The sequence below is a fragment of the Schistocerca nitens genome, chromosome 6 (assembly GCF_023898315.1).
Source record: "Schistocerca nitens isolate TAMUIC-IGC-003100 chromosome 6, iqSchNite1.1, whole genome shotgun sequence".
Taxonomy (NCBI): Eukaryota; Metazoa; Arthropoda; class Insecta; order Orthoptera; family Acrididae; genus Schistocerca; species Schistocerca nitens.
This window is the reverse complement of record NC_064619.1, coordinates 611652955-611797133: the sequence shown is the minus strand read 5'-3', so window position 1 is coordinate 611797133 and position 144179 is coordinate 611652955. Positions and strand designations below refer to the sequence as shown.

At 43.8% G+C, this 144179-nt stretch overlaps 1 protein-coding gene and 1 pseudogene across 1 annotated transcript; one reads left to right on the top strand and one right to left on the bottom strand.

Annotated features, from left to right (window-relative positions):
* The first annotated feature begins 43075 nt into the window (after window positions 1-43075).
* LOC126263521 (neurotrimin-like) lies at window positions 43076-134734 on the top strand. The gene is made up of 7 exons (XM_049960614.1): window positions 43076-43124; window positions 73911-74074; window positions 92701-92862; window positions 102553-102687; window positions 112925-113135; window positions 115248-115256; window positions 134619-134734. The coding sequence occupies exons 1-7, from the start codon at window positions 43076-43078 to the stop codon at window positions 134732-134734; spliced, it is 846 nt and encodes a 281-aa protein (XP_049816571.1).
* Window positions 131951-132068, bottom strand: LOC126191796 (5S ribosomal RNA; annotated as a pseudogene).
* Window positions 134735-144179: the final 9445 nt, after the last annotated feature.

Genomic DNA, 144179 nt, shown 5'->3' with positions numbered 1-144179 from the left:
ATGAGGCAGCTGTACACCGCCTGTGAACTCACCAACTCCCTAAGGAGGCCAAAGGAAGATGGTGTCCATAGAGTATCGAAAGCACCAGTGGCATCGATCATCATCGGCGGAACACACGCAAAATCAGTATCTTTCGCTATGTAGATCGACTTTTAATTTATGTCTTCCGTTGCCTCTTCTGAACCAATGCTCGCGAGGACTTATCCCTTGTAGTAGTTTGTGAACTTAGTCTTCTGCACAATAATTTTTCAAATGTTTTACCAAGAACGTTCAGAAGACAGAGTCTGTAGGATTTTGGTATCATCGCTTCCTTGTCTTCTTCTTTACTGATAACAGCTTCCACAGTGCAGGGACCGTTCCTTGCAAATGACAATCGTTGTACATTTCACACAGGTAGATCCCTATTTGGTGACTTAAGATTTGCATTACTTCGGCAGGCTTCCCATCCAGTCCAGAAGATATGTTTCTTTTCCGGTCTCACAATTATTTACCTAAGTTTTCCTTTACGCTGGAGTAAACAGGCGTGCTGTTTCTATAGGTTTCCCAAAACATGCTTTATAATCTACGCTGATCTTCTCTATGGTTTTCTTCTTCGTTAGTGGTGTCGGGTGTTGGACTCTGGGGTCTTGAGCAAAGTCGACTACCTAAATCATCCAAAAGTTGTTCCGTTGTTTTCAGGTAGATACTCTGGGCAGACAAGTCCATTTCGAGAATGTTATCATCCAAAAATCACTGCCTCACAGATTCTGGGTTCGAACAGGATACAATAATAACGTCCGAACTATTGCTCTTCTGAAAGATCACAATGCTGTAACGTCTGTTCATATCCTTCCGCACATAGCATTTTCTGAGGCGCAATAAGGGGACCACAGCTAACCTTGAGAAAAGCCACCATACAACCCCAAAAACACAACCTCCTCCATACTTCACTGTTCACACTACATATGATGCCGGGTAAAGTTCACTGTTCAGGGTCGTTGCTGTTTACACCGGCTCAAGCGTTGTTTAGCAATGACTACTTAAATACATGACATATGAGGAGTTGCTCAGCTGTTGTAACTCTTCATTTCAACCCATTACTCACAGTCACTGTGCTCGCTCGACTTCTGGTAGCACCCTGGAACTCATGAGTGATTCCCTCTGCTGGTTTCGTGTTGTATTTACATCCACCCTCGACTATGCTCGACGGTTATTGTTGATGAGTACATGAAGACTGCCTGGTCTTGTACTTGCTTTGGTTGGTCCTTCGCGTTTCCACTTCACAATCACATCAGTAACAGTCGGCTTGGGCAACTTTCGAAGGTCGCTGACGGATTTGTTACTCAGGTGACATTCAGTCACCGCTCTACTATCGAAATCCCTGAACCAACTCTTCTGTTACTACTTCTCTGCTGGCAACAAAATAATCACCTCCTCCTTTCCTTTTGTACTGACGGGTCCACCTCTCATGGTATATAGTGGTCCATTCCTTACAACATCGGTGTATCCGAATACTTTTCATGAGACAGTCTATAGTACTGTTCAAAATTTATGATATTCCCCAAATTACAGACCCCCCCCCCCCCCAACCACACCCCGCTACCCCGCTAATTTCGCTCCATTCCATGTGAAAGAGAAAATTGTGGAAGATTACAGCTCAGTTGGGATATAGGGATGGGAAATTCAAAATGTGGAAGTCCACAAACAGACAGAACCATGAACTTTGCTAAATACCAGGTCTGCGTGACAGTTTGATTCATTATTTAATGCTAGCAGGTTGCTTACTACGGTCCTGAAGACTGAATGCCTTCTGCTGTAAGAGGCCACATTTGCTAGATGACATTAGGAGTCAGTGATTCCAAGCCTTGTAGAGAGACAGCAGAACGACCCGATCTGTCACGTTTAACGAAGCAACTCGCATCATCCTGATGGTCTTTCATTTCCAAGGGAAGGTACAGCTCGTAGCAAGTACAGTGAGTGTGTTTACGGTATGAAATTTTGACTTATTAGTCGCATGAAGGCCCATCTCGAAGGGGAAACTTGACAAGAAGTCCACAACAAAGAACAACTTGAATGATGGATGTAATATATTATTCACTGACATCTTCAGAAAGCTAACAGCAGCGGACACAAATACACTTCCCAAGTCCAACCACCTCCAAAATAAAAAAAAAAAAAAAAAATTAGCAGCCCTGTGACAGACGCTACACAGACTAAGTAACACCCTACCCAACACAGAAAACTAGCAAAATGAGTTACGAACAGTACAACTAGTAGACAAAATCAATGATTACACATCCCGTATAGTTCAAAGACTGAACCACAAAATCGAAACACAACTAGGGAAAAATGGAAACAAGCAGAGAACACAAACAACACAGAATGCAGACTCTACAGTATACACAGAAAACCAAAGCAGTAACACTTCTGACATGACTAACACAAAGGAATGGCACATTTCAACACACAATCACAAATCAACACATGCAGTAGCATATTGCTCACAGAACAAGAAACACATTCCAGCCACATCAACAGACAAACCCTATAAATATCAAGGAGCAGGAACATACCAGTTCGAGTGTCAAGAATGTGAATCAGTGTGTCTGAGAACAAAAGGCAGGAATTTAAAAACTAGGTTTAAAGAACATATAAGTAGCTGGAAGCATAAAAATACCTTTTGATACGCCCGCTGAATCAACCGCACGGTTAACAGGTAATTAGGGTTGAGGAAAGGGCCAAGGCAGCTGCGGTCGGATTCATTTCACAGTTTTAATTTATCATCATTTAGTTCACAAATACACTTTTGAAAGTATTTGCTTCGTGGCTGAAGGCCTCGAAAGAGATGCTTTAGAAGAAGTTCAATTTTGAAACGACATGAGGCATAGTTACATTTACGAATAAGATAAATCGTATACATATATGAGATCAGCATGCGTAGCGGCTGAAGGCCGTCCGATTAAATCATCAAAACTCCAAATATACCATGATGATTACTGAAGGCAGAAGGCCACAATGTTTTAAGATTCTAACAGGGGTGATTGCCCGCAAGGTGCACAGAAAGAGATAAACAAACGCAATAAGATGGCTGAAGGCCGCATAGTTAAATTCTGCAAATTAAGGAAATACATACTGTGGCAGTCGGTAAAACAATACATTAAGTTTAAAGATTTCCTTTTGGAAAAACCAACGGCAAAATGCCCACAATAACTTGTAAAATCTTTCAGAGGAAATTACAATAACCTTTCAAGAGCAGAAGGCGATAATGTTTGGAGTTGAAGGAAACTTTTAGAACGTGTTTCCTGGGCTGAAGGCCCACAACTAACCTTGCCAAATTAAAAGTATAAAATGCAGTTAAATTACAACAACATTAACACTGGCAAAAGGGCAATTAAGAAAACGGCACTCAGGAGCCTCCAGTGGATCGGTCTGCCCTCGTTCACTTAGTCGAGACTGGTGGTGAGTCAAACTACACTTAATTCGTGCGAACCCAACCAAGGGACAGTCACGGACCGACCGACCAACCGCTTGCTTGCCACGACGGAGTACACGAGAACTCAAACACAAAAGGTTACTAACGTGATAATCAACAATGATGAATGTATTAGCTGTCAAAATTAAACACCAAGCTGGACAGCGACAACAGGTGAGGAAAGGAAGATGCCTGAAATTACCTTAGTTGCCAGGGCAGGTAACCGGAACACTAACGGCCACAAGGCAGAAAATTCCGCTGGTGCACTCAAATTGTATTCAACCAATATAGTTAATTGCATGACATGGCGGCTAAATTTCATTAATAGAAACACTCGGTGTTGCTCACCGGAAAACCTCCCCAACAGCGAACCACGGAACGAACCACCACAACATGAATGGGTAGTTGAAACCACTACTCAACTTTAACGTCCTGGGTCGGTGAGCCACGAAGCTCGTAGCTATCGGACAACTCCACACACGCTCCGACACTGTGCAGAGACCGGCAACGGACCAAGCCGATTGCATCTCGAGGAGATAACTTCCCTGGTCCGCAGAAACCGACGGACCACCTCAGAATGCCGACAACATCTAAAAATAGTCGTCAGTGGACACAACGCCACCTACACACACGACCTGACAAACACTGCACGAAGACCTGAAAGATACTCAACAGTAACTAAGCACGCACGGAGACAAATCGGGAGTCGATGCGGGCACATACAACCGACGCATGAACGATCGGCGAGCCAAAACGCGTCGTCCGGTAGGACGACCGACGGACGATCCACCAAGACCGTGGCCCGGCTCAAGTGACGCGTGGCGGCAATGGTCGGGCGAGCTATGTCGACGCAGACCTCGCTGCTGCTCCAATCCAAATGCACTAGTGCCGCATTGCAACTCCCCGACTGGCAGGTCAGGATTACGCTCTAGACGCGTTCCAGCTGACTGGCGACCCGAACTCGCGACCCCGAACTGAACTACGACAGACAACTACCGGGAAGTAATAGCAGTCGAGCAAAGATACTACGAGATGAGATATATCGATACGCGCTGGTGACGCCGCTCAAGGTCAGGCAAAGCAGCAACTCAGTGACAGTAGTAATTTAAATTAACGTAGTGAGATGGAACTACGTTAAAAACAGGGTGTAAAATACATGATGGCGGGAACACGAACCACACACGGCTCACCTATGTGAAACACCTGAGAAGACATAGGCATGAACCATAGAACGAGGAACAGAACATGAGAATTATTAGGGTGACCAAGCTCTTCACACTACCGTAAAATTTCCATATACAAAGAGCCTTTGGAATGAAAACGAAGGTAACTAATGAATAAATCAATATAAGCAATAAGTCACTGATCATGTTAGCCACTGAAACAGTAACAAACAGAGATGTAAAGCATAACCACACTAAATAATAAATTGATCTCTCTCCGTCTGTCTGTCTGTCTCTCTCTCTCTCTCTCTCTCTCTCTCTCTCACACACACACACACACACACACACACACACACACACACAATAAATGAACAAATATAAAACGACGTATACACAGCACAACACAAACAAAAGTAGAAGCATATAGACACACGTCGACAGCTGGAAACACTACACACTGTAAATATGCCGTTCATGTGCTACTAAATTTGTTTCTAGCCTGAAAAACAAGAGATTACCAAGAGAACACGTAGTATACTAACACACTTGTAAATGCTATATAATTCATTTCTTAGCTACAGGGTGTTTCAAAAATGACCGGTATATTTGAAACGGCAATAAAAACGAAACGAGCAGCGATAGAAATACACCGTTTGTTGCAATATGCTTGGGACAACAGTACATTTTCAGGCGGACAAACTTTCGAAATTACAGTAGTTACAATTTTCAACAACAGATGGCGCTGCAAGTGATGTGAAAGATATAGAAGACAACGCAGTCTGTGGGTGGGCCATTCTGTACGTCGTCTTTCTGCTGTAAGCGTGTGCTGTTCACAACGTGCAAGTGTGCTGTAGACAACATGGTTTATTCCTTAGAACAGAGGATTTTTCTGGTGTTGGAATTCCACCGCCTAGAACACAGTGTTGTTGCAACAAGACGAAGTTTTGAACGGAGGTTTAATGTAACCAAAGGACCGAAAAGCGATACAATAAAGGATCTGTTTGAAAAATTTCAACGGATTGGGAACGTGACGGATGAACGTGCTGGAAAGGTAGGGCGACCGCGTACGGCATCCACAGAGGGCAACGCGCAGTTAGTGCAGCAGGTGATCCAACAGCGGCCTCGGGTTTCCGTTCGCCGTGTTGCAGCTGCTGTCCAAATGACGCCAACGTCCACGTATCGTCTCATGCGCCAGAGTTTACACCTCTATCCATACAAAATTCAAACGCGGCAACCCCTCAGCGCCGCTACCATTGCTGAACGAGAGGCATTCGCTAACGATATAGTGCACAGGATTGATGACGGCGATATGCATGTGGGCAGCATTTGGTTTACTGACGAAGCTTATTTTTACCTGGACGGCTTCGTCAATAGAGAGAACTGGCGCATATGGGGAACCGAAAAGCCCCATGTTGCAGTCCCATCGTCCCTGCATCCTCAAAAAGTACTGGTCTGGGCCGCCATTTCTTCCAAAGGAATCATTGGCCCATTTTTCAGATCCGAAACGATTACTGCATCACGCTATCTGGACATTCTTCGTGAATTTGTGGCGGTACAAACTGCCTTAGACGACACTGCGAACACCTCGTGGTTTATGCAAGATGGTGCCCGGCCACATCGCACGTCCGACGTCTTTAATTTCTTGAATGAATATTTCGATGATCGTGTGATTGCTTTGGGCTATCCGAAACATACAGGAGGCGGCGTGGATTGGCCTCCCTATTCGCCAGACATGAACCCCTGTGACTTCTTTCTGTGGGGACACTTGAAAGACCAGGTTTACCGCCAGAATCCAGAAACAATTGAACAGCTGAAACAGTACATCTCATCTGCATGTGAAGCCATTCCGCCAGACACGTTGTCAAAGGTTTCGGGTAATTTCATTCAGAGACTACGCCATATTATTGCTACGCATGGTGGATATGTGGAAAATATCGTACTATAGAGTTTCCCAGACCGCAGCGCCATCTGTTGTTGAAAATTGTAACTACTGTAATTTCGAAAGTTTGTCTTCCTGAAAATGTACTGTTGTCCCAAGCATATTGCAACAAACGGTGTATTTCTATCGCTGCTCGTTTAGTTTTTATTGCCGTTTCAAATATACCGGTCATTTTTGAAACACCCTGTATATACATAAAGCAAACAGGTATTACAGGTCACTGAATGTGGTTCAGAAATAGAAGAGGCGAAAGTCTTAGGGCAAAAGCAGACTGTCTTTCATTTAGTTGTAAAGACGGAATGCACCTTTATGAATTTTGAAGCAACGAAGAAACGACGAGAAACAAAAAAAATGTGACGGTAATACGTTACTTCATACGTTTATCACGTTCTTGGATAGCTCTTTTGCTTTACAAAAACTGCAATCAATGTGCAGTACTAATCGACAAATGTGGATAACAAATGGAATTAGAACACCACGCAGAAGAAAAGTGGAGCAGTATCATATTATGAAGTACAGCCATAGTCACACTGCAGAATATTCCGCAACGTGCTGAGGAATGTCATCGGAAAAGCTATCACAGTGCATTACATCAAGAAAATAAACGTCTGCAGAATAAAACACACATGACAGATTGTGAAAGAGGTATTAAGACTAAATGTGGGTGGTCACCTGCATGAAAATAAAACTGTTTGTGATGCACCAGAAATATTTGATAATCGTTTCTTGTCAGTAGTCGTCAATTCAAATAAAAATTATATTGGTCTAGGAAAATGTGCGGAACTCTTCAAAGCTGGTGTTTCATGACAGATATATCACATGAGCTTAAGGAAACAAGGAATCAAATATTACCTCACTACAAAATAAAGATTCCCGTAGGTGCTATGAAATTTCAGTTAAGATAATTAAGATCAGTGCACCATACATTAGTTCCGTACCAGTCGTCACTTGCGCAGTATGCCAGTTTCCCGACATACTGAAATACTCGTTAGTGAAGCCGCTTTGCAGAAAAGGTGAGAGAGAGAATTTAGAGAATTATCAGCCAATTTTCAGGCTACCAGTGCTTCCAAAGTTCTTGAAAAAGCAATGTGTAGGAGAGTAGTGGTTTATCTCATTCCATATCATTTACTGTCATACTCCTAGTTTTGATTCGGGAAGACAGCATCCAAAGAAATACAATTTATTCTTTAGTGTGTTGGACACTATCCGAGCAACACGATACCTTGAGGACATCACGTATTTTCTTTGATAATACTTCTGCATAAGACGGAAATTTATGCTATTAGGGAAAATACTGAAAAATGGTTCACATCTGGAAAGTTGGAAGCGAAGATACATCTCCAGTGTCAACATACGTGGATGAGGTTTGTACATGTCGAAGTTCACGTCAAGTAAAGAGTACCCCAGCGTTCTGTTCTGAATCCTTTTTCTTGTTGTGTATCAATGAATGCCACTAAACACAACATATGATTAAAAAAAAATCTTGAAAGTATCACACTCAGGACCTTTCGGAGAAACTGCATGCTGCCTTGGTTCAAATGGCTCTGAGCACTATGGGACTTAACATCTTAGGTCATCAGTCCCCTAGAACTTAGAACTACTTAAACCTAACTAACCTAAGGACATCACACACATCCATGCTCGAGGCAGGATTCGAACCTGAGACCGTAGCAGTGCCACGGTTCCGGAGTGCAGAGCCTAGAACCGCAAGACCACCGCGGCAGTGCATGCTGCCTTGTTCTCTACAAGAATGGTGTCCACTGCCTCTGACACTGAAACGTGAAGACTTGTTTACTTTACTTACCTCCACTCTGATGTGCCGTATCGTCATTTATTTTCGGAGAATTCTACGCGTTCATGAAAAATATTCTTAGCTCAGGAAACGACGGTCACAATGACGTGTGGCGGGCCGTTGTTCGTGTGTCTCCGTATTCTAAATCTAGCGTGTAGCAGGTATAACTGCAGATATCATTACAGATGGTATCTTAATATTTACACAGATTCTTGCGTCGGTTGTTTTCTACCTTTATCGAACAGCCTTCTGACATACGCGTCACAATCTTAAGGAGCCGATGTTTCCTGGGTGGTCGTCCTGCACTATAGCGTTGCCTACACCTTCCACTAGCCCTATGAGGCACCTTTGGCGTCCACGCGTCCACACATCAAATGGTTCAAATGGCTCCAAGCACTATGGGACTTAACAGCTGAGGTCATCAGTCCCCTAGGCTTAGAACTACTTAAACCTAACTAACCTAAGGGCTTCACACACATCCATGCCCGAGGCAGGATTCGAACCTGCGACCGTAGCAGCCGCGTGGCTCCGGACTGAAGCGCCTAGAACCGCTCGACCACAGCGGCCGGCCGTCCACACTTCAACACCTGACATGCTGCCCAGGGAAAAATAAACATTAATGGCTAGCTCTTGCCACGTGTATTTGGAGTTTCTAAGCAAACCAAAAAACATACGATTCGCAGTGTCTATAATTATTAGTCTGCAAGTGATGTAAATTCTAATGTAATGTTCTTCAGTTCACCGTCTTTACGCACGAGTACACATATCTGCACTTATACCAGTTACACCATGAATACTCCACCATGGGGTTTGTTATTGACAACACTGACTAATTCAGAAGGAACTGCTACATTAATTCAGTGAACACTGGACTGTAAAACGATAGGCACTCGGGTAATACTTTCTTAAGCGTTGCAGATATATGTTCATTATGTTTCACTCTGAACTGTCTTTCAGAAGAAGCAAGAAATTGACTGATAAATGCGCCAAATATTCAAATCCAGTTTCCGTACAGGAACTCCTTACTGTCGTCGAGAATCTGTCTTTGTTACGTGTTATTTATATGTATACTCTCTCAAAATTTTTAAATGTTTCATCAGTGTTTGTTTATAAATTTTCTAATCAGTGTTCCGTAAAATATGTTCCATGACCAAGCAGTTGTAGCTCGCATGGCCCCACAGAACATGATAGATAAATAAATAAATAAAACGACTGGAAACAAATTGCGGACTATCAAACAAACGTTAATAGTTATCTTTGGAAATATGCGGGTATTTTAATTGTCTGTGTGTCAGAGTGCCATATTTGTTGTGGTGGATTTATTGGAAAAAAGCAAAACCCTGAAACAATAATTGAGAATTTGTAATAGGGCAAGATCTGTGTCAACATTGGAGACAACTAAAAAAAAATGCGAAGATAGACGTTCATAAACGAAATGATAGAAAAGTTGAAGACATACTGCACCAGGTATTGCTTTAAATATCGTTGCGCTTGAGGAAAATTAGAAATATTTTGTAACAACTGAAAAATCGTTTAAGTTACGTGTCTCCTAAATCTGTCGCCTTGATACCGTGATTTGTACTCAAAAACGAAAAAAGGCAAATGCACCGAATGCTAAGGTAGAAGAGCAGGACGAAAATATGGGATACTTTAAGCAGGAATCTACCAAATATGATATTTATCAGTAATTTGTTATTTTTAATAAAAGCAATCTAGTTTAGCGTTTTTCTATTAAGTGGAGCTGTCTTTATGGCATTTCTTCATAGTGGCATGAAAAAGAAGGTTTTTCCAACGCTCTAGACCCACTTGGTAAACTGAATGACACAAGAAGACTCTGATGCGGCGGAGAGGTTCATAAAGCTCTTGGAGAACAACAATAACTTATTTACAAAAAATAATAACCTGTAATGGTATATGTTTCAGGTTGTATCTACGTTTCACATTAAGTTTCCAGGCTATGAAATGGAAACTGCTTGTAAAACCGAATATTCAAATCAAAAAGTGGTATTCTCATCATATTATCCTTCCAAGTTCTGTACATAGTAATATTGTAGATTCTGTTATTGTAGGTTATCCAGTAAGACTAATAATTAAGTTGAAAATAATAAAGATATCGGTTTGTCACCTACATCTGTAGAAAACGATTTGGCGATAAACGAAATAAACGAGATCATTTTGCAATTTTCACGTTATGGCCGAGGGGCACCCATTTCAGTTTTTCTGTTAAGCCAATATTACACTGGATTCATTTCTTCGTACATCATTTGGAATGTCCATCCCAGTGTTCAGAACTCTCACCTTCTAATTTCCAGCTTCTCTCACAACTTACTAAATTGTTATTTGCAGTTCCGAGTCCTAAGATGTGGCCACGGCAGTTATTGCTGGGCACTGTGTGGAATTTGCAGACAGCACTTCATCGATGAAATTTGCACGGAAAAGAATTTCCTCTTCGTCCTAGTAACGTCCGCAAGCAATCTATTTACTCATGAAGTTACAATCATTGATGACCAGGTATGCAGTTTGTGAGCCCTCTGCGATGGAGGAGCGGTGTTTTCCGTGTATTTTTCCCTCACCCATTCTCCGGAGGACCCTTCATTACTTACCTTATTAATTTTCAACATTCTTCTGTAGCACCACATCTCAAATGCTTCGCCTCTTTTCTGTTTCGGTTTTCCCACAGTCCCATGTCTCACTACCATTCAGTGCTGCGCTCCAGACGTACAGTCTCAGAAATTTGTTCCTCAAATTAAGGCTTATGTTTGATACTAGTCGACTCCTCTTGACCCAGAACGCCTTTCTTGCCAGTGCTGCTCTACTTTTTATGTCCTCCTTGCTCCGTCAATCATGGGTCATTTTGCTGCCTAGGTAGCAGAATTCCTTACCATCGTCTACTTCGCGAACCCCAATTCTGATGTTAAGTTTCTGCGGTTCTCACTTTTGCTACTTTTCATTAGTTTCGTCTTTCTCAGGTTTATTCTCAGTCCATATTCTGTACTTATTAGACTATTAATTCGAAAGATCCTGTAATTCTTCTTCACTTACACTCAGGATAGAAATGTCATCAGTGAATTTTAACATTTCTATACTTTCACCTTGAATATTAATTCCACTTTTGATGTTTTATTTCCGTCACGGCTTCTTCGATGTATAGATTGAACAGTAGAGGCGAAAGACTATACATCCATGCCTTACACCTTTCTTAATACGAGCACGTCTTTCTCTGTCTTCCAGTCATATTGTTCCCTCTTGGTTCTTGTACATATTATATACTGCCCGTCTTCCCGTATAGTTTAGCCCTGTTTTCCTCGGAATTTCTAACATCTTGCACCATTTAAATTGTCTAACGTTGTTTCCAGGTCAATAAATGATATGAATATGTCTTGATTTTTCTTCAGACTTGTTCCTTTGTTTACAAACATGTTTCTTAAATAGTATATGCTACAAAATTATTTCAGTTTTTAGTTTTGCATACATACGAATATATCAATCTGTTTTGCTCGAAAGAGGTCGTAATAGCAGCAGCATATTCAAAAAAGTGAGAAAATGTCAAATTTCACGGTTAAAGGGTACAGATGCTGCTCCTGAGTGTGAAGAACTGTATTTGACAAAGTCACTGAGTTCACCGGAGAAGAAAATTAGTGAAGGAAATGATAGTGCTGTGTACAGTGCCAAAGACAGGTTTTCCAGTGGGTTTAGGTACCTAGCGAATCCTGAACTGGTGAAAAAAATGTGTACATGGGACAAAATAGAATACGAATGAGAGCTAGTTTCACCTCATATAGATGTGTTGTTCAAAAACAGTATTTGTGTTCTCCACTGTTGTGAAGACAGCTGCATGTGATGCCTGTCTAGTGTGCAAAAGTGGAAATATGTGTAGGATAAAGAGCCTGCAGAGGGTAGGCTTCCATCCTGGTGTATTCAGACTGAAGATACTCAGAAGCATCGATGAAGCGCGACTGGACGAAGCTCAGGAAACAGAAAATGCAGAAGTCGGCTAGGTAAAGGAGGAAAGTGGAGGGATTACCCCAGGGAGACGAGGAAGAGAATAAAGATTACTCCTATGAATATTAGTCACTAGAAGTATTGCAGTATTGTCATAAACTGAAATAAAAACCTGAAATGCGAACTGCTGTTAACTGAATTTTTTGAGCTATAATGTACCTTTCCTCAGGAGCTATAAAAGCTAACGAAACTTCCTGGCAGGACCGAGACTCGAACTACAGACCTTTGCCTTTCGCGGGCAAGGTTTGCAGGAGAGCTTCTGTGAAGTTTGGAAAGTAGGAGACTAGGTACTGGCGGACGTAAGGCTGTGAGGACGGGGCCTGAGTCGTGCTTGGGTATCTGAGATGGTAGAGCCCTTGCCCGTGGAAGGCAAAGGTCCCGAGTTCGAGTCTCAGTCCGGCACACAGTTTTAATCTGCCAGGAAGTTTCATATCAGCGCACACTCCACTGCAGAAACACAATTAATAATGTAATTCAGGAACGTATATTTTATATTTCCATACGAAGTTAACAATTTCTTCTGCATGGAACAGCACAGACGACCTATTTTGGTCATGTAAGGATTTAACAGATTTCGCTGCTACTGCTGATCAACGGAAATTGCTGTAGTAGAAGATTCTAAGAAACAAGAATAAAAAGTTTGTCTCTGTAGAAGTGGGAGGCTGTAGCATTACACCGTAACCACTTCACAGGGCTGCAGATTTCTTCTGCAAGTAATGGATGGGTCGAAGTTGGAGCTTGCGAAATCTGGGTAATGGGATAGATTTTCCTGTAGTTCATATTACATACCGGTTGTTTTTATCGTTACCAGACTTCTTCGAGTATATTGTTTAACTGCAAATGATTTTATTTACCTCACAATCGAAGCTTCTTCTATTGCACATATTTCATCATATGAGTGTAAAATATATGCGAGGTGTACCTCTGACAATGTTTCGTCCTTCGAAAGGTAACCAACAAGAGATATTCCCTTTGGACCCCAGAACGCACTATCAGTAACGTTTTCAGAGTATAAAATTCTAAATAAGTTTACAGAATTACAATCTTCTACGTGCTGGATTTATTCCTGTTCCACACCTAGCGTTATGTAGCGGTAAGTTGTTAAGTTATGTGCATACACAGTAAAAAGAGGAAGAAAAAACATGGCCCCTGGAATTTCTAGTGGTTCAAATGGCTCTGAGCACTATGGCACTCAACATCTGTGGTCATAAGTCCCCTAGAACTTAGAACTACTTAAACCTAACTAACCTAAGGACATCACACACATCCATGCCCGAGGCAGGATTCGAACCTGCGACCGTAGCAGTCGCGCGGTTCCTGACTGAGCGCCTAGAACCGCTAGACCAGCGCGGCCGGCTAATTCCTAGTGGCCTTTTTAACTAGATGTCGAAGTAAAGAGATCTCCGGGTGGACCCATCTACATCTACATCTACATGACTACTCTGCAATTCGCATTTAAGTGCTTGGCAGAGGGTTCGTCGAACCACAATCATACTATCTCTCTACCATTCCACTCCCGAACAGCGCGCGGTAAAAACGAACACCTAAACCTTTCTGTTCGAGCTCTGATTTCTCTTATTTTATTTTGATGATCATTCCTACCTATGTAGGTTGGGCTCAACAAAATATTTTCGCATTCGGAAGAGAAAGTTGGTGACTGAAATTTCGTAAGTAGATCTCGCCGCAACGAAAAACGTCTTTGCTTTAATGACTTCCATCCCAATTCGCGTATCATATCTGCCACACTCTCTCCCCTACTACGTGATAATACAAAACGAGCTGCCCTTTTTTGCACCCTTTCGATGTCCTCCGTCAATCCCACCTGGTAATGATCCCACACCGCGCAGCAATATTCTAACAGAGGACGAACGAGTGTAGTGTAAGCTGTCTCTTTAGTGGACTTATTGCATCTTCTAAGTGTCCTGCCAATGAAACGCAACCTTTGGCTCGCCTTTCCCACAATATTATCTATGTGGTCTTTCCAACTGAAATTGTTCGTAATTTTAACACCCAGGTACTTAGATGAATTGACAGCCTTGAGAATTGTACTATTTATCGAGTAATCGAATTCCAACGGATTTCTTTTGGAACTCATGTGGATCACCTCACACTTTTCGTTATTTAGCGTCAACTGTCACCTTCCACACCATACAGCAATCTTTTCTAAATAGCTTTGCAACTGATATTGGTCTTCGGATGACCTTACTAGTCGGTAAATTACAGCATCATCTGCGCACAACCTAAGAGAACTGCTCAGATTGTCACCCAGGTCATTTATATAGATCAGGAACAGCAGAGGTCCCAGGACGCTTTCGTGGGGAACACCTGATATCACTTCAGTTTTACTCTTGCCGTCTATTACTACGAACTGCGACCTTCCTGACAGGAAATCACGAATCCAGTCGCACATCTGAGACGATACCCCCTAGGACCGCAGCTTGATTAGAAGTCGCTTGTGAGGAACGGTGTCAAAAGCTTTCCGGAAATCTAGAAATACGGAATCAACTAACGGCCATTACTTCGTGCGAATGAAGAGCTAGCTGCGTTGCATAAGAACGATGTTTTCTGAAACCATGCTGATTACGTATCAATAGATCGTTCCCTTCGAGGTGATTCATAATGTTTGAATACAGTATATGCTCCAAAACCTTGCTGCAAACCGACGTCTGTAGTTAGACGGATTACTCCTACTACCCTTCTTAAACACTGGTGCGACCTGCGCAATTTTCCAATCGGTAGGTACAGATCTATCGGTGAGCGAGCAGTTGTATATGAGTGCTAAGTAGGGAGCTATTGTATCAGCGTAATCTGAAAGGAACCTAATCGTTATACAATCAGGACCTGAAGACTTGCCCGTATCAAGCGATTTGAGTTGCTTCGCAACCCCTAAGATATCTACTTCTAAGAAACTCATGCTAGCAGCTGTTCGTGTTTCAAATTCTGGAATATTCCATTCATCTTCCCTGGTGAAGGAATTTCGGAAAACTGCGTTCAATAACTTCGCTTTAGCGGCACAGTCGTCGGTAACAGTATCATCGGCACTGCGCAGCGAAGGTATTGACTGCGTCTTGCCGCTTGTGTACTTTACATACGACCAGAATTTCTTCGGATTTTCTACCAAATTTCGGGACAATGTTTCGTTGTGGAACCTATTAAAGGCATCTCGCATTGAAGTCCGTGCCAAATTTCGCGCGTCTGTAAATTTTAGCCAATCTTCGGGATTTCGCGTTCTTCTGAACTTCGCATGCTTTTTCCGTTGCCTCTGCAACAGCGTTCGGACCTGTTTTGTGTACCATGGGGGATCAGTTCCATCTCTTACCAATTTGAGGTTTGAATCTCTCCATTGCTGTTGCTACTATATTTTTGAATTTGAGCCACATCTCGTCTACATTTGCATAGTCAGTTCGGAAGGAATGGAGATTGTCTCTTAGGAAGGCTAATAGTGACACTTTATCCGCTTTTTTAAATAAAATTATTTTGCGTTTGTTTCTGGTGGATTTGGGAGAAACGGTATTGAGCCCAGCTACAACGACCTTGTGATCACTAATCGCTGTATCAGTCATGATGCTCTCTATCAGCTCTGGATTGTTTGTGGCTAAGAGGTCAAGTGTGTTTTCGCAACCATTTACAATTCGCGTGGATTCGTGGACTAACTGCTCGAAATAATTTTCGGAGAAAGCATTTAGAACAATCTCGGAAGATGTTTTCTGCCTACCACCGGTTTTGAACCAGTATTTTTGCGAACATATCGAGGGAAGGTTGAAGTCCCCACCAACTATAACCGTATGAGTGGGGTATTTATTTGTTACGAGACTCAAATTTTCTCTGAACTGTTCCGCAACTATATCATCGGAGTCTGGGCGTCGGTAGAAGGAGCCAATTATTAACTTAGTTCGGCTGTTAAGTGTAACCTCCACCCATACCAATTCGCACGGAGTATCTACTTCGACTTCACTACAAGATAAACCACTACTGACAGACACAAACACTCCACCACCAATTCTGCCTAATCTATCTTTCCTGAACACCGTCTGAGACTTCGTAAAAATTTCTGCAGAACTTATTTCAGGCTTTAGCCAGCTTTCTGTACCTATAACGATTTCAGCTTCTGTGCTTTCTATTAGTGCTTGAAGCTCAGGGACTTTCCCAGCACAACTACAACAATTTACAACTACAATTCCGACTGTTCGTTGATTCAAGCACGTCCTGTATTTGCCATGCACCCTTTGAGATTGCAGCCCACCCCGTACTTTCCCGAGGCCTTCTAACCTAAAAAAACCGCCCAGTCCACGCCACTCAGCCTCCGCTACCCGTGTAGCCGCCAGCTGAGTGTAGTGAACTCCTGACCTATTCAGCGGAACCCGAAACCCCACCACCCTATGGCGCAAGTCAAGGAATCTGCAGCCAACACGGTCGCAAAATCGTCTGATTCAGTCCCTCCACCCGGCTCTGCACCAGAGGTCCGCAGTCGGTTCTGTCAACGATGCTGCAGATGGTGAGCTCTGCATTCATCTCGTAAGCAAGATCGGCAGCTTTCACCAAATCAGATAGCCGCTGGAATCCAGAGAGAATTTCCTCAGATCCAAAGCGACACACGTCATTAGTGCCGACATGTGCCACCACCTGCAGCTGGCTGCACCCTGTGCTCTTCATGGCATCCGGAAGGACCCTTTCCACATCAGGAATGACTCCACCCGGAATGCACACGGAGTGCACATTGGATTTCTTCCCCTCCTTAGCCGCCATATCCCTAAGGGGCCCCATTACGCGCCTAAAATTGGAGCTCCCAACTACCAATAAGCCCACCCTCTGTGATTGCCCGGACCTTGAAGACTGAGAATCATCCTCTGAAACAGGGCAGGCAGCTGCATCTGGCTCAGCCAGAGACAGTGCCTGAAACCTGTTTGTCAGACGCACAGGGGAGGCTTTCTGATCAGCCTCCGGGGACGTCTTTCGCTGCCTGCCACGCCTTGGAACGACCTCCCAATCAACCACAGGCGAGGGCTCAGCCACACTGCGGGCAGCAACCGGGGCAGCCACAGCGGCAGACCGATCTGGGGACAGACGGGACGAGGTTGACATCCCCGTGATACCCAAGTCCGGCTCCACACAGTGGTGCCCATTGGCAACAGCCTCAAGCTGCGCGACCGAAGTCAGCGCCGCTTGCAGCTGTGTGCGAAGGGATGCCAACTCAGCCCTCATCCGAACACAGCAATCACAGTCCCTGTCCATTCTAATCGATGTAGAACAACAGCTACTGAAACACGAGTCAGTGTCTAGATAACGCAAGGGAAACACCCAAAGAATGTATTAACCAACCTGTACAAATGCCTAACGACTGCGCTACAATCTGCCTGAATTTACGATCACAGTAACTAAAACTCGAAATTACACCTCCTATGCGAAACTCACACACGCAATTTAAGTAAGAATCTACGAAGTAAACACTAAAGCGCGATGCTACAACTCTCAAATACTATAATACGCCCGAAATTTATGAATTAAACAATGCAAGTACCCAAAAACACGCAAAGAAATTAAGAATTAAACTATGTAACTAATAAGTAAGCTAGGGGTATACGAGTTGCTGCTGTAGCCGCTTATCCAACGGCGGCAGGGAGCACACTGGCTGTGACCAACCGACACTGGCCGTTCCATGTATCCTTTTGATTCATATCTTGCCTAATTACAACATGCCGGATGCGAAGTCTCAGTAGAAGGAACAAGAAAATACTTCCCGGTTCGGAGTCCGTATGGAGCCTACTACATCGGACGTTTCAGATTTTGGTGAACTCTTGAACTCTTTCGAAATAAAAGCAAGGGCGATTGTTCTACTGAATTATTTCCAAAGTAAAATCATCCTGAGATGGCAGGCCGAACAAAAATAATTATTTTGCTTCTTACGTATATGCTATACTCATACATCTCTACTCATTCAATCTCTGATCGCCTGCGTTTTCTGTCTGTTCTGATCTGTAGCTGCAGTTTCGGAAAGTGCTCCACGTGAATCACTATCATGAAAAACGCTGCTACGATGGAATTCAACCACGCGTGTTGTAACTGTCGAAAATATAAACTGGACTCATATTTCTTAACCATATTTTTTTAACTTAAGGTGGCAGTAAGCACGTACAAACAACTGCTTTGAAAAGTGATATAAAACAAACAATTCCACAGATCAGCTAGAAATTTGAGTTGCGTTTAACTTAAAATTACAAAATTATTTTAATCAGTCTCACTTACTATTTTTCGCAATACACGTTTCAAAGACGGTAATTGCAATTAATATGGCATAGATATGTCATAGGCACTATGGCACTGTCCAACAACGGAAGACATAAAACCATTTTAGTACAAGGCGCATATTTATGTTGGTGTCTTGATTGCAAACAGAAATATAAATTTAAATACCTGTGACCACTGAACTTGCGTCTGACTAGATTTACGACGCTTGAGACAGCTGTACGTAACAGCATTGTGGGATGAAACTGCTACTGTATAAAATAACAGTTCAGCTGATGATTTAATGTTATTCAAAAAGAAACCGTTCTATATCTCAATTAAAATTAGTAACTGTTATAAATACCACGTAAATTACAGGCTTTTTATGGATTTTCTCGTAATTAAACTAAACAATACACACGCGAAACTTAGGGACATCGCTCGGGGAAGAAAAGGAAAAAAAATCTTGTTCCACATTATATCTATGAAAAATTAACCCAAAGTAACTCACGTACTGTAAACACAGCAGCTGTCAACATAAATAAAACGAATGAAAATGATATAAGCTCCTATGGCTTATGTCAGCGTTCGTCACATACGCATGTGGCATAGAGTCCCACAACCTTTTTATTCATATTATTTGTGTTGACAATTTCTGTGTTTTCAGCAAGTGAGTAATTTTTCGTAAATTATTAAGCCAGATTTTTCAAGGATGTACAGCTATGTCGAACGTATTTTTGTCGGTGGTATGTTTAACTTTGAAATGTATACTGAAGTCAACTTTAACCACTTGTACTAAATGATACAGTCGATGGAGAGTATTATGTTATGTAAAAATCTTCTATGAGACTGTGATCAAGCAACAAATAGAATTGTGGCAGATTCTGAGATATATTCTAAAGTGCATTGTGTGTGCCAAGAAAAGTGAAACGCAAACTTGTAAAAAGACGGAAAAACCCTCTTGAAGTGAATCGAGTAATGAACAGAGGCGAATGCATTGCTTGTCAACTTTTGTTTTGTTTCTCTCTGGTCCGTAAGATGAATGCTCCAGCGTACATCAGACATTTTACAAATACAGTCCGCTACGAATTGCAGTAAAAAAAGGAAAGAAAAAGGAAAAAAATGACATACCGCGAAGGAATTATGCGAATGGGATGGATATCGGTGGATGCAGGCAAACAAGTGACTGCAATTCCAGAAAAATTTGATGATTTATTCAAAATAGGGCGCATCACAAACTGAGCAAGTTAGTAACGCACTGGTCCAATTCTGGCCCTTATGGAAGCAGTTTTTCGTTTTGGCATTGATTGCTAGTGTTGTTTAATGTCCTCCTGTGGGACATCGTTCCAAATTATGTCCAGCTGGTGAATTAGATCGTCAAAAACCTGACCTGGTTGCAGGACTCTGCCCATAATGAGACAAATTTTCTGAGTTGGGGGGAGATCCAGCGATCTTGCTGGCCAGGGTAGGGTTTGGCAAGCGCGGAGACAAGCAGCAGAAACAGTCGTCGTGTGCGGGCGGGCGTTATCTTGCTGAAATGTAAGAGCACAATGGCTTGAGCCGAAGACCATCGCCGGCCGGGGTGGCCGAGCGGTTCTAGGCGCTACAGTCTGGAACCGCGCCACCGCTATGGTTCGCAGGTTCGAGTCCTGCCCCGGGCATGGATGTAGGTGATGTTCTTAGGTTTAAGTAGTTCTAAGTTCTAGGGGACTGATGACCTCAGCTGTTAAGTCCCATAGTGCTCAGAGCCATTTGAACCGAAGACAACCAGAACGCGCCTATAAATCGTTGACGTAACGCTCTCCTGCAAAGGTGCCGCAGATGACAACCAATAGGGTACTGCCACGAAAAGAAATGACAGCCCAGATCGTTACATGACTGTCAGGCCATATGGCGGACAACAGTCTGCGGTGCTGTTCCGGGATCAGTTTGAAGCGAGACTCATCACCGAAGACAGTTCTACTCTTGTCAGTGAGATTCCAAGCCGGAATACGTGTCTGGAGACTCCAGGGGCAGCGGTGAGATACAAGCCTGAAGCCGCCTGCCATATGGCGCGATATCCAGGACTGATGATCTGGGGTGCCATTTTTTTTCAGAGCCGGATTTCTTTGGTTGTCATACGTGGCACTCTTACATCACAGCGATACGTCGACGATATTCTACTCCCCGTTTAGTTACCCTCCGGGGCAGTCGCACTCGCATTATTCCTTCATGGTATGCTTTCTTTTTTTGAGCGTATATGACCATTATTACAGTTGACCAATGTCTGAGAAATAGTGTCCGCATTTGTTATTAACAATATCAAACAGTGTGGCTTTAAACTCGGTATCGCCCCACGTTCCTTAGTTGGAAGGAATCTGGAACAAAAGACGGCAGGCAACACAGTGAATGAGGCCTCCGCCTTCCCGCAGCGCCCCCCCTCCCACTAAATATTTTCCCCTACGCTTGAAATTAGCCAGTGCTCCGCAGGGAAGCAGACAACGGCGCAGCAATACAAAGGACCCGGAGAAGCAGAGGATGCAAACAGAAGGCCCTCGGCCCGATTGTAATCTGCCTCGCCCCGCCAGCGTCTGAGCTGCTATGGGCTCCACATCTCTGGCAGCAGAACGCATGTTTCGCTCCGCCAGCGTCTGAGCTGCTATGGGCTCCACATCTCTGGCAGCAGAACGCATGTTTCGCTCCGCCAGCGTCTGAGCTGCTATGGGCTCCACATCTCTGGCAGCAGAACGCATGTTTCGCTCCCGCAGTCTACCGTCACAAACAAAGCTACCAACATCGTAAATACTAGAGAGATTACCAAGCTGTACTCCTATTTACATTGTGTTTTATGGCCTTGAATCATCGCCATATCGAGTAAAATAGACGCCGTCAATTTTGCATTATTCCACTGTTAAGTGGGATGTATTGACAGGTTCACATGCTGTTGTAGCCACCCTCTCCCCCCTCTCTGTCTCTCTTCCGCCTCTGTCTCTGTCTCTGTCACCGTAGCTTTCTCTCTCTCTCTCTCTCTCTCTCTCTCTCTCTCTCTCCCTCTTCCTCTATTTATGTGTATGACGAGTGTGGGAGTCCGTTTAGTTTATATCTATGAGTGGAAGAATTCAGCATGCATGTTCCAGCTATTGACATGTAATATTTCATCGAATCAGAGCTGTGGTACACATTTGTCACCTACCCTTAAATCAAATTAACAATAACGCACTTATGTGCAGCAGATAACAGGCAGACCGTTACTAAAGAAATGCACTTAAATTTTATTTTTTCCCTGTGACAAGCTACAAGCTTTACAAAAATCACAATATCTTTACAGTTACCAAAACATCAGTCTCTAAACCGACAAATATTAACAATGAGTACTGCACCTGTGTAGCTGCCTTTTCCTCCGCTAGCGTGGAGCCGCCATATCGGATTTCGAGGGCCTTTTACAGTATGCGACACAGAATACTTCCCACTCTCTCGTACGGGGTCGGCAGCTTTTTGGACACGCCACTTTCCTGATTGCTTTTGGTTCTGTCCGCTCCCACACTCGATTATGTTAAGAGTTCTCCATACAGGGAAGCTGCATTGATGTACTGGAACAGACTATTCAGCGTGCTTTGTCTACTCGTTCATTTTTCTCAAAAATGCTTTCTGAAATTTACTGACGATTTGACTCTGCTGATAGTGTAATCTCTTGGCTTTATTGATAAAGCTCCTCCTTTATCAAAATCAATGGACTTGAGCGCGGCATTTACAGGTGACCCAAATCTAAGTATAATGTGCTCGGTCTATATGAAATAATTGAGGTAAATTTTTAACTGCTTTTATTTACGCAGGAATTATTTGACTTTTCTAAAGTCATTGTGTCGGTACGGAGATTCTTTCGCACCAGTTATCCAAAATGTTTGATTTACTTAACATACTTTTTTTCACGACGACACTATCCCATTATCGAGCTCTTACAATTAATATGTCCTTAACCATAATTAGAGAGAGTTATGCACCACCACTTAATTACCAAAATTATACCATAATTGTATAAGGGAGAGACTTACGTGTCTAACAATGATGGCTTGCTGCCTGGTTATTTATTCTAATGTTAGTAGTGGCGTCTTAATTTTAAGAACTTGGGATGAGGTCTGGAACTATGTTGAGATACGAGAATAAGTCACATTTCGACAATTACTGCCAAATATTGTAATGTAGACCACAGCTAAGACCGGTTTCACAACTTGACGACGCTAAATCTTTGTAGTCCCATCGATGACGTCTATACATGTATATTATCTTCACCAATGCGTTATTTCGGCTGAAACAATGAACAAATTTTCACACAACCAAGTACAGTCTCTCAATGTTTCCATGCTTGTTGCAATATTATGATTAGCTTCACAGCTCAAAACTGGAAGCTTTGTACGAACACGATATGGTTTCTCCAGCGATTGTCCAATGTGCTTCCCTCCAAACTCAACTTCAGCACAGCATCACCACAGAGTACTGTACGTTTGGGTGTAAGAGGCATTCATAAATTCTTCGCCCTTCTACAACATCGACGTCCTACTGTAGGGTGAACATAAATTAGGGCGAGGTGAGAATCATGACAGCGAACAGCAGAATCTGTCATTCGTGGATGACATATTTCTTCTAACTGTAGACATTAAATCGGACGAAAATTGGTGCTCAGAAAGTTCAAATGACAAGAGACGACTACTGAAAAGTGTGTGTGAATTCCTAGGGGACCAAACTGCTGAGGTCAACGGTCCCTAGACTTACACACTACTTACACTAATTTATGATAGGAACAACACACACATCAATGCCCGAGGGAAGACTCGAAACTCCAGCGGGTGGGGTCGCGCAATCCTTGACATGGCGCCTCAAACCGCTCGGATACAAAGCGCGGCCCGACTATTGAAACTAGGGTGTACACACAAGAACAAAGGTGTACACACACTGCTGACCTGCTGAAGCTTCCATCTTTTACACCACTGACGCATCTCTGTTTATCATTCAACTGAGCATCACTTCTGTCGCATCGACATGGCTGGCGGCCTGCGTCACTTCCAGGTCTCCGCTGTTGGAGGTCACTACGCGACACTTCTGTGATTCGATGATCGTGCAACCGCCCAACTGTCCCAGCACTTCTTTAACTCTCCTGAGTGGCCGGAAGACTGGTCTGATCGCTCGCGTGTTTAAGACTCTCCCTATCGTACCTGATGCACCGCATTATGGAAGTCGAACTCTGTGTTGGTCCTCCTCGCTCGAATGAACCAGCGTCGCAACTTGGTTTCCTCGACAAACTAACGGTCTGAATGTCTGTTCCTTCTGAACAAGTCCATCACATTATCAGTCTCCAGAATGGTCCTGGTTCTGTGTACTAGGGCGCTCCGCACATCTCCTTTCCGAGCTAGCTATCCACGCGGGTCACCTTTCAATACACAAGAATCAGAGTGATTCATCTGCTTCCCACTTAATCAGCACTTCTAAGAATGCAAACTTCCCGCCCTTTTCCATCTCCATGGTAAATTTTATGTTTTCATGTATACCGTTCCTATGGTCGAAGAATGGGTTCACCACGCTCTTTGAAGGTTTGCACAGAACTGTGTCCAGAGCTGTTCTCTGCAACTGCCTGACAACTAAACATCATACGTTAATATATTTTTGGTAGCATAATTGGTAAGGTCGTGTGCGAGTCACTGGTGGTACATGATGTCTGACAGGAGGATCTAGAAGAATCAGCGGTGGTGTGTGCCGCCCAAAGGGAGAATATAGCGCGAGTTACTTGCAGTACATGCTGTCTGATGGGAGGATCTAACATGAGCAATCGGTGGCACATCATTTCCGATGGGAGGATCTAGTGTGAACCACCAGTGGTGCACGCCATTTGATGGGAGGGTATAGCGTAAGCTTCCATGGTACATGCCGCACAATGGGAGGATCTATCATGAGGCACTGATGGCACACTGGTTGATTTAACATGAGCCAGCAATGGAACATACAATCCAATGGGACAATCTAGGTTAATCCACCATAGTATATCCCATCCCATGGAAGGATCTAGCACGGGGCCATGGTGGTACACACCACGCAGTGGCAGGATTTAGCATGAGCCAGTGCTGGTACACACAATCCAATGAGACGATCTAGCATAATTCACCGTGGTATATGCCACCGCATGTGAAGATCTAGCATGAGGCAGTGGTGGTACACACCACACTGTGGGAGGATCTAGCATGAGCCTCAGGTGGTACACACCATGTAATAGGAGGACCTAATGTAAGTCACCGCTGGTACACACTACAACTTGAGTCATCACTGGTACACAGCATCTGATAAGAGGATCTAGTGTGAGCCACCAGTGATACAAGCGACCCTACGGGATAATCTAGTGTGAGGCCATGGTGGTAAACACCACCCTGTGGAAGAATCTAGCTTGAGCCACCAGTGGTATTCATCATCTCATGGGAGGATCTAGTGTAAGCCACCAGTGGTACCTGCTGCACAATGGGCGCATCTAGCGTGAGCTACTGGTGGTAAACAAGGGACGAACGTCTTCATAGAGTGTTGGCCCATCTTTGAAATGAAACAAACTAGCTTTTCTGTGAGGCTGGGACTCGACAAGTCCTTGGGAAACTTTCGAATGGATGTGGCACCACGTGGCTTCTCTTAGCTCACGAAATTCAAATAAATTACGCGCTGTTGGCTTTTGGGTGCATAGCTGACTCCCGATAGTGCCCCAGACTCGTTCGATTGGTTTCATATGAGACGAATGGGATGGCCAAGACTTCAATTTGTGTTCCGTGTCATGCTCCTAAAACCACTGTGGTGTGTTTCTGCCCATGTGACACGGACAGTTATCCCGCTGGAAACGCTATCGTTATTGGAGAAGACGTCAGTAATTAGGGTTTGCAGTTGGTTTGCAACAGTGATCAAATAATGCACATCTGTCGGGTTGCCTTCGATTACCACTACGGGCCCCGTAGAAGACCAGGCGAATGTTGTTCGTGTCGGTTTGCTGTCGGTCCTAGTATGAATAATCCTGACACTGAACTCCTCACAGGCGACAACGAGGTGGATACAGAACTCAGATTGAAAGGGGATAAGGAATGGAATCGACTATGCTAAGGAATCACCCTAACATTCTTACCAGTCAAAATTAGCGATTTAACAAAATATGGATGGGTATACAGGCATTCCCTTGTTTAAACCTTACAGCTTTGATCATTGCACCACCTGGATAAATGCCAGTGGATGCACACGAATTATAGAATTACCATAATGAGATGTCCATAGGTCAAACACGTCAAATATTCGGTAGTTCGAATTCCATGCTTATAATCGTAAAAGGAACTGGATATGAAAAATATTTTTTATTCAATTGGGCCTGCAGCATACTATCCGTCACATAATGACATGTTATGAAGAATATCCATAATAGGTACAATGTAATTATCAGTTTTCGTTTCACCACAGATATTTTTTGGCTTTCATTGACATTTTGAATTAACTCGCGAAAACATTTATGTAGATAGTTCATTGATTACGTACTGGTACTCACGTCTAGGTGAACATGATGTCCGTATTACGTCATCAAACTGTCACGTAACTGTCCGTGCTCAGCTGTTGGTAAAATTAAGTAAATGTATTGTTTGTTATACGTTATATGTGTTTCGACAGTAATTTGACAACTGTGTTACTATGACGTTATATGTTTACCAAGTAAATGCAAATATAAAGCGATGATATTATTTCCCACTGGCTGGATTTCGACATGGGGTATCTTTGGTTGCTATGCATTTTTTTTAAATTTTATCCATTTTCGAGTTCTAGTATTTCAATAAAGATTTTTAGGTAGAATGTTCGTCTAATATTTCTGGTTTGTTGGTTCCCATGTGTATAGAAAATTTCTGATTCTGCAAGAATGTTAGTAGTGGGACCTTCGTGTATTCTGTGCAGTATTTGCTATGCATTTTGAATTTTATTGACTGTGTGGTGTTGGCTTTTCAGACGCAGAAAGAAGATCGATTGGTTATTGTCGCTATTTCAGATGGGGTCTTTGAATCTAACGTTAAAATTTCGTTCTCTCTGGACGACGTAGAAGTTGTTGCAGTTGTCATACGTCATTTTATGTATACTTAGGTTAGCTTATGCTGCGGATTTAATACTGTCCAAACATAATGTCAGTGTGAGGTTCTTATTAGTACGAAAGCCTAACTGTGTATTTGTGATCAAATATCCAACAACAGAAATACGTTGTTCAAAACCTGAGAGGAACGTAGCGTAGCAATTGATCGAATGTTCAGGCATTATTTGCTAGTGGTAACAGCCCATGCTTGTGATAAATTTCTCATATCGCTTCTGCACTGGACATTCAATTGAGTTTTATTTAGCGGAGCGTAATCTAAACGAAGTTCTTGATTGAAGAGAAAAATTAACAGTAAAGTGAACTTGAAAGCTTTAATGTCAGCCAGTGCCACGCGTGTCCCTTGCAATCTCGGTTTCCCTCGTTACTTATTCTTTGTTTTATTGCCTTCAGCGAATTCTTATGAGAGTAACTCTAGCATGGGTGGAAAGTTGCTTTTTTCAGTAACGTAAATTTTACTACGATCACGTCGCTCTTTTGGTACGCCGTTCGACCCCGCGTGGCGAACAAACTGTGCCAATTACTTTACGAACTGTTTGAGTAGAGAGAGGTCTATCATTCAAGTACTACAAATACCGTCGCTGTAGCCTCCGCATTTTATGATGAATTTACGTAAGCCTAACGTATTTCGACCGCGGAGATGGTCTCTTTTCTGTTAGTCCCTAGTACTCTGCAACTGAACTACGTGATCCTATCTACTGAGAACAGAACTTAAGTATTCCCGGTAGGCAGTTTCTTTCTTGGTATAACTAGTGACTAAACAACTAAATTTTAACGAACATGCTCGACTTGTACTGATCTTTCTACCGGCGTGACTGATTATTTTATTCCCTGTCCTTCAGGGAGGCAGTACCAATGGTTTGTCATTTGATTTTATTTCACTGTGATGTAATTTACAGTTGAATATTGTTTCTGATCTTGAGGCTATGTTTCTATACGCCAAGTGAAGCTATGTGTAACAATGAGTTAGCCAAAAGACAAACCACATGTTAGAATTATATTAGGAATAATGATCTGCAGACAGATAAGTTACACAGTGTCACTTGTATTGTTCGACCTTGCGTGGTCATGCCAGATCAATAGCGTTTCTGCTGCGTTTACCTATTCTTCGGTAAAGATTAAATTCTAGGCCTTAAACTTTCTCAGTAATGTAGCGTTCATGACGACCCTCGCATGTGTTGTGAGAGCTGCGCAATAGAGTGTGATTGAGCTGCTGCTACCGATGGGTTTTATGCAACCCACAGCATCTTCATATACCATTTACAAGAGTTTATTGCTCTGACGCTGACTATGCAGAAACTATTAGCCCTGCAAAAGAAATTAACAGGAATTTTTGTAGGAAATTAAGTGTAGTTTAATTTTGTACTGAGATACATTTCCACTAGAGGCCGTAGTTCTCGAGTTGCTCAAGATAAACGTAGAAAACTGATCTTCAAACGCGTATGTCTTAACCGTAACCTCCAGCGAAACTCAGTCCCAATACAAAATTCAAGTGCTTTAAATTTCCTACAAAAATGTACTCTTCATTTTCTCTGTAGCACTAAAAGACTGTGCATAGTGAGGGAGAGAATATGAAAATCTGGCCAGTGGTTTCTGAAAGTGTTGCGGGTTGCATACAATCCATCGATAAACGCAGCTGATTCACACTGTATAACCCGGCCGGGGTGGCCGAGCGCTTCTGGGCGCTACAGTATGCAACCGCGCTACCGCTACCTCGGGCATCGATGTGTGTGATGTCCTTAGGTTAGTTAGGTTTAAGTAGTTCTAAGTTCTACGGGACTGATGACAAGTTAAGTCCCACAGTACTCAGAGCCATTTGAACAATTTGAACCACACTGTACAAAGTAAGCACGATAATGAACAGATTTTCTCTTATCAAAATAAATAACTACGATTCTTTAACCAAAGTGGACGAAATTAAAATCCGCTCATTGTGATGGTAGAGGTGAGACTCCTACGAAAGGTGTAAGTCACACACTTTATCTGCATAAGCCTAACGTGAATATAATTCCCCAGACAGCGATTACGGAGGCCCAAGATAGAACTCAAGTCCTGTCGTGGCAGTTGAAGAAGGGTGAGTCTTACCAAATACTGAATGATTTAATAATCACTTTTCACAATAGGCAAGAAGCCTCTTTTGGTGCAAAGGACGGCGCTCTGGTGTACCTATGTACTGGTTCTGTTATTTGACTTTACGGCACGGTTGCACGTTTAACTGAGATGTTTCCCGCCGCGCACACAGGTGAGGGCGCCTTCATCAACCTGACGGCGCTGGGCCGGTCGGCGTCGCTGCCGCTCTCCCTGGACGACGACTCGCCCTACCTGAGGGACCTCTACTGGCCGCACAACGACTCCTGGCAGATCGCCGGCTTCGACGACGCCGAGGAGGGTCACCTGATCGGTAAGCGCACACCTCTCTGACCGCGCTCTCACAACACCTCTCCGTCATTCCAGAAGATGCCGATGACACCTGTCACGTCTGTCAAAACCTTGCCGACTTGCCGCTGTCTCCTACATCTCAAATCGTCCATTAGCTTCACTTTACTGGTCTGTTCCCTCATTCTTATTTAATTTTAAGTAATGCCACGTATTAAGGTAATTGTAATATTTCTTTCTTTCCTTCTTTCTTCCTTCTTCTTCTTCTTCTTCTTCTTCTTCTTCTTCTTTTTCCATGTGTCCTGCATTTGTCTCTTACGATGACATCATCAGTGTTTCAGTTTTCTGGAATTTATTTGATCTCTTCACCTCTTTGTCAAGCTACCTATTGATCTTATCCATATTGGACAAGAATTTATTGATGTTATGGGCATCATATTTCCTTTAATCCTTGTGACACATCTTGTCCATCAGTTTGTATACTCCTTAATTTGTTCATTTCTTCTTTTATATACAAGATTTTGTTTGATTATTGTATTCCTTATCATGTCACTTAATCTACAGCCATCTGCTCTTCTTGAGAACATCATTTCTGCAGCTAGTGTTCTTCGTTCATTTGCAGAAGCTGTTGTCCAATTCTAATTGACCGGAAAAGTGGTACTTACTTACTTTCTTTTTTACACCTTTATTATTGCTTTTTCTTCTCTAATTTATTGAGAGTTATTTATATTGTCCCATTAATGTAGTTCCATTTTTCAGTTGCTTTCGTATTTTTCATCTGTGAACGAAATAATATTTCCCAAGAAGCAGAATTCCTTCACTCACTTTGTTTTCTGGTCGTTTATTATAATTTTACGTCATACCTGATTTTGACCTTTAAAATGTCCTTTGTTGAGTCGAGACACATAACTTAAAAGTCTTGGAAATATTATTTAATTTATTAATGGAATTTTAAACCGCGTCCTCGCTGTCAGATATAATAAGCTGAATATTGTCATTAAACAATTTCGTTGGATTACGTTTTATGTGAGAACTCTTATCTGTTTAGGCTATTACCTCAAACTATCATCTGCATAAATGTTAAAAAGCGGCCAAAATATAGCTCAGTAGTAAGCCTATATTTGTTGTTATTTTAACATTATGTTTTCTAGCAATGCTAATTGTTGATTCTTGGTACGTTTGTTGCACATTTTCCGAAATGCATTATATGATTTTTTTTTCTTACTTTTAGTACTCTAATGCTGTGGCTAAAGATAAATGCCACGGTAATAACATCAACTCTTACAGTAACATACTTACATCTGTCATAAATTTAGAGACGTTGACGAAGGCGACGACGGTGATTCTTCAATTTCACTGATCCTCTATCGTATTATGAGACAACTGGGGCTAAATTCGTGATATACAACATCCTGATATCTTTCTTCGTGGTATTTCCATCCTAATTCAGTCACACATTGGCAAAATTCTAAACAATAGTAAGAGCCGTTTTTGTAAAAGCTTACTTACAATTCAGACACCGTGGCCAGACACCAGAGCAATTAGAAGCCAACATAAGTGAAAGTGTTCCATGTTCACTAGCATCAGCTTGTAATTTTATTTTTTTACTTTCCTTTATTCTAATTTCATTCCCCTCCCGCATATGAGGAGGGGGGGTGGGGCTGGCAGCTGCACAATCCACCGCTCTTCAGGCAAATGGCTTTTACAAAAATACAAGAGCCACTCTTACATAAAAAAATGGTTCAAATGGCTCTAAGCACTATGAGACTTAACATCTGAGGTCATCAGTCCCCTAAACATAGAACTACTTTAACCTAACTAAACTAAGGGCATCACACACATCCATGCCCGAGGCAGGATTCGAACCTGCAACAGTAGCACCAGCGCTGTTCCAGACTGAGGCGCCTAGATCTGCTCGGCCGCAGCAGCCGGCAACTCTTACATAAAAAATGGGGGTAAAAAGGGGGCATAAAAATACACAAAAAGGAGCGGCAACGGGTTGGAGGTGAGAGGAAAGGGCACACCAGGGGGCTGTGGCGATCGAGTCAGTGGGCAATCTACAGGGTGTGGATGTGGTCAAGGAAAAGGTGAAGGTGGGGGAAGGGGATGAGGTCATAGAGGAAGTGGGTGTGGGATGAAAGGTGGATATGGAAGGTGAGGTTGAGTTCATGGGGCTCTAGGATTTGGAGGGCTTTATATAACCTGAGAGGGGCAGAAATCCAACCAATGCTGGCATAAAAAAGGATGGGGTGGATCAAGGATTTGTAGGTGTGGAGGAAGGATGCAGTCCCCATGTCAAGCCAGACAGGAGTTTCAGGAGGCGGAGTCTGTTGTGGGCTTTGTGTTGGATGGTAAGGTGATGGGCAGTCCAGGTGAGGTGGCGCTCGAGGGTGAGGCCAAGGTATTTGAGGGTAGGAGTAAGGTGCATAGGGTGGCCATAAATGGTTAGATAGAAATCACGGAGACGAAAGGAGTGGGTGGTGCAGCCTATGATGATCGCCTGGGTCTTGGAGGGGTTGATGTGAAGGAACCACTGGTTGCACCAAGGGGTGAACTGGTCAAGGTGGGTTTGGAGGGTACTTTGCGACCGTTGAAGAGTAAGATAAAGGCCTAGGAAGGCGGTGTCATCAGAAAAATGGAGGAGATGAACAGGTGGAGGAGTTTTGGGCTCCACTTGTATCTGTGAACAAGATTTCATTCCAGAGATAATGTAGGAGAACACCAGATAGCAAACAAATCCTCTGAAGGCTGCATTACTAGTGTGGTGTCACCGCCAGACACCACACTTGCTAGGTGGTAGCCTTTAAATCGGCCGCGGTCCGTTAGTATACGTCGGACCCGCGTGTCGCCACTGTCAGTGATTGCAGACCGAGCGCCGCCACACGGCAGGTCTAGAGAGACGTCCTAGCACTCGCCCCAGTTGTACAGCAGACTTTGCCAGAGATGGATCACTGACAAATACGCTCTCATTTGCCGAGACGATAGTTAGCATAGCCTTCAGCTACGTCATTTGCTACGACCTAGCAAGGCGCCATTACCAGTTTATATTGAGATTGTAATTAATGTATCATCAAGAGCGATGTTCTCTAATTATGGATTAAAGTTAAGTATTCCAGAAGCTATGTACTATTTTTGGCTACTATAACTCCTTTAACTGTTCCAGACCTGACGCCAGCCCGCGTGAGCTTAAACGCGTGCATTTCGGCCTCCTCTAGCAACACGGTGTTGGCTCTTCTGCCAACACATCAACTAGTTTATGACACTAGTAACCAGCAAAACACTGACAACACTGAGAGAGGAAAACAAATTAATACCTCTTGAAAGAATACGTCGATTTTGATCCAATGACAGCATATGCCACGTTGGGAGTAGTAAATGTACTGATAATAGTTTCAACGTCGTCGGCCAGCAGAAAGCTCAGTGTGGTGCAAACGTGTGAAGCAAGAAGGCAACAATGGCACAGAGACGCACACGTGCTTCCTGCAGCAAAATAAGCGAGTCTGAAAAGCGTTAATTTGCGGCCTTCCTAGTGGCGCGATGGTACTTTCGGAGAATTTCCACAGGAATTGAAGGCGCTGGGTCAGTTGTGCAACGATGTTGGTATCAGTGGTCATGTGAACATTTTCATACCAGTAGATGAGTTTCTGGACTTCCAAGCAGCACAGACGCCTGCCACGATCGCCGTACTGTAAGGAGAGCAGCGGCCGATTGTACAGCTATCACAGCACAGATAAGAGGTGTTGTGAGACCAGGAACTGTTGTGAATCCGTTATTAGCAATGGGACTACGGGCACGCACGCCTGTAGTCCGTCTTCCACTCACGCCACACCATCGACGTGAACGACCTGACTGGTGCCATCAACGGATCACTTGGAATGTGGAATGGCATGCCGTGGTCTTCAGCGGTGAAAGCAGATTGTGCCTGCACACAAGTGATGGTCGCTTCCATCTACGTGGCGAGCACTGTCTCGTAGAGTGCACCCGTGCAAGACCCACTGGCTCCAGCCAGTCTGGGGTGAGGTAAGCTACAACACTCGCTCAGCTTTAATGCTTCAGGACAAGAAGCTGACCAGCGCTCGGTAACTGCAGATCGTTGTTACACCCGTTCTTTTGCCGTTCTTGCAAGAAGAAGGTGATGTGTTGTTCCAATAGCATAATGCTCTTCCAATCACTGCCCTTGGAATTCAACGTGCTCTACAAGACGTGCAGCAACTTCCCTGGCCAGCATGATCTGCTGGCTTGTCTGCAATCGAGCTCGTGTGGGATATAATAATGCTCTTCCAATCACTGCCCTTGGAATTCAACGTGCTCTACAATACGTGCAGCAACTTCCCTGGCCAGCATGATCTCCTGGCTTGTCTGCAATCGAGCTCGTGTGGGATATAATAATGCTCTTCCAATCACTGCCCTTGGAATTCAACGTGCTCTACAAGACGTGCAGCAACTTCCCTGGCCAGCATGATCTCCTGGCTTGTCTGCAATCGAGCTCGTGTGGGATATAATAATGCTCTTCCAATCACTGCCCTTGGAATTCAACGTGCTCTACAAGACGTGCAGCAACTTCCCTGGCCAGCATGATCTGCTGGCTTGTCTGGAATCGAGCTCTTGTGGGATATAATAATGCTCTTCCAATCACTGCCCTTGGAATTCAGCGTGCTCTACAAGACGTGCAGCAACTTCCCTGGCCAGTATGTTCTGCTGGCTTGTCTGCAATCGAGCTCGTGTCGGATATAATAATGCTCTTCCAATCACTGCCCTTGGAATTCAACGTGCTCTACAAGACGTGCAGCAACTTCCCTGGCCAGCATGATCTGCTGGTTTGTCTGCAATTGAGCTCGTGTGGGATATAATAATGCTCTTCCAATCACTGCCCTTGGAATTCAACGTGCTCTACAAGACGTGCAGCAACTTCCCTGGCCAGCATGATCTGCTGGCTTGTCTGCAATCGAGCTCGTATGGGGTATAATAATGCTCTTCCAATCACTGCCCTTGGAATTCAACGTGCTCTACAAGACGTGCAGAAACTTCCCTGGCCAGCATGATCTGTTGGCTTGTCTGCAATCGAGCACGTGTGGGGTATAGTAATGCTCTTCCAATCAGTGCCCTTGGAATTCAACGTGCTCTACAAGACGTGCAGCAACTTCCGTGGCCAGCATGATCTGCTAGCTTGTCTGCAATCGAGCTCGTGTGGGATATAATAATGCTCTTCCAATCAGTTCCCTTGGAATTCAACGTGCTCTACAAGACGTGCAGCAACTTCCCTGGCCAGCATGATCTGCTGGCTTGTCTGCAATCGAGCTCTTGTGGGATATAATAATGCTCTTCCAATCACTGCCCTTGGTATTCATCGTGCTCTACAAAACGTGCAGCAACTTCCCTGGCCAGCATGTTCTGCTGGCTTGTCTGCAATCGAGCTCGTGTGGGGTATAATAATGCTCTTCCAATCACTGCCCTTGGAATTCAACGTGCTCTACAAGACGTGCAGCAACTTCCCTGGCCAGCATGATCTGCTGGCTTGTCTGCAATCGATCTCGTGTGGGATATAATAATGCTCTTCCAATCACTGCCCTTGGAATTCAACGTGCTCTACAAGACGTGCAGCAACTTCCCTGGCCAGCATGATCTGCTGGCTTGTCTGCAATCGAGCTCGTGTGGGATATAATAATGCTCTTCCAACCACTGCCCTTGGAATTCAACGTGCTCTACAAAACGTGCAGCAACTTCCCTGGCCAGCATGATCTGCTGGCTTGTCTGCAATCGAGCTCGTGTGGGATGTAATAATGCTCTTCCAATAACTGCCCTTGAATTTCAACCTGCTCTACAAGACGTGCAGCAACTTCCCTGGCCAGCATGATCTGCTGGCTTGTCTGCAATCGAGCTCGTGTGGGGTATAATAATGCTCTTCCAATAACTGCCCTTGGATTTCAACCTGCTCTACAAGACGTGCAGCAACTTCCCTGGCCAGCATGATCTGCTGGCTTGTCTGCAATCGAGCTCTTGTGGGATATAATAATGCTCTTCCAATCACTGCCCTTGGAATTCAACGTGCTCTACAAGACGTGCAGCAACTTCCCTGGCCAGCATGATCTGCTGGCTTGTCTGCAATCGAGCTCTTGTGGGATATAATAATGCTCTTCCAATCACTGCCCTTGGTATTCATCGTGCTCTACAAAACGTGCAGCAACTTCCCTGGCCAGCATGATCTGCTGGTTTGTCTGCAATCGAGTTCGTGTGGGGTATAATAATGCTCTTCCAATCACTGCCCTTGGAATTCAACGTGCTCTACAAGACGTGCAGCAACTTCCCTGGCCAGCATGATCTGCTGGCTTGTCTGCAATCGAGCTCGTATGGGGTATAATAATGCTCTTCCAATCACTGCCCTTGGAATTCAACGTGCTCTACAAGACGTGCAGCAACTTCCCTGGCCAGCATGATCAGCTGGCTTGTCTGCAGTCGAGCTCGTGTGGGATATAATAATGCTCTTTCAACCACTGCCCTTGGAATTCAACGTGCTCTACAAGACGTGCAGCAACTTCCCTGGCCAGCATGATCTGCTGGCTTGTCTGCAATCGAGCTCGTGTGGGATGTAATAATGCTCTTCCAATCACTGCCCTTGGATTTCAACCTGCTCTACAAGACGTGCAGCAACTTCCCTGGCCAGCATGATCTGCTGGCTTGTCTGCAATCGAGCTCGTTTGGGGTATAATAATGCTCTTCCAATCACTGCCCTTGGATTTCAACCTGCTCTACAAGACGTGCAGCAACTTCCCTGGCCAGCATGATCTGCTGGCTTGTCTGCAATCGAGCTCTTGTGGGATATAATAATGCTCTTCCAATCACTGCCCTTGGAATTCAACGTGCTCTACAAGACGTGCAGCAACTTCCCTGGCCAGCATGATCTGCTGGCTTGTCTGCAATCGAGCTCGTGTGGGGTATAATAATGCTCTTCCAATCACTGCCCTTGGAATTCAACGTGCTCTACAAGACGTGCAGCAACTTCCCTGGCCAGCATGATCTGCTGGCTTGTCTGCAATCGAGCTCGTGTGGGGTATAATAATGCTCTTCCAATCACTGCCCTTGGAATTCAACGTGCTCTACAAGACGTGCAGCAACTTCCCTGGCCAGCATGATCTGCTGGCTTGTCTGCAATCGAGCTCGTGTGGGATGTAATGAGACGAGAAGTGGCCCGTGCGACTTGTCAACAAACAGCTCTTATAGAAATATGTGGTCAGGTCGAGCAGGCGTGGAATGACGTTTTCCAGGACAGTACTAACCATCCGTACGATCTAATGGACGTCACAGTCAATGTCTGCATTGTCACCTGTGGAGTCTACATGACGTACTAAGGTGGGTGTTTCAGCACAGGTTGATACATGGTGCATTAGAAACGCTTGTGCTAGTGATTTGTAAATGTAATCATTTCATATACACCACATGCAATTGCAGCAATAAATCTTGAATGAATTAGAAACCTCTAAAAGAACGTACTATTTTTTTCGGCAGTGCAGTTAGAGCTACGACGCAAAACTTCGTTGTTCGGAGAGGATTATTTTGCATGGCGAGCGCACTATTTTGGACAAAACAGGTGTTCCAGTTTGTAGGTAAACGTGAAATACGTGAACGTCGTCCACTTAATACTTAATTGTAACTCAATCTTACCTTAGAATGAACAAGAATTTGCACATATGTCGGTTGATATTTTTCGCTAGCTTCTTATTACAAATAAGGGGGAAATTTAATAGCCGAAGACAAACGTAACCAGAAAAAAGACTTTCATTTACATTCTAGTTATTAGCAACTGGAGTGATTTACCTTAGTGATAGTTTCGCATTCCGGTAGCTGCTGTATCTCAGAGACTTTTCGCTGTATGTACTGACATGTGAATCAGCACCGCTAATCCATGTTGTGCATGAGAAGGCACTGTTTTGCACGAATTAAGCAATATGCCATATGAAAGGAAGAATTCAGATGCCTCAATTTTTTCGTAAACGTATGATCCGTCTATGTAATACACTCGACACATATGCATCTCCAGGATTCCTTTGCATTCATCCTAAAGTTTGCACAAATGGGTGATGCTTTTAGCTGGCTTATTGTAACAATACAGGGGGAAACTTAAAATTAAGACACTAATTACAGATGGCCAACGTAACCTGAAGAAAGAATACCGTTTACTCTCTTTCTTTAGCAACTGGAGAAATTTACCTTCATGACTGTTTCGCTTTCTAGTATCTACTACGAGTATATCTCAGAGTGTTTCTGCTGCCTGCACTGGCAGATACAAGTACGTTTATTAAAGTACCTGTAAGGAAAATGTATCAATATAACACAAATAAATGAAATGTGAAATTAACATACACTGGATAATATCTGCTATATACAGGGTCAGTCAGTAACTATTGCCACCATGAATAACTCCGAAAGTATGATAGGACCTTGAAACTTTGTGGGAAAAATGGCACATTTTTAGCCGATGGCTAGAAATGAATTGCAGAGACAGTTCCCTAATAGTTGGATTGGACGCGGAGGAGAAGTGTCGTAGCCGGCTAGTTCATCAGACTTGACGCCATTGGATTTTTTTCTTATGGGGATTCGTAAGAGAGATTGTTTATAAAGATGTTCCAGCTGCACCCTAAGATATGCGAGAGAGAATTGTCAGAATATGTGCTTCCTTAATGCCGAAGTGATAAGGAATGCCACTCAATCCATGATAAGAAGATATCAGCACTGCATTGGTAACAATGGCCATCACTTCGAACACCATCTGTAAATGGACGTTCATGCCATCTTTTTTATCATCATTTACCTTCAAAGACCTTACTGTTACACGTCATAGGATTCGCCTCAATAGCCGCTATCAGATAATAATATAACATCCCATTAAAAAAAAAAAAAGACGCTTGACCTTCATATCTCTGACGCGACCTCACCTAACAACAAAAAGCCAACGTCGTTTTGTGGCCTGCGTTGTACCATGCAACATATGTCCCACAAACTTTTCAGCTACTGTCATACTTTCGGAGTTATTCTAGGTGGTAATATTTAGTGACTCACCCTGTAGTTTGTTAGATGGGAGACATTGTGATGTTCAGCAAACCGTTTATTGTATTTATCATCAAAAATCTCTAAAAAGTAATTTTGTATAGCATATTTTTGTTGTGTACATAGTTCCGCGTAGTCAGCGCGTACAAAACTTTCCCAATAGAGCACGCACCACTAAGCACAACAGCGCAGGCGCAGCGCTCATCCGTCTCCACACTACGAGATGGCGCTGCCATAGAGACGGACTAAATTCTGCTTCGCCAGATCTGCGTATTAATATGTAACGCAGCCAATGAGACTGCTGCTAATGTAGAACCTTTTCTCCTCGCCGATCACACTCGCACAGTGATACATGAACGCGCAAGGTATTATAACGATTGTACAGACCTCCAATTACTCAGTCTGCATTTGTTGCACTAGTCTGTACCAGTCTGCATTTGTCTGCAACAGTCTGTACGAGTTCTATATTTGTCTGTACCAGTGTAGAGTCAAGTTTCAGTCTGCGCCTAGTAAGATTACCATATTCCTGTACATAACCATGAAGATAAATGTATAGACACTTTTGTCAAGTATCAGAGATATATGTGAGAATAAGATTAACGTACAAATACCAAAGGAACTTCAGATCGTCAATTGTAAATAGCATCCAGAACCAAGTTAAGTAATTTTTATGCTTGTTATTATTTTAATAAATGTGTGTAAAAATTAATCAAGTTCTGTTTAAAGTTGGTCACCGACAATCTGCTACTCTAAGCATGCAAGTGACATTTCTACCGTCTGACCTAATGGCATAAGATAAACACGCCACGATAAGATCATGAGACATATTGCTGACACTCGCTTACTTCGTTAGAGCGACAAGTCAAATAATCTGATGGTGTGTGTACTGAAGGTCTTACAGTACGCACACCACAATTTTACTGGTAGACCCCGAAGGGTAGTTTCATCAGCCTAATAGCGAGGGTTTTCCACATTTATGCGTCCGCAGACACCTTTATTTGACGAAGTATGGGCGTTGTGTGGGTAAATGTATCTGTTAAGTATACTGTAAGTGACTGTAATTAGCTCACAAGCCTGTGTGTGTGTGTGTGTGTGTGTGTGTGTGTGTGTGTGTGTGTGTGTGGAGCGTAGTTCAAATGGTTCAAATGGCTCTGAGCGCTATGGATTTAACTTCTGAGGTCATCAGTCCACTTAAACCTAACTAACCTAAGGATACCACACACATCCATGCCCGAGGCAGGATTCCAGACTGTAGCGCCTAGAACCACTCGCGTTGATGTTGGAGATGAGAGATGGTACAGGGTGAAACCTGATGTCGGAAACACACCCCAGTTTGCTCGAAGTCAAGCTTAGCGTCTCCATCCGACGGACGGATCGCCGTGAACATTTCCACATGCCCTCACTCCATGAGACACTGATAAGAGGTTTGGGATTTCATCCAGTATACGCTAGCGATCAGGGACTTCACGCCACCACCCCTGCTGTCCACCTGCCGTAAAGATAAAGGGTAAATTATTGTCAACAGCATGCGGCTTACCCGGACGGTTACCCATCCGATTACTGGCCACTCTCAATGTAGCTTAAGTTCGCTGGTCTGACGGGACCCGGTGTATCCACCTCGGCACAGGAAAAATTTCTAACACATTTTCACAACTGTACTTAGAAAAACAGTCTAGATTGCACAAATCATATTTATTGATGACCAGTTTCAGTCCAAAGGCGGACCATCTTCAGGCCACTCTCCGAAGTTGATTTGCGGAGACGGATCCACAGAACAGAAACTGCAGCATCCGAAAACCTCTGCAGTTCCAGCTCTGTGGATCTGTCTCCGCACATCAACTTTGGGGTACGGTCTGAAGACGGTCCGTCTTTAGACTGAAACCTGTCATATACAAATATTATCTGAACCTCCTAGATGGTTTTCCGAAGCACATTAGAGTGATACATCAGTCACGTAATAACATCTAGTATGAACGTGAGCATCGAAAAGTATCAGCTATTTTGTTTATTTTGTTGTAATCAGCTTAATAGGTACATATTCACTACTGTTTACTTTCAAAGCAATTTATTGTGGTTTTGCTTTGTAACAGAAGGAATTAGAAAGCTAGTGCCGGTCATTCCGCTCCCGTCTGACGGAAGCATCTAATGACTTGATCGCGTGTCTCGTATGCTTCGTCGCTTTTCTACCAATTATATTTCTTTTCCTCCAATTGTGCTGAGGATGCCCTACATGCCAGGAGAGCGTATGATTTCTGTATTCTTGTATCGGCATGATTATATGCTCGTCGAACCATACCACAGCTTACATAATGCCTGACAACAACAAGAGAAGTAAAACAGTTAGCATACAAAGTTTTCTGTACTGCTAGCGTCGAAACTAAGGCGTTGCGGAGATACTTCAGTAGTTCGCTAAACGACAGTCAGCCAGCGGAACACGATCAAACACAACCATATGCCAGTCGAATAGGATCGAATACCGTTCGTGCGCGTGCCCCTAGCGTTTACAGCAGAGAGGATTCCTGTTCCCTGTTGCCCATTGTGTTCGCTTCAGTACTGATACGTCCTGCTAAACCCGCAGGACAGGACAGGTAATTGGAATTGTGGAAAGGGGCCAAAATGAGCGGCTGTCAGCTACACCCGAACACATATAACTTTATTTATTTGACCAAAGACTACAGTACAAATTCTAGAACTCAGTTATCGGCTGAATACGCCACACTACCTTATGCCTTAAGGGCACAGCCACTTTAATTTAAAAAAATAAAAGGCTAAAAGCCGTTAATCCGAATTTCAGACGCCAAAGAGAATATTTAGCAGGCAGACGGCCTCACGTTAAGTAAGATCTACAATTTGGATGAAGGCCCAAAAATCTAACACCTGAAAAGCAACAACCTTAATTTGAAGACGGCTGAAGGCTCATGATTTAAGACTCAAGGTAAAATTAAATAAAGAAACACAAGGCAGAAGGCCTTATCTTCAATTAGGCTGAATGCCGCAAACAGTCTGATGCTCGGAAGACAAAGATCCTTAATTTAGAAACGGCTAAATGCCCAATGACTTAAAACTCAAGGTAAAAGAAATTTAAACAACAAAGCCTCATCTTAAATTAGGCTGAAGGCCCGAACAATCTCACACTTGACAAGCAAGGAATTTTGATTTTAAAGCGACTGAAGGCCCATGACTTAAAACATCACTAAAAACAATTCAACTTTAATTCAAAACCATCGGCTATGAGCCATTCAAACACATACAACAGAAAGTAAGAAAAGGCAGTGCAGCTAACGGCGCTCAGAAGTTTCGGGGGTCGGCCACCACTTTAAATACTAACGATCACTTAGGTGAGACAGGCAGTCAGCCCAACTATTCTCGATCCGACGACAACCCAACCAACAGACAGTCAACGGACTCACCGACAAGGTGAGTTGCGCTCCACTCGACGAGCACACAACCGGGAGTTTAACGCAAAACGCAAAAAGGCATGGACGCCCACAACAAAGCATACAGTACGCTGTCAAACTACACACTGTGCTGGACAGTGACAACACGTTAGGAAATGACACCACGTCAATTTAGATCAACAGCCAGGGCAGGTAACCGGAACGTTAATGGCCACAAAGCAGAAAATTCCGCTGGTGCACTTCAATTGCAAAAACCGAAATACAGTTAGACTTCACCGCACGGTGACTAAACCTTCGTCAACTCGAACACACACGTTGTTGCTCGCAGGAATGTCCCAAAAATGGCTCTGAGCACTATGGGACTTAACATTTGAGGTCATCAGTCTCTTAGAACTTAGAACTACTTAAACCTAACTAACCTAAGGACATCACATACATCCATGCCCGAGGCAGGATTCGAGCCTGCGAACGTAGCAGTCGCGCGGTTCCAGACTGAAGCACCTAAAACCGCTCGGCCACCGCGGCCGGCCTGGTAATGTCCCAACAGCCAGCAACGAGAACCAAACGGCTCAATGTCAACAGTCTTGACTTGCTGGTAAATTAAATCCAAACTTAACTTTCGGCGAGCCATGGACCTCGAAGCAATGGGAGCAGTCCCACACACTCCGACACTGCATAGAGACCGCCAGTGGGCCCGGCCAAACTATGTACCGCGGAGATTTTCTCGCTGCTCCACGCCAACCGACTGACTGCTCGCACACAGCACAGCTGGAAACAATAAGCACCAGACCAAAGATAGTACAAGGTGCGAATATCGATACACACCGCTGCTGCCTCTCATGGAGAGAGAGAGAACAACAGCACAATTGCAATAACTGCGGGAAACCAAACATAGAATAGGATCCAAGGCTTAAACCAGCGCATAACATGAGCTCAACATGGCCCAGGTATAAAGGGGGCTGTATTAGTTTTCACTAGATTCAACCATCTACACACCTATAATCCTAGACGTAATGCGTTAGAATGAAAATCAATAAACAGTCTCTTGAGGAACAAATCGAGGATATGAACTCATATCCAGAAAAGTGGCAACATCTATACTGAGCGGTGGCCCTTATCTGGGGGCCAACGGAAGCCTCTGGGGTATCCGTCTGGTACTGAACTTCGCTTGATGCGCTGACGGCAACAGCCTTGCCGCAGTGGGTACACCGGTTCACGTCAGATCATCGAAGTGAAGCGTTGTCGAGAGTGGCCGGCACTTGGATGGGTGACCATCCGGCCACCATGCGCTGTTGCCATTTTTGGGGGGTGCACTCAGCCTCGTGATGCCAATTGAGGAGCTACTCGACCGAATAGTAGCGGCTCCGGTCAAAGAAAACCATCGTACCGACTGGGAGAGCGGTGTGCTGACCACACGCCCCTCCTATCCGCATCCTCATCTGAGGATGACACGGCGGTCGGATGTTTCCGATGGACCACTTGTGGCCTGAAGACGAGGTGCTTTTTTTAATGCGCTGACGGACGGGTAGGGGAATTTTCTTTATTGGGCCCAGCAGAATTCAGATCCTAATATGGCGTCGGGGGAGACGCGCACCTGTCACACCAGTGCAACAGAAACCTGTAACGGCAGAGCCGAGATACAAACATAGACGGTGGAACCACACAGCACAAATTATAGGCTGGTTTCTGCCATTGTGGCGTATCAAAAGGAGCATTCCATCAGCATACATCCGCGAGTGACCACACGATGATCTGGAGAGAACTGCATGCGGAGATAGTTATGTCGCTGCTGGGCTGTGATGGCCTGGGTGCTCCTTAACTCGTCTTCACACCTAAGTAAACAAAAGCGAATGTGCAACGGCGAAGTAGAATGGTCTATGGTGTAAAAGCTAGTTGCGCGTGAACAAACGGCTTACGCTTTGTTCAGCACGCCTTCGCTTGTGGTTGCTCCACAGTCGCTTTTGTTTACTCGTGTTCCGCTGCTTGTCGGTATTTTAGAGAACAAACAAATGAAGGTCGCGACCTCTACGCTTCGGAGCTAGCAGTATAGAGATCTTTCGTCTGCTTCTGTTGTTGACATGAGTTATGTGACCGATAGAGTGCTCTGAAGAGAACAGTACAAATATCACTCGTGTCTCTGGAGCCCTACAGAGCACAAATACCGAAGCAAAAGGAATATGACTGGTAGAACTCTGCCGAAGCACTCAGACTTCCTATTCTGCATGTACGAGGGGGAGCTGGAAAATAAGTTTCCCCTGTCGACTGTGGTCAGAGTTGTGTGTGAAAGGAAAAAAAAAGAGAATGAGACATTAAATATAAGACATATCTTTATTTTTCTTCATAATTTCAAAGGACATTGAGACATTTGTCTTACCGTTTTGTAAGCTTCAAAAAGCCTTCCAGGAAAAAATCGGGGCGTTGAATACGGAAGAAGCGTTGAACGGCATGTTTAACGTCAGCATTGCTGCCAAAGCGCCTTCCGCCGAGAGTCTTCTTCAAAGCAGGAAACAGATGTAAGTGACTTAGTGCGAGATCCAGACTGTAAGGCGGATGTTGTAGGCGCTCCCAACCAAGAGTTACAATATGGTCTTGCGTTGCTACACCGAGCGAGGTGGCGCAGTGGTTAGCACACAGGACTCGCATTCGGGAGGACGACGGTTCAATCCCGTCTCCGGCCATCCTGATTTAGGTTTTCCGTGATTTCCCTAAATCCTTTCAGGCAAATGCCGGGATGGTTCGTTTCAAAGGGCACGGCCGATTTCCTTCCCCATCCTTCTCTAACCCGAGCTTGCGCTCCGTCTCTAATGACCTCGTTATCGACGGGACGTTAAACACTAATCTCCTCCTCCTCTTGCGTTGCTGTCGCCGTGTGTGGTCTCGCATTGTCATCCAACAGTAGAAAGCCAGATCTGAGAAGGCCAGGCCGCTTTTTCCTAATCACCTCTTTAAATTTCAACAGAATGGCACAGTACCGAGCAGCATTGATGGTTGCAACCTCCAGAAATTCCAGCAGCAAAACTCATTTGGCGTCCCAGAAAACGGTGAGTACCACTTTACCTGCAGACGAAGTGCTTTTGAACTTCTTTCGGACAAGTGCTGACGGATGTTTCCTCTCCATGGATGCGGCCTTCGATTCGGGCGTGTAATGGTGGATCCACGTTTCATATCCCGTCACAATCCGAAACAGAAGGTCACTGCCAGATTCATGCTGACGCACGAGCTATTTCAGGCTGAACGCCATGGGTTGTTCCATGTGTGACATGGTCAGTTGGCGCGGCACCCATCGTGCTGACACCTTCCTGTATCGAAGAATATCGTGGATGATCTTGTCAGCTCGCTCATGTCCTATTCCAAGTTCTGCCCCTACTCCATTGATGGTGATATGCCGGTTCGCTTTAATCACGTCATCCACCTTGCTGACATTTGCATCTGTAGTGGCCGTGCGCGTCCGCCCAGGTCTCGGTATGTCCTGCACTTGCTGACGTCCATCACTGAATTGCTGGCACCATCTCCGCACCATTTGGCTCGACGTCACACCTGACCCATACACCTCAACAAGGCGGTTATGAATTTCTGTGCCTAATACTCCACGGGCCCATTCATAGCTGATAACAGCTCTCACTTCCGCCTGTCACCACGACTCCAAAACGCACCTTCTCTCCATAACTCCGGAAAAAGACTGAGCGGCTGGCGTCCGCTTTGCGCAGGCACTGCGACAACGCCATCTGCTTGACCGCGGTCGACCTCTGCCTAATGGTGTATCGGTGTCTTGCACGTGCGCGTTCACCTGCCGTGTCGTCGTTCGCCCATATCACACAACTCTGCCCACAGTCGACAGGGGAAAACTATTTTCCAACTCCCCCTCGTAAAATAGTAGATAAATTCACTGGAATCTTCCATCAGGCGAGAATGCAGTGAATACACACAACTGTATCATCCTTTTTATTAAAAAAGAAAAACCACAACAAATGTCCATAGATGTAAACGGGTGTGAATATACAAGGTGATTCAAAAAGAATACCACAACTTTAGGAATTTAAAACTCTGCAACGACAAAAGGCAGAGCTAAGCACTATCTGTCGGCGAATTAAGGGAGCTATAAAGTTTCATTTAGTTGTACATTTGTTCGCTTGAGGCGCTGTTGACTAGGCGTCAGCGTCAGTTGATGCTAAGATGGCGGCCGCTCAACAGAAAGCTTTTTGTGTTATTGAGTACGACAGAAGTGAATCGACGACAGTTGTTCAGCGTGCATTTCGAACGAAGTATGGTGTTAAACCTCTTGATAGGTGGTGTATTAAACGTTGGTATAAACAGTTTACAGAGAATGGGTGTTTGTGCAAAGGGAAAAGTTCTGGACGGCCGAGAACGAGTGATGAAAATGTAGCACGCATCCAGCAAGCATTTGTTCGCAGCCCAGGAAAATCGACTCGCAAGAGCTAGCAGAGAGCTGCAAATTCCACAATCAACTGTATGGAGAGTCCTACGAAAAATGTTAGTTATGAAACCAGCTATCCAAACTTTACGCCTGATATGCTACAGAGAGTGTGGAACGAGTTGGAGTATCGGGTTGATATTGCTCGAGTGTCTGGAGGGGGCCATATTGAACATCTCTGAACTTGTTTTTGAGTGAAAAAAAAACCTTTTTAAATACTCTTTGTAATGATGTATAACAGAAGGTTGTATTATGTTTCTTTCATTAAATACACATTTTTAAAGTTGTGGTATTCTTTTTGAATCACCCTGTATATATATTGAGTTGGTTCATAAGTTCGTGGCGTTTTCCCATAAGTTTAATAAATAATGCTCACGATACATCAAATGAATTCTCATTTGCGAATAAGGACAACCATCAGCCGTAGGATGGACTGACGAGAGTAAACATTTGTGCCGGACCGGTACTCGAACCCGGATTTGCCGCTTATCGCAAGCGGTCGCCTTATCATGTGGCTACCAGCTCATGACTCACGGCCACATCCAAACTTCCATATGTCGTCAACCATGCGTCTACGACCTGTACTCGTACATCTATTATGTATGTCCCCCTACAGGTCAGACGTTGTATTTAAAAGTCGCCTACCCGGTATCGGCATATGAATACGATATTGCACTGACTGTGTTATTCTGGTTACGATTCATAGTTCCTTTTGTTCAAAAAATTTGTGTGAAATCTTATGGGACTTAACTGCTAAGGTCATCAGTCCCCAAGCTTACACACTACTTAACCTAAATTATCCTAACACCTCCGCCGGGACTAGCCGCACAGTCCATGACTGCAGCGCTTAGACCGCTCGGCTAATGCCGCGGGGCATAGTTCCTTTTGGACATGCATGCGTGTTCAAAGGAATAGGCACTGCGGCGACTACAGCTGTTATGAAATACATTAAATGAATTCTCACAAATTTTCACTGTTGTCATTCCATTGTAAAGCTGATGGTTTTCCTTATTCGCAATTGCGATTTCATTTAATGTAGTTCATTACAGCTGTAGTCGCTGCAAAGCCTGTTCCTTTGGACATCCATGCATGTCCAAAGGAATTTTGTATTATAATCAGAATCACGTAGTGTGGTGACTTGGCAAGACAGCCAAGCCACTACGAGATGAAGCCGAAAGTCACGCGTTTAAGCTCACGCAGGCTGGCGTGAGGTCTGGAACAGGACACGGAATGAACTAGCAAAAACAGGACATAGCTGTGGAATACTTAACTTTAATCCATAATTGGTGAACATCGGTCTGACGGTACATGCATCACAAGATAAATAGCAATTGATAATGGCGCATTGCTAGGTCGTAGCAAATGACGTAGCTGAAGGCTATGCTAACTATCGTCTCGGCAAATGAGAGCGTAATTTGTCAGTGAACCATCGCTAGAAAAGTCGGCTGTACAACTGGGGCGAGTGCTAGGAAGTCTCTCTAGACCTGCCGTGTGGCGGCGCTCGGTCTGCAATCACTGACAGTGGCGACACGCGGGTCCGACGTATACTAACGGACCGCGGCCGATTTAAAGGCTACCACCTAGCAAGTGTGGTGTCTGGCGGCGACACGACACGTAAGCACTGCAATATCGTATGACTTTACTCATCAACAGTGTATTCTCATTCACTATTTACAACAGTCTACTAGCGCTGGGGTAACTTTTCGACTGTAGAAATTATGTAGTTTTGAGGCGAAGAACACGTCGAGTCATGTTTGGAGCGCATTTTCATCCGGAAGTTCCTTGAAGGTTGTTCGATAGAGAGCGGAAATGATGAAAACCAGAGGACGCAAGATCAGGTGAATGAGGCGGGTGCGGAATGTCGTCCCGACCAAACCTCTGTATACTGTTTCTGTCAGTCTGGAAGAATGCGGGTGGGCGTTATCGTGGAGTAACATTATTGAAAAAGGTAACTTTCTGAAATATCGTGCCTTTTGGACGACGCTACCCGGCTGAATACCCGAGAAATTTTCAAGAATTCTGTACGCCGGGAAAACCTCAAATCACACGTGGAGTAACATCACTTCACGCAGTCTTCCTACTCGTTATTCGTGGACTGCGCCTGCAAGATGTCACGGTCGTTGGCAATAAATGTCAGCTGTGAAGCTTATAGCTCACGGAAGCAATTCGTAGTTTACCACACCTTCGCTGTTCCACCAGATGCATAACCTCATCTCTGCATCTTTGCATCGAATTTGTTTGGGCTCATCGATTCATTTCTCCTCCATACTTTAAAGACACCATGTCTCGTTGCCAGTAACGATACAGGATAGGAAAGATCGCTGTTGTTCGCGAGGTAATTGATAACGGGCAAGCAGAGATGTGCATATGGCCACTCGCTGATTACTGCGGTTTTGGCTTAGAGCATGCGGTACCCACACACCCGAATTTTGAGCCTTCCCAATTGCATGCAGTTGTACGATTTCATCACATTTGCCAGTTCTAGAGTACACTGACATGGATCGTCGTGGGTTAATGCCTTCAGACGATGTTCATCAAACCCCAAATATCTTGCTGAACGTCGACAGTCGCTAATGTCAAAACAATGCTCCTTGAAGCGAGGTGCTCTATCTAGTGGCACTGTCCTCACGCACGGCGCAAATCATTTTGGCTGCTCCCGCTGCTGTCACCCCTCTATTTAGGTGAAACCGAAGATATGTTTCATTTTTCCACTTGGGTCTCCCTTTTACACTACTGGCCATTCAAATTGCTACACCACGAAGATGACGCGCTACAGACGCGAAATTTAACAGACAGGCAGAAGATGCTGTGATATGCAAATGATTAGCTTTTCACAGCATTCACACAAGGTTGGCGCCGGTGGCGACACCTACAATTTGCTGACAGGAGGAAAGTTTCCAACCGATTTCTCATACAAAAACAGCAGTTGATAGGCGTTGCCTGGTGAAACGTTGTTTTGATGCCTCGTGTAAGGAGGAGAAATGCGTACCGTCACGTTTCCGACTTTGATAAAGGTCGGATAGTAGCCTATCGCGATTGCGGTTTATCGTATCGCGACTCTGCAGCTCGCGTTGATCGATATCAAATGACTATCAGCAGAATATGGACTCGGTGGGTTCAGGATGGTAATACGGAACACCATGCTGCATTCCAACGGCCTCGTATCACTAACAGTCGAGATGACAGGCATCTCGTCCGCATGGCTGTAACGGATCGTGCAGCCACGTATCGATCCCTGAATCAACAGATGGGGACGTTCGCAAGACAACAACCATCTGCACGAACAGTTCGACGACGTTTGCAGCATGCACTATCAGCTCGGAGACCATGGCTGCGGTTACCCCTGAGGCTGCATCACAGACAGGAGAGCTCGCGGTGGTGTACTCAACGACGAACCTGGGTGCACGAATGGCAAAACGTCATTTTTTTCGTATGAATCCAGGTTCTGTTTACAGCATCATGATGGTCACATCGGTGTTTGGCGACGTCGCGGTGAACGTACATTGGAAGCGTGTATTCGTCATCGACATACTGGCGTATCACAAGGCGTAATGGTATGGGGTGCCATTGGTTACACGTCTCGGTCACCTCTTGTTCGCATTGACGGCACTTGGAACAGTGGACGTTACATTTCAGATGTGTTACGACCCGTGGCTCTACCCTTCATTCGATCACTGCGAAACTCTACATTTCAGCAGAATAATGCACGACCGCATGTTGCAGGTCCTGTACGGGCCTTTCTGGATACAGAAAATGTTCGACTGCTGCCCTGGCCAGCACATTCTCCAGATCTCTCACCAACTGAAAACGTCTTCTCAATGGTGGCCGAGCAACTGGCTCGTCGCAATAAGCCAGTAACTACTCTTGATTAACTGTGGTATCGTGTTGAAGCTGCATGGGCAGCTGTACCTGTACACGCCATCCAAGATCTGTTTGACTCAATGCCCAGACGTATCAAGGCCGTTATTACGGCCAGAGGTGGTTGTTCTGGGTACTGATTTCTCAGGATCTGTGCACCCAAATTGCGTGAAAATGTAATCACAAGTCAGTTCTAGTATAATATATGTGTCCATTGAATACTCGTTTATCATCTGCATTTCTTCTTGGTGTAGCAATTTTAATGGCCAGTGGTGTATTAGGTCCGCTGCTCCACTCACAGTCTCCAAATCACGGTATGTAAATTAAAATAGCAACACTGAACAAAAATAAAAAAGATAAACTATAAATATACTGGATTATCACTATTGAATACAAAAATGGTATGTATTAGGCTGATTACAATAAAAATATTCGAATGACTTCATCATCTCCGTTGCTAACGCTCATCATAACTGTAATTACATGATGTTGTCTCATTAGATTCGACATAAGCAGGTTCTATATTCACAACTAAAGGGAAATTCATATGTGTTACCTGCTTTGGGTGTTGAAATAATTCAACAGTTGCACTTGAAAATTTGTGACTGGACCGGAAACCAAGGCCGCATTGCCTGTTTCTCCTGCTTGATCGTCTCTGCCATCCGCACGTGCCTCCCATTTTATTCAAATTCCCAAATACTGCTTACCTCTAATGTTGTGACTCTGTTTATTTTCCCCTTCCCACGTAGCCCAACTGTTTAGCACATATTTCACCCTCGCAGTGAAATGTGAACTGCAGCAAAATTCTCATTTGGTAAAGCATGCTAAAGCAAATGATAAGGCAGGTAGCCGTGCAGGGATTTATTTCAGGTTCCTGCAGTTCAGCACCTCATACTGCAGAACAGAGATTAGGCATCAGTTGCAAGGTAAGAAATAAAATGTTGGGCCTAAACGTACTTTCCTAAATGGAATTAGGAGACGGTGTTCATTTTAAAGTTTTCACATTATTCAGTAGATGCATTTTCTAAGAGGGTACAGTTTCCGTACGCGAGAATTAATAAATTTGTTGTGATTGTTTTATGAGCTAGTCATTCTCTATAGCCGGCCGGGGTCGCCGAGCGGTTCCAGGTGCTACAGTCTGGAACCGCGCGACCGCTACGGTCGCAGGTTCGAATCCTGCCTCATGCATGGATGTGGGTGATGTCCTTAGGTTAGTTCTAGGGGACTGATGACCTCAGAACGTAAGTCCCAAAGTGCTCAGAGCCATTTGAACCATTCTCTATACTGTTGATTTATTTTGATTTACAGACAGTTAATTTGATTTAGTGTCATTAGCTTCATATACATTATAGGTAATTTACACAGTTACTGTTCCCGTTCAAAAGTAGGGTACCAAAGGCGATTCGAGGTCGGAATAAGTGGAAGACTCAGTAATCGGAATTTAAAAGTTTTGAACTGCAAGATTTTTGAATACCAGGTTTCAGGATATGATTTTGAATATCTACGAATTCTTGGTCTAATGGTAAGGAAAGCTGGAACTGCAGTTCAGTGTTAAATGCACTTCCTCCACACATTTCAAGCTTACGTACAACCTGACACTTGTAAAATTCTTCCTTCCCCACTCCAATTCGTCAGACATAGTGCGCTTGTAGTGGAAAATAATCCTCTCAGAATAACGAAGTTTCCAATCGTGTCTCTGACTACATAGTGTTGTATCCTGTTTTAGGTACCTTAGCCGCAAACAAGAACAACGCAGCGTTCATAGACAATGTGAGTGGTAGCGAACACTGGCGAACTGTGTGAGAATGCGCATTCGGTTGAAACAAGCACAACTCCACAGAGAAAAAGGGCCATCACTGGATGCAAATGAAAATGAATGGAATTTAATGGTACGCTTTTCTCAGGTCGTAATGTGCACGGTTGAAATACTTCATTCCTCTGAAAAAAAACTAGTTCTAGTCTCTAAAGCTGTCTTATTCACAAGGATGTGAACACGAATCTCTTGAATAAAGTGATCTGATCCTCAAAGTGATCCTCAAAGTGATCTAATCTAGTTAACACCGAAAGCGTCCAAGATGAGATGTTCAGAGTGTATCGTGATTCTGTCCATCGAGTACAGCAGCACTGCTCCTGCCCTGGCCCAGTTCATTAATATTACATGAATAGGTCACGTACTAACACGTGATTTATTGTAGTTTTTTTCTTCACTGTGAAGATTGCTTTGAGGCCACATCTCCCCTGTAATCTGCCCTGATCAACTCTCTGCATATCTGAACAACTACTGTAACCTACATTTATTGGACCTGCTTACTATAGTCATGGTTGTTCCGATACCTGAGTGGTCAGCGAGGCGGCCTGTCACGCCAAGGGGCCTGGGTTCGATTCCCGGCTGTGTCGGAGATTTTCTCCACTCAGGGACTGGATGTTGTGTTGTCCTCATTATCATTTCATTATCATCAGTGGAAGGCAACGGAAACCACCACTGGAATCACTTCCTTAGACGGTCATGCGGCGGACCTCTCTGACGAGGCTTCCCCCATGACAAGACCTGCTGTAAGGCAGAATACAAAGTAAGTAAGTTACTATAGTCATGCCATGGCCTGCCTCTACAATAAAAGTTAACCCTCGCGTTGCCTCCCGTTAGTAAATCGACGATTTATTGATGATTTCTCGGGATGTGTAGTATCAACCAGTCTATTCTTTTACGAAAATGTCGTATAATTTTCTTATTTCCTGATCTGATTCATTCCACTTCAGCACTTAATTGCCGTACTCGTCAAATCTTCCACATTATTGTGTATGTTTTCATTTCAAAAGATTTTATTCTTTTCATTTTTGGTTTGTTTATCGTACAAGTTTCACTTCGGCACAAGGAAATGCTCTAGAACAATACCTTCAGAATAGACATTAAAATACTCGAAATTCTTCTTCGTTTCCAATCTGCGGATTACCTGCAGCCCAATCTCAAATTACTGCTACATTACTTGTCCTTCGACTCTGCAGTTTGGCCTCTATACAACATAACCACTTCCAGACTTGCCACACTTCAACAAACCCAGTCACAGCTAGGACCTCGCCTGCCAGCAACCGCCTGCGACATCATAGCTCAGCTCACTGCCCAAAGTGCACATTGTACGACCATATAAATACTCCCAAACCGGTAACACAATCCACTCGTTGCAGTGGCAGAATACAGGAAGTGCTGCCTACTTGGAATGCTAAGTCGAACTAGTGCCACACTCGGCACTACTTTAAAAATTTGTGGAATTTATTGCACTGCCTGGACATTTTGTGCCATTCATGAGCAACGTATGCAGTATCCTTGCCGGTCCCTCACACCCTACTGTCGCTGTATATCTTCCAGTCCACTGGTCATTTTTGCAGTTTTTTTGAAAATAAGTTCAAAACATGACGAAAGGTCATTCTTGTTAGAGTGGATCGAATTGTATAGATCACTGCTAGCGTGGTAGTATATTGGGGTATATGGCTACAAAAACAGAAATTTGAATAAAAACAGAAATGCTAAGAATGCATCAAAACATCATCCAAAATTGTGCTAAATGCATTCTATGAAAATTATTTCGAGCAGTTAGTTCATATGCCATCGCGAATAGTAAACGGTCCTGAAAACACACTTAACCTCTTAGCAGCAAATAATCCTGAGCTGATGACAAACATCAGAACGGATACAGGGATTCAAAAAAATGGTTCAAATGGCTCTGAGCACTATGGGACTTAACTGTTGAGGTCATCAGTCCCCTAGAACTTAAAACTACTTAAACCTAACTAACCTAAGGACACCACACATATCCATGCCCGAGGCAGGATTCGAACCTGTGACCGTAGCGGTCGCGCGGTTCCAGACTGTAGCGCCTAGAACCGCTCGGCCACACCGGCTGGCGATACAGGGATTAGTGAACGCAGGACTGTCATAATGAGATTGTATATTGTAACCCCCAAATTCTCCAAAAATACACGAAAAATATACCTATTCAAAAAAACAGACAGAAGTTCATTTGATGTCTTCCTGAGAGACAGTCTACACTCCTTCCAAATTAACAATGTAAGTGTAGACTAGATGTGGCTTGAATTCAAAGAAATAGTATCGACAGCAGTTGAGACATTTATACCAAATAATTTAACAAACGACTTAGTTGATCGTCATTGTACACAAAATGGGTCAGAACACTGTTGCAGAAACAACGAAGAAATCATACTAAATTCAAACGAACGCAAAATCTCCAAAATTGGAGAACTTTTACAGAAGCTTCAAATTGTTGCGCGGACATCAATACGAGATGCTTATAATAGTTTCCACAACGAAATTTTATCTCGAAACCTGGCAGAACATCCAAAGAGATTCTGACATATGTAAAGTATGTTGGAAGCAAGACACAGTCAATGCCTTCTCTGCACGAAAGCAATGGAAATACTATAGATGACAGTGCTGCTATAGCAGAGTTACTAAACACAGCCTTTCGAAATTCCTTCACCAAAGAACACGAAGTATATATTTCAGAATTTGAACCAAGAACAGTGTCAACATGAGTAACGTAGAGGTAGATATCCTCGGAGAAGGGAAGCAAATTAAATCACTCAATAAAATCAAGTCCTCTGGTCCAATGTACAGCAATCAGGTTCCTTTCAGAGCATGCTGATGCAGTAGTTCCATACTTGGCAAACGTATACAACCGCTCGCACCACGAAAGATCCGCACCCAAAGACTGGAAAGTTGCACAGGTCACACCAATATTCAAGAAGGGTAGTAGGAGTAATCCACTAAATTGCACGCCCATATCATTAACGTCTGTATACAGTAGAGTTTTGGAGCGTATGTTGTGTTCGAACATCATGAATTTCCTCTAAGAGGTCTACTGACACAGAGTCTACGGGGATTTAGAAAACATCGTTCTTGTGAAACACAACTGTCTTTCTACACACATGAAGCATCGAGTGCTATTACAAGAGATTTCAAATTGACTCCGTATTTCTAGATTTCCAGTACCACACAAACCGCTTGTAGTAAAATTGCGTGCTTCTAAAATATATTTTCACTTACGCGACTGGATTCATCAGTCACTGTGAGAGAGGTCGCAGTGCGTAATAATTGACGGCAAATCAGCGAATAAAAGAGAAGTGATTTCCGGCGTTCCCCAAGGTTGTGCCGTACAAAGTGATTATATTGTTGCCAAGATAAGCCGATTGCACTTCTAGGTTTGTGCCAGCATCAGCGATTCTTCATTTACTAGACCCAAATTAACAGTATTTGCATTCGTGTCCGAGCTATGAGACATTATGTGTTGTTTACATAATAAAGTGATTGTACTATATCAATGCACAGATACATGTACAGCTGTCAAGCAGACCATAGGATAGTAAAAAGTTAGTACGTAGAGTGAATGTATTTTCGAAACAGAGCAAAGTGAGCGTAAAGCGGCAAAACGAAAACATCGGACGTTGTGAATCGACCAAAAACTGGATTTTTGAAGGAGACTGGAAAACAAGAGACCAAATCAATATTATAAGTGAACTTAATATCGCCTCTTCAGCTATGCACGATATTAAAAAACGAAGAAGAGCTAGAAAAATTGTTTCACAGTGTGGTTCAATTAAACGCCTAGACATTAGGCAAAATCTTAAAAAATCCTAAGTTAGAAACTGCAGATACAGTTATGTACCCCTGGTTCAATTCTGAGAGAGCGGATGGGGAAGCCAAAGACGTGGCATATATTAACAGAAAAGGCCAATTTTTTTTCGCAAGAAATTACATCTACCCACAGATGAAGTTCTGTAACTCTCTGCATTCAGTAATGAACTTCTCAACAAATGACGGTCAAGAATGATACTGACAGAAATTTAGCTACCGAAAAACAGCTGACTGACGATATGATACTAAATAATGTTTTCATCCAAAAGGAGGCACCAGAAACTGAGAGTCACGAAATAAAAACGTCTACAACTCACATCTCATAGGCTGAAGCCATGAAAACTTTTATGAAATTCTCTGAGAGTGGCCAACAATATAACACTTCAAATGTTATGAATCTGCACATCCCCACAAAATAATTTTGACCAGAAAATAGCTCAATCTAAAAAACAAGTTAGCGTTTCTGCAAAGTTCCTGAGGGCTCAGAAAAGGATTTTAGGAAAACCATCGATGACAGATACCAATCCGACTTATTCCACGCTGTCAACAATGTCAGATATCTGTGCTATTCCTGAAGACAGCGTTATCAATTAAACTGTACCACTTTTTATTAATTAGTTTCTTCATAATGCAACAGTTTTTCTTAAATAGCTTCTTGTAAAGACATTATGAATTAAGTCCAAAAAGCTTCTATTTTCAGATGTTTATTTAATAACGACAGGCCTTTTTCAGCACTATTGCTCTCAACAGGCGTTCTGAAAGTAATGGTTTTATTATATACTCTTTTCTAGGGCAGATGGTAGTCTACTTGTCATATATGAGATCGACAACCATACATTTACAGAATTATTAACTTACCTATACCAACGCTGATTAGTCACTCAAGCGTTTTTCTTACGTCTTTTAAAATTATTTTATGACGTAGCTTTCATAGGCTATATTTGTTGGAAGTTATAGCCTGAGTTTTATTTGTTGTGTGTGACAGATTTTTTGTTTTACTTTTAACCAACGATGTTATCAGTTTACATCCGAGAAGTTACTTATCGATTTCCTTTAGTTACCGTGTTGTTTATTTTTATCTATGAATGTGTTATTGATTTGGCTTAGCTTATGTATTTGGTTGTTTATCCATTTTCATGACAGATGACTTGAATAAAGTTTTCTGTATGGTGTTTATGTTTTAGATCTAATTGCTCGTTGAGTATTTGTTGTGGATATTTGTGTCCATGTGTGTAGATTGCAACCTCTTTCAGAATATTGAGTAAGCGACCTTTAGGTGTTATATGCAAAATTTGGATTGCTTTTTCTATCATGTCTGTGGTATGTTGTTCTATGTGTAGGTGTTGAAAGAAGGTTAACGGGTTGCGTTCAGTGTTTCCAGTGTGTTCTCTGTATCTGATATTAAAGTTCCTACCTGTCTGACCTACATAGAACTTACCACAATCTTTACAATGAATTTTGTATATACCTGGATTCGAGTATATTGGTAATTTAACTTTTCAAGATCTAATTTTTAATTTTTCTTTAGTACGGTATATGAGGCGTACGTCTGTTTTCTTTAACATTGTGTTTAGTGTGTTCGATATGTTACCTGTACATGTTGTCGGTATATATGTGAATTTCTGTTTGGTTTGTGTTTCTCGCTGAAGTGTTACTTCATTACGTATTTTTGATTTTTACGGTGTGGTATTTTTGTCATATATCTGTTGAACCAATTTTGGGTTATAACTGTTCTGTAGTGCCACATATTTTAAAATTTTTATTTCTTTATGTATTGCTTCTTGTTATAATGGAACAATGCACACAAATATCCACAACAAATATTCAACGAGCAATTAGATCTAAAATATAAACACTATATAGAAAACCTTATTCAAATCATCGATCATGAAAACGGATAAACAACCAAAGACATAAGCAAAACCAAACCAAAAACACTTTCACAAATAAAAATAAACAACACGGTAACTAAAGGAAATCGATAAGTAACTGCTCGGATGCAAACTGATAACATCGTTGGTTAAACGTAAAACAAAAAATCTGTCACACACAACAAATAAAATTCAGGCTATAACTTCCAACAAATATAGCCTATGAAAGCTACGTCATAAAATAATTTTAAAAGACGTAAGAAAAACGCTTGAGTGACTAATCAGCGTTGGTATAGGTAAGTTAATAATTCTGTAAATTTATGGTTGTCGATCTCATATATGACAAGTAGGCTACCATCTGCCCTAGAAAAGAGTATATAATAAAACCATCACTTTCAGAACGCCTGATGAAGGCAATAGTGTTGAAACAGGCCATCTCAAAATACAAGCAGCATTTTGGAGTTAATCCATACTGTCTTTACACGACTTATATCGTGCTGTGGGCCCATTGGAAACAAAATTAGCTTCTTCTTTATATTTTGAAGTGAAATGTCCCTTTTTCTTATGTGGCGTACAAAAGATTATTTACGTGTATTGAAATCTTCTAAAACTTTGAGATTTTAACTTAATAGTGCAGTAAATTATTCGACTGTTAATTCAATTTTGTTTTTACCAGAAAATAATACATACTTTTAATTATTTTATACTGTAATATCTCCTGTTGTGATTAGCAAATTATAGTTACCTTTTTTCTACATAAAAACTATAGCGTTTGCTTATATCCCTTTTTTCAAAACCAGGTTCTATGAACTGATCTTGATAATCCGGCATAATTGACAATCGGGCATCGACAGATCGCTCTAGGCGTAATGCGACGTTGTGCACTAGGTGATCTGTTTAATTCATGAGTCAAACGTAATTCATGTTGCATCCGTTCTTCGAGGTGTTAGTTTCATTTTTAATACTCTTTTGTATTTCGTCACAAAAAGCGTCATCTCGGAGAACACCAAGACCTTAAAAAAGATGTCCGTTTATTAAATGAAATCCATTGTTTCTAAGACTTTTGCCAACGTTCTTTGGCAAAATCGTTTTACTGTGGTATGTAGTTCTGCAGGGGTAGATGCATCATATTGGAGTGCACCCCTCCTGCAACTGGTGTTGACACAGGAATCTAACTTCATCTTCACTAATTTTGAATGGCGTCTTCTTCAGTATACGGTGAAGTTGAGCAGGGAGTCGTCATTGTAACTATGGGAAGAACAACAACGTACAGTGCACGTGGTGAATTCAGAAGAAATCTTAAATTTTAACAGTCGGTGGTCTCATTTGTACAAGATATTCGGGCTCTTTAAGAACAGAAGTGAAGCGTCAGTCGAAGGCAGCATTCAGTTCTAAAGATTTAGAATTATCATTCTGTATGTAATGACCACCTTTGGTTTTATTGGTGAACACACTGTCAACTTAATTTTGCCAATAACAGAACATGTCATTCTTCCTCGATGTCTAGTGCTCAACACAACTGCACCAAGTAAACGTACGAGAGTGGACGTCACTGTGGTTATGGAAAACAAGAGGGAGTTTCAGGCAAAGAATACCTCTTTGGAATGGTAGTGAATCACGGGCTGTGAGAAAATCGAGAAAGAAGAAAATGGAATTATTTGAAATGTGGTGGTACAGAAGAATGTTGAAAATCTGGTGGAATGATAACATAAGGAATTAGGAGGTTCTCCGCAGAATCGGGGAAAAACGGAACATATGGAAAACACTTAAAATAAAAGCGATAGAATTATAGGACAAATGTTAAGACACCAATTAATAACCTGCATCTGTAGAACGTAAAAACTGAAGACGAAGGCAAAGACTGGTATAAATCCAACATTTAATAAATCTTTTCTAATGCTATAATGTCTATATAGATTCTTATAAAAATAAGCATGTAAGCTCCGAGTAAAAGGAAGCAGATTTATGAAGTTTATTATTCAACAATAATTGAAAGCCTACAGCTTTCTCCTTACATAGCAAACCTTGTTGTACAATATATTCTGTTGTGTACACTACTAATCGAAAGAAAATATTTCTTTCGGGGACAAAAATTGATTTTACAAGACATTCTTGCGTTTTTCTCGGCAGTAGAATGTTATAAGATCGGTTTTTTTTAGAAATGACCGATCCAATTTAACTGGATAATAGCGAATGCAAAACGACGTCAGTCACACGCGGAAGCAACACGAACGAGACAATTTTTCTCACTCCTAAACAGCACTTGTTTGTGGACAGCCACGACAAACATTCTAATTGAAAAATTGTTTTACAAGTACAGAAAGCTTCCGATTATCCGATTTGCGGAATTTCCGCGCATAGATCGTTGATTTCCGAAAAAAAATAAAAACAAAGCTCAACGAATTGTTTGTTTTAGAGTACATATGTATACGTGTGACTCATGTGTTACCGTCCTCAGACATCCCTGAAATATTTTTCATTCCTTGCCATTTCATATCCACGTAAACGCCGTGACTCTACCCTCGCAATTTTTCCATAGCAAATTCGCGCGTATATATTTTCAATTAATTGTTTCAATTGTACCGAACCAAACAGTTTTCTCCCGGAACAAATGTGCAACGCAGATGAACATGGACTGCAGTGGAAAGGTGTGTCCTCAGGATATATACAATAGGAGCAAAACGTCGATGATTTCTTACATACATAAAAAAATAGGCTCGTTTTGAAAATAATGCATTTTCACCACAATCAAAGCCAATTTCAAGAAAAAACCACAATGTGGTTACCTCAGTGTGGTTGAAGTGAACTACAGAATTTGTATTATTATCTGAATCAATACCATTTGACGGACTAGGAGAATATGCACTCCAAAGCACATGCTCTTCTTACCAACTAAGTATTCTTTTTTTTTTTTTTACAATCGATTGTTGCATGTAAATTGGAGGTGGGAGGAGCACAAAGGAAACGAAAGAGAAGGAACTACTTAACAGTATCGGCTGCATACGAAATCTGCGGTGACGAGTCAAAATGCGTGCAGGACACGGTTTATCGCAAATGTGCCGACCATTTAGACACAGTCCCCGACAGACCGACACTCCTATCTAGAGTCACCCATCCGCAGCCCCATACACGTCCTCCATGCTAGCTCATTTTAGATTTCCGTTGGAGGTCGAACGTAAATGTGCATATTCAGTGAAAGTTGTGGAGTCACTACTCATCGAGACGAATCAATTATAGGAATGTACAGTGTCTGTTATTTCAGACGAGTCCGATCGAACAGACACCGTGCATTCACATGAAAGCTCTTTCATTGAATGTAAATTGTTTACACTAAGTAAAGTACGAAATATAAGTGGCAATTAATTGTATTTCTAGCAACAGGAATATTTTTAATGACACACATTCATTTACTAATATGTTCATTCACGGTAATGTTGTTCTACCAAGAAGCGATAATAGAATTTAACATATTCTCGGACAACAAATTCTCTGTGCTGTACTGAAGGGTTTTTGGAGATTGTTTTTGGAAGTGAATTACAAACAAAAAAACTGGAGAATTGCTGCAGATTAGCCAGGTATTCTCCACTTTAGAGTGAATGATTCCTTATGAAAACATCTCCCGAAGGAACGAACTGAGAGCCTACAATTACCGTGCCGCCGATAGTTCTCATATTTTTTGTTGCTGAAGCTGCAGACATAATCTATGTACCAGGAACCTGACAGATAAATGCTTGAGTGACGTTTTAGAGATCGCAACGAAATTAAAAGTTAGATAGAGAAGCGTGATGCGCAGCAAAACATTCTCAGGATTATAGTGTAGGCATATAAACAGTCTAAGAACTAAACAAAAATATATAATAGAGTTCCTTTTGCATACAAAATGGACAGTGTTGCTGGACCGTACAACGTAGGTACTGATCAACATCAAGTCACGTGAAAGTAGATGATGCACTGCACTTGTGGTTGTAATAGTAGAGCCCCGGATTTTGCGTGTCGGGTCCGAAGTCAACAGAGATAGCGAGAGGACTGAAGTAAAAACTTAACGCTTCAGCACGATGGCCGTCTCGACTTAAAAAACGCTACCCAATTCGAGAAACTTAGTTGTAGCAAAAATGCAGTTGCTGTTTTTCTTCCAATGAAATCTGCAGTTACGGCGAACACACCAATGTTGTCTCTGAACAAATTCACCGCCATGATGAACTGTACTGGAAGGGCATGCCCTTATAAGCCTTAGCCGCTCAGACTGAAGCGCATCCTGTCGGACGTAAGCCTAGTAAATACTGTCAACAATACATATTCGGAGGGGCAGATTTTCGTTCATTTAATGGAAAACGCACCTTGTCATCCCGTAGAAGACGCGTTTGCTTGGGATGGCAGGGTGATTATTGCAAGGTACTTGCTGCCTTGGGTTACGTCACATCCAGCCAATGGATCCAGGTGTGATCGTTGCTGTGAAAGAACAGTTTCGATTGAACCCCATGAAACAGTGCAACGCGGTTCAGGTATCATGGAAATCCGTGAAAGTGTTCCATAAAATCCAAGTAATTTTTAAGCTAGCGACAAACTGAAGTAACAACAATAGATGGCTTGTGGAAGACAACTGTTACAGCCTTGGCTGAAAGTGAAAACTGGAGATTATTGTAGTGAGGAATGCGCTGCCACTGCTCGTGTGACCGACCTTTTGCACCAATATCTAACTGTGAAGACGTAGGGTTTAAACAGTGATGCAGCCAAGTGACTTCTGTATAGTGAGCAAAGTAGGTTCAGTAGAGGGAGATACCGAGGACGAAACGGCAGAGGAACCCGTCAACATACACCTCAGACACTGAAATACTCCTATTTGTTGCTATAGAATGAATGTGAAGCGATGTTTTGATTTTCCGGGGAAATAAAAATCTTTCAAGAAAGAAAAGAAAAGAAACTGAATGAAAAACAGAAACAGAAATATTGTACGATTATTTCCCGAAAGTGATCTCTCGACAAAAGATACAAGTTGAATAGAGTTTTAAACGTAAATTTGTAAATAAGATGTCGGTATCCGGCGAGTAGTGCGTAAGTAATGCAGCGAACTTGCACATGTTACATATAGTATATTTTGCAAGTACAGCGAACAGAAGTTTCCGCTAAGAACAGGCGTATTTGGTATTACCATTATTTTTTTGGTTGCCCGTGCAGTATCGGGTCCGCGTTAACCCAGATAAGCGGGAGCTTGCTGTACTACTTGACATACACCGGCTGCTGCTATAGCGACACTGATGAGCCAAAACATTATGGCCATGTACTCACTAGCTTGCTTGTCAGCCCGTGGAACGAAATACATCACTGATATTACGTATCAGGGAACCGACAGGAGGTATGTGGCATGTGGTGTCACCGCCAGACACCACACTTGCTAGGTGGTAGCTTTAAATCGGCCGCGGTCCATTAGTACATGTCGGACCCGCGTGTCGCCACTGTCAGTGATCGCAGACCGAGCGCCACCACACGGCAGGTCTCGAGAGACTTACTAGCACTCGCCCCAGTTGTACGGACGACTTCGCTAGCGATGCACACTGACGAAGCCTCACTCATTTGCAGAGCAGATAGTTAGAATAGCCTTCAGCTAAGTCAATGGCTACGACCTAGCAAGGCGCCATTAGTAACATTGCATGTATCTACAGAGTCTCACTTGTATCGTCAAGAGCGATGTACAACAATGATGGATTAAAGTTAAGTATTCCAGCAGCTACGTACTTTTCTTTATAGCATCCATTACGTATCCTGTTTCAGACCTCACGCCCATCTGCGTGAGCTTAGCGCGTGCCTTTCGGCTACTTCCGAGTGGCGTGGCTGTCTTACTACGCCACAACATGGCACTAGATGTCTACGCACAGGTCCTGTAATTCGCATAAATATTGGCCCGCTGACTTGCGTAAGCGGTGATGGCGCCCGATAGCGACCGAGATGAATTCCACAGGATTTACGTCAGGCAAATTTCGTCGCCGAGACATCAACGTGAGTTCACTGCAAATCTCCTCAAACCATTGTAGCACGGTCCTGATTCCGAGACACGGAGAGCTGACATCGCCGTCGGGGAATACATCAAGCATGAGAGGGTGCGGGTGGATCATGGCTGTCAGCGTGTCTTCTATTACTACCACATTCAAGAGGAGGAGAATGTCTCCCATAGCATAATACTGCTCCCACCAGCCTGCGTAAGTGGCGCGCTGCACGTTTCGATCCACTGTTCACTTTGATGACGGCGTTTGTGGAGATGACCATCGACCCAGTATAGCAAAAATGTGATTCATACGAAGAGTCGACACGTTTCCATTGAATCACTGTCAAATCACGATTGTCCCGCGCCAACTGCTAGCGTAATTGACGATGTCGTTGGGTCAACATGTGAACACGTAGGGGTGGTCTTCTGCGGAGCTCCAACAATGTACGATGAACAGTGTGCTCCGAAACACTTATGCGTGCACCAGCACTGTGCTTTTTAGGTACAGATGCCACAGATCATCATCTACCCTACTTTACAGGGTAGAGAAACCTCCAAAACTCACGTTCTGTGAATAGCCGTAGACATCCAACCATTTAGCGCCTAGTTGTAGTTTTACTATCGTCATGCCTTTTTCCGTAGATGCTCACGACAGCAGCACGTGAACATTCGACTATCTTCACCATTTTCGACATACTCGTTCACAGACTCTGTGTGATAATAATCTCCCCTTTGTTAAAGTCGCTTATCTCAATGGATTTACCCATCTGCAGCCCATATCTTCGCTAGGGTGATCCCCTGTCCGTATCTGCTCCGTCTACATACCTATCGTAACAGCGTCACGTGCCCCCAACTCTTCCAGGCGGAGTCCAACGTCGCAATGGGCAGTGGTCATAATGTTTTGACTGATCAGTGTATATAGTGATAGGCAGTCACTTACTAGGAGCAACAGCGTTGGGAGGCCTCTGGAAACGCCATTGATCGACTGTACGGAGATCAGGACTGTTTATGGCCAAGTACAAGATCACTGGTCCCATCTCGGTACCGTACGTGATTACGTAAGTGAGTTGCTGTACTAGCCTCCTGCTGAAGCGCCTATGGTGATTAGTGGAAGTTCCTAGGACGTTACACCTCGGCTGAAATGTAACCACAAGGGCCTGTCCTGCTGAGCTTGATTAAACTGCCTGGTAAACAATAAGAACGTTAAAACGTCATGCCGGTAGCTAGGAGGACGTCCATGTACATTAAATTCCTCTGACAGTGAAAATGTGGAAAATATGAATAAGAAGCGAAGAAGAGCTATGTTGGAACCAATTTCAGAAGTTAGGTATTAAAATGTTGGCCAAATACGGAAATCTGTGGAGGCAATGAATGCGTCAAAAGACACATGGCCGCAATTCCGAGAAAAGAGACAAGTGAGTAAAATATGAAATGAATTTTAGTACTGTGGAAAATAAATATTCTGAAGCTCATCATAAAACGTACCTCATATACAGGGTGGTCCATTGAGAGTGACCGGGCAAGATATCTCACGAAATAAGCATCAAACGAAAAAACTACAAAGTACGAAACTTGTCTATCTTGAAGGGGGAAACCAGATGGCGCTATGGTTGGCCCCCTAGATGGCGCTGTCATAGGTGAAACGGATATCACAGGCGTTTTTTTAAAATAGGAACCCCCATTTTTATTACATATTCATGAAGTAAGTAACTAAATATGAATGTTTTAGCTGAAACACTTTTTCGCTTTGTGATAGATGGCGCTGTAATAGTCACAAACATATGACACACAATTTTAGACGAACAGTTGGTAACAGGTAGATTTTTTAAAATTAAAATACATAACGTAGGTGCGTTTGAACATTTTACTTCGGTTGTTCGAATGTGATACATATACATTTGTGAACTTATCATTTCTGAGAACGCATGCTGTTACAGCGTGATTACCTGTAAATACCACATTAATGCAATAAATGCTCAAAATGATATCCGTCAACCTCAGTGCATTTGGCAATACGTGTAACGACATTTCTCTCAACAGCGAGTAGTTCGCCTTCCGTAATGTTCGCAGTTTGACCTATGGCAGCGCCATCTAGCGGGCCAACCATAGCGCCATCTGGTTTCCCCCTTCAAGCTAGACAAGTTTCGTCTTTGTAGTTTTTTCCTTTGACGCTTATTTCGTATAAACTAGCGATGTAGAAGCCGTAGGATACTTTTTGCAGTGAAAGTTGTGTCGATAGTTCGAGCGGAGCGGTCAATTGCCCGACGAATTTGTAGCAGTTCTGAAGCGAATACTGTTACGTGTTTCCTTTAGTTTAGAAATCGAGCTGAAGTCACGAGGGCTTAATTCAGGGGAGTGCAGTAGGTGGTATAGTACTTAGCAGCCCCATCACTCAAACAAATCAGTAACAGCTTGCACATTACGTGCTTGAGTATTGTCCTGCAAAATTATGGTCAGGTCCTGCAGCAACTGTCATCACTTCTGTCTCTAACCTGGTCGTAGATTGTATTCCAAAAAAGAACAGCATAGAGATAGAAGTGATGACACTTTCTGCAGGAAATTTTACAGGACAATGTTCAAGCACATACAGTGGAAGCTATTACTGATTTTTTTGACTGACGGGTGTGCTAAGTGCTATACCACCTACTGCACTCCCCTGACTTAAGCCCTCGTAAGTTCAGCTTGATTTCTAAACTGAAGGAAACACTTCATGGCATTAGCTTGAGAACTGCTACAAATTCGTTGGGCAATATACCGCGCCGCTCGAACTGTCAACACAACTGGCACTGCTAAGAGCATCCTCGACTTCCACATCGCTGGCAACGGGCTATACACAATGCTGGTGACTACTTTGAAGGTCAGTAACACTTTGAAACACGTATCTATTTTGTACGAGCTGTAAATAAATACTTGCCACTATTTAAGTTTCAACCCTCGTATATACACGGCAATGTCCTGACTGAATGACTTATCATCGTCCAGCGCAGCCCAAACCGATAAGGATAAAATCTTGAGATTTGGAGGGGATGTTGATATTATAGTGTAGGCATCATTAAAGGAGAGATTATTCGAAATGCCATCCCAAAGCAGCTGAGACAGGGGATGCAATGTTTTTGCAAATATGACGCAAGTAAGGTAATTTTGAAGCTACTAAAATTGATATTTGGTTTCTCGATCAGAAACAAAGAAATGCGAGTTCCTCTATTTTTGGAAATTTAACCCGTATTAGGGTGAAATATTCGATAAGGATTTGTTTGAAAGTAAATCATCATTAAAGACTACAGCATTTTCAAGCTACGTCTATACAGATTGGTATTTCGCTTCTCGGTGTTGCATATCACCATAAGAATGCGAAAGCCATGATTAATAAAGACCTTGGACTCCAGCTACCAAAATCGCTTTTTGGTCAGAAGTAAAATTAGAAAAGGCCATGTTTCTGCGGCCTTAATTAGCGAGAAAAGATTAGGGTGTGTTGCAATGTGTGAACTACATATAAATTTTATTAAAGAAAAACAAAAAGAATTGTGTAGACAATACAATCTTTGCGAGGATGCAGCGGGTGCTACGCTAGTTAGGAAGGGTACGTTTGTGGTCCGAGGTGCAGCCCCACAGTGACTGTGCTGTTTCTCCAGGAAAAAGACTGTAATGGGCCGCGTGACCTACGGGACATTTTTGTTTTACATGGTCATCCTCGTCTCTGTTAATAAAAATGAACAGTATTTATAGCAAATAGAAAACTGTCAATGTTTAATTCGGGTTTTATTGTAAAATTGTTTATTTGTAATTTGAAACCCAGCGGTATTCTAGTAAAAATGAAAATGGATACAGATTTATAATAAAGTTCTAGAAAACGTAATTTCGAAAAAAAGATAAAATAAAAAAATTAAAAAAACATATCAAACATTGCTTCAGTACTTCTTCGAGCTTATATAAAACATGATTCTCATATTCATAAACAACTTTCGCACATAGCTACAATAGCAGAAATCTCTTGCCTTTCATCATGGTGGAGAACGTACAAAATAACAATAATTATATACATTTTCATGTTTGTGCATGTAAGCTGTACTTGCATCAAAACTGATTACTCTGGTTACATAAAAACGTAAAAGTTACACGGTCAGCAAATTTTTATTACTTATGAAACACAATTTATATTTCGTAAGGACATAAAGTACACGATGGACTAACACTAAACGAGGAGGGTTGCAATTAGCTGCAAAACAAACAAAAAACAAAGTGTCTCGTAGACTCTCAGTTTCTCTCTCGCATATTCATTAACGTGTCTTTCCTTACCAATGCCGCCAACAATTCTGCCATTTGCTACGCCATTTGCGTAGTGTACCAAATGTACCAAGCCGGTGTTTTGGGAAAGCACAACTCTGGTGGTCACTGAATGCATCTCTCTTCGACTTATCCTGTGAGGTAGAAATGATCAAAAGACATAGCTATGCTGCTAATAATGCAAGATACAAGAAGAGGAAAGTACTGTAAACAGAGTCCTATTCATAGAGCTGCCTGTTGTAGGCTTATGAAGGTCTGGGGTAGGTGATATGTGATGAACTTGGAGACGAATCTCGGGCAAAAGCACAGCTGGACGAAGCTCACCTGGACGAAGTCTGTTCCAACACCCGTGTATGTAGCTGATAGCTTATTACAAACGGAACTGAGATAGGTGGTGGACTCGCTAAGTAACAGTATAGTTAATACAACAAGAGAATGCAAAAGTCTACTAGCAATGGAGATATTTAGAGGTGGTAATATACGAAACCCATGAAACGTTAGTGCAACGGGGCCAAATAAATGTTCCTTTTCGTTTCGTTGAGATCTTTACAAGGAATTTTAATCACTAACTTATGTTTCCCAATGTGAAAATTTAATGTCACGAACGGTTCCGTTCAATAAACATCATCAGGTGACACTGCCAAAAGTCTTTATAACAATTACTCCCAAAATGATAACAACTTTATGGCTTTAATTATGACACAAATCCTCTGCCGACCACCTGGCAGATGCACAGCGAGCTGTGAGTCATGACGAGATCGGATGTTGTGTACACTAGACGAGTCCAGGGCTCGTAATTTTCCAGTTACGTGACGATTTGTTACCTAGATTATTGGCTGTGTTACCTGACAATATTCATTGTAAAGAACTGGTCGTGACACAATCCATGTACCTTAATAAACATGCGGTGGTCTTTTGTTAACATTAACAAGGAACAATCGTGGAACACAAGATTGCCAAAATTTATTGTCGTCTCTCACTTACATTGGGAGAAATTAGCATCGTCTATACACGTTAATAGTTCAAGTACGCCACCATGTTTTTCTATCTGTATGTGAATGCTAATGACAGAAAATAATTCAATGTTTTCAGTAATAGATGGATCGATTTACGATGGAGTCTTGTGTCTATCACTAGACAGCACAACGCCAGACAATCCGTTCGGAAGTAGATACAAGAGGCGTTCAGTAAGTAGTGCAACACATTAATTCTTTTATGATTTTATGCAGGATTGTAATACACCGTATTATTCCCCATTATTTTGCATACAAAGCACAATTTTTCAGCATGATCTCGGTCCAATGCGACTGCCTTACGTCGCGTTACAGAGGCCGAGCATGTCCGCATTATACCACTCTACTGGCCGAATCGGAGACAACGCCTTGCTGCATCAATAACCTCCACATCATCCACATACTGAGTTAGGTGTAGTGTATCCTTCATTGGGCCAGACAAGTGATCCTTGGCTGCCTTTCATGGTCTTCTCTTACGCGACGAGGAACTCAACGGCACATACCTTTGAGTACCCCAACTGGTGGACGAGTGTGTCAGCACGATCAATGCATCTGGTTCAGGTCGGCATACCGGGAAGGTCTTCCTTTACAGGAGTGTAGTTGTCCAATAATTGTCCAAAAAGCATTGCCCCACAAATGCCGTATTTTTATGTGGTGAATTGTCACCCCGGAAGAAACAGCCGTCCTGTCTGCAATACCGTGAACACGATAAATACCACCATTCCGCAACACCATACAGCACTTGATGGTAGGTAAATTGCTCCCGGAATTCGTCAAACACAAAACCATCCATCCACTTGCCAGAGGATATAGCGTGTAATCACCCCTAATTACACTACCTGAAATGTCACTTAGCGCCGACTACAGAAATGAATGGCCTACGAGGAGCTACCCGACCATTTTACCCTATTCTTCTTACCTCCCTACGTACCGTCATTGTGCTATAATAGACTGCTGGTAGCACTTTGCACCTGACGAGTGACTTCTTCCGCTGATTTCATGAGACTTTTTACAACCGCTCTCCGCTATGCTCCACGGCCCCTGTCCGATAGAACATGAGTTCCGGCTGGTCTTGTTTTAGCTGTGGTTGTTCCTTCGCGGTCTGCTTCACAGTGACGTCACCAACAGAGGCCTTGGGCAGCTGTAGAAGGGTTAAAATGTCCCCGATGGATTTTTTGGTCAGGTGACTTCCAATGGCTAGTCCATGTCATGTCGAAAGTCACTGAGGTCAGCTGGCTGACCCATTCTGCTGTTACTGCTCCTCTACTGACAACACAGTACTCCCTGCACCGAGCAGGGCGCCGCAGCGGTTAGCACACTGGACGACAGTTCAAATGTCCACAGCTCGTGGTCGAGTGGATAGCGTCGCTGCCCCTAGATCACGGGGTCCCGGGTTCAATTCCTGGCCGGGGTGGTGATTTTTACCTGCAGGGGACTGGGCTTTTGTGTTGTCCTCATCAATTCATGATCCTCCTCATCATTCCTGACAGTGGCTAGATTGCATTGTGCAAAGATTGCACTGTGTAAAAATTGAGATTTTGTGCTGGCACTGATGACCACAGTTGAGCGCCCCGCAAACCAATCGTCATCATCATGACGGTTCTATCCCGCGTCCAGCCATCCTGATTTACGTTTTCCGTGATTCCACTGAAGCACTAAGGCAAATGCCGGGATGGTTCCTTCGAAAGTACGCTGCCGATTTCCTCCTCCATCCCTCCATAATCAGAGTTGGTCCGTAATGACTTCACCGCCAACGGGACTGTAAACACTGTTCTCCTTCTCTTACTACTCCCCACCTATTTTTATACTGGAGAATCCGCCTGTCGTGACGTCTACTGATGACATTACGTAAGACTGTCCAGATACTTTTCATCGTTTAGTATGGAGGCTGGTAACTTAACAAGAATAAATAATCATATCCGTGTCATTACTTAAAATACTGGTAGCTGCTACAGCCCTTGTCACACATAGCATTCTTGCGGAACGGAAAAGCAACCGAAACAAATGGAAAAACTCTCATTATTATAACTTAAATGTACAATAGCAATTGTTTCATTTAGATTCACAAAAGAACCCTCATAATGTACGAGGGCTATTCCGAAAGTAAGGTCCGATAGGTCGCGAAATGGAAACCACGGTAAAAATCAAAAATGTTTTATTTGCAACAGTTAGATACACCTTGCAGCTACTTATCTCCATAGTCGCCGACCCGACTTAGACGTGTATCGTAGCGTTGTACCAACTTTCCAATACCCTCGCTATAGAAGGCAGCCGCCAGTGCTCTCCGCCAATTCTCTACGCTGGCCTACGGCTCGTTGTCTTGTGCCGAAATGTTGTCTTCAAAGACAGCGGTTCATGTGACCAGAGCTGAAACTCAGAGGGAGACAATTACGGGCTGTATTGTGGGTAATCTCACATTTCCATTTGAAAACGATGCAGGAGCATCTTCATTGCCCCTGCAGAATGCGGCTGAGAATTGTCTTGAAGACGAAACAGCACGACAGTTATGTAATGTTAGCTGCATAGCTTCAGGGGAAATTTCTCACCAGGCCCTCGCACTTGGCGGCAGACACTATTTTCTAGACATCTTTACGCACTCACTGCGAGCTCAGAAATGAGAAGAGCGACGTGATGCTAACTGGGGTTATACTAGAGACACTACCCAACACATCTGTGCAAAGCTTTATCGGATTTTCATAGTCGTTTCCATTTCGTGACCGATCGGACCTTACTTTCGGAATAGCCCTCGTAGAAATAAAAAAAAAAAAAAGCTCCGTCTTTAGGCCCCAAGGGGCCCTTCCGGGACCGTCCGGCCGCCGTGTCATCCTCCGAGGAGGATGCGGATAAGGAGGGGCGTGTGGTCAGCACACCGCACTCCCGACCGTTAGGACGGTATTCTTTGACCGAAGCCGCTACTAATCGGTCGAGTAGCTCCTCAATTGGCATCACGAGGCTGAGTGCACCCCGAAAAATGGCAACAGCACATGGCGGCGGGATGGTGACCCATCCAAGCGCCGGCCACGCCCGACAGCGCTTAACTTCGGTGATCGCACGGGAACCGGTGTAGCCACTGCGGCAAGGCCGTTGCCCCTCGTAGAAATAACTAAATGTAAATTACAGGGTAGCAATTACTGAACTATATGAAATAAAATCGTCATATCTTCTGAACGGTTTGCGATAGGACACTCAAACTGCACGGCTGGCCTCGGTATATGATAGGGATTAGCATGCTCATGCATGTTTTGGTTTACCGAAGAAGCCCACTTTCAAAAATGGTTCAAATGGCTCTGAGCACTATGGGACTTGACAACTTAGGTCTTGTCCCATAGAACTTAGAACTACTTAAACCTAACTAACCTAAGGACATCACACACATCCATGCCCGAGGCAGGATTCGAACCAGCGACCGTAGCTGTCTCGCGGTTCCGGACTGAAGCGTCTAGAACTGCTCGGGCACCACGGCCAGTAGCCAAATTTCATTTGGATGGGTTCGTCAATAAGCAAAATTGGCACATTTGGGGGACTGAGAATCAGCATTTCGCGATCGAAAGGTCTCTTCACTCTCAGTGGGTGACTGTGTGGTATGCAATGTCCAGTCACGTAATAATCTGTGCGATATTCCTCGATGGCACTGTGACTCCCGAACGGTAGAGAGTTTCCTCTGCTTGTCTTCGTGCTTGCCAAGCCCTGTCATGGCCATCAGTGTCGTCGCGTTTGTCGCCGATTGAGAAACGTGGGAGCCCAATGGGTAGGGCCTGTTACGACGCGAGTCGGCAGCACTTACGTTCCGAGGAAGCAAATGGTATGTTCTCGTTGCTAGCGACAAATTGGTGGAAGGTGGCCAGGCGAATGTGGACTGGCAACCGGAAGAGTAGCTGACTCGAGGGCACTTTAAAGAAATATGTTGTACTCAACTTGTGGGTGAGGAAATGCTACACTCTTCAGAACTTGTGGCTAGCTATCAGTAGCTCCGCGTCCCGGGGGTGCGTCTGAGTACACTGAATGTTTGCCTGTAGAGCTATCAACAACACGGTGTAACATTCGGTGTGGTGTCACCGCAAGGCACCACACTTGCTAGGTTGTAGGCTCGAAATCGGGCGCGGTCCGTCAGTACACATCGGACCCGCGAGTCGCCACTGTCGACGCTAGCAGACCGAGCGCCGCCATTCGGCTGGTCTTACGTGACAAGCTAGCGCACTGGCCAGTTCTACAGCCGACTTTAATAGGAATGGTTCAGTCGTTATAGCTTCAGAGATCTCATTTGCAAAAACGCTTGTTAGCATAGCCTTCAGCTAAGACGGTAGCTAAGACCTAGCCCGGCGCCAGATACATTTTATGCATTGACAATTGATCTATATGTGTGAAGCAATCAGAATTGTAAAGAAGTATTCGCAGTTCAGTCTATATCTGCACTTGTAAATATTATTGTACAAAGTCAAGATCGACGTTCACCGATGATGCTGAATTAAAGATAAATATTTAATTGTATTCCCGTCTACTACCTTTCTAATCTCCTAATATGTTCCAGATACATCCCGTCAAGTATAGTTCATTGATCCTCACGGCAGCCTAAATGATCAACGCGTGCAGTTAGTGGCGACACCTCGTGATCAGACTAAGAGGCAAATGGCGTGACTCAGCCGGGTCACCGCTTTTCCATGAGGCCCATAGTTCCACCTCATACACAACATTCGGCACCAGCTATCGTCACGAAGTAATCTTGACTAGAAGCTATCTTGAACTAGAAGATTGGCGGGCAACTGCACGCCGCTTATAACGCCGTCGTTGCGGTCTTCATTAGTCGGTGGCCTGGAGGTTCTTCGTAGGAGGGATACTCAAAGGGCTGCCCGCGATACCCGCAGGAATCTTCGAGGCACCTGCTCCAGCAGCATCGATAGGTTACAATACTACAGGGCCCTCCTACTAGTTGGGGATTTTGACGATCTAACTCGCCAACTGAACTCGGCACGAGATTCCTCAGGAGGACATCCAACTACGGTATCAGTGCCAAGCCGAATAACAGCTACCAAAGGGTCTCAGGTGGCGGAACGCGTTATTGATTTGCTCAATTTGTGAAGCTCTTTCTCTTGAATAAATCATCCATTTGATCTGAAATTGTAATCTTGCGTTTGTCTATACGTGTACGTCACAACTACCGATTTTCGTCCCATTCGGTAACTCCTTCGTCGCTCGTCGTCTTTCTTTTTACTCCCATTTTTTTAGAGTGTATTTCACAAATTATGTGTACTTCTTGTTTTCCCAACGCGGAAAACTTGACTTGTTACACTAGCTGGTACTGGTGACCTACTGATCCTCGACAGGTGACTTCCTGGCGGACCCGCAGACGACGCCGCGGGCCTCCTCCAGACAGCCTTCCGGCCCGCCAGAGCCGGAGTTCGACGCTGGGCAGGTGACCAACGTGACGGCGCTGCTAGGGGCCACCGCCTACCTGCACTGCCGAGTCAGGAACCTGGGCGAGCACGCCGTGAGTTTACATCTCGCCGTGTCTGCTACCTTCCACCACAACTCTCTGCTTGTCCTTCTTTGTTACACTACTGCCCATTAAAATTGCTACACGAATAAGAAATGCAGATCATAACCGGGAATTCATTGGACAAATATATTATACTAGAACTGACATGTCATTACATTTTCACGCAATTTCGGTGCATAGATCCTGAGAAATCAGTACCCAGAACAACAACCTCTGGCCGTAATTGATACGCCTGGGCATTGAGTCAAACAGAGATTCGATGGCGTGTACAGGTACATCTGCCCATGCAGCTTCAACACGATGCCACAGTTCATCAAGAGTAGTGACTGGTGTATTGTGACGAGCCAGTTGCTCGACCACCGTTAACCAGCCGTTTTCAATTGTGAGAGATCTGCAGAACGTGCTGGCCAGGGCAGCAGTCGAACATTTTCTGTATCCAGAAACGCCCGTACAGGACCTGCAATATGCGGTCGTGCATTATCCTGCTGAAATGTAGGGTTTCTCAGGGATCGAATGAAGGGTAGAGCCACGGGTCGTAACACATATGAAATGTAACGTCTACTGTTCAAAGTGCCGTCAATGCAACCAAGAGGTGACCGAGACGTGTAACAAATGGCACCCCATAGCACCACGCCGGGTGATACGCAAGTATGGCGATGACAGATACACGCTTCCAACGTGCATTCACTGCCATGTCGCCAAACACGGATGCGACCATCATGATGCTGTAAACAGAACCCGCAAACGTCGTCAAACTGTTCGTGCAGATGTTTGTTGCCTTGCAAACGTCCCCATCTGTTGACTCAGGGATCGAGACGTGGCTGCACGATCAGTTACAGCCATGAGGATAAGATGCCTGTCATCTCGACTGCTAGTGATACGAGGCCGTTGGGGTCCAGCACGGCGTTCCGTATTACCCTCCTGAACCCACCGATTCCATATTCTGCTAACCGTCATTGGATCTCGACCAACGCGAGCAGCAATGTCGCGATACGATAAACCGCAATCGCGATATGGTACAATCCGACCTTTATCAAAGTCGGAAACGTCATGGTACGCATTTCTCCTCCTTACACGAGGCATCACAACAACGTATCACCAGGCAACGCCGGTCAACTGTGGTTTGTGTATGAGAAATCGGTTGGAAAGTTTCCTCAGGTTAGCACGTTCTAGGTGTCGCCACTGGTGCCAACCTTGTATGAATGCTCTGAAAAGCTAATCATTTACATATCACAGCATCTTTTTCCTGTCGGTTGCATTTCGCGTCTATAGCACGTCATCTTGGTGGTGTAGCAATTTTAATGGACAGTAATGTCGATTACGAAATAAAGGGAATGTCTTCTTCTCTAAGATAGTGCCACTGCTATGTAAATACAATGAAGAGACAAAGAAACTGGTACACCTGGCTTATATCGTGTAGGGCCCCCACGAGTACGCAGAAGTGACGCAACGCAACGAGCCATGAACTCGACTAATGTCTGAAGTAGTGCTCGATGGAAATGACATGAGAGTGTTGAGATCTCTTCTGAACAGCACATTGCAAGGCACCCCAGATATGCTCAATAATGTTCATGTCTGGGGAGTCTGGTGGCCAGCGGGTGTTTAAACTCAGAAGAGTATCCATGCAGCCGCTCTCTAGCAATTCTGGACGTGAAGGGTGTCGCATTGTACCGATGGAATTGTATGAGTCCGTCATAATGCACAATAGACATGAATGGATCCATGTGACCAGACAGGATGCTTACATACGTGTCACTCGTCAGAGTAGTATCTACAGGTGCCATATCACTCAAGCTGCACCAGCCCCACTCCACCAGCTTTGACACTCCCCTGCCGACATGCAGAGTCCATAGATTCATGAGGTTGTCTCCATACCCGTACACGCCCATCCGCCCGATACAATTTGTACCGAGACCCGTCCGACCACGCAACATGTTTCCAGTCATCAAAAGTCTAGTGTCCGTGTTGACGGGACCAGGCGTGGCGTAAACGTTTTTGTCGTCCAGTCATAAAGGGTAAACGAGTGGGCCTTCCACTCCGAAAACCCATATCGAGGATGTTTCGTTGAATGGTTCGGACACTTTTTGATGCCCCAGCTTTGAAATCTGCAGCAGTTTGCGGAAGTGTTGCACTTCTGTGACATTGAACAATTGTCTTCAGTCACCGTTGGTCCCTTTCTTACAGGATCTTTTTACGGACATAGCAATGTCGGAGATTCGATGTTCTATCGGATTCGTGATATCCAAGTACACTCGTGAAATGGTTGATTGGGAAAATCCAAGCTTCTTCGCTACCTCGGAGATCTTGTGTCCCATTGCTCGTGCGCCGACTATAGCACCACGTTCCAACTCACTTAAATCTCGATAACCTGCTGTTGTAGCCGCAGTAAATGATTTAACAACAGCGCCAGAGACTTGTCTTATATAGGCGTTTCGGACCGTGGCGCCATATTCTGAATGTTTACGTATCTCTGTATTTGAACAGGCATGCCTATACAACTTTCTTTGGCGCTTCAGTGTTCGCCCAAAGCATTTAATGGATGTGTCATGATAAATTTGAGTTTTCGTATAGCCGCTTTCAGATAGACCAAGGGAAGGCATCTATGTTATTTTTTAAAATTATTAGTGTATCCTTAAGCAAAATTTAAAGTGTTACTTTACTTATTATCGATTTTGGCGCTGGAAAGCACCATCTTCACGTCTCAGAAAACACCCTTTTTTTGTCATATCCGTACATCATGCAGTAAATCAGTGGTTCCTAACCTGGACTTGGGGTAATTACCCCCTGAGGGCTCACTAAACTACAATTTTGTAAGACTCTAATATTGATTAAATAAGTTCTCAATGACTACTTTTTCTCAATTACTAGCATTAATGTGGTGGCGGCACAGGTTCCTCACTCAGTCCACCCACTACACACTTATATTATGCTTTGTCCCGTACATCGCTGATAATAAAAGTGAGACGTATACGTAAGAAATGTTAAATATCTCAAGAAAATATCTTCAAGTTGTAGATAATACCTACGCTTGTCCTCGCTTCGAAACAGATAAATCAATTAATGGACAGCACGACACAGCAGCAACTACACAAGGGCTATTATAGTGCTGTACACAGTATTATTATTACTATTATTATTATTATTATTATTATTATTGCTATTAGCATTAGTGACAGACATGAAGTATTAACAGTGCAATATCAGTAGCAAATTTAACAGTTTGTGTCAGTTTTCATTACAGTTACTGCATTTTCTACAACCAAACTACATAGTCTTCCAATTTCTGCCAGTTCAGAAGTACGTATAGTGCAAACATTTTAATTTTGTTGATTTTAAATGTGGTTGGGTACGCAGGCCAAGCAAGTGCAGCAGCAAAGAGGAGTAATGCAGGGGAGGTACACACACAAACTAAATATTATTCATCCTTCGTCATTTTTCAAATAAAAGTGTTCCAAGAAAATCCTTTTGTTATACAGTTTAGTTAGGTGCTAAAGTCGGTGATAATGTGAAGGAGGGGGTGGGGAGGAGCAGACGGCAGGTTGAAAGGGGGGAGGGAGCCTTCTGTCTGATTCCACTCAGGGTTAATCGTCAAAGGAAGGTTGGGAACCACTGCAGTAAATGGAATATCTGTAATAGGTCTTAAAACTGCTCATACATTAATCCAAGTATACTAAATCAGTTCCATTTTCCATGCGTATCATGTAATAAATAAAGTGCTAAAAACTGAATCAAAGGAAAATATATGAATTAATTACTGTGATACATAATTTTCGTAGATACTTCAGTAAACTCCATCGGCTGTACGAAATACATGTAGTACAGTGGGAAAGTGACGATTACTGACTGTCAAATCTACTAAAAGAGATTCATCCATAGTGTCTTGTACCAGAGCGAAAGGATATACTAATCTGTTGTGTACATAGTTCCGCGTAGTCAGCGCGTACACAACTTTCCAACCAGATCGCGCCCCACTAAGCACAACAGCGCAGGCGCAGCGCTCGTCCGTCTCCACACTACGAGATGGCGCTGCCATAGAGATGGACCAAATTCTGCTTCCGCCGATCTGCGTATTAATATGTAATGCAGCCAATGATATTGCTGCTAATGTAGAACCTTTTCTCCTCGCGGATCACACTCGCGTAGTGATACATGAACGCGCGAGGTATTATAACGAGTGTACAGACCTCCGATTAGTCAGTCTGCATTTGTCTGCACCAGTCTGTACCAGTCTGCATTAGTCTCTACCAGTCTATAGTCAAGTTTCAGTCTGCACCTAAGAAGATTATCATATTCCTGTACATAGCCATGAAGATAAATGTGTAGACACTTTGTCAAGTATCAGAGATATGTGAGAATAAGATTAACGTACCAAGACCAAAGGAACTTCAGATTGTCAATTGTAAACAGCATCCAGAATGAAGTTACGTAATGTCTATGCTTTTTATTATTTTAATAAATGTGTGTGAAAATTAATCAAGTTCTGTTCAAAGTTGGTCACCGTCAATCTGCTACTTTAAGCATGCAAGTGGCATTTCTATCGTCTGACCTAACGGCAGAAGATAAACACGCCACGATAAGACCACGATACATATTACTGACACTCGTCTACTTCGTTAGAGCGACAAGTCAAATAATCTGATGGTGTGTGTACCGAAGGTCTTACAGTACGCACACCACATAAACTTTATGGTTGCTTGTGACATATGGTCACGATATAACAGGAGTTTCCAGTATCACTTTGTTTTAGCTTTGTTTTAGGAATTATTCATCGCAGACAGCAATTTAATAGTATCCTCCATCGACATGTATTTTTTCAGTTACCAGATTATCTGCGTACTTACCTGATTTATTATACCTGTCTAGCGTCTTTCTATAAATTTAAGTTTCGTGGCAAATATGAGTGTTTTACGGCCTGAAACGAACCGCAGTGTTAAAGTGTTTATGGGTTTGCGTTGTATCGTGATTTCCGCTGGCGTGTGTGCAATGCTCTCCATTTCCCTCATGTGGAAAAGCGTCCATTATGCACTTTTTGCAACTCGTGTAGCATTATTAATACCAGTTATACGACGAACGTTGAGGGAAAGCCGTAACTTCACACTGAAACCTATTACAACACAAATATTATTCTATACTACTTTTATAAGTTTTACTAATAAATATTGCAAAATATTACAACAGTGTCGCGTATTTTTCATTCGCAATGTTACATAATATTCTATTAAGAACCGCCGGAGACGTCAATTGCTACATTTTATGTGTATCACCAGACGACTGAATAATGTAACTATCCCGGATGGCTGTAGTACTGCCAACGCAATTATACGGAAGTGAAACATGTGTGGTATATAGAAAGAATAGTATTCAGAGAATGGACATTTGTCTGAGAAATGCCAACGGACTTTAAGGTACAGAAAGAATCACATATGTTGATATCAGAAATGAAATAAATACATGGTTGAAGAAAATAACAGACGATTGAATAATTTAACTATCCTGGCTGTCTGTAGTTCTGTCAACGCAATTATACGGAAGTGAAACATGTGTGGTATACAGAAAGAATAGTATTCAGAGAATGAAGATTTCTCTAAGAAATGCAAACGGATTTAAAGATACAAAAAAATCACATATGTTGCTTTCAGAAATGAAATAAACATATGGTTGAAGAAAATTACAGATTCTGGAATCAATATCTCCAGACAATGGAACTGCAATACCTGCAATAACATAGGAATACTAATGAAAAGGAAGAAGAGTCAGTGGAAATGGTGGGAACCGTAACAGGTGACAGAATTCCAACAACTGAAAGTGAAGAAGATGATGATGATTAACAGGTACAAGAAAATGTAAGCCGTGCGAATGTTAGAAATTACAGAAATTTAGTTGTTTTTCAACAATCCAATTTCACGATAGGTTGCTTTCTGATGGTAATAGTTATGTTTCCTGACTTCTGAACTTTTAATCCGTCACCCACGCGGCAGCTTCTCTGCTTGGAATACACAAACAAAACTGTTATACTGACGACACACTTCACGTACACATACAATACTAATATTTCTACACGAAAGGTTTGAGAATGGAGTAGTCTGTGTTTTACAACCGGAGTAACTCATGCCCCAGAGAGAATAATTGCACGGAAACCATCTCGAATGTCCCCTTTACTTAGACTTCACAAGGCTACCCATGTGTATGGTCTGGTTAAGCTAAAATGATTGTAGAATCTGCAGGATAGCATTACTGTACAATCTTCTTCTATTGTCTTTTACTGTTTTATTGTCTGTAAGTGTCTAGTTCTTAGAAATGGATGTCACAAATGGAACGTAAGGACGGTGGGGTCATGGCGAATGTAGACCCCGTCTGCTGGACATTTATTTCTTCCTATCATCATATGTCATAGATGGGCGCTTAATGGCATTAGGAAAGGGGCTAAGAACAGATATCGAGCAAGACTTTCTTCTTGCTCCATAACTATGTAGTCTGGTTGGAGAAAATGCAATAACTGCAATGAAAACTGACACAATAAAGGAAAACTGTTATATTTGTTACTGATATTGCACTATTAGACTTAGAAGAGGACATGAAATAAGTGTAACGCCTATTGACGGATGCTGTATACTACCACAAAAAATTTGTTATAAACACACATGCTGATGGAAAAAATTAGCAAGCACATGAGAGTCAACACTAGAAAAGAGAACTAACTACAGATAAAAAGGCGAAAGAATTCTGCTGTTAAAGTTAAATGAGAACAGAAGCCTCACGGATATTAAAAGGGAAAATGTCCACCGAAATAAGAAATCATAGGAAAATGAGACGGGTCATTCATCACGATGGCTTTAAGGTGTGGCAGTGAATTGTGGGGGGCCTGGAAACCAGGAAAGGGACAAATTACAGCGAGTAGGAAGCAGGTGTGGAAGGAAGACAGAGAGACACCTCGAAAGATAGAAAAATCAGTCAGGCAGTGTTACAGGAAAACAATAAAAACAGATAACCGACTAATACGATACAAGAAGGAAAGGTCATCTTATTTGACCAGAATAACTTCATAGCGATCCAAAGAAATTTTGATCTGATGTAAAGTCAGTAAAAACTGGAAATTTGTAGTAATTTCCTATGGGACCAAACTGCTGAGATCATTCGTCCTAGAGTCGTACCTCCGATGGGGACAGCCGCGCAAACCGTGACATGGTGCCTGAGACTGCGCAGCTATCCCGCGCGGCTTTAATGTCAGTAACCATTTCGAAAACCCTCTAATGAGTCACGCAAGCATCCGTAGTAGAAGCGAAACTGATGATGATAGTGAAAAATCAGAAATAGGGAATTCGTTCTTCCAGAGCTGTTACACCGTTAACTGTCCTCATCCGGTTCCTCTTTCCAAACGTCGTACGAACGCCAAAGTAGTGTACACTGAGATAAGCAACGTCGGAATGGAAAATCAAGTAAAGTCGCTGAACACTGGAAAGGTAGCTGGTCCGGATGAAATACCTGTGCGGTTCTACAGAGATTATGCGAATGATTTGAACCCCTTCTACTCTTAGTTTATCGTAAGCCGATAGAGCAGAGAAGGATACCTACCGATTTGTAAAGAAGGACAGGTCATTCTTATTTTTAAGATGGGTTGGCGGACAGGTCAACGTAAGTATAGTTCGAAAATGTGAAGTGTCTGTTGGGTGATAAACACATACATTTTAGTCACGACACAAACAAAAGACAAATACAAAACAACAGTTGGCAACACTACACACCGAAAACACACATATGTTGATCACAAAAGGGAAAGGGCAAGCGATATATGTTATGTGACAAATGTGGGTGAAAGAACGTCAGAAATGTGTCAGCTGGAGTATCGAAACTAACGAATTCATCGTCAGGACCACACACATGAGTTACCAGCGCTGTAAATCGTAAGTAACATCGAACTATAAGTTCACATTAAGAACTATATAACAAAAGTTGATTTTAACCTAAAAAACAAGAGAAAGATCCGACAGAAGGTAATATAGCAGCATATTATATCTACCACATTATACGTTTATTGTATGTGTAGATGGAAGCATGTATTACAGGTCACTGATAATGCTTCCCAAATAAAAGAAGCGAAACGCGTATGGTAGTAAACAAACTGCTTTCAATGCTTTACATAGACGGTGCATAGCTCCACGACATACATTTTTCTTGCACCAGGCAGACAAGATCATCACCTCCGAACTGGCCGTCTACTGAACACAGTTCATAATGCTGTAAAGTGTGTTCATATCCTTTCAAATTTAGCTTTTTCTCGAGGGCGGTAAGGTACCACGCCCTAACTACGAAAAAAACCGCCATAGCGAAAAACCACCTACTCTGTACTTCACTGTTGGCACTATACGTGATGGCAGGTAACTTTCTACAGGCATTCCCGAAACGCAAACGCTTCGATTGCATCATCAGTTTTAGACTTGGGCAGCCTTAGAAGGGTTGAAATATACCCGAATTAGTTACTTAGGTGACATCCAAAGGCTCGCCCGCCCTGTAAATCACTGAGCTATCCTGAACGACCAAGTACGCTGTTACTGCTTCTCCACCGAAAATACTACACCACCACGCCTCCTATAATACTGACGGTTCCACCTCCTGTGACACCTGGTGGACAATTCCAAATTGTAGAATAATGTCCACATGCCAGCAGTGAGATAGTGTAACGCTCGAAGAAAGGTACCCAACTCATTTTACCACGGTCTGTATTTTTAGGCGGTTAACTGCAACGCATTACCTTTATTCCTGAAAACTCGTTTGTCACTGCAATTTTCGTTTTGATATCATCCGTCAGGCTGTTATTGCCACTAGTCAGTCTGCTACCAAAATAACAGAAATCTTTTCTTGGTTCAGTCACGAGGTTCTGTTCCTATATAGCTTATGATGTGCTAGTTAATTCTTTTGTCGACATGTGTTTTTTTTTTTTCTCTCTATCTGTTTTGTGGTACGGTACAGAACCCACCAAAATTTGTGAGAAGCCGTTTCTGGATGAGTGCTATTCCCGAAAGGTATGTAGGAGATTTCTGTGGAGTTTGCGAGGTAAGAGATGAGATACTTATGGAAGAGAAGCTGTGAGAAGGGTCTTGAGACATGTTTGGTTAGCTCAACCGGTAAAGCGCTCGACTGTGATGGGTAAACATCCCTAATTCGAATCCCGGTCCATCAAACGGTTTCAATGTGCCAGAAAGGCCCAAATCTGCACACATTCCGTTGCATACAAAAATTTCATTCTCGAAGTCATTTAATAGTTCTCAGCTGAAAACAGAAGATGAAGGACGACATTTATGTTGTGTTGCAACGTCCCCCCCCCCCCCCCCCCCCGCCAAGTCCGGGGTTGTAATATGGGTTGGAAGAGAGGGGTTACCCGTGTCAAAGCGTACAGAGAAACACCGGCAAGTGTGTCATTGGCTTTATTGCGTGTGGACCTTTCGCTGATCCTGGTGATTCCTCCGCGGGGGGTGCGTGCGTGGGTCAGCGGCAGTCCCACTGCTGGAATCTTCTGCGTCACTGTGCGGCCGCCAAGCCTCGCGGACGCATCTATCCTACTCTATCCTACTCACGCCACGGGTAAGTGGCCACCGCGCATGTTGGCTGACTGCTCCCTCACATGCAACTCATGGACCCCACGTAGAGCGCCGAAGAGAAACAGTCGACCATTGTCGTTGCAGTTAGCCGCAGATCGGACGGTGGCCGCAGCCTCTGCACCTGGGAGGCCACTATTTTGGTGCCCCCCCCCCCCCCCCCCCGCCCCGTCGCTGTGTACGGCCGTCCTCCCACAGCTATGTCGCGTCAAGTGGTGATTGGTGGCAGTTTCAGTGGGCTGATGGGCAGCCAATATCCATCACCAGAAGGTCATCGTGGTTGGCCTACAACTTAGACAATGGTTTCTCTCCGGTTGTAGATGCAGACAGAATGGCGACACGACTGCCCTATGTGAGACTCCGGGCTCCCAAATTTATACATCCCTGACATAGTTCCTCTAGAGGGCAAAAGTGGAGTGCTATTTATAAATCTTCAGCTTTCCTCTGCCTGCTTCAGCCCTTACACACAGGGCACTAGGCGCTGTTTTAACTGCAACGTACGGGTTATGCACAGCACGTCAGTGCCTTGTACTGCCCTCATTGCTTCACCCTTGTTTATAGCGCCCGCCAGGTCATGCCTTCCCGTCTGTGAGCAAGGTGTAAACCTGCCTGAGAATCATTTGCTAAATATAAACACTGCCTGCGCCTGCCATCTGATGTGACAATCGGTCCCTTAACTACATCTACATCTACATCTACATCCATACTCCGCAAGCCACCTGACGGTGTGTGGCGGAGGGTACCCTGAGTACCTCTATCGGTTCTCCCTTCTATTCCAGTCTCGTATTGTTCGTGGAAAGAAGGATTGTCGGTATGCTTCTGTGTGGGCTCTAATCTCTCTGATTTTATCCTCATGGTCTCTTCGCGAGATATACGTAGGAGGGAGCAATATACTGCTTGACTCTTCGGTGAAGAAATGTTCTGGAAACTTTAACAAAAGCCCGTACCGAGCTACTGAGCGTCTCTCCTGCAGAGTCTTCCACTGGAGTTTATCTATCATCTCCGTAACGCTTTCGCGATTACTAAATGATCCTGTAACGAAGCGCGCTGCTCTCCGTTGGATCTTCTCTGTCTCTTCTATCAACCCTATCTGGTACGGATCCCACACTGCTGAGCAGTATTCAAGCATTGGGCGAACAAGCGTACTGTACCCTACTTCCTTTGTTTTCGGATTGCATTTCCTTAGGATTCTTCCAATGAATCTCAGTCTGGCATCTGCTTTACCGACGATCAACTTTATATGATCATTCCATTTTAAATCACTCCTAATGCGTACTTCCAGATAATTTATGGAATTAACTGCTTCCAGTTGCTGACCTGCTATTTTGTAGCTAAATGATAAGGGATCTATCTTTCTATGTATTCGCAGCACATTACACTTGTCTACATTGAGATTCAATTGCCATTCCCTGCACCATGCGTCAATTCGCTGCAGATCCTCCTGCATTTCAGTACAATTTTCCATTGTTACAACCTCTCGATACACCACAGCATCATCTGCAAAAAGCCTCAATGAACTTCCGATGTCATCCACCAGGTCATTTATGTATATTGTGAATAGCAACGGTCCTATGACACTCCCCTGCGGCACACCTGAAATCACTCTTACTTCGGAGGACGTCTTTCCATTGAGAATGACATGCTGCGTTCTGTTATCTAGGAACTCCTCAATCCAATCACACAATTGGTCTGATAGTCCATATGCTCTTACTTTGTTCATTAAACGACTGTGGGGAACTGTATCGAACACCTTGCGGAAGTCAAGAAACACGGCATCTACCTGTGAACCCGTGTCTATGGCCCTCTGAGTCTCGTGGAAGAATAGCGCGAGCTGGGTTTCACTTGACCGTCTTTTTCGAAACCCATGCTGATTCCTACAGAGTAGATTTCTAGTCTCCAGAAAAGTCATTATACTCGAACATAATACGTGTTCCAAAATTCTACAACTGATCGACGTTAGAGATATAGGTCTACAGTTCTGCACATCTGTTCGACGTCCTTCTTGAAAACGGGGATGACCTGTGCCCTTTTACAATCCTTTGGAACGCTACGCTCTTCTAGAGACCTACGGTACACCGCTGCAAGAAGGGAGGCAAGTTCCTTCGCGTACTCTGTGTAAAATCGAACTGGTATCCCATCAGGTCCAGCGGCCTTTCCTCTTTTGAGTGATTTTAATTGTTTCTCTATCCCTCTGTCGTCTATTTTGATATTTACCATTTTGTCATCTGTGCGACAATCTAGAGAAGGAACTACAGTGCAGTCTTCCTCTGTGAAACAGCTTTGGAAAAAGACATTTAGTATTTCGGCATTTAGTCTGTCATCCTCTGTTTCAGTACCATTTTGGTCACAGAGTGTCTGGTCATTTTGGTTTGATCCACCTACCGCTTTGACGTAACTACTGCCGTCCAGCCATGCCTGCGCAAAATTTGTAAGAATTCCCCAAATCCACGCGTATTCATTTTAGTGGAGCAGCATGGCTCCTTCCTCCCGAGAAGATATGTCACGAATCTTTAACTTCGTGCTTCCACTCAGCTACCTTGGACGGCCGAAGTGGCCGAGGCGGTTCTAGGCGCTTCAGTCTGGAACCGCGCGACCGCTACGGTCGCAAGTTCGAATCCTGCTTTGGGCATGGATGTGTGTGATGTCCTTAGGGTAGTTAGGTTTAATTAGTTCTAAGTTCTAGGTGACTGATGACCTCAGATGTTAAGTCCCATAGTGCTCAGAGCCATTTGAACCATTCTGAAGCTACCTTAAGTAATAATTCACATATTGAGTACAATCTCCTGGGTATGACATGCAGCACTTCCACTCACACTTTGGTATTACCATGTACTCCTTATCATGCCCTTAAACACTAATTAAGACCTTCAAACTGATTTCTTCCCCGACCAGTGCTAGTCGAACATACTACTGGTTATTGCTGTGTTGACATGTCCACAGTGTTCCCTTTCTTGCACCTTACTCAGGAATATAGTAAGCAAGAACCTGCTAGAAACACGCCACAACTAGTGGCTTATAGGCTCACCACTAATACTCTGTCCTTCTGTTCTTCCAAGAAATGGTATATAGGCTGCTACATTTGCTCTATCGAAATTTCACCTTGCTGGGACTCTGTTAATCTGCGCAAAGACTGCTAAAGCTCTGGATTGAGTGTATCATTTGAATATGTTAAATTTTAAACCACTAATTCAGAGATCCTTCCGGCCAATACGACGTATTCAGTGACAAAGTCATAACTGTTGAGACTGTAAGCGTAGCCTGAAGACGGAAATCCGGAGCTACTACCTCTCAACTCGTGCCATCGCTTTCTTGAAGCTCAAATTTTTTCACCCCTACCGGTCTGTCTCCTTCATAGCAGTTAAACCTGTTTTCGGCGTGCATATGGAGGTATAATCAATGAGTACCCATCCTCTGGAAGTACGATTGGGCTACTAGAAGCTCCTTCCCACAACTCGTCCGATTTACCTCCCACAGCAACAAACTCACTACACGTGTCTGCATATCAGTCCGTACTTGACCATCCGGACAGATCACAACCTTCCCTTGTACGCATCAATCCGCCACATTACCAAGTGGGCCTGCCTGTCGTTTGAGCCTAGGTGTTCTCACCTGCACCCACTTTCCCAACATCCCCCATTTCCCTGGATATGGGTGAATTCTATAACAGTGGAACTCTGAGTTTCTCCCCAACAGGTACACGGGCTGCTATATGCACCCTAACTCTATTTGTTTCCACTTCCACCCTAGATACGTGGAAAAACAGTGACAGATCGTGCGACATTTGGCAACATGCTGTAACTCCATGCCAAACTGCATTTCTTCTCGCCGCAATCTCATCATGAATTCACTCAGTGTAACCAATACGGGACTAGGTTGCCCCTTCATCGCCTGAAAGAGTGCTTCCTGTAATATCGCCACTAACGCAACAACCTCGCTATATTAATTTCGTTCTCCAACGCCCTCAATTGCTCCTGTATTTTCTCCAAATCGCTGTTCAAACCCCTCGTTTCGCTCGCACACCGAATTGGCTCCGCTGAAATTCCCGTTCTAGCCTTGTGTTACTCAACATCCCGTGTTCTAAGTTCGACAACTGCATTGTGTGCTACTCCATGGCATCCTTCATAGAACTTACCATCTGCTCAATCTCAACAACTGTGCTACTTAATTCCTGCACTTCCTCTTTGTATGCTGTTGCGAATATTGTCTTTAATGATTTTCCTCCAGGATGTATCTAGACTCTCTTCCGCAGACTCCTAGCTTGAGGAACCAGATGTACCAACTACGATAACTGTGCCCTTAATTTATTATAGGTGAACTACAACTCCTGGTAGTCTTCCTTTATCTCGCTAAATAAATTATTCCCCTATGCCTCATTATATCACTCCAAACGTTATCCTCAAACCTATACACCTCACTGTTAATCTCCGCAATTGTTTTTAGCGTCCATTTAGGACTAGTAAGAAACATATCCGATTGCCTAGAGAACATCGTACCCGATTCTAGGCTGAATAACCGTTACCTGCCTTGCCTCTCCCTTGCAAACGTCAGTAACAGCAGCACTGTCCTCGTTCACCAGGATGTTCTTACGTATTCGCCACCTGTAGAACAAAATTACTCTGTCATACCCTTCCTCGTTCCGAGAACACACAATCCACTTAAAAACAATATCAGTAATATTGACATGAAAAACAAACATCCCCACAAAGAAACAACAAATACCTCTATGGCAGTAAAAATTCACACTGCCTGATATAATAAGCCGGCCGCTGTGATCGAGCGGTTCTAGGCGTTTTAGTCCGGAACCACGAGGCTGCTAAGGTTGCAGGTTCGAATCGTGCCTCGGGCATGGATGTGTGTGATGTCCTTAGGTTAGTTAAGTAGTTCTAAGTTCTAGGGGTTTGATGACCTCAGATGTTAAGTCCCATAGTGCTCAGAGCCATTTGAACCATTTTTGTAAACCCTCTTGAAGCGCCACATGTGGTCCACACGTCTTCATTGTACACAGCAAACCTTCGAGCATAACGAAATGTTACTGTGACTTAAATGCCTGGCACTCCTTATCCCTTTGCTGTGTGCCCAATGGCCCTCTTCAATGCTCTTCCGTAGCATACTTAACATTGCTACGCTGCGGCTTACCGAATATGCATTTGCGTCAGATCTCCCGCACTAATGGATCACCTCATATTCGAATTCACCAAGCTTAAGTGCCCTCTACGTCAATCTACTAGATGGATCTTTCAAACCAAGTAACCATTTCAATGAGACGTGGTACAAAATGTTCAAATGTGTGTGAATTTCTAAGGGACCAAACTGCTGAAGTCATCGGTCCCTAGACTTATACACTACTTCAACGAACTAAATTTAACTTATGCTAAGAACAACACACACACCAATGCCCGAGGGAGGACTCGAACCTCCGGCGGGAGGAGCCACGTAATTAGTGACATGGCACCTCTAACCGCGCGCCCACTCCGCGTGGCGAAGCGTGGTATAGATAAAATCGAAAATACATAGTACTACACATGACCGCCAACATTATTTAACTACCTTCAAGTATAAGCTACCGGATGTTCCTGACCATCTGTCCCAAAATATAACTGCCTCATCTGAAGCCTCACATGGAAGGATAAGCTCATTATCGAAATCTGTAAAAACCAATACTGGATCTGAAACTAATACCTCTTTCAATATTTCAAATGCTTCCTGACACTCCTGCGAGCAATGAAATTTCATCCCCCTATTCAGTAGCTGTTCAAGGGTGCGGCCATTTTCGCAAAGTTCTTCATAAATTGTCTGGAATAACTGCAGAGGCCGATGAACGACTGTACCTGCTTAGTTGTTTGTGGTATCAGATAATTTTGAACTGCGTCTGTAAGATGAGGATAGGTCTGTACACCACGCTCACAAATCATGTAGTCCAAATAGTTGACCTTAGTTTCCGCAACATGGCACTTGTGCACACTGAAAATCAAACGTCCTCATTGAAGTCTACCAAAGATATCCTCCAAACGTCTCACACGTTCTGGTAAATCTTCTGAATACACAGTTACGTCATCGACATTGACCAAATAAGTTTTTGGCTTTAATGCTCTCAGTCCATTTAAAAACCGCTGAAAAGTTGCCGGTGCATTCTTTAGCCCAAATGGCATGTGTCTGTAATGAAAATGTCCTGCTGGGATGGTAAATGCTGTTTTTGGACTATCTTCAGGCGCCACCTCCAACTGATGGTGTCCGCTCGTCAGGTTGTAAAGAACCCACACTGAACAACATTATCGAATGTGTCTTTGATGTGTAGATTTGGATAAGTATCCAAAATGGTTCACGCATTTAGATATCTGTATACACAGTAAAATCTATACGAAGACAGTAACTTGTTCTCGAAAGAACAGTTACTGTTGATGACCGTGAAGCTATTCCCTGGAGTAAATGATGACTAACTGAAATCCTCAGCTGCCGACAGGTGTTGTTGATATACCTCGATGTGGACAGCTGAAAATGTGTGCCCCGACCGGGACTCGAACCCGGGATATCCTGTTTACATGGCAGACGCTCTATGCATCTGAGCCACCGAGGACACAGATGAATAGCGCGACTGCAGGGACTTATCCCTTGCACGCTTCGCGTGAGACTCACATTCCCAACTGTCCACAATTCTACATATGTATTGTACCTTACAGACATTTGCCCAACCACTCATTACTCGCGCACGCTTTGGCGATTCCCGTAAGAGTTTGCGCAACCTGTGCGCATTCGCACAGACGAAGGTCAATGGCTGGGTAGCCTTTAACTATATATACGAAGACAGTAACTTGTTCTCGAAAGAACAGTTACTGTTGATGACCGTGCAGCTTTTCCCTGGAGTAAATGATGACTAACTGAAAACCTGAGCTCCCGACAGGTGTTGCTGAAATACCTCGATGTGGAAGCGTGCAAGGGATAAGTCCCTGCAGTCGCGCTATTCATCTGTGTCCTCGGTGGCTCAGATGGATAGAGCGTCTGCCATGTAAGCAGGAGATCCCGGGTTCGAGTCCCGTTCGGGGCACACATTTTCAGCTGTCCACATCAAGGTATACCAACAAGACCTATGCATGGCAGTTAGCAGTCTGCGGACGTTGTCACCCAGCGACCTGTCCCGCCACAACTATCGCGTATCCGTGAATCGGAGGTCGGCGGTAGTTTCAGTGGGCCTGTTGGCTGCTGATATTCATCACCAGTAGGTAGTCGTTGTTGGCCTGCAACGTAAACACTCGTCATTCTCTCTGGTTCTAGATATGGACAGACAGACAAAGCGACAGCCCGGTTTGAGCCTCTGGTCTCGCTTATTAATCTTCCCCACATCCACGATACACACTGAAGCGCCAAGGAAACTCGTCTAGGCATGCGTAATCAAATACAGATATATGTAAACAGGCAGAATACAACGCTGCGGTTGGCGACGCCTGTATAAGACAACAAGTGTGTGGCGCAGTTGTTAGAACGGTTACTGCTGCTACAATGGCACGTTATCAAATTTTAAGTGAGTTTTAACGTGGCGTTACAGATGGCGCACGAGCGATGGGGCACAGCATCGCCGAAGTAGCGATGAAGTTGGAATTTTCCCGTAAGACCATTTCACGTGTATTCAGTGAATATCAGGAATCCAGTAAAACATCAAATTACCGACTTCCCTGCGTCCAGAAAAAAATCCTGCTAGAATGGGAATAACGACGGCTGAAGACAATCGTTCAACGTGACATAAGTGCAACCCTTCCGCAAACTACTGCAAATTTCAGTGGTGGAGCATCAATAAGTGTCAGCGTGCGAATCATAGAACGAAACACCATCGATATGTGCTTTCGAAGCCGGAGGTCCACTCGTGTATCCTTAATGACTGCACGACACAAAGCTTCATACCTCGCCTGAGCCCATCACTACCGACGTTAGACTGCTGATGAGTGGAATCATGTTGCCTGGTCGGGCGAGCGTCGTTTCAAATTGTATCGAGCGCATGGACGTATACGGGTATGGAGACAACCTCATAAATCCATAGACCTTGCATGTCGGCAGGGGACAGTTCATGCTGGTGGAGGCTCTGTAATGCTGTGGGGCGTGTGCATTTAGAGAGATATGGGGCCGCTGATAGTCTAGATGCGATTTTGACAGATGATTCGTACGTAAGCATCCTGTCTGATCACCTGCACCCATTCATGTCCATTGTGAATTCCGACGGATTTAGGCAATTCCAGCAGGACAGTGCGACACCCCAGACGTTCGAAATTGCTACAGCGTGGCTCCAGGAACATTCTTCTGAAATTAAACACTTCCGCTGGCCTCCAAACTCCCCAGACATGAACATTATTGAGTATATCTTGGATGCCTTGCAACGTGCTATTCAGAAGAGATCTCCACTCTTCCGGATTTTTAGACATACCTGTAGTATTCACGGTGTCAGTTCCCTCTAGCACTAACTCGGACATTAGTCGAGACAACACCACGTGGCGTTGAAGCGCTTCCGCGTGATCTCAGGGGACCAACACGACACTTGGCACGTGTAGCAGTTTCGCTCTTCAGTGTAATTCCTCTGGACGGAACAAGCGGAGAGCTCTTTAATAACAACGTCAGCTTTATCTTAGCCCTCTACGGCTCCTACACACACGTCAGTAGGCGCAAACAGCAAATATGGGTTCTTCACACACGTCAGTGCCCTGTGCTGCCCTGATTACTTCACAGTGCCCTGCCTTCTTGCCAGCGAGCGGTGTCGTGAACCTACCTCACAGAATCGTTTTTGAATATCAACACCGCCCGTGCGTGCCAGCCTGTGTGACAATGGGTCCCTTAACTACTACTTTCCACCCATAGCTACGAGTAGTTTACAAGAATTTCCCATATCGACGCCTGTACTTATTCGTAACGCAGCAATTCTCTGGGTAACTGCGTACTCGGACGTAGAAGATATTTCTTTTTGGGTACTACGTGTGTTGGTGAATTGTTTTGCAACCACAGGACGGAGAAAGTAGCGACCCGCGCACCTCTCCGTGTTGGCAGGTGTCGTGGGTAAGGCGGCGCGACTGGCATATCCTCTCATCCGGCCTGTACACCTACACCAACGACGAACGCTTCCAGGTGAGCAGTTTCAACAACCGTCAGGACTGGACGCTGCACATCAGATACGTCCAGAAGAGGGACAACGGCACCTACGAGTGTCAGGTGAGTCACTAACAATAACAATACTACTGAGTCTTGTTTACATTGATAGTGTTTACGAGGAATCGCGGATGAAATGTTTCACTAATACGTTGAAAAAATCCTCCCACAGTCATGTTAGGCTAGTTCCTGTTAATTTACTGATGTGACTGACGTCGAAGCATTCAGCCTCACTATTAGCGGCTATCTGTAGGCAAGCACTAAGCACTCCGTCTTCAGGCCACAAGTGGCCCATCGGGACCATCCGCTGCCGTGTCATCCTCACTGAGGATGCGGATAGGAGGGGCGTGTGGTCAGCACACCGCTGTCCCGGTCGTTATGATGGTTGTCTTTGACCGGAGCCGCTACTATTCCGACGACCAGCTCCTCAATTGGCATCACGAGGCTGAGTGCACCCCGAAAAATGGCAACAGTGCATGGCGGCTGGATGGTCACCCATCCAAGCGCCGGCCACGCCCAACAGTGCTTAACTTCGGTGATCTCACGGGAACCGGTGTAGCGGCTATCTGTAGAGCAATTAAAAAAGACCTGCTAAGGAAATAAAGTACACTGAGGTGACAAAAGTCATGGGGTAGGCATATGCACATATACAGATGGCGGTGTGTTGCGTACACAAGGTATAAAATTACAATGCACTGAAGGAGCTGTTATATGTACGAAAATGACTGGTGACAGGAAGTTCCCAACGTGATTATGGCAGCACAGTGGGAAGTAACAGACTAACAGGACGGTAGTTGGAGCTAGACGCATAGGACAGTCTACTTCGGAAATCACAAGATAATTTGATATTTCGAGATCCTCAGTGTCGAATATGTGCCGAGAATACCAAATTTCAGGCATTACCTCTCACCACAGATAACGCAGTGGCCGACGGCCTTCAATTAACGACCGAGGGCAGCGGCATTCTCGTGAAGCTGCCAGTGCTGAGAGACAACCAAAACTGCATGAAATAACCGCAGAAATCAGTGTTGGACGTATCCGTCAGGACAGAGCGGCTAAATTTGGCATTAATGAGGTATGGCAGCAGACGACCGACGCGAGTGCCTTTGCTAACAGCTCGACATCGCCTGCAGCGCCTCTCCTAGACTTGTGGTCATGTCGGTTGGACATCTATACAACTGGAAAACCTTGGCAGGTCAGATGAAGGACATCATCTTTATGACAGTGACTGTTCTAAGTTTTTATTACACTACTGCAATTTCGGCCTTAGGCCACTATCAAGTACTGATATTAAGGCTCAACGTAATGTATGCTGATACATTTGTATGTCTTTTTTTTTTTTATTGTATTTCAGTTCCCCATCGGGGCGGACTGGCAGCAACATATGTGCTGCTCTTCAACCGAATGACATAAAACATACAACAGAAGACATTTAAAAATAACATAAAGGGAAAAAAAAACATGGTGTACATAAATATAAAAAAGGGGGGAACATTATGGAAGACGGTAGACAAAAACGGGCAACTGTAAAATGGAGATAAAAACCGGAAAAAAGTAGCGAAAAAAAAAACACTGGGACAATTAAAAGAGCACAAGGCGAAGTATGGCCGGAGCACAAAAGTATCAATGGACGGCGTAGCACATAACAATCACTGATAGTAATATTGTGTACAAGTACAGCACACAAGTAAAATCACACCTCTGGACGCACAAGAAAACAGCACCAAACACAACACTGATGTAGCACACTGATGACGATGAGCAAAACACAGGATCTGACAGGGGCATAGTGATGAGGGAAAAGGGAGGGAGGAGGAAGAGGTTGGGGAAGGGGGAGAGACGGGTAGGGGCGCTTCGAAAAGGGCTGGGGAGGAAAGGACGTGGGTGGGACACAGTTGAGGAGGGGGTGCTGGACTCATGGGGTGGAAAGGAGGAAAATCCACTCTGGAAGAAGAAGGGGTGAGGAAAAGGGGAGCCCTGTGGAAGGGAGGGAGCAAGGCCAGGTTACAGTTGGAGGGGATTTGTATCTCGTTGTCAATACTGTTAAATACACACGTGGCGTTGTTACACAGTGCGAGCGCACGTATTCAAACATCGTAAAACAACATTGGCTGAAAGTGCACATGTTCGTTAAACCGTCACTAGTCACAAATGCATTAGACCACCATGGGTGTGTAATAATAACTTATAACAGTCACTGGCGTAAAGATGAAGTCCTTCAAAAAAAATTTATTACTGTAAATCCCAACTACAACAAGTTTATTCATGGTCAGATGAGTCCCGATTTCAGTTGGTAAGAGCTGATGGTACGGTTTTGAGTGTGACGCAGACCTCACAAAACCATGGACCCAAGCTGTCAACAAGGTGATGTGCAAGCTGGAGGTAGCTCGATACTGGTGTGGGCTGTGTTTACATGCGGCTGGCTCCTCTGGTCAACTGAACCTATCATTTACTTCAAATGGTTATGTTCGGCTACTTGTTCCCAAACGAAAATGGATTTTTTACGGATGACATTGCCGCACTTCACTCTGACGCTATTGTTCGCGATTGGTTTGGACAACATTCTGGAGTGTTCGAGCGAATGTTTTGGCCGCCCAGATCGACCGACATGAATCCTGTCGAATATTTACGAAACACAATCGAGTGTTTAATTCGTGCGCAAAATACTGCAACATACGACAATAGGGGCAGCATCGCTCAGTATTTCTGCAAGAAACTTCCAGCCATTTGTCGAGTCCATGCCAGCTGAATTTTCTGCACTATGCAGGGAAAAAGGAGATGTAACACGATAGTAGGAGATATCCCACGATTTTTGTCACCTCATTGTATATCCCCCCATGAACCATAGACCTTGCCGTTGGTGGGGAGGCTTGCGTGCCTCAGCGATACAGATAGCCGTACCGTAGGTGCAACCACAACGGAGGAGTATCTGCTGAGAGGCCAGACAAACGTATGGTTGCTGAAGAAGGGCAGCAGCCTTTTCAGCAGTTGCAGGGGCAACAGTCAGGACGATTGACTGATCTGGCCTTGTAACACTAACCAAAACGGCCTTGTTGTGCTGGTACTGCGAACGGCTGAAAGCAAGGGGAAACTACAGCCGTAATTTTTCCCGAGGGCATGCAGCTTTACTATATGGTTAAATGATGATGGCGTCCTCTTGGGTAAAATATTCCGGAGGTAAAATAGTCCCCCATTCGGATCTCCGGGCGGGGGCTTCTCAGGAGGACGTCGTTATCAGGAGAAAGAAAACTGGCGTTCTACGGATCGGAGCGTGGAATGTCAGATCCCTTAATCGGGCAGGTAAATTAGAAAATTTAAAAAGGGAATTAGCGAAGTTCGGTGGCAGGAGAAACAAGGCTTTTGGTCAGGTAAATACAGGGTTATAAATACAAATTAAATAGGTGTAATGCGGGAGTAGGTTTAATAATGAAAAAAATGTAGGAGTTCGGGTAAGCTACTACAAACAACATAGTGAACGCATTATTGCGGCCAAGATAGACACAAAGCCCACGCCTTTGACAGTAGTACAAGTCTATATGCCAACTCGCTCTGCAGATGACGAAGAAGTTGAAGAAATGTATGATGAGATAAAAGAAATTATTCAGATAGTGAAAGGAGACAAAAATTTAATAGTCGTGGGTGACTGGAATTCGATAGTAGGAAAAGGAAGAGAAGGAAACATGGTAGGTGAATATGTTTTGGGGGGAAGAAATGAAAGAGGAAGCCGCCTGGTAGAATTGTGCACAGAGCACAACTTAATCATAGCTAACACTTGGTTCAAGAATCATAAGAGGAGGTTGTATACATGGAAGAAGCCTGGAGATACTGACAGGTTTCAGATAGATTAAATAATGGCACGACAGGGATTTAGGATCCGGGTTTTAAATTGTAATCCATTTCCAGGGGCACATATGGACTCTGACCACAATCTATTGGTTATGAACTAAAGAAACTGCAAACAGGTTGGAATTTAAGGAGATGGGACCTGGATAAACTGACTAAACCAGAGGTTGTACAGAGTTTCAGGAAGAGCATAAGAGAACAATTGACTAGTATGGGGGAAATAAATACAGTAGAAGAAGAATGGGTAGCTTTGAGGGATGAAGTAGTGAGGGCAGCAGAGGATCAAGTAGGTAAAAAGACGAGGGCTAGTAGAAATCCTTGGGTGACAGAAGAAATACTGAATTTAATTTATGAAAGGAGAAAATATATAAATGCAGTAAATGAAGCAGGCGAAAAGGAATACAAACGTCTCAAATATGAGATCGACAGGAAGTGCAAAATGGCTAAGCAGGCATGGCTAGAGGACAAATGTAAGGATGTAGAGGCTTATGTCACTAGGGGTAAGATAGACACTGCCTACAGGAAAATTAAAGACACCTTTGGAGAAAAGAGAACCACTTGGATGAATATCAAGAGCTAAGATGGAATCCCAGTTCTAAGCAAAGAAGAGAAAGCAGAAAGATGGAAGGAATATAGTGAGGGACTATACAAGGGCGATGTACTGGAGGGCAATGTTATAGAAAGGGAAGAGGATGTAGATGAAGATGAAATGGGAGATATGATACTGCGTGAAGAATTTGATAGATCACTGAAAGACCTAAGTCGAAACAAGGCCCCAGCAGTAGACAACATTCCATTAGAACTACTGGCGGCCTTGGGAGAGACATTCCTGACGAAACTCTAACATCTGGTGACCAACATGTATGAGACAGGCGGAGTACCCTCACACTTCAAGAAGAATATAATAATTCCAATCCCAAAGAAAGCAGGCGTTGACAGATGTGAAAATTACCGAACTATCAGTTTAATAAGTCACGGCTGGAAAATATTAACGCGAATTCTTTACAGACGAATGGAAAAACTGGTAGAAGTAGAGCTCGGGAAAGATCAGTTTGGATTCCGTAGAAATAAGGGAACACGTAAGGCAATACTGACCCTACGACTTATCTTATAAGCTAAATTAAGAAAAGGCAAACCTACGTTTCTAGCATTTGTAGACTTAGAGAAAGCTTTTGTCAATGTTGACTGGAATACTCTCTTTCAAATTCTGAAGGTGACAAGGGTAAACTGCAAGAAGCGAAGGGCTATTTACAATTTCTACAGAAACCAGATGGCAGTAATAAGAGTCGAGGGGCATGAAAGGGAAGCAGTGGTTGGGAAGGGACTGAGACAGGGTTGTAGCCTCTCCCTGATGTTATTCAATCTGTACATTGAGCTAGCAGTAAAGGAAACGAAAGAAAAATTCGGAGTATGTATTAAAATCCATGGAGAAAAATGAAAACTTTGAGGTTCGCCGAAGACATTGTAATTCTGTCAGAGACAGCAAAGGACTTGGAAAAGCACTTGAACGGAATGGACAGTGTCTTGAAGGGACGATATAAGATGAACATCAACAGAAGCAAAACGAGGATCATGGAATGTAGTCGAATTAAGTCGGATGATGCTGAGGGGATTAGGAAATGAGACACGTAAAGTAGTAAAGGAGTTTTGCTGTTTGGGGAGAAAATAACTGATGATGGTCGAAGTAGAGAGGATATTAAATGTAGACTGGCAATGGCAAGGAAAGCGTTTCTGAAGAAGAGAAATTTGTTAACATCGAGTATGATTTAAGTGTCAGGAAGTCGTTTCTGAAAGTATTTTTATGGAGTATAGCCATGTATGGAAGTGAAACATGGACGATAAACAGTTTGGACAAGAAGAGAATAGAAGCTTTTGAAATGTGGTGCTACAGAAGAATGCTGAAGATTAAATGGGTAGATCACGTAACTAATGAGGAGGTATTGAATAGGATTGGGGAGAAGAGGAGTATGTGGCACTACTTGGCAAGAAGAAGGGATCAGTTGGTAGGACATGTTCTGAGGCATCAAGGGATCACAAATTTAGTATTGGAGGGCAGCGTGAAGGGTAAAAATCGTAGACGGAGATCATGAATACACTATACAGATTCAGAAGGATATAGGCTGCAGTACGTATTGGGAGATGAAGAAGCTTGCACAGGATAGAGTAGCATGGAGAGCTGCATCAAACCAGTCTCAGGACTGAAGACCACAACAACAACAACAACATTGTACATAACTAGCAAAATTGACGTTGTCATTTAGAAAACAGATGTACACGACTGTGCGATAACACTGTTTTACCATTAATAGGGCATAGTGAGACGGGGGGAATATATCTCGTGTCATAAAACGTAATTAGTACTTCCGGTTCCAGGACAGATGTTACAAGGGTTATATATATTTGATATGTGTGCGTATAATTATGTTGTGGTGTACCTGATGTAGACACGGAACTATTTTGAAGTAACACGTGTTTGTAGGCAGTAAATCAGTAGCAATCGAAATTCGTAGCGTAGGGATGATGGTGATACCTTCTGCAGAAACATTTCTTCTCTATTTGGGCTTCCTATTTATCAGGTTGGATTTCCACTTTTCCCAATACTTTTTCATTCTATCAGTGCTATCGTTTCCAAAATACTAACCGATTTGCCCTGGTTTCCGGTTTTGTTTGTCTCTGGAAATGGTAGTTGAAGCTTAATTCATTATCATCATCATTGATTATGCCTTTCAGCGTTCAGTCTGTGGCATAGTCCCCCTTATAAAATTTCTCCATGATCCCCTATTCAGTGCTAACATTTTTGTCTTTTCTGAAGTTAAGCCTGTTGCTTCAAAATCATTCTTAACTGAATCCAGGTACCTTCTACTTAGTCTACCCCGACTCCTCCTACCCTCTACTGCTGAACCCATGAGTCTCTTGGGTAACCTTGGTTCTCCAATGTGTGTAACATGACCCTACCATCTAAGCCTGTTCGCCCTGACTGCTACATCTATAGAGTTCATTCCCAGTTTTTCTTTGATTTCCTCATTGTGGACACCCTCCTGCCATTGTTCCCATCTACTAGTACCTGCAATCATCCTAACTACTTTCATATCCGTAACCTCAACCTTACTGATAAGGTAGCCTGAATCCACCCAGCTTTCGCTCCCATACAACAAAGTTGGTCGAATGATTGAACGGTGCACAGATAACTTAGTCTTGGTACTGACTTCCTTCTTGCAGAAGAGAGTAGATCGTAGCTGAGCGCTCACTGCATTAGCTTTGCTACACCTCGCTTCCAGTTCTTTCACTATGTTGCCATCCTGTGAGAATATGCATCCTAAGTACTTGAAATCGTCCACCTGTTCTAACTTTGTTCCTCCTATTTGGCACTCAATACGTTTATATCTCTTTCCCACTAACATTACTTTCGTTTTGGAGATGCTAATCTTCATACCATAGTCCTTACATTTCTGATCTAGCTCTGAAACATTACTCTGCAAACTTTCAAACTTAATTTCGAAATGTATTTCTCTTCAGACTTTCATATTCTTCAACCTTCATCTCTTTCAGATCACTTCTGATTCCTTAAAGCCAATTGCACCAAAAAGAATTTTTTGCGATCCACGTGTTAAAAAAATCTTACATATCCTATTATCATTCATTCGAACCAGCTGGAGGTAAAACGTCGTCCTATATCTTACTACTGTTACATGACAATTTTCCTTGACAGGCAGTAGATCTCTTCTGTATACATCTTTAATCAACTGAAAGGCCATTCTCTTCTTCCTGACTTTGAATTTATTAGCCACCCCGTCACTGCCGTTCTTCTGTATTACCTCACCAAGACAGTATTAACTCTTTTAATTTTTGCGTAATATGTTTTCACGAAATTTGGATTTTTTTTTTTTTTTATATTTTCGTATACTCTGATTGCATAAGATATTTTAAGTCCTGTTCTTACTGCATTCTTGTCAAAACGATAATTTATCTTGTTGCCATTGATATGTCTCGGAGAATTTTGCAAATTAGTCAACATAACCAAAACTATGAATTTTATGAGTCTTGTTTCTATAGCGTAATTGTATTTGGCCATTTTCCCAATTTTCTATAATGGCGTTCTTTCAATTAATTTTGATTACCGTAAATATAGAGTGCTAAAGAACCTGCAGGCGTTACTAGGCGAAAAAAATTCTTAATTGTTTTCAGTATATTCATCATTTCACATTCTGTATGATTTCATTCCTTGTAGGAACGACTTTTAAGCAATGATTATTTTTTTATCTGTCGGAAATGCTGAAATCTGCTCTAGATATCGCTGTTGATATGTCGTTCATACGCTTTCTTACAAATACAGTGTAAATTAAAAATCAGTGTACGGTACAAACAACGTGCTTTAAGGTAAGTAAAGCTCCGCTGCCTCACAGCATCTAATTACTGACAGGTTGTTTTTCTTTTTTGAGGGGGGGGGGGGAGGGGGAGCATATGTTGACTCAAAGTTTTGCGTCAACGGGGTGCAGCCAGTTAATATTTCCCTGGGGTAGGATCTGTGGTACGGGCAAGTGGGGGAATAAGGGGAGATGTTAGTATAGGTGCAAGAACACGCCAGTATGCGACAGGATTGATAAGACAAAGAAGCAATGGGATTTCAGTTTTTGAGTTTACGACGTACTTAGGTGTAATGAAAGTCTTCTAAGTAATTCAGGACAGGAGGGAATTTTATCACTTGATAAAGCCGAGCATTCATGTGGGAGAAGATGAAGACAGGAATAACAGTGGATTGCTTGACAATCAGGACTTGTACATGTGGTAAAATTTTATGAGTACAGAGAGCTAAGCTACGAGGCCTATACGTAAAGTAAGGTCCGATCGGTCGCAAAATGGAAACCACTGTGAAAATCTAAAATGTTTTATTTGCAACAGTTGGCTACACTTTCCAGCTACCTCTCTACATAGTCGTCGCTTCGATTTAGACGTTTGTCGTAGCTTTCTATCAACTTTCCAATACCCTCGTCATAGAATGCAGCCGCATTTGCTTCCTGCCAATTCTCTAAGCTGGTCTACAGGTGGTTGTCCGTGGCTGCACATTGTCTTCATAGCCAGCGGTTCATGTGATCAGCGATGAAGAGTCAATTACGGGCTCTATTAAACGCTGCAGGAGCATCTTCACTGCCCCTGCAGAGTGCGGCCGAGAACATGCAGAAGTAAACGCGTCACGCGGTGTAGCCACGCGGTCAAAACCACCTTGTTACGGTCTATGGCAGTTAGATCCCATAAGACCTTAAAACAAATTTCCAAGGAAACGCATGACAGTTATGTTATGTGGCTGGACGACATCAGGTGAAATCTCACACCAGGCCCTCATATTTGACGAGAGACACTATTGTTCTAAGCATCTTTACGTTCTCACTGTGTGCTCAGAACTGAAAAGAGCTAAGTGGCGCGATCGACGGACATACTAGAGACATTGCCCAACACATGTGTGCAAAGCTTTGTCGGATTTTCACTGTGGTTTCCATTTAGCACCCCATCGGACATTACTTTCCCAATAGCCCTCGTATGTTGACTATGGAAAGTAAAGGAGTCAACCGATCCATTCATATCGATGAACTAGGATTCCAGTTTTCCTGAGTATAAAGAATGTAAAGGGGCGACCAAAAAGTTTCCGTTTTCAGATGTTGCTGCAGCCTATATGCCCAGGGAACTCAGTGTGGGTATATAAGATGCGGGTATGTAGGAGCCGACATGTAGGGGAGGGTTAAGTGTGGCCTTCGAACGGAAACATTTTGGTCGCCCTCATGTAATTTTAGAATAGTGGCAGAGCTTAGAAAATAAGCGGCAGACCATGGGAATGCTGCAGGACTGATTAGCAATAAGAACAAGTAGGTTAATGGAAAACTCATTGCGAATTGCTTGACAGCAACATTGTTACAGGTGGCTACGGACAAGGGTCTGATGTCGCACTACTTCAACCTGCACGTGGTGGTGCCCACGGCGTTTATACTGGGCAACGGCGAGTACCACATCGGCGAGGGCAGCACCATCTCTCTCGTCTGCATCATCGAGAATGTACGTAGACACAATCGACCCAGGGTGTACAGGTTGTAACAAAAATATTCCAACAAACCCGAGGGTTTGTAGAGGCAGCCTGGAGAAAGAAACTGGGGGTAGGAATCCTTGTTCTGGAACGTCATGAAACGGCGCAACGGAGAGATGTAAAGGCTGGCTCATGTCGCTGGGACACCCCTTCCGCAGCAAACGTAACTTGTAACTTTGACGAGCTGCAAGTAAAACTCGTCGCAATGGGCCTGGGAGTACGCAGAACTTCAAGAGTCCGCGGTAAATGAGGAACCCTATCACTATGCTGTGGAAGGCGCAAAGCGTAGCGGCAGCAAAGGTGTCAGAAACTCAACTTACGTTTACTGTCGACGGGGTTGTCCGGCGGCTGGCTTCTGCAACTCAGTTTTGTAGCGTCGGTGGATGACGTTTTCGGACTTAGCTTCTTAGCCTCAATTTCTTCCTGAAATCTGTACAAAACTTCGAAGTTTGTTGATATATTTTTGTCAATATACACTGACGGAAAAGAATCGCAACACCAAGAACTAAGCTAGCTGTGAAACGTAAACGAAAGTTTCTAGGCGGTTTCTATATATGAAAGATTATGCCTATTCATATTTCGCGCCCTTCACGTAAGAATCACGCTAGTACCACCACTATGATGATGAAATCAGGTTTGCTTCAACGCTACAGCTGTAACGATCCTGAGTGGTAGTTACCTTTGAGATTGGACGTGGAAAATTAATTTTAATCAAGAATGCCTTGAATGCGACAAAAACGCCATTATCAACACCTCACAGACTTTGAACGAGGTCGTCTGATACGGCTATGAGAAACTTGATGTTCCTTCCGTGATACTGCAAAAAGACTTGGCAGGCATGTAGCCACTGTATGTGATTACTGGCAGCTTTGATCAGCATAATCTACTGTCGCAAGAAGACGGGAGTGCGAATGGCAACATCCCACTATCAAGAGGGAAGACCATTGAGTTCCACTTATGGTTCTGATGCGTCTACCGGAATCTGCAGCAGCCGTCTGACCAGCCGTTAGCACCACAGTGACACAACGAACCGTCACAAATCAGGTACTTCAAGGACAGCTACGGGCCAGACGTCCTGTAGCGTGCATTCCACTGACCCGAAACCACCGCCGTTTGTGACGTCAGTGGTGTCAAGCGAGAGCTCATTGGAGGTCAGCGTGGAGGTCCGTTATGTTTTCTGATGAAAGCTGGTTCTATCTCGGTACCACTAATTGCCGTGTCTTGGTTAGAAGAAGGCCACCTGAGGGGTCTACAACCAACCTGTTTGCATGCTAGACACACTGGATCTACACCTGGAGTTACGGTCTAGAGTACGATTTCGTAAGATGGCAGGAGTACTCTTTCGCGCACTGATGCAAATTTGTACACTACTGACCATTAAAATTACTACACCAAGAAGAAATGTAGATGATAAATGGGTATTCATTTTACAAATACATTATACTAGAAGTGACATGTGATTACATTTTCACGCAATTTGTCTGCATAGATCCTGAGAAATCAGTACCCAGAACAACCACCTCTGGCCGTAATAACGGCCTTGATACACCTGGGCATTGAGTCAAACAGAGCTTGGATGACGTGTACAGGTACAGCCGCCCATGCAGCTTCATACCACAATTCATCAAAAGTAGTGACTGGCGTATTGTGACGAGCCAGTTGCTCGGCGACCATTGACCAGACGTTTTCAATTGGTGAGAGATCTGGAGAATGTGCTGGCCAGGGCAGCAGTCGAACATTTTCTGTATCCAGAAAGGCCCGTACAGGACCTGCAACATGCGGCCGTGCATTATCCAGCTGAAATGTAGGGTTTCGCAGGTATCGAATGAAGGATAGGGCCACGGGTCGTAACACATCTGAAATGTAACGTCCACTGTTCAAAGTGCCGTCAGTGCGAACAAAAGGTCACCGAGACGTGTAACCAATGGCACCCCATACCATCACGCTGGGTGATACGCCAGTATGACGATGACGAATACACGCTTCCAATGTTCGTTCACCGCGATGTCGCTAAACACGGATGCGACCATCATGATGCTGTAAACAGAACCTGGATTCATCCGAAAAAAACACCATCGCAGGCGCTCCTGTCTGTGATGCAGCGTCAAGGGTAACCGCAGCCATGGTCTCCGAGCTGATAGTCCATGCTGCTGCAAACGTCGTCGAACTGTTCGTGCAGATGGTTGTTGTCTTGCAGACGTCCCCATCTGTTGTCTCAGGGATCGAGACGTGGCTGCGCGGTATGTTACAGTCATGCGAATAAGATGCCTGTCATCTCGACTGCTAGTGATTCGAGACCGTTGGGATCCAGCACGGCGTTCCGTATTACCCTCCTGAACCCACCGATTCCATATTCTGCTAACAGTCATTGGATCTCGACCAACGCGAGCAGCAATGTCGCGATATGGTAAACCACAATCACGATAGGCTACAATCCGACCTTTATCAAAGTCGGAAACGTGATGGTACGCATATCTCCTTCTTACACGAGGCATCACAACGACGTTTCACCAGGCAACGCCGGTCAACTGCTGTTTGTGTTTGAGAAATCGGTTGGAAAATTTCCTCATGTCAGCACGTTGTAGGTGTCGCCACCTGCACCAACCTTATGTGAATGCTGTGAAAAGCTAATCATCTGTATATCACAGGATCTTCTTCCTGTCGGTTAAATTCGCGTCTGTTGTACGTCATCTTCGTGGTGTAGCAATTTTAATGGCCAGTAGTGTATGTCATTCTGGTTATTCGACCTGTTGTACTGCCCATTCACGATCGACATTTCTGGGGGTGTTCTCCAAAAGGATAACACTCTTCCACTTTCTGGTGTTGAGATCCAACATGCTCTAAAGAGTGTCGACGAGTTGCCTTGGCCTGCTGGATCACCTGACCTGCCTCCAGTCGAGCACATACTGGACTCCAGCGCCATCCACAAACAGCGTTAATCGTTCGTGTGTTGACCGACCAAGTGCATCAGTCAGGGAACTCCATCCCACAAAGTGACTTCCGGCACCTCAACAACACAATTCAAGCACGCCTGGATGCTTGAACTCAACACTATCGCGGTTACACCGGTTATTAACGTACCAAAATTTCACATTTGAAATAGCTTATCTCGCGCTTACATTAACGTGTGATCTTCCAATGTTAACCAGTTACCAGACAAGTCCATTAAAAAAATTGATTTACTCTACATTAATTACTTTCAGTGTTGCTATTTTTTCCCTCAGTGTATATTTTCCTAAAAGTGGATGTATAAAAGGCAGGGAGGCTAATGTTATATCATTCTAAGATTGTTTCCATACGACATTGTGCAGCACAGAAAAATAGCTGCATCTACTTATAGGAACATTTGAGTAGATTATAGACTCATAGAAGATTGACCGAGACAATAAACATGCAAATGTTGTGATCATTGGTACAGTATCAGCTCTCGCAAACAGAGTCACTGATTCACACGAAAATCACACAGGTAATAAAACGTGGAGGTAATAAATGGGTTTACCACGTAAGTTTAACCGTGGTAGCATAATTCATTAGTCTGCAAAAATCAGTCATGGGTGTTTGTAAATATTTTCATGTTGATATAGCTTACATGATCTTGAATAACTTACCATAAAACAGTCAATAATAAACATGGAAAGAAAGTTAATTCTTTTTCACTGTTTACTGGTTGGAAACAGATTAGCGTTCAGAAACGCAACTTGTCCGATATTTATAGAAATACACTGATAATGCCATGAAAAGTACTCTTAAAGCTAAATGACGTGGAAAACGCGTTTTAATCAGGCAATACGCTTCAACCGGAAACATACTGCTTTGGTGTGCATTGTGAAGATAGTATTCGACATTAAGGCTCGTACGTATCTCTGCAGATTATCTTTCGACGCTCTATCAATAAATGGAGCAGGAGGAATCTTTAAACACTGCCAAAGAGATGGTGAACTTCTTAGCCAAGATCACCTGTACAGAAACTCCATTCTTAATTACCGGTTTCGGTAACCATGATTCCCATTTTCAGACCGCGATAAAGCGTTATTGCAAGTCTCCTGTACCAATTGCACAGGTACCCATAATAGGGCCGATGGACGAGATAAATAATGTATCCGCAAGTCAACTTTCAAACCACAACAAACAGAATAATTCACCAATTTTTTGTGCTCCGTATCACATAACTCCATTGCAGCCAGCGCACCGCGAATACGTTTCATGCGCGGACTGTGTTCACTGCCGAGTCACTGACGTATACAACCCAAAATTCTTCAGAAGTTTTTCAGAGAGGCGTGAAGGGAAGCAAACTCTACTTCTTAAAACAAATCAAAATTTAAAGTGCTTTAGAGATCAGTCGGAACATATGTAGAATGAACAGACTGACATCAACCGTAGGAGATGCCCAGATTATTTCTGGAAATTCTTATAGGATGCTGATGGTGATTTTAGGTACAGATGCAGTTTTGTTTACTCATTGATCTTGGCAAACATTCATGGCTATGCCAAACTTATTGCGCTTTGCAACCTTATACATTATACACATCATATGTCACCTTATGTAGAATTATGTGCACATACCTCGCGTGTGTTGATTTACCTACTACTTCTCAATTACATTTATCATTTTAGACCTACATATATTGCTGTTTAGAGAAATGTCTTTGTCGTAACTAAGCCAATCACTTCATTTTTACCATATGACATGTCAACTCTGTCTAGTTGTACACGTAGCTATGTATTATTACCTACTTTTAATTTGCATTCGTGGTTTTACTTACATTAGTCTATTCAGATTACTGTACACACTTTGTTCAAATTCGTGCATTTTGGATACGCGTCATCCAAGCCATACGATATCAGTTCCACAAACCAGTATCTTTGTACTCCTCAGCTCACCCTCTGTGTTGTTACGCACTTATCATTTCACCGCTGTAGTAACCCAACCACTAGGCTGGAAACTATGTTGTACCATGTCACGACTTAACGTTACAGAGTGCACTTTAAGATCCTATTTCCCTTTCCAGTTTTAACATTCAGTTGCATTATTTTTACTGTTACCATATTTCATTTGGTGACAATTTGTGCTTTCAGCATGTATGAGAATGAGAAATTGTAGAAATTGCAGTCACAAAAATCATTTTTAACAGCTATAAGCGGAATGACAACAATGAATTATTTATTCTTGCGGAATACATGGAAAGTAAAACAGTTTTTGGTCTGAAATTTGTTTATCCAATTTAGTAATCGGCTTAGATCACTATGACCATGATCATATTGATATAAAACAAAAAGGGTGTATGTATTTTTGAATAAGTGCATAACCAAGCGATACGAGAGCATAAGTTCATTCACATGACCTGATAAACATCTGAGAAAAATACTTGATCCCTTAAAGTTAGTAAAAGATGAGGCAGAACCGTGTAAGCAAGTACGAGAAATAGCTGCTCGATGGCGCGTGGGAGGAAGGGAGGGGGGGAGGCGGTCAGTTGCACGTGGTCACGTGGTCTCCCTTTGTTCCGTCGGTGACCTCATTTCAGCAGCCAACATGGTTTGGACCGGAGCACAAAGGGGATTTGCACGTGTGTGCGTATTTTGAAAACAACCGATCTGTCACAACCACGCAAAGAGCTTTTCCGAGCAACAAAGCCGTATCTAATGCGAACGCAATTCAGTCCTCTGCTTGTTGGTTTGAGGAAACTGATGGCACACTAACAATAGATACTCATAGCCGACGTGTATCCATCACAACTCCAGAACATGTGCGGCAGGTGGTGGTAGCTGTCGAGCATTGGCTAAGATGTTCTGCTGGAGGACACGCTGTTGCATGCTGCATTTCACATTGCAGTGTGAGGATGATTTTGAATGTAGAATTGAATTTCAGTCCCTTCATCATAATGATGGTTCAAGAAATGATCCTAACATATGCCAACCACAGAAGCCTATGTGAGCAAATTCTTGCACAGAAACCGCTGTAGACAGGTTTTCTTCAGAAGCAGTGAGGCACATTTTCACCTTAGCGCGATTACGAATAAACAAAATTTTCGCTACTGGGCTCATAATAACCTCAAGATTATTCACGAAAGGCCATTGCATTTCTCCGAACTAACGGTGTGGTGTCCCGTATCACTATATAGTGTACTTCTTTGAGGTGGAACATGACACTATGACTGTGAATGCTGACTGTTATGTATCAATGTAGCGAAATTTTCTGCAGACCAGAATGGAAACAATTTTTGCAGAATGAATATAAAATGCCATGAACAACTAACTTGGCCGGCAGGAGTGGCCGTGCGGTTCTGGGCGCTACAGTCTGGAGCCGAGCGACCGCTACGGTCGCAGGTTCGAATTCTGCCTCGGGCATGGATGTGTGTGATGTCCTTAGGTTAGTTAGGTTTAATTAGTTCTAAGTTCTAGGCGACTGATGACCATAGCAGTTAAGCCGCATAGTGCTCAGAGCCATTTGAACCGTTTTTGAACAGCTAACTTCGAAAATTAAAAACTCTTTCCTCTATATTTCTTCATTTCTCTTTTATAACTCCTCAAAATTACTTAATTGGTTTTAGGACAAACATAATTTTTAGCCATGATCAGCACTGTCACAAAATATAAAAGCATGATAAAACTGATAACACTCATGGCCTGTGATGCTGTGTGCCATTGACGCACTGAGCTTACAGCTGCAGTGAAAAGAACTGGGTGGTCGGGGAGGGGAGAGGGGGCACCTGATGGCGAGGTGTCACTGACCATATGCACAGTTTCCATATGAATGTTGCAAAGCCAGTGGTAGGATGTTCAAAATTCTACATAAGCAAAAAATTTGAATAGTTAAAACTGTTGAAACTTCATGGAAGATTAAAACTGTGTGCCGGACCGAGACTCGAACTCAGGACCTTTGCCTTTCGCGGGAAAGTGCTCTACTAAGGTCCCGAGTTCGAGTCTCGGTCCGACACACAATTTTAACTTCCCAGGAAGTTTCATATCAGTGCTCACTCCGCTGCAGAGTGAAAATCTCATTTTGGAGTTAAAACTGTTATTAGAAAAATAGCTGTAGCATATAAAAGGGTTCACAGTAAAATATTAGTCCAACTTACAAATGCCAGTTGTCAGATAGGTGCTACATGGCATATAGCACATGATAAAACTATTGGGTTGGCGCGTAAGTGCGTAGTGTTTATCCACGAGTTTAATAAAAAAAAATGGCTCTGAGCACTATGGGACTTAACATCCATGGTCATCAGTCCCCTAGAACTTAGAACTACTTAAACCTAACTAACCTAAGGACATCACACAACACCCAGCCATCACGAGGCAGAGAAAATCCCTGACGCCGCCGGGAATCGAACCTGGGAACCCGGGCGTGGGAAGCGAGAACGCTACCGCACGACCACGAGATGCGGGCCAGTTTAATAAACAAAACAGATACGCATAATGGAGGCTTTACTCATCAATAATATACAGGGTGATTCAAAAAGAATACCACAACTTTAGGAATTTAAAACTCTGCAACGACAAAAGGCAGAGCTAAGCACTATCTGTCGGCGAATTAAGGGAGCTATAAAGTTTCATTTAGTTGTACACTTGTTCGCTTGAGGCGCTGTTGACTAGGCGTCAGCGTCAGTTGATGCTAAGATGGCGACCGCTCAACAGAAAGCTTTTTGTGTTATTGAGTACGGCAGAAGTGAATCGACGACAGTTGTTCAGCGTGAATTTCGAACGAAGTATGGTGTTAAACCTCCTGGTAGGTGGTGTATTAAACGTTGGTATAAACAGTTTACAGAGAATGGGTGTTTGTGCAAAGGGAAAAGTTCTGGACGGCCGAGAACGAGTGATGAAAATGTAGCACGCATCCAGCAAGCATTTGTTCGCAGCCCAGGAAAATCGACTCGCAGAGCTAGCAGAGAGCTGCAAATTCCGCAATCAACTGTATGGAGAGTCCTACGATATTTCAGCAGGATGGAGCGCCACCACATTGGCACTTATCTGTCCCTAACTACCTGAACGGCAACTACCCGAGGCGATGGATCGGCCGCCAGGCAGCCCGTGACAGAGTACTTCATCACTGGCCTCCAAGAAGCCCTGATCTTACCCCCTGCGATTTTTTGTTATGGGGGTATGTTAAGGATATGGTGTTTCGGCCACCTCTCCCAGCCACCATTGATGATTTGAAACGAGAAATAACAGCAGCTATCCAAACTGTTACGCCTGATATGCTACAGAGAGTGTGGAACGAGTTGGAGTATCGGGTTGATATTGCTCGAGTGTCTGGAGGGGGCCATATTGAACATCTCTGAACTTGTTTTTGAGTGAAAAAAAACCTTTTTAAATACTCTTTGTAATGATGTATAACAGAAGGTTATATTATGTTTCTTTCATTAAATACACATTTTTAAAGTTGTGGTATTCTTTTTGAATCACCCTGTACTATATTCTGCTTCACTAAGTTTGCCAACACTGGGGTAACTTCTCTATTTTGTGACTGTAGAAATCACGTGGTTTTGAGGCGAAGGACTCATCGAGCCATGTTCGGAGTGCATCTTCATACAGAGAGAAATTTTCTCGAAAGTTGTTCGATAGAGAGCGAAAAGTGAAAATCTGAGGGATCAAGATGAGGTGAATAAGGTGGGTGGGGAATGATTTCCCAACTGAATTCCTGTATATAGGTTTTTGTGAGCCTAGTAGAATGTAGCGGGCGTTATCGTGGAATACCATCACTTTACTCAGTCCTCCTAGCCGTTGTTCTCTTATTGCGTCTGCAAGGCGTCTCAGCTGTCGAAAGTAAATGTCAGTAGTGATGGTTACACCTCAGGGAAGCAATTCTTAGTACACCACACCGTCGCTTTTCAACCACATACGTAATACTATCTTTTGTGGATGCACACAGATCTTTAATCGGGCAGCTGCTACTTTGATTGGGCTAAACCATTCCATTCTTTTCCTTACGTTAGCATGAAGACACTATTTCTCTTCACTAGGAACGATACAGGATAGAAGTCGTCGCTCCTCTTCATGAGCCAATTGATGAGGAGCAAGCAGAGATGAGCAGATGCCCAACTGCTGATTTTCGTGATTTTGGATTGGCTTAAAGCATACGGTACCCATACACCCAATTTTTTAACCTTCTTCAAGTACATGAAAACGTCGCACGATGTTGAAATGATCCCAGTTCACTACGTTTGCCAGCTGCCGAGTACAATGATGTAAATAATGGTGGACTGATGTCTTCAAACGATCTTCATAAAACCCTGAAGGTCGTCCTGAATGTGGACAGTAACTAATGTCAAAACGATCCTCCTTAAAACGAGAAATCCTTTTCTTGTCGTGCTCTCTCGAATGTGATTATCGCCATACACGGCAAAAGTGTTTTTGGATGCCTCCGCTGCTTTCATCCTCTATTGAAATTTAACAGGAGAGTACGTATGTCAGAAATGTTCCGATTTCTATAAGTACCTCTCGCTTTTCTAGCGCCCACAACTCCACTCACTATCCCCAACTGAAAAAATGAGAATATTTGAACTCACTCTCACTCCGTCTTCAGGCCACGAGTGGCCTACCGAGACCATCTGACCGCCGTGTCATCCTCCGTGGGGAATGCGGATAGGAGGGGCGTGGGGTCAGCACACCACTCTCCCGGTCGTTATGATGGTTTTCTTTGACCGAAGCCGCTACTATTCGGTCGAGTAGCTCCTCAATTGGCATCACGAGGCTGAGTGCACCCCGAAAAAATGGCAACAGCGCATGGCGGTCCGGATGGTCACCCATCCAAACGCCGACCACGCCAAACAGCGCTTAACTTCGATGATCTCACGGGAAGCGGTGTAAGTACTGCGGCAAGGCCGTTGCCCAAATAGCAAGAGTGAACTAAAAATAAAAAATGCCAATGGATAAGTAAACTCATAGCAACCAGAATACCAATATGGAATACAAAAACACTACAACCTTATGCACCAATCTAATAGCCGAAAACATACAGAGACAAGAAAGCAACCACTCTTGAATATGCTCATTCTTCCATCGATGTGATGGTGGTCGTAATGACTGTGACCGGTTATTGAGATGAATAATAAAATTTGAGATTGAATACTCTTTCGGATTCCATGTATCCTGAAGAACTTTGGTCGAGCATTTCGCATTCACTTAGACTCCGGCATACGGTGTAGCGCAGTATAGCAGTGTTGCCAGCCGGTACTGGAGTGACGTGACCCGCGGTGGCTGGGTGTGTGGCAGAGCGAGCCTGCGCCGCGGCCGGTGCAGTGGTGGCACAACGACCGGCCGGTGGGCGGCGCCGGGCCACGGGGCGTCTCCGTCATCACGGAGCCTGGCCCGCGCACCCACTCCAGGCTGGTCGTCTCCAGCGCCACGCGCGCCCACTCCGGCAACTACACGTGCGCCGCGCCGGACACCGAGCCCGACACCATCAACGTGTACGTCTCTCAAGGTGAGACCGCCGGCCAGCCATCTCCCCACCGCACCTCACTTCCCTCCCATTAACCACCTGTTCTCTCACACCAATCATCTCAGCACAGTTAATTTCCCCTTACTAACCACCTGCATTTCCACAGACAGATTCTCACCACACATCATTTCCTCTCACTCTTCACCTCGTCGCTCACACCCAGCCTCTCATAACACTTTACTTCTGCTAGCTGCCTGATGTGTTATAACCATTGTCTCATTCTTCCTCACTTCCACTCGCTCACTGTCTACCTGTTATCTCACAGTTAGCCTCTCACTGCAACTCACTTCCCTTCTCTAACTGCCTGTTTTTTCACAGAGCACCTCTCACTCCTCTTCTGCTTGATAACTGCCTAAACTTTCACAACCAGAATCTCAACACTCCTTCCTTCCCTCTCAACGGATCCTCCACGACACCTCGCCTTTCTTCACTAACTATCTGTTCTCCCGCAGACAGCCACTACAATACATACATTAATACTTGTTCCGTAGATCTTGCATTTCATAATACTGTGGATTGTGTCACTTAAACATGCTTTTCTTAAGACAATATAATTAACTTTTTTCTACAGTTACTACTTCATATCTAAAAATTCATCCATTGAATAGAAGGAACTAAAAATATGTCATTTCAGTCTTTGATCGCTAGTTTTTATTTTCAAGACCGGTTCCAGGCTAGCTGTCAGTACAGAAGTAGTTCTGTACTCACAGGTTACTCTGTAAATGCAATATATGATCTGAAGATGGGCACCTAGCCTGAAAGCGATCTTGAAATTAAAAATAGGGATAAAAGACTGAACTGCCATATTTTTATTCAAAGAACGATTGCGGCAATCAGAGTAAGACAATCATGTCTAGTTTTGATAAGTAGAAGATAGTGTCATTCAGGAATACTTTTAACTTGTTTTTAAACGTGAGTTGGCTATGTGTCAGGCTTTTAATGCTATTTGGCAAATGACCAAAGATTCTAGTGGCATCATAATTCACCCCTTTTAGTGCCAAAGTCAGATTTAACCCAGAATACTGAAGATAATCACTGCACACTTTTCCCCTTTAACTATGTCAACACAGAACACCAATACACTAGTATGCCTTTTTATTACTACATTACAATGACTACAAAGCCGAAATCGGTTTACTGCATATATATACACTCCTGGAAATTGAAATAAGAACACCGTGAATTCATTGTCCCAGGAAGGGGAACCTTTATTGACACATTCCTGGGGTCAGATACATCACATGATCACACTGACAGAACCACAGGCACATAGACACAGGCAACAGAGCATGCACAATGTCGGCACTAGTACAGTGTATATACACCTTTCGCAGCAATGCAGGCTGCTATTCTCCCATGGAGACGATCGTAGAGATGCTGGATGTAGTCCTGTGGAACGGCTTGCCATGCCATTTCCACCTGGCGCCTCAGTTGGACCAGCGTTCGTGCTGGACGTGCAGACCGCGTGAGACGACGCTTCATCCAGTCCCAAACATGCTCAATGGGGGACAGATCCGGAGATCTTGCTGGCCAGGGTAGTTGACTTACACCTTCTAGAGCACGTTGGGTGGCACGGGATACATGCGGACGTGCATTGTCCTGTTGGAACAGCAAGTTCCCTTGCCGGTCTAGGAATGGTAGAACGATGGGTTCGATGACGGTTTGGATGTACCGTGCACTATTCAGTGTCCCCTCGACGATCACCAGTGGTGTACGGCCAGTGTAGGAGATCGCTCCCCACACCATGATGCCGGGTGTTGGCCCTGTGTGCCTCGGTCGTATGCAGTCCTGATTGTGGCGCTCACCTGCACGGCGCCAAACACGCATACGACCATCATTGGCACCAAGGCAGAAGCGACTCTCATCGCTGAAGACGACACGTCTCCATTCGTCCCTCCATTCACGCCTGTCGCGCCACCACTGGAGGCGGGCTGCACGATGTTGGGGCGTGAGCGGAAGACGGCCTAACGGTGTGCGGGACCGTAGCCCAGCTTCATGGAGACGGTTGCGAATGGTCCTCGCCGATACCCCAGGAGCAACAGTGTCCCTAATTTGCTGGGAAGTGGCGGTGCGGTCCCCTACGGCACTGCGTAGGATCCTACGGTCTTGGCGTGCATCCGTGCGTCGCTGCGGTCCGGTCCCAGGTCGACGGGCACGTGCACCTTACGCCGACCACTGGCGACAACATCGATGTACTGTGGAGACCTCACGCCCCACGTGTTGAGCAATTCGGCGGTACGTCCACCCGGCCTCCCGCATGCCCACTATACGCCCTCGCTCAAAGTCCGTCAACTGCACATACGGTTCACGTCCACGCTGTCGCGGCATGCTACCAGTGTTAAAGACTGCGATGGAGCTCCGTATGCCACGGCAAACTGGCTGACACTGACGGCGGCGGTGCCCAAATGCTGCGCAGCTAGCGCCATTCGACGGCCAACACCGCGGTTCCTGGTGTGTCCGCTGTGCCGTGCGTGTGATCATTGCTTGTACAGCCCTCTCGCAGTGTCCGGAGCAAGTATGGTGGGTCTGACACACCGGTGTCAATGTGTTCTTTTTTCCATTTCCAGGAATATATATATATATATATATATATATATATATTGGGGAGGTCTTGCTGTGTTTCTGGATGAATTGAACCGTTTTGTTAAGTGCTGAGCAAATCACTCAAATGGTTAGACCAACCTGTTTCTACAGATTTTTTAAACTGCCACTCCACTAACCACCTCCCATTCTATCCAACACCTTTCAGTACTGTTAACTTCGGCAGTTCTCTTGATTCCCTAGTTAACCTAGCAACAAGGGTCGAAGTAAGTGTATAGTGTATATCATTGTAGAAACATACAGTTCAATGAAAATCTTACTAAAGAAGATGGAATCATAAAGTGCTTATGTAAGTGCAAATTGACATATAACACACACTGACAATCAAAATATCATGACCACTGTCCACTATGAGATTGAATCTGATGTCACTGTGAGCACATGAAACAGTAAGGGAAGTATATAAGTGGAGCAGAGACGAGTGGGAAATACCCTGTCACCTATGAATGAGCATCTAGCGTCAGTGAAGCCGGTCGGCTGTTCATACTCCACTGTTATGTGCATCTATGGGAAGCAGTGGTAAGGTGATGAAATCACCAATAGGTTACAAGTCGTTTCACATCCCTACATCTTCACAGAACTTGGGGAGCGGAGGCCTGTTCTGTAAAACAGTATGAATGGTGGTATGTGAGTGATCTGATGACAGAGTACATTGCTGATGAATACCGAGATATTTCACTCAGTGGACAATGTTGAACATGGAACTACACGAGGAATGAGTCCTACAAGCTCTCATCTTGCCCAATCGGTATCTGCCATTCCATGATTGTAGTCGTCACACGCTCATCGAGATTGGCCCATAGATCAATGGATACCTCACGTCCGGCTTGATGAACCATATACCATGTACATCTCTCTGATGGTTGCATGCAGATTCGCTACCATCCAAGTGAATCGCTGCATGAAAGAGACAACACACTTGTCCTTTTGCTACTAACATATTCCATTTACCTCGTCACACATTCATTGAATGTCTTGATCATCTGCGGAGAAATTCGTCATATAAACTTGTAGCGCTGTAGTGGGTGTTGGATTAGTATATTTCTGGGCTACGATCAGATGTTTACTATGCCGTTCATAGTAGTGCATCCGCATCCATATTTTCTTATTAATTGCTAGAACATAAGCACTGGTCCTCTTGCAGCTGCACATCACTAGTACCTACTATATCTAACTTCACCATTTTCAGTTCACTTTTTAAATGCTCTAACCTACCTGTCTCATTAACAGATCCCGTATTCCATGCTCTGACCAGTAGAAGGACAGTTTTGTTTCTCCTCACGACAATAAGCTCTTGGGTAGTCTCCACCCCAGGCACCCAGTGGAAGGCCACTTTAACTAACAAATATTTTCACAGGATGATGCCGTTCGTCATTAAAACCAATAGCAGACCATCATGTCCAAAGAAGTACAGGGCGTCCAAAAGAAAAAAAAAATGCCCATAAAATATTTACGGTAAGACTGACATGGAATTGTTCGTTGTTAATTAACATTACAGGAAATGCTGGAAATGGCCACTGTTGACTTCGATGCAGCATTGTGCTTGATTAAATAAACTGATAGACACTTGCAGCAGCTCTGCCTAGGGACAGCAGCAAGGCCATTTTCCGGTGTTCTGCTGTAGCTCTTCCAGTGTGTCAGGAATATTTGACTACAATGAGAGAGAGAGATCAGGCGATCGAGGTGGCCCAGAGACTGCACTGCCTTTGCTGATTACTCTCTCCTAACCGCACACCTAAACCATATTTCTCCAGTCATTATCCGTTTTCATCAATGGTCGATAAGTTGATCAAGGCAGCGTGTGCCGTTGCTCTATCTTGCTCAAAATATCTACTGAGTTGATCCACATATGGATTCAACAGCGTCTGGACATACGAGTTAGCGTTAACAGTTTGGGATCGTATTATGATGTGGACGCTAGACGTTGCACAGCAAACGCCAATCTTGAGATTATGCAACGACTCCTTAAAGTTCTGCATAATGGCACATGATTCTTTGAGTTCAAATATCCTAACAGGCTGAGCCTGGTCGCTTCTAGAGGTATGAAGACTGAGGAACCAAAGTTCTTATTATACTTCCCACAGAGATCCCCGACAGAACACAAAATGCAACAAGTTCGTCTGGACGCTTTATCTCGTACATTCTCTGTGATGGACCGCTGCCCTATTCGTCAACAATGGTCAGTTTTGCGTCATTCTTGCAGAATTGGCAGCCCTGACGCCGGCTGCGAGCGCTTTTTCTTTGCTGTGTGACGAGTTAAGTAATTAAGCTACAAATTAATTGTTTTTGCTGTATATTCTATAGTATTCACGTGTATTAGTGTCAGATAGGCTTGATAAATTGGAGGCTTCAGTTTTCATTTGCTTCTGAATAGGAAAAGCAGAGTTTTGTTTAGAACGGTTTCGCGTGTGCGCAAACGTTTGTTTACATTCTTATCTGACGTTAAATACGCGGAATTATCAGTTAAGTGATACTGTCAGTGAATTCTAACCTCAATTATATACTTTCGTCTAGCGCAACCTGCGAGCGTTAACAGTTAAGAAAACGTAAAATACGTGGTAAATTAGTGTCAAACTAAAAAATCTGAGTAAATCAGTGCTATAATACAACTTCTGATCCCTTCTTACATACGGTTTAGTTAGCAGAAAGCTAAAACTCACCTCGCCGTCTGCTATAATTCCTTAGCTTATGGTGGGCTTTTGTGATCGTGATTTGTAAGCCCAGCGGTTCCTATTAAGTAGTGTTCGTATTTGAGCTTTACATTCCGAACTCTTATTGTTAGCTTAAGGTTTTGTTTTGTACCTGCATCTGTCAGTATACAATACTCAGTATTTACAATTTTTAGTGTCATTTAGACTCGATAGATTGAAAGTAGCGGTTTTTATAATTTTTTTATGTAAACGTTTGTTTGCATTAAAAATACGAGGCATAATCAGTAGGTGTAGCTTACCGTAGGTTACTGTTTAATTCGTTAATAACATTCACTAGATAGCCCCTAGCAGTTTACTGTAGGTCACTGTGTTTTTCTTTAGTATTCACTAGGTAGCCCCTAGTAGGAAAATAAGCACCAGATCTAGCTTCTACCATGCATATTTATAATTTTGTAATTTTGAGTGTCGTTTCTGCCGACTGGAGTGTAGCTGTTAACCTTGTGTGGCAGAAGGTTCCCTTAAGTTTCTTATAGTGAATCCCATATTAGCTAGATGGACATGGACTGTGTCTGTTGTGTGCAGTCCAAACGCAGCTGCAAGCTTTGTTGGCCACAGTCAACAGATCCTGAGTGCCACTTTGAGATACGTCGGAATTTAAAGGTATTGTCCATCACGTGCTAGAGAAATATGTGCCTAGCAAAAATATAGGGGAGTGAAAGGATCCACCTTGGTTCAACAAATATATTAGAAAGTGGCTTATAAAGCAGAGGATTTCGCACAGTCGTTTTAAACGTAGTCACTGCTCTGCTGACAAACAGAAATCATGCGAAATGAAAGCAGCTCTCAAAAGGTCAATGAGAGATTCTTTTAACGAATTTGAAAGCAATATTTTATCTGCAGTTTCTAAAAATAACCCCAAAAAATTTTGGTCGTACGTAAAATCTGTGACCGCTAAAAATAATTCAGTACCTTCTCTTGCTGACAGTATGGGTAATGTAACGGACGACGATAAACGGAAGGCCGAAATTCTAAACCTAGCTTTCAAAAACTCGTCTACGGTAGAGTACTGCAGCACCATTCCCACTTACAATTATCGAACAACCCAAGGATGGCTGACATAGTGTTTAGTGTATCTGCGACTGTAAAACAGTTAAGATTCTTAGACGCCAGGAAGGAATCTGGCCCACACGGTATCCCCGTAAGATTTTATGTTGACTGTGCTACAAGTATAGCACTATTCTTATCCATCAGCTATCAGAGATCATTCGAACAGCGGAAAGTTCCTCGAGACTGGAAGAAGACCCTGGTCATAGCAACCTATAAAAAGGGTAGGAAATCGGATGCACATTATTACCGGCTAATTTCACTGACATCGATTTGTTGTAGAATCATGGAACACATTTTGTGACCAGACATAATGACCTTCCTAGACTCTGAGAAGCTCGTCTGCAGAAACCAGCACGGTTTTAGGAACCAGTGGTCATGGGAGACACAGCTGGCCCTCTTTGTGCATCATATACAAGGGGCTCTAGATATCGGCTCCCAGGCTGATGCCATATACCTAGACTTTCGAAAGGCGTTTGACTCATTTCCGCACTGTCGCTTGCTCCAAAAAGTGCGCTGTTACGGTCCATCCGATGATATATGCGGTTGGATAGAAAGTTTTCTAACAGACAGGGAGCAGTATGTCGTCCTGAACGGGGTGACTTAAACAGAAACAAGTATAACTTCAGGTGTGCCCCAGGGCACCGTAATAGGTCAGCTGCTTTTTACGACTTATATAAGCAATCTGGTTGATGATATTGACAGCGGTATTAGACTGCCGATTGTAGTCTACAGAAAAGCAGTATCACACGAAAGTTGTGAACAAATCAATGAGGATTTGCAGAAAATAATTGTGTGGTGTCATGACTAGCAGTTGTGACTCAATGTTGGTAAGTGTAACCTACTGTGTATAACAAATCGAAGATCCCATTTAATGGAGGGGTATAAAATAAATGCCCAGTCTTTGGGAGCAGTAACATCTGTCAAGTATCAAGCTGTGACTATTCGAAATGATCTCAAATGGAACGATCAGATTACGCAAGTAACGGGTAAGAGGAACTCTAGATTGCCGTTTATTGGTAGAATCCTGAAGCGATGCAGTCCTTCAACAAAGGAAGTTACTTGCAATACGTTAGTTCGTCCAGTTCTAGGGTATTGTTCGTCTGTATGAGACCCTTACCAGTGGGGTCTCATTCAAGAGATTGAGAAAGTCCAAAGAATAGCGGCAAGATTCGTGACTGGTACATTTACCTATCGCGAGAGCGTTACAAATTTTATAGAAAGTTTGAAGTGACACATAATTGCAGGTAGACGACGCGCTAAACGGAAGGGGCTGCTCATTAAATTACAAAATCCGATCTTGGTTGAGGATGTAGAGCATATATTATTACCAACAACTTTCAAAACACGCAGAGATCACCATTCAGAGATAAGGGAAATTAGAGCTCGTACTGAGGCGTTCAGACAGTCGTTTTCTTTTTGTTGTGGGAATCTGGTGCTGTGACGGAGACCTAAACTCGTGGTGGCGGCTCCATGTGGTTTCCTCATCTGCCTTCCACCCACTTACTGGTAGAACTGCTGGACTGTGAATGAAACTGACACAAAATTACCGTTATTTGTGCAACGTAGCAGCCCATCTTCGACGCCAATGCGCCACTTCCAGACATGTACACGGAAACGCCACCGTAAGACACTGGTAGAGGAATAGCCTTTCCTGCACCGCAATAACTGTGCTTTACCATTGCAATGTCATGTTTCACCAAGCAAGCCTGGCCCATCTGAAAATAACATGATGGGTTTATTGCTATAATCAAAATGACAACACCCTCCGCTCGCCAGTAACTAGCAGTCACTGCAATATACCTCAACATATTCTCTCTGACTTTCCCATGTAATGACAGCGGCACTACAGTTCCAACATGGAAAGTTCATGTTGCCTAATTGCCAGTTCAGTGGCTCGTTCAGACTTGCTGCTGCAACTACTGCAAATGCCGCTGTCCTTCTTCAGGAAGAATTATGTTTCTTGGTCTCTCCACAGATATTTCTCTATCGGGTTGCATCTATGGCACATCCATGTTTGTTGTAGGGGCACGCAAGCCTATGGAAGTCTATGATCCTTAGTTCGTTGGGGGGAACGGGGTGAAATATGTCATTAGGGGTATTTTCATTCACTTTTCTGCATGTTAAGCGCTTTGAAATCTATTGGCACCTCCACCGTATTCTTCAGGATTTTCTCCGAGCCTGAGCCGGCCGTTGTGGCCGAGCGGTTCTAGGCGCTACAGTCTGGAACCGCGCGACCACTACGGTCGCAGGTTCGAATCCTGCCTCGGGCATGGATGTGTGTGATGTCCTTAGGTTAGTTAGGTTTAAGTAGTTCTAAGTTCTAGGGGACTGATGACCTCAGAAGATAAGTCCCATAGTGCTCAGAGCCATTTGAACCATTTTTCTCTGAGCACCTTTGCGAATTGCTGATGAAGGTAAGGTATGTCCATATTCGGCTATAAAAAGTGTGTAAGTGGTGCCCCGGATGTAGTCAGCAAGTGACACTGCAAAGAGTTGTGGCCGCCCGTCCCGTTAGCTATCGCGCTTCATGCGATCGTTCCTAAGCTATCGCTGCAAATCAAAGCCTCGCTCATGTCCACGTCCACATAGAACTGACGTCATATTTAAGGCGATTTGGGTCGCACCTGGAAGAGTGTTGCGATAGCTCGGGTCATTAAAGGCGACCGCTCGTGACAACCGGGAAATCCCCCGAGTACGATTCCAACACAGATTTTCATTTGTCCTGCAATATTCTGCAACTGATGCAGAACCATAATCAAAATTGCAAGTCCGTTCTTAATTGACTGTGACCATACATCGTCTCCGACACAGCAGTACTATACAACATTTATGGATGACTCTAGCGCTACGCTGCCTTTTCAAACAAACTTTAAGGACGAATAGTGACAATCACTAACTAACTGTAACAAATTTCCTTTTCGAATACACTAGTAACAGATAAAATTGAACGATCTGCCATGGACGTAGAACACATATCCTAGAAAGTGCATTATCTTCTTAGATAGTAATTTGGTTATTTAGTTGTTCATTCACCCCCATATCATTTCTACAGTGCAATTAGTCACAAATGAATAAATGATTAAACATATTTATAAAGTAACTAATTCACATGCCCCAGTAAGGAACTACTTACTGGCGCGGTTTGACGTCAATTTAAATACTGTGTATGACGTCCTTTCCTATCTACACACTTACAAACGACCTAACAAACACTGCTAATTCTAATATTCCACTATTCCTTCTTTAACTCATTGCTGGTATGTACAGATTGTGTCGCGGCGGGTGAGCAACCTTTAAACAGTCTATTCACCTAGCTGGATAGGCTTCAGCTTCTCTGCCCCTTCGTTCTGCGATGGTAGGTACTGGTTTAGCCGACAAAATCAGTGTTGACGAAAATTTGGCCAAATACCTACCACACAAAGGCAAAGTAAGTCCAGTTCAGGGGTAGTAGCTGAAAGTTACTTAAACTATCGAGCGTTCGGGAATTTTGCATGACTCGTATGAAAAAATATCTAAAATATCCTTTAAGTTCGTTTATTGTCTTTAAAACAAGAAAAATGGCTATCAACTCCGTATGTAATATCCCGACGTAAATTATGCAATATTACTGACTGTCTCTGTAACAAGTTCACACCCAAAAGCAGTCAGAAGATATTTAGTCCGATTCGATATTTGAAACGTCCTAAACAGTCACTAACCCACGACAGCATGCGAGGTAACACATTCAGTGGTTCAGTAGTCTTCTTGTAAAGAAGTGCTCGCCATAATGTTCCGTTATCTGCACGAAAAATTCCACGTCGAGTTTATGGACGATATGACAGATTTACACGAGGATATCTCCTAAAGTAAACTACTCACAACGCTCAATATTTCACAAAATAATAGGGCTCCATCTGCTCTTCATGAACGACTCGAGAACCGATCAAACGTGCGAATTTCCTGATTCTGGTACAAATTTGGTTCAAAAATGGTTCAAATGGCTCTAAGCATTATGGGACTTAACTTCTGAGGTCATCAGTCCCTAGAACTTAGAACTACTTAAACCTAACTAACCTGAGGACATCACACACATCCATGCCCGAGGCAGGATTCGAACCTGCGACCGTAGCGGTCTCGCAGTTCCAGACTGTGGCACCTAGAACCGCTCGGCCACCTCGGCCGGCTACAAATTTGGTCAGTCCGCTTTAACATAGGTGTTTACCAGAAGACAGCTTCTGAGCGACTATCTCGACTCATAGATCTGAGGCACAAAACCTTATTGAAACGCTCGGGAAATGCTGGTTTCCTATTGGTTAGTATAATAAGCACCCAATCAGTTCATCTCGAGCGGTATTTCTAATGTCAGCCAATCATGTTACCACAAGTAATTTAGAATAGAAATTTCGTATTTCTGAAAGTAAATAAAATTTATTGAAGACAAAATACGATTTATTTCTTCAAAATAAATTACTAATAAATTTCGTACTCAATGCATCTGCTAGCTGACTTTTACGAAATCAAGCTCACTCGGAAATACGTCACAAATTCCACTGTTGCCCTATTGCGCAACGACTTTGTCACACTTACATTAGGGTAGTTTCAATACAATATCACATTCTCACTTTACGTATGTCCTCAATTTACTCTGTGTCTCTCCAAAACACTCACACAACCCAAGACGCGATAAAATAATAATTTTCCAAAGTATTTTAAATTACATCAGAGATGTGTGGTAATGAAAGTGAAGAAATTTCCAGACACATAGATTATGTGAACCTGTCCGCTTGATAGTCCCAAACACAAGTTTCACAATTCCAGCACGGTTATTGTGTGTTTTAGGTGAAAATTTATTCTCCGAAAATATCGACGTCATTGATTTGAAATTTTGACAGTATGGTAGGGTTGTCCATATAATTTGGCATACTGAGTATGAAAAAGGTCGATTAATATTTAATACGGAGTATGTGTAACGTATTGCACACATTGCTGTACATCGCTCGCTCGGCCCAGTAGCCAGCGTCATCCGTGGCAGCGTGAGAACCAAATATCTGCTATCCTCCAGGCTTCACGACAAGCTACGCTTTCAATGCAAGATGACAACTCGTAATAATTTGCTACGTTAAAAGATGCATCCAATGATGCATCCACCCTTACGTACATATGTGCACACACACGCACGCACCCAGTGATGCACACGCACTCATGTACTCGTAAAAGCACATTCAGATCAGTAGATTATGATCTGAAGTATAACGATACAGTTTTCTCACTGATTTCTTCACCAGGCAACCACAATTCTAGGGTTTGTGTCATACATTCTATTCACAGATGAGATCACCTTTACGCGGAGTGGTATCTCCAACTTTCATAACAGTCATCTGTGGGATATTATATAGAACCCCCATGGTATAGTGAAAGCGAATCATCAGCTTCGGTGTAGCCGCAATGTCTGGGCGGGGATAACTGGCGATCATATTTTGGGACTGGTGTTCCTTACACGTCGCCTAACAGACCGGATCTAAATGTGTTTCCAGCGGTTGACTGTGCATCCCCTGCCACTGATGATTCGAATGGTTATGTGGCTGCTACTTGATGGTGCTCCAGCCCATTTCGCTGTTAACGTCTGGACGCGTCTCTGTCGTGTCTTCCGTGGTTCCGTGGATCGGACGAGGAGGTCCAGTTGCGTGGCCTGCTCGTTCACCAGATCTCAACCTGTGCGATTTCTGGTTACGGGGCCATCTCAAAAGTATCGTGTAAGCAGATCTCTTTCCCGTTGTGAAGACAATGGAGCAGCGTATTATGCTGCCCTGGACACTGTTCGTATGCAGCCTGGAAGATGTGAACGTGTGAGACCGAACACGCTAGGCGCGTACAAGCATGCTTTAAGGCACATGCAAACCATTTGCAATACATAATTTAACCGTGGCTGCATGGTACAGTGCGTATTAGACCGCTGTCTCTCTAACAGTGTATGAGTGAATAAATAGTATCTAGCATGGAAACCAAACATCTCCGGACATAATTTCGTTAGATGTCTTTTGTTCCGCATCCTCTCATCGATCAATTCCTAGATTATGTACCTGGTGGAAAAAATCACCCTGTAATTGTTGACTCTTCCTGAAATGTACACTGTCGGAGCTTTAACTATAAACCACAGCGTTATCCAAACCTCGTCTCTTGCGGCATCTGCCAATGACGCTGGTTGATCATCTCTGTGACGCTTCCGAACCTACTAAACGAAACTATAACGAAACGCGCTGCTGTCATGTGGATCTTCTCTGCTTTCTCCATCAATCCTATGTGGCACAGATCCTATAATGACGAGCCATATTCAATTATTGGTCAAACGAGTGTTTTGTAAGCTACTTACTTTGCTGTTTGAGTACATTACCCGAGGATTCTTCCAACGAATCTCAGTTTTCCATCTGCCATCCTCGTGATTAATTTTATGTGGTCGTTCCATTTCAAATAGCACCGTACATAAACTCCTAGATACTTTATCGAAGTAGTTGCTTCCAGCTATTCTCCTGCAACTGCCAAATCACACAATAAAGGATCATTCTGTCGGTGTATCCTTAATACGCTACAACTGTACATGTTGTGAGCGAAATGTCTCTACCTGCAGCACCAGTCTGTCCTCTCCAGGTCTTCCTACATTTCACTACAATTTTCTAGCGTCGCGATTCCCCTGCTTACAACAGCATCACCCGTAAAAAGCCACAAGGAAGTTTAGACGCCATCTGTTAAGTCATTAATATACACTCCTGGAAATGGAAAAAAGAACACATTGACACCGGTGTGTCAGACCCACCATACTTGCTCCGGACACTGCGAGAGGGCTGTACAAGCAATGATCACACGCACGGCACAGCGGACACACCAGGAACCGCGGTGTTGGCCGTCGAATGGCGCTAGCTGCGCAGCATTTGTGCACCGCCGCCGTCAGTGTCAGCCAGTTTGCCGTGGCATACGGAGCTCCATCGCAGTCTTTAACACTGGTAGCATGCCGCGACAGCGTGGACGTGAACCGTATGTGCAGTTGACGGACTTTGAGCGAGGGCGTATAGTGGGCATGCGGGAGGCCGGGTGGACGTACCGCCGAATTGCTCAACACGTGGGGCGTGAGGTCTCCACAGTACATCGATATTGTCGCCAGTGGTCGGCGGAAGGTGCACGTGCCCGTCGACCTGGGACCGGACCGCAGCGACGCACGGATGCACGCCAAGACCGTAGGATCCTACGCAGTGCCGTAGGGGACCGCACCGCCACTTCCCAGCAAATTAGGGACACTGTTGCTCCTGGGGTATCGGCGAGGACCATTCGCAACCGTCTCCATGAAGCTGGGCTACGGTCCCGCACACCGTTAGGCCGTCTTCCGCTCACGCCCCAACATCGTGCAGCCCGCCTCCAGTGGTGTCGCGACAGGCGTGAATGGAGGGACGAATGGAGACGTGTCGTCTTCAGCGATGAGAGTCGCTTCTGCCTTGGTGCCAATGATGGTCGTATGCGTGTTTGGCGCCGTGCAGGTGAGCGCCACAATCAGGACTACATACGACCGAGGCACACAGGGCCAACACCCGGCATCATGGTGTGGGGAGCGATCTCCTACACTGGCCGTACACCACTGGTGATCGTCGAGGGGACACTGAATAGTGCACGGTACATCCAAACCGTCATCGAACCCATCGTTCTACCATTCCTAGACCGGCAAGGGAACTTGCTGTTCCAACAGGACAATGCACGTTCGCATGTATCCCGTGCCACCCAACGTACTCTAGAAGGTGTAAGTCAACTACCCTGGCCAGCAAGATCTCCGGATCTGTCCCCCATTGAGCATGTTTGGGACTGGATGAAGCGTCGTCTCACGCGGTCTGTACGTCCAGCACGAACGCTGGTCCAACTGAGGCGCCAGGTGGAAATGGCATGGCAAGCCGTTCCACAGGACTACATCCAGCATCTCTACGATCGTCTCTATGGGAGAATAGCAGCCTGCATTGCTGCGAAAGGTGGATATACACTGTACTAGTGCCGACATTGTGCATGCTCTGTTGCCTGTGTCTATGTGCCTGTGGTTCTGTCAGTGTGATCATGTGATGTATCTGACCCCAGGAATGTGTCAATAAAGTTTCCCCTTCCTGGGACAATGAATTCACGGTGTTCTTATTTCAATTTCTAGGAGTGTATATTGCGGAAAGTAATGGTCCTATAACCCAACGACCTTATTGCAGTGGTAGCACGGGTCCCCGTCTGATCACCGAATTTAACCTCTGTCGGGCTGGGCCAGCACTTGGATGGGTGACCATCCGGTTTGTCGATTGCTGTTGGCTAGCGGGGTGCACTCAGCCCTGGCGGGGCAAATTGAGGAGCTACTTGACTCAGAAGTAGCGGCTCCGGTGTCGTAAAATGACATAAGGCCTGGAGAGCGACGTGCTAGTCACATGCCCCTCCAAATCGGCATCCAGTGACGCCTGTAGGGTGAGGATGACACGGCGGCCGGTCGGTACCGTTGGGCATTCATTGCCTGTTCGGGTGGGGTTCAATTTTTGTAATGGTCCAATAACTCTCCCCTGGAGCTGACCGCAACTTACTTTTACCTCTGAAGACTTCTCTCTGTCTAGAATGCCATGCTGTGTTCTGCCTGCTAGAAACCCTTCAGTCTAATCACACAGCTCGTCTGACATTCCGTGCATTCGTATTTCGTTCATTAGTCGGCATTGCGTAACTGTATGCCTTCCATAAGTCAAAAACATGGAATCTACCTGGCCGCCTGTATCTACTGCTTTCTGGGTCGCGTGCAACGAACAGAGCCAACTGTGTCTCACTCCATCGTTGCTCTCAGAACCCATGTTGGTTCCCACAGAGAAGATTTTCGCTCTTCGAAAATCTCATAATACTCGCGTACAGAACATGTTCCGAAGTTCTACAACTGACCGGCATCAGAGAAATAGGCCTAAAATTTGGTGCATTTCTTCGATGACCTTTCTTGAAAACGGGAATGACCAGTGCATTTTACCAATCATCTGCAACACTTCGCTAGACCAGCGACCTGCCGGTACACTGCTGCTAGAAGAGGGGCAAGTTCTTTCACATACTCCGTGTAGAACCTATTAGTATCCCGACAGGTGTTCCCTCTGTTGTAAAACGGAATTCTAGATTGAATGACTCAAGTTCATTTACTTTACGTATTTCTGAGCTTTGGTAATACTTTCCGTCTGAGATACCAAGAAGACTGCCAGGTGGTAACCGCCTCAGCGACGGACGATGTTACCAATTTTTCAGTGAACGGAACACGAAAACGAACCGGTTGCTGCAGCTGTCCTAGTTGCAAAACACGCGTTAAGCTCTTAGAGAAGTTCTAGTTGAAGAAACACTAATTTACACTCAAATAAACAGTGTAGAAATTAGATTTTAAGACGATGGTTTTCAAGAAATTGTTCTAGTGGTTATATTATCGTTTCTGACATTTTCCTTTTAATTGCTCCAGCTGCAGAGGAGAATAATCAGTCACTGAGTCTCTCATACTTATTGTAAGCTTTCAATTTGTTTACGCATGCTCGTACTGTATGAACAGTTCCTTGTAACCGACGAGACGTTTGTTATTTATACAGGTTTGTTTCCGGTGCGTAGAGCGCTTTTATCGTGGAGACAGGGAGACTGATGGAGTGTTTAGCACTAAAGCGGGACAAAGTGGTTTCTGTTTTCGCGAAATGCACCTCTCATGCAAAGAGGCTTACGTCGCATGACGTTTTCGTGCTCGTACGAAAACATGCCTTCTCACTCGGCAGAAGCGTCAGTATCCGTGTATGTACTGGAACATGTCGACAGGCTTCTGTTCGACCGCTCCTACGGATAAGGACCTAAATTTAAATAGGCCTAATGTTAATGAGTCTGTAATTAAGTGGTGTAATAATCTCCTTATTTTACACTGAATGGAATGAAGTGTGATATTTAACAGCGATTAATTCCACGTGTGCGGTTCTGAGCCACAATAATCAAATCAAATTTACTGCGCAACACAAGAAAAGAAACCTCTACTGATACGCTCGAATTCTAACTTCGCTCAACCGTGCAAAAATCAGAATCAAGAAACTCAAAAAATCTTTTCTGTCTAACTTGAATCACTGTCAGCCATTTTGTCGTTCGTGTGCCGTTTTAAGGGAGGTCCAACACTGCGATCTTACTCTGTGAAACCGTTTTGGAAAGAGGTTAGTATTTCGGCATTTCCTATGTCATCCTTCGCTTCAGTGCCATTATGATCTCAGAGTGAGTGGGCAGATGGCTTCCATCCGGTTGACTGCTTTAATTTAAGACCAAAACTTCTTACAAGTTTCCTACGGGTCGTTAGTGTTTTGCATTATTAAAGAAGCAGTAGAAAATAGAATGCGCGTTAACTTTGTCAACACAGACAGTGGCTATAAGCCGGCCGCTGGTGGCCGAGCGGTTCTGGCGCTACAGTCTGGAACCGCGTGACCGCTACGGTCGCAGGTTCGAATCCTGCCTCGGGCATGGATGTGTGTGTTGTCCTTAGGTTAGTTAGGTTTAAGTAGTTCTAAGTTCTAGGGGACTTATGACCTCAGCAGTTGAGTCCCATGTGCTCAGAGCCATTTGAACAGTGGCTATAATATTAGCAGTGGCTAGAAGCGATCTCTGGACGCTGACGAGACTCAGAGAAATGGGCTGTATTGTTTACGTTCCTACGAGACCATTGGAACCACCAGTGGACAAATCTAAATAATCTCTGGTAGCATGATGTGACAACGTCTACAGGCTGCAAATGATCACCACACGGGACGCTAGGGAAGTCTGTTGTTTCTGAGGAAGACAATGGCAATTTAGTCGAAGATCCGAGATTTTACCAAAATTCGACGCGATTGGTTCTAACAATAACACCAGACGCAAAGTAGGTTCGAAATCAGATTAATAATGTTGCTCACGCAGCATATGTTCGCTTTATCGGGCAACAACAAAGTTATTGACTGTGGATGGTATCGTCAGAATGTAAATAATGAAGTCACTGTAAAAAAGTCATTAACTTTGGCACTTACTTTGAATGGATTCCCACGTAGATTTCGTCGAAGTTGTTATGGCTCATCTTGTTGATTCTAGGGTGATTCCACTTTGACTGCTAGAAGGTCCAGATCTGTATTTTAGCAATATCTGAAGACCTAACAAATGCGTGTTTCAGGAAATTCTTAATGATCAAACAATCCCAGATCAGAACAATGATATGGCAGAAATAATTTTTGACTTGGTGTTCACGATCCTCATTTTAATTAAACTTCTTGTAAATTCACATATACTGCTTCTTAATTGTCACATCGTCATGGAAACAGTTTTGTATCAATGTTCATATATTTAATTTCCACTTTAACCAAACACAAGACTTGACTGTTCTTTTACAAAAGCGAAATAACAACTTAACTTGTGCAAAGTGAAACTAAGACTGCTCTGTGCGCATTCGCGCCAAAACGGTTACAAGTAAGTCAAAGATTATGACAGTCTCACAGATATGAATACACACGAAAACCATATCACTGTAATATATCGATACATCGGAGTACCTATACATTAATAAAACCAAATGCGAATATTGTCACAAAAGTATGTCTGTTACTTCGCAGAAAAGTAGTATGATGTTACTGGTATCGAGAACTGGGGTTGGAGTGCCGTAAGGGTCACGTAAATAAAGAACCATTACAAGGTAAACCGAGAATACTTTGTACAGGGATATCTTTACGAGAAAAATCAAACTCGTACTTGTGTAAGCTCCTAACGGGAATATCGCAGAAGGTATAATAGTGTAAGTAGCTCATACACTCTGACGGTAAAAATATCCCAGCACCAAGAAGGAGGCCTGTGCCATTAAAGGAAGTGGTTGCCGTGTTTCTACATCTGAAATATGATGTCTGCACCAGTTTCGCACCAGTCGCATTAGAGTGGCGCTTATAGCGCCATTGTGAGCATGAAAATCAGGTTTCCTTTAAATACGTGCTGTAACGGTTGTAAGGCACCAGTTACCTTTGAGAATTGTGATGGTGAATCCGCAGCTCGTGGTCGTGCGGTAGCGTTCTCGCTTCCCACTCCCGGGTTCCCGGGTTCGATTCCCGGCGGGGTCAGGGATTTTCTCCGACTCGTGATGACTGGGTGTTGTGTGAAGTCCTCTAAGTTCTAGGGGACTGATGACCATAGATGTTAAGTCCCATAGTGCTCAGAGCCATTTTTGAATTGTGGTGGTGAGTTTATGTAAGCCACTCCTCCCGAACAGGCCATGAAGGCACAACGGTACCCACCGGCCGCCGTGTCATCCTCAGCCCACAGGCGTCACTGGATGCGGATATGGAGGTGCATGTCGTCAGCACACCGCTCCCCCGGCCGTATGTCAGCTTACGAGACCGGAGCCGCTACTTCTCAATGAAGTAGCTGCTCAGTTTGCCTCACAAGGTCTGAGTGCACCCCGCTTGCCAACAGCGCTCGGCAGATCGGATAGTCACCCATCCACTTGCTATCCCAGCCTGACAGCGCTTAACTTTGGTGATCTGACGGGAACCGGTGTTACCACTGCGGCAAGGCCGTTGGCTTATGTAAGTGAAGAATGCCTTTAAGCCTTCACATCACTGAATCTGAAAGAGATCGTGCAATAGGGGTACGAGGAACTGTATGTTCCTTCTGCGATACTGCAGAAAATCTTTGTAGGAATGCAACCACTGTACATGACTACAAGAAGCGTTCACCAGAAGAATGTTTGCTCGCTACAAGACCAGGCTGCGGACGGCCGCGTGGCACCACCGAAACAGACCATCTTATACGGCGTATGGCCCTGGCGCATCTGTAGCAGCATCTGAGCAGCACTTGGCACCTCAGTGACACAACCGTCGAAAATCTGTTACTGCAAGGACATCTCCGTCTCAAACACACTGTAGCGTACACTCCAGTAACCCTAAATCACCACGAATTGTGCCATCAGCGGTTTCAATCGCGATCTAATTGGAGGCCAGGATGGAGGTCTGTCGTGTTTTCAGATGAATGGTAGTTCTGCCTCGGTGCCTGTGATGACCGTATGTTGGTTATAACAAGGCCAGCTGAGGGCCTGAAATCAACCTGTTTGCATGCTGGACGCACTGGACCTACACCTGGAGTTATACTCTGGGGCGTGATTTCGTAAGATACCAAAAGCCCTTTCGTGCCTACCCCACGCGCCCTGATGCAAATTTGTACGTCAGTCCGGTGATTCAACCTTTTGTACTGCCATTCATGAGCACAACTGCAGAGAGTGTTTTCCAACAGGATAACGCTCAGCCACATACTGCTGACGTAAAGCAAGATGCGCTACAGAGTGTCGACGTGTTGCCTTGGTCTGGTCTATCACCTGATCTGTCTCCAGTCGAGCACATTTTGTACATCATCTGACGACACTCCAGCGTCATCCACAAGCAGCATTAACCGTTCCTGTGTTGACTGAAGAGGCATGGAAGTCCACCCCACCAACTGACATCCGGCACCTGTACAACCCAGTGCATTCACATTTGGATGTTTGCATTTGGCTGTTACACCGCTTACTAATGTACCAGCATTTCAAATTTGCATTGGCTTGTCTCCTGTGATGTTAAATATGTTACCTAGACAAAAGTACACTACTGGTCATTAAAATTGCTACACCACGAAGATGACGTGCTACAGATGCGAAATTTAACAGACAGGAAGCAGATGCTGTGATATGCAAATGATTAGCTATTCAGAACATTCACACAAGGTTGGCGCCGGTGGCGACACCTACAACGTGCTGACATGAGGAAAGTTTCCAACCGACTGCTCAGCAGTTGACCGGCGTTGCCTGGTGAAGCGTTGTTGTGATGCCCGTGTAAGGAGGAGAAATGCGTACCATCACATATCCGACTTTGATAAAGGTCGGATTGGAGCCTATCGCGAATGCGGTTTATCGTATCGCGACATTGCTGCTCGCATTGGTCGAGATCCAATGACTGTTAGCAGAATATGGAATCGGTGTGTTCACGAGGGTAATACGGAACGCCGTGCTGGATCCCAACGGCCTCGTATCACTAGCAGTCGAGATGATAGGCATCTTATCCGCATGGCTGTAACGGATCGTGCAGCCACGTCTCGATCCCTGACTCAACAGATGGGGATGTTTGCAAGACAACAACCATCAGCACGAACAGTTCGACGACGTTTGCAGCAGCATGGACTATCAGCTCGGAGACCATTGCTGCGGTTACCCTTGACGCTGCATCACAGACAGGAGTCCCTGCGATGGTGTACTCAACGACGAACCTGGGTGCACGAATGGCAAAACATTTTTTCGGATGAATCCAGGTTCTGTTTACAGCATCATGATGGTCGCAACCGTCTTTGGCGACATCGCGGTGAACGCACATTGAAAGCATGTATTCGTCATCACCATATTGGCGTACCACCCGGTGTGATGGTATGGGGTGCCATTGGTTACACGTCTCGGTCACCTTTTGTTAGCGTTGACGGCACTTTGAACAGTGGACGTTACATTTCAGATGTGTTAGGACCCGTGGCTCTACCCTTCATTCGATCACTGCGAAACCCTACATTTCTGCAGGATAATGCACGACCGCATGTTGCAGATCTTGTACAGACCTCTCTGGATACAGAAAATGTTCGACTGCTGCCCTGGCCAGCACATTCTCCAGATCTCTCACCAATTGTAGCTGTTCAATACGCCAGTCATTACTCTTGATGAACTGTGGTATCGTGTTGAAGCTGCATAGCCAGCTATACCTGTACACGCCATCCAAGGTCTGTTTGACTCAACGCCCAGGCGTATCGAGCCCGTTATTACGGCCATAGTTGGTTGTTCTGGGTACTGATTTCTCAGGATCTATGCACCTAAATTGCGAGAAAATGTAATCACATGTTTATTCCAGTATAATATATTTGTCCAATGAATACCCGTTTATCATCTGCATTTCTTTTTGGTGTAGCAATTTTAATGGCCAATAGTGTATTCCCGAAATTTCGTTACTATACGTTAATTACTTTTTGGTGTTTCGATTTTTTTCACTTACTGTACTTTGCAGCCGAACGTTTTGTTACATGTCCCTCACAGCAGATTCTGATGGTTACGCCCTTTCTCTTACAGGTGACAATATAGCAGCGATCCAGAAGCAAGAAGTTTCCCACGCGTTTCACCACTCCTCGGCGAGGCCAGCTGTCGTCAGTATAGCGGTTGCCGTTCTGAGGGAATTTTGGCGATGACAACACTTCACTGCCGTCTGCGCCTTCGTAGCATCGAAGGCGCACTGCACACTTCTGAGAGTGCTGGCAACTATTTCGCACAGCCGTTCTGGATGCGCTCTTCAAGGCGCCATTCCTCCGGAAAGGATCTTTTGAAGATGTTTGCTGGGTTGTTGAAACCGCACAACGTTACAGGGACTCAACAAAACACGTGTATGCCACTGCTTTGGGCACTTCATTCTTTGCCAAATCAAGGTGAGTAATGTTCTTCGATTGTAGCACTACAGAGACCTTAAAAATGTTTACTGCTATTCCTGGAAATTAGCTACGATAAAATAAGAATTCCAGTTGTAACACATATTACATGAAATGATTTCGCCAGAGAATGTGTGCAGAGTTGGTAAATCTACCGGTTTGTACTGACATGTTCCATGGAATTTTTCCGTTCTTAACGTGTCGTCGATAGCTACACTGGACATTTTTAGAAGTGCTAGTTGTTTCACTGAATCTTGCCTACTTACGGTTCGGACATCGGAGAGGGACACAAAGAGGTTGAACGAAAATACACAAACACAGCGATAAAAGCGTGCTTGAATATAAATGCAGATGCTAGTCAATCCTGCAGATGGTGCTGTTTTATTTGACGGCGCCTGTGGAATGCCCTCAATACGCTTCATGTGTCAGTCCTGGTTACAGTAGTGTTCCGTGTAGTAGTGAATGCAGTACGTCAGAGGTAAGTGAACTCGAACGTGGCCAAATTGTTGGTACTAATGTGGTAAGTGTTTCAACAACGTAGGTAGTCGAAGTGTTGAGTGCTTCACGAGGCTCCATATCGAAGATTTATGTCACATACAGGAAAAGCGGAGAAACGCCTTCCGCTAAATAACGTCACGGACGAAATTAAATGTCTGTTGATTCTGATATAAGGCCATTCGTGATAATGCCGACAAATAGGAGAACGATAGCTGAAAAAGTCAGTGCAGACCTGAATGTCGCAATCTCGAACGCTGTCAGCACCGAAACAACACGAAAGGAGTTCAATAAGAAGGGAATTTCAGGGAAAGCTGGAATTTCAAAACCGCACTTAAACGACGCAGATGACCGTTTAACAGCCATAAAAGCTCGACTACACGCCAATGGAAGAAAGTCATTCGGTTCAACTAGACTTGTTTCACACTATTTCCAATTTGTGACACACTTTACGTCACAAGAGTGGAACATGGCGGGGTTCGGTGGAGATGAGGACAGCCCTGTGGTGGTATTCCATGGGGTCCATGGGTGCTGCCAAGTATTATGTGACCATTCTGGCTGATCAGTCCCATCTCACGGTAAAACGTTTGTTCCCCAGTGGTCATGCGGTGTTCTAATACGACAGAGCGCTTGTTAACATAGCTCACATCGTCTAGGATTGTTTTTTTTTTAAGTATCAGGATGAATTGCCGCACCTCCCCTGGCCACCACAGTGACCAGATCTTAATATTATTGAACCTTTGTGCTGCTTTGGAGAGAACGGCGCGTGATCGCTATACACCTCCATAATCGTTACCAGAACTTGGCATTATTTTGTAGGAAGAATGGTATACAAAGCCGCTAAAAACCATACAGAGCCTATATTTATCCACTATTAGACGACTTCGAACTGTTTTCAAAGGTAAAATTGTATTACACCGTATTCGGAATGGTAATGTTTTGTGATTGTGGTGTTTCCTTATTTTTATCCACTGCCTGTAAATACTGTGAAAAATGGGCGTGGTAGAAGTTTACACGTGATTCGCAGAGATATTCCATGTCAGAGATAAAACTTAAATGTTGAACTGTAGTTTGTTAAAAATCTGACTATCGATTCTGTAGAGCTACTTTGTATCATGTCTCGGCTTCTTAGCTAGTCATCATAAAGACGATCTGTTTAAGACAAAGGGCGATAGTAAAATAATCTGACGTAAAACAAATGTGTTACACTACGAAGAAGCAGTCCGATATTTATCAAATTGCTTGAGATGTCCACCACGTAACAGGAGTTAAGTAACTAAACTTTAATTCTGTGTGGAACCCATGTCCGTCATCAAGATCAGTATGGATGTGTGGCCCCCGGGTACGAATTAGCTCTTATGTTCCTTGTGGTGTGGCTTAAAACAGCCTCTTTTGCCATGCTGAGTAATACGTGAGAAACAGCGAAAAGTTTGGACTTTTTCCGGTTGTTGCATTATAGCTCTTAAAATACGCGTATTCTGATATTAGTTTTTATTAATACCGCAGTTCTGTAAATAACAGTTCTGTCCGAAAGTACGACTAATGGCAATTTTTTCCCAAAAATGAAAATTTTAAATTTTGCTCTATTTTCGGGCTGGATATCGGCGCAAACGTTCGTACTGTCAGAAGAGGTACGAGAACTGAAGTTACAATAAAATATATTGACTTTCATTCAAGCACAAAATGAAGTCTCCAGACCCAGAAGCTCTCAAGAAATCGTAAAAACAAAGTGTTAGAAAACTGAAATTTTGAAAGAAATTAGCCTAAACAGCGCAATGTAGGCATTCAACGAAAGAAGGGCGCATAGCATCGTGTTCAAAAGTATCAAGTACACTGAAGCGCCTGAAGCGCCAAAGAAACTGGTATAGAAATGCATATATATATATATATATATATATATATATATATATATATATATATATATATATATATAAACAGGCAGAACACGGTGCTGCGGTCGGCAACGCCTATATAAGACAACAAGTGTCTGGCGCAGTTGTTAGGTCGGTTAGCGCTACTACAATGTCAGGTTACCAAGATTTAAGTGAGTTTGAATATGGTGCTATAGTCGGAGCACGAGCCATGGGACACAGCATCTCCGAGGAAGCGATGAAATGGGGCTTTTCCAGTACGATCATTTCACGAGTGAAATATCAGGAATCCGGTAAAATATCAAATCTTTGACATCGTTGCGGCCAGGAAAAGATCCTGCAAGAACGGGACCAACGAAGACTGAAGAAAGTCGTTCAACGTGGCAGAGGCGCAACCCTTCCGAAAATTGCTGCAAATTTCAATGCTGCCCGACCAAAAAGTGTCATCGTGCGAACCATTCAACGAAACATCATCGATATGGGCTTTCGGAGCAGAAGGTGCACTTGTGTACCCTCGAAGACTGCACCAAACAAAGCTTTATTCCTCGCCTGGGCTGTCAACACTGACGTTGTACTGTTGACGACTGGAAACGTGTTGCCTGCTTGGACGAGTCTAGTTTCTTATTGTATCGAGAGCATGCACTTGTACGGGTGTGGAGACAATCTTATGAATCCATGGACCATGCATGTCAGTAGGGAATTGTTGAAGCTAATGGAGGCTCTGTAATGGTGTGAAACGTGTGGAGTCATATGGGAGCCCTGACACGTTTAGATACGACTCTGACAGGCGACTCGTACGTAAGCACCCTGTCTGATCACCTGCAGCTGTTCACGTCTATTGTGCATTCTGACGAACTTGGGAAACTCCAGCACGTCAATGTGACAGGCCATATGTCCAGAGTTGTTACAGAGTAGCTCCAGGAACACTCTTCTGAGTTTAAACACTTCCGCTGGCCACCAGACTCCCCAGACATCAACATTATAGATCTTTTCTGGGATGTCTTGCAACGTGCTGTTGAGAAGAGATCTCCATCCCCTTGTACTCTTACAGATTTATGGGCAACCCTGCAGGACTCATGGTGTCATCTCCCTCCAGTACTACTTCTGGCGTTAGTCGAGTCCATTCCACGTCGTTTTGCGCCACTTCTACACGCTTATCTTTCTTTGGCTCTTCAGTGTTTATCTAAATGTGGTCATCTTACTGAAAGCTCATGCTTTTCTGAAACTGTAAATATCCTATGTTTAGGTTTCGAGGATCCTGGTTGTCCGCAGTCGTGTTGCAGGACGGAGGGGGGTTGCTGGGATGCTGTGTCCATTTCCGGGTGCTAGTACCAGGGTGGAAGATCATCGGCGTGGTCTTCATTCTCGTAGATCAGACTCGTAGAAACGCTGTGGTAGATCGTGACAGAGCACTGACGCAAAATGCGGAGCACTTAAGCCCAGCTTACAGTAGTTGCAAGTTCTGCTGCATCCGTTCACGCACTTCCTTGAGAGCGATTTGAGGAGTTTCCTGGGGCTAGTTCACCTAATGTTGTTATTGATAACAGCCTACACTGTGGCATCTTTTGCCACTCCTACTCATTTTTGCATTTGGTTGTATGGCCGATACAGACGGAAAGAACCAGCTTCTTTGGTTTGGGGCCAACGTGTGAGGTCCACCTCTGCATAGGCTGCAGGTCTGACGAACAGGCGAAACCGAAGGTCATTCAGGATGCCGGTGGACATTTTTTTGTGGTTTTAGGGCGATCACAAACTTCTCTCCAACCTCGCCTATTGTTCCCCGACTCGCATCTGGGAAGAGAAGCAGAAAGGAAATTTCAGTCAGGAAGCTGCTCTTATCAAAAACACTCCACAATTTTGTTTTTCCTTGCCATAAAAAGACGTAGAAGCGTCGAATCGCTGAATAGTTATAGGAAGGGCTCAAATCTAGGTAGCAATTCTACTTCTCTTCGACAGATAGAAGTGATGGAAAATTGATTCACCTATGCTGTTTCTCTGGGAGTAAACATTTCGGATGCTAGAGCCCAGCCCGCAGAGGAGAACGAGTGTGTTCATATCTTATCCAAACTTCTCTAAACACGATCATTTGCTCGTAAAACGTGCTTTTATCGAGGACAGTATGGATATCTTAATTTCAATGTCCTCGAGTTCACACGCAGTACACAGCTGGTCATTGCGCATTCTTCTATTGAAGTCGTTGGCTAACAGTTTCTTCTGGGGCATTTTGATGATAGTTGAAAGTCAAACTTGATCTCGCTGCAAGGAAAGGGCAGCGTAACGGCTCAGTCATTCTGCGGAACTAGTACCCTTGAGTGCCCCGTCCTCAAGTTATCAGTGGAATGCCAGTGAGATGTTCCATCGGTTTAATGTGTAGGTAGCATCGATTGCCCTGATCGAATCGTTTCGGTGCCAGATAGCCTTGACAAGAAGGTATGCCCCAACCAACATTACTAATGTTCCAAGACAGAAGTTTTGGGAAAGTGGAGTGAAAGCGGCGTAGAAACCAGTTTGTCCCGCTTATGCATCCCCTTTCCGTTGAACAATGTGAGTATATAATGGGCTGGTTCGAATTTAAAATGTGCTATCATTTTACTGTCCGACAGTTTAGCAATGATACACACACTTCGAAAGATGGTGAGCGCATCCACGTCAACACGCTTGTGATGCTCTTTAGTAGGGTTGGTGATTGTCACCAGAGTTAGCACTTTTTCTAATGTTATGAGAGTTAGGTTCCAAAACTAGCTGCCAATAACTTTTTTTTTATCTCTTCAATGCCTTTTTCGAGTTGGATGGTATTTTAATTCAGCACCTCCGACAATTCGACTACTGATTAAATTTTGTCTGTATATAGCCTTCACGAGTTTGCCGCTGGATGACATTGTGCAAATTCTGCAATATTTCCTCTGAGCAACTGTCCGACATCTTCAGGTGGTTGAACTTTGCTGGTGGCTAGGTACGATTGACCAATCGTACCTAGTCACCAGCAAGGTTGAACCACCTGAATATGTCTGACAGGATTTCCCAATTCCCACTCCTGCCCACTAGATCGGTTGTATGACTAGACCAATACGATAGAGCTCTCGCCACCGCTTTTCTTTACTATATTATGAATCCATCTGCTGCATCCCCTCTTGTTGGAGGTCTGATCTTCATAGTGAGAGGGTGATGAAGCTCCAGCAGCAGGTACCAGTCAGTGACCCTAAGTACAGGAGGAACAAAAAGTAAGTATCAAACATTGTTATAATTACTTATTTTGTTATTAACAAATATATATTCAGTTACAATACATTATGGTTTCAGCAGTGCAACACGTCACTGATCTGCAAGTAGCAGAACTGCTGGAAGAGGACACTCACATACTATTTCTGCACTACCACGGCTGCAGCAACACACAGTTGGGGTACCTGATTTATCGGACCTGGGGTCGTTCAACTGTGCTCTACCCCCAGTGGCTGATACGTCTCAGGTAGCAGCTTGAGATACGCCACTGCCACAGCTACAGCTGCAGATGCACAACACCTTTGTCCACTACACTGTACCACCATATTGGAAACTGAGTCCTCAGATGCATCAGCTGCATCAATGTGACAGCTGCAGTTCCATTCACAACCACAGAGTCAGCAGCCACGATCAGTCAACTGTACGATGCAGATAAAGCTGAAACCTCAGACACATCATCAGCACCATCGACACAGCTGCAGCACCAACCACAGCCATGGTATCAGGAACTGACGTCGTTTAACCATACTATGACACCACATCTGAAGTCAAAACCTTAGATGGATAGATGCATCATCTGTACCACTGTGGCAGCTACAGCTCAAGCCAAGTCACAGACCTAGTAGCCACCATTGGTCAGCCATACTATATCCTTGCAGCTGAAGCCGAAACAACAGATGCATCATCTGCACAATCACCACAGCTACAGCTCAACCCACAGCCACATATTCAGCAGGTGTCATTGGTCAACTGTATTGTATCACTACAGCTGTAGCCAAAACCCCAGATACATTAGCAGCACCGTCATCATAGCTGCAGATCATGCCCCAATGTCAGATCAACAGCTGCCATTGGTCGGCCATACTCTACCACTGCAGCTGAAGCTGAAACCTCAGCTCCATCAGCTGCACCATTGCCACAGCTGCAGCTCGAGCTGCAGCTACAGATTCAGCAGCCACTACCGATCAACCATACTCTACCAATGCAGCTGAAGCTAAAACCTGAGATACATCAGATGCATTGCCACCGCAACTGCAGCATTGGCAGCCGCAACCATTGTAGCACAGCTTACAGAACCGCAAGAAAGTTGCCCATCAAGAATACTAGTGTTTGCTAGCACAAATAATGTGAGTGTGGGCCTAAACATATATGTATATAGGCCTGGCTCAAAACTTGAACGTGTTGATTCCAAAGTTTAGTATTCATAGTACGACTGTGAATTTATATGCTGTATGATGGGTTATATAAGGAATAAGATGACAGACGTGTATGATCAATCTGACTCTCCAACAGATGTTTTAAATGGCTCTAAGGACTATGAAACTTAACATCTGAGGGCATCAGTCCCCTAGACTTAGAACTACTTAAACTAACTATCCTAAGGACATCACACACATCCATGCCCGAGGCTGTATTCGAACCTGCGACCGTAGCAAAAGCACGGTTCCGTACTGAAGCCCCTAGAACCGCTCGGCCACGGCGGCCGGCCCTCCAACAGACGTTCAAATGTCAGTATGTGTTGTCCCCCAGTTGATATGTATGGCGAGAGCATGTTAGAATTGACTTTAAGGGGCACAAATACGAACTTAAGACATTCAAACATTGTGAAATTAGATGATAATTATGTACTGTGCAATAGTGATCAGCACAGAAGGATTTTGCTAGTGGCACGCATACATAAGATTGGCTTACTATGAATTTGTAGTCTTAGCTCCATAACTGTTCAATTAAGGTATTTACAGTTTCTAAAGTATGGGAGACAATCCTGAAACTTACGTACTAAAGGACAGCAACAGTGAAGAAAAAGCAGCAAGCTGTTACACAGAGGAATTACAAAAAATATTCTGAACCGACCTGGTTCTCACTGAGTGTCCTATACAACGTCACACGAAAATTTGGCTTTCCAGTAGCCCAAAACAATTTGGTGAATGCTTCCGTTTTGATATATAACGAGGTATACAAACCTCGGACAAAGTGGTAGCGTAACACGAGTGCTAGGAAGTGCATGAGCATAACGGGAAATGGTAGTCTCAATAAACTGCAGTTGAAGCGTCTGGCTTGTGGTGGTAACTGGATGAAACTGTTTGATGACACCTGCAAGATGCTTGACTTGGCATACACTACATGCCAAGATTTTCTGCAACGTCACACTGCAGATCGAATTTTAGCCTTAAAGGAAAGCAGAATAAGAGATTTATACAAAGGATAATTTATTGCAGTATTCCCACCTCCTAAAGCTATACACAGCTAACTTAAACTGAGTGCTTCAACGAATTTCAAACAAATTATGCACATGGCTCATCATACACTAAAGGAGAAGAAACCTAAGGTGTGTTTAAAAATCCCTATCGAAATTTCCGTGGTTATAGAAAACGAAGAAATTCAAGAAATGTATGATGCAACAAAAGAAATTTTTCAGGTAGTGAAGGGAGACGAAAATTAAATAGACATGGGTGACTCGAATTCGAGAGTAGGAAAACAGAGAGAAGGAAACATAGTAGGTGAATATGGATTGGGGCTAAGAAATGAAGCCGCCTGGTCGAATTCTGCGCAGAGCATAACTTAATCATAGCTATCACTTGGTTCAAGAATCATGAAAGAAGGTTGTATACAGGGAAGAACCCTGGAGATATAGGTTTCAGAGATTTAGGAACAAGGTTTTAAATTGTAAGACATTGCCAGGGGCAGATGTGGACTCTGACCACAATCTATTGGTTATGAACTGTAGATTAAAACTGAAGAAACTGCAAAAATGTGGAAATTTAAGGAGATGGGACCTGGATAAACTGAAAGAACCAGAAGTTGTACAGAGTTTCAGGGAGACCATAAGGGAACAATTGACAGGAATGGGGGAAAGAAATACAGTAGAAGAAGAATGGGTAGCTTTGAGGGATGAAATAGTTAAGGCAGCAGAGGATCAAATAGGTAAAAAGACGAGGGCTTGTAGAAATTCTCGAGGAACAGAAGAAATATTAAATTTAATTGATGAAAGGAGAAAATATAAAAATACAGTAAATGAAGCAGGCAAAAAGGAATACTAACGTCTCATCAATGATATCGACAGGAAGTGCAAAATGGCTAAGCAGGGATAGCTAGAGGACAAATGTAAGGATGTAGAGGCTTATCTCACTAGGGGTAAGACAGATACTGCCTACAGGAAAATTAAAGATACCTTTGGAGAAAAGAGAACAACTTGTATGAATATCAAGAGCTCAGATGGAAACCCAGTTCTAAGCAAAAAAGGGAAAACAGAAAGGTGGAAGGAGTATATAGAGTGTCTATACAAGGGCGATGTACTTGAGGACAATATTATGGAAATTGATGTAGATGAAGATGAAATGGGAGATATGATTGCGTGAAGAGCTTGACAGAGCACTGAAAGACCTGAGTCGAAACAAGGCCCCCGGAGTAGACAACATTCCAGTAGAAGTACTGACAGCCTTGGGAGAGCCAGTCCTGACAAAACTCTACCACCTGGTGAGCAAGATGTATGAGACAGGTGAAGTACCCTCCAACATCAAGAAGAATATAATAATTCCAATCGCAAAGAAAGCAGGTGTTGACAGATGTGAAAATTACCGAACTATCAGTTTAATAAGTCACAGCTGCAAAATACTAACGCGAAT

Coding starts and splice junctions, on each gene's coding strand:
- LOC126263521 (XM_049960614.1), top strand. CDS start 43,076: ATGGCGTCGGGGGAGACGCGCACCTGTCACACCAGTGCAACAGAAACC. Junction 43,125..73,910: donor CACCAGTGCAACAGAAACCT/GTAACGGCAGAG, acceptor GATCCTCGACAG/GTGACTTCCTGGCGGACCCG. Junction 92,863..102,552: donor ACGGCACCTACGAGTGTCAG/GTGAGTCACTAA, acceptor ACATTGTTACAG/GTGGCTACGGACAAGGGTCT.